General features: G+C 46.7%; 2 protein-coding genes across 4 annotated transcripts; one reads left to right on the top strand and one right to left on the bottom strand.

Moving 5' to 3' along the window:
- Positions 1 to 221: 221 nt before the first annotated feature.
- Positions 222 to 78,329, top strand: TTYH3 (tweety family member 3). 3 transcript variants are annotated; one of them, XM_044305124.1, is made up of 14 exons: positions 222 to 603; positions 29,371 to 29,540; positions 36,784 to 36,895; positions 41,097 to 41,317; positions 42,675 to 42,770; positions 45,459 to 45,531; positions 45,691 to 45,766; positions 53,339 to 53,394; positions 54,627 to 54,719; positions 54,913 to 55,005; positions 55,091 to 55,227; positions 56,191 to 56,367; positions 59,649 to 59,704; positions 75,911 to 78,329. In XM_044305124.1, exons 1-14 carry the CDS (start codon positions 478 to 480, stop codon positions 75,946 to 75,948), a joined length of 1,524 nt encoding a protein of 507 aa, XP_044161059.1. In that variant the 5' UTR covers positions 222 to 477; the 3' UTR covers positions 75,949 to 78,329. The 3 variants fall into 3 exon arrangements, with proteins under 3 accessions (XP_044161059.1, XP_044161060.1, XP_044161058.1); XM_044305123.1 differs by having other exon boundaries at positions 223 to 603; positions 59,649 to 59,724; XM_044305125.1 differs by lacking the exon at positions 59,649 to 59,704.
- A 33,844-nt stretch (positions 78,330 to 112,173) lies between these two features.
- LFNG (LFNG O-fucosylpeptide 3-beta-N-acetylglucosaminyltransferase) lies at positions 112,174 to 122,967 on the bottom strand. The gene is made up of 8 exons (XM_044303634.1): positions 122,450 to 122,967; positions 116,755 to 116,803; positions 115,641 to 115,740; positions 115,371 to 115,524; positions 115,186 to 115,271; positions 114,906 to 115,071; positions 114,675 to 114,760; positions 112,174 to 114,488 (listed from the first exon to the last, which is right to left on the bottom strand). Exons 1-8 carry the CDS (start codon positions 122,885 to 122,887, stop codon positions 114,422 to 114,424), a joined length of 1,146 nt encoding a protein of 381 aa, XP_044159569.1. The 5' UTR covers positions 122,888 to 122,967; the 3' UTR covers positions 112,174 to 114,421.
- Positions 122,968 to 144,179: the final 21,212 nt, after the last annotated feature.

Below are 144,179 nucleotides of genomic sequence, written 5' to 3' on the forward strand. Positions count from 1 at the left end.
ACACAATGGCGACATGCCGCAGGCCGGGGATTTCTGCTGTGGTATGAGGAAGTAGAAATCGCACCAAAGTCGCACCCTGCTGGTAGACGCAGCCCGGGAGTCGCTGGGCGGAGGTGGGGGCGGGCCGGCTCGGCAGGGCGGAGAGGAGGCCGGGCCAGACCGGGGAGAGGCGGAGGTGAGGGCGGGCCGGCTCGGCAGGGCGGAGAGGAGGCCGGGCCAGACCGGGGAGAGGCGGGGGGACCCGAGCACAGCCAGACTCAGGGAACAAAGAGCTGGATCTGGGGAGCAGCGCTGGGACCGTGACACCGGGGGCCGCCCGGAGCAGCGCCGCTAGCCGGGCTCTGGATGACGATGAGCGGGGCACACCCCCGGGGACGCTGCGGGGAATAATCCGGAGGACGGGGGAGAATGGACTGGAGGCGGCGAGCCTGAGCGGAGAGCGGTCCCCCGGTACATCCCCGGCTCTCGGCTCCTGACATGGCGGCCGCCATCAGCTACAGCCCGCCCTGGTGGGTGACCCTCCTGCACCGGCTGCCGCACCTCAGCCTCAAGTGGGAGCTCATCAGCGGGGACTTCAAGCCGGAGGACGGCGACTACCAGCAGGTGAGACACCTGTGAGGCGGCGCCGCCATCTTATGCCGGGCCGAGTGCGGGATATGGCTGCCGGGCGCTCATCATCCTCATCATCATCATCTTCATCATCAAATAATGATGGTGATGGTGAAGATTCATCACTGACTGCTGCCACATAGGGGGGTTACAGGGTAGTGGCGTCTGCTGCATGTGTCTGCTGACATACATGTACTGTACACACCATCATACATACATGTACTGTACACACTGTCCTACATCATACATGTACTGTACACACTGCCCTACATCATCATACATGTGCTGTACACACTGCCCTACATCATACATGTACTGTACACACTGCCCTACATCATCATACATGTGCTGTACACACTGCCCTACATCATCATACATGTGCTGTACACACTGCCCTACATCATCATACATGTACTGTACACACTGCCCTACATCATCATACATGTACTGTACACACTGCCCTACATCATCATACATGTACTGTACACACTGCCCTACATCATCATACATGTACTGTACACACTGCCCTACATCATACATACATGTACTGTACACACTGCCCTACATCATACATACATGTACTGTACACACTGCCCTACATCATCATACATGTGCTGTACACACTGCCCTACATCATCATACATGTGCTGTACACACTGCCCTACATCATCATACATGTGCTGTACACACTGCCCTACATCATCATACATGTACTGTACACACTGCCCTACATCATCATACATGTACTGTACACACTGCCCTACATCATCATACATGTACTGTACACACTGCCCTACATCATCATACATGTACTGTACACACTGCCCTACATCATCATACATGTACTGTACACACTGCCCTACATCCATGCATGTACTGTACACACTGCCCTACATCCATGCATGTACTGTACACACTGCCCTACATCATCATACATGTACTGTACACACTGCCCTACATCATCATACATGTACTGTACACACTGCCCTACATCCATGCATGTACTGTACACACTGCCCTACATCATCATACATGTACTGTACACACAGGTCATACATATGAAGTGCATCACTCATATGTGTGCATTAGTCATACATCAATCATACACACATGGAATGTACATCATTCATACACGTACTCTACATCAGTCATACTTGTCCTACATGTAATATGCAGACGTCAGTCATATATACAGCACTCGTACATGTAATGTGCATCACTCATAGGTGTCCTGTACATCTGTCATACATTTATCATACATGTGCAGTCCACAATCCTCCGTCTATTATACATACATGCAGTGTCCAGCAGGGGGCGCTCTACCTGTTGTATAAGTCCTCACCCCCCTGTGTACATTAGTCGCCGTCTGCCTCTCCGGCTCCTGGGAACCTTGTGTCACGTGGGAATTCTCTTCTTAAAGGGACGGGCCAAACCGCCACTATATGGGGTCAGCCTATGTCCTGGCGATGAGAGGCCTGCCCCCACCCTGACTGTGAGGACCTGGGGTAGAGGGTGTACTGTGACATATGTAGTGGGGCTCTGTCTGCGGGGACCCTCTCCCATCCTGACCGTGGTCCTTCCTGTCCGGTCCCCATTCTTGTCATCACCATGTCCCCTAAAATTGGTGAAAAAGGAGCATTTTTGGAATGTGTGCGGCGTTGTCCTATCTGTCTTCTGGGGACAGGCTGTTCTGCTAGTGTAGGGCTCCTTTAAGAGCCAGTAGCTACGGGGTTAACACGTGTCTCCTGAGAACATCTGTTTTCCTGGTTTACTTTGTTGGAAATTGGGGAGAGAAATTCTGCAGGCTAAAGGATGGGGGATGGGGGGACGAGACTGGGAACTGCCGGGGGCGTCTACAAACTGGTCATGATCATATTCTCCGTACCCGAATGTGTGGTGTAGGCGGCGCGGCGTATCTGCATGACTACAGGCTGTGTTCACGCAGCAGATTTTGGTGCAGAAATGTGTTTGATCGGTTCTCATGTGAACGGGGTGAATGTACCCTATGGAGCGTGGCACCAGTGTGAATGGTCTCCACATGCTGCCATGGTGAAGAAGTCTGGTGCCATTCTGGTCCTTGGCACAACATATGGGAGGTCATGTTGGCAGGTGTGACATGGTACCCTGCCCATGTGGACGCCCTGTGATCGCTGGACACTGAAGCAGTCCCATGTAACAGAACAGGAAAGGATTGGACCCTGTTCTTTCAGTCTCAAAACATCTAAAGAGCCTGGGAGGTAGAGGACCCTGGAGGCAACAGTCAGACATGGACACTAGTATTTGGACCATGTTCACAGGTCCAGCGTTGCCCGGTCTCCTCCGGTGGGGTCCAGCGTTGCCCGGTCTCCTCCGGTGGGGTCCAGCGTTGCCCGGTCTCCTCCGGTGGGGTCCAGCGTTGCCCGGTCTCCTCCGGTGGGGTCCAGCGTTGCCCGGTCTCCTCCGGTGGGGTCCAGCGTTGCCCGGTCTCCTCCGGTGGGGTCCAGCGTTGCCCGGTCTCCTCCGGTGGGGTCCAGCGTTGCCCGGTCTCCTCCGGTGGGGTCCAGCGTTGCCCGGTCTCCTCCGGTGGGGTCCAGCGTTGCCCGGTCTCCTCCGGTGGGGTCCAGCGTTGCCCGGTCTCCTCCGGTGGGGTCCAGCGTTGCCCGGTCTCCTCCGGTGGGGTCCAGCGTTGCCCGGTCTCCTATGGGGTTAAATTTTGTGTGGTTTTGTTTGCAAACCAGACAATTGTCATGTTGACATAATGTGGTGGCTGCGAAAAGCTGGTGACAAAAGCTGCAATTTACCAACAGTATAACAGTGACCGCCGCCGGCTAGAGCGTGTCCTGTACAGTGCCGGTAGCTGTCCCGCTCTGATGTCTACCTCCTCGGTGGGATCACTTCACTGATATTTACTGTAAGAAAAATCAGATTTAGTAAAGCTGGAAGTTACTGAGAAGCTTTGTTCTGCTGAGTTGGACCATGAGCTGAAGATCTGCAGATCTGGGGACCTGGGTTCAAATGTGACCGAGGAGGACAACATCTGCATGGAGTTCAGTTTGGGTTCTCCACTTTCCTCGCACACCCCAAGACACACTAATAGGGTCACAGGTTCTTTGTGTCTGAGCAGAATTTTAGGTTGTGTGACCCTTTGGTGACCACTGCTGGTGTTTCTAATGGGAAAAGCGACGTGGAATATGTTGGCGCAACATAAGCATCAGGAAATAATCTGAGACAGACTAATCGCTATGGAAATTGCCGACAACCTTCGACAGGTCTATAGGCGGCCATACCCCTTGGGGACCATTCACTTGATGTTCTGTGCAGGCAGAATCTGGCCAAAAAGCCGCGTGGAATCCACCTTCTATTGTTTTCAATGAGAGGTTGTGACATTGTGGTTTATTGCCACAACCTTCGTGAAAAGGGGCACGCTCTTTCTTGTCGTCGTTGCGGCCCTAAGCTATTGAAAACCGTGTAAAGTGGATTTTGCACCTGTTTTTTGGCGCCAATCTTTGCCTGCACAAAAAAAACTCTGTGTGAACGGCCCCTTAAATTGCGGTTGGCTGACATGTATTCCTGCCGACTTCCCCATACATGTGCGTGTCCTGAGCAGCTGAGCATGCATGTGCATGAGAGGAGAAAGCAGATGTCGGATACCTCTGCTCCCATGAGAACAAAAGGATAGCGCATGTTGAATCCCAGTATGCCTGATCCTTTTGGCGGAGGAGTGTCGGGATGCCTCCATACACGATTGCTCGTCGGCCGGTCGGTGGGTTTGGTCTATTGGACTGACTGAGATGGAGGAGTACATCTCTGGCTCACTTACAGTGAATGGAGCTGCCACCACCGCGGTTGTGCAGTGAGGAGAATTTGGGGGGGGGGGGGTGCTCTAGAGATTTGTGGGGGGGTCAACGTCATTCATGGGTAAGTCCTAGTCCCGTCTCCGCAGATTATGTCCACAAGGTAGCGTGAAGGTCCACCTCAGCTGATCCTCCATCACCGAAATTCTTGCACTAATGGCAATGAAGCCCATTTCTGGGGAGTTGGGCTGTGCACCTCGCACCCCGCTTCTTCCCCAGATGTGCTGTTCTTCATGTTACCTTGGGAACTGCTCGCATGTCTCTTCGGGGAGCCGCGTTCTGCATTCTTCTGCCTCGCTCCTTCTCGCTTTGTTGCCGTCTGGAAACGATTACGTCATCTCTTATTCCGTCCTTTCTCTGGATTGACTTTAGCATTGATCAGGCTCCTCTGTGTACAGTTACCCAGCCAGCTTTGAAGGCTTTTTCACACGCTTAAATAATACATACGTGTTCATCTCAACATGTTCTGCCAGTAGACAACCATTTTTTGAGATTGCAAGATCTGCAAATCGCATAAAGCAAATACAATCGCTCGACGGTCTGTCAGTTCGGTTTGACTTTCTAGGGTATAGAAAAGTAGAGTTGGGTGTGGGCGCCAGGTTGGTGGTTGCCCAGCTTTTAGGGCACCAGGTTGGTGGTTGCCCAGCTTTTAGGGCACCAGGTTGGTTGTCGCCCAGCTTTTAGGGCACCAGGTTGGTGGTCGCCCTGCTTTTTGAGAACCTGAAGTGGCCTCGGAGAAGAACTGGTCTGATGCTATATAGCATGTGAGTGCAGTGCTGTATTTCATATCCCGGGGCTATAGCTATAGCCGGTGACTCATGGTGGTGGCCTTGCTTGCATTCTTCTCGTTGCTGAGGTATGCGCATTGTATGTCATGTCAGGAGGATGGGGGTTATCTGTGGGAAAGTGAGTCCTTGAATAAAGCCTTGTTTTATCCTCATGTCAGAAGCAGTCGGGGGAGTTCTCACTGTTCTGCTAAATGGGATCTAGAATGGAGCAGAGCGGCCTTGGACAGTGCATTTCTGGCTCGATCAGGGGAGTTTGGGGCCTTGGAAACCACGGTTTTGACTTGATCAGACGCGTTTCAGGCTGTGTTGATGAGATGTCGAGTTTGAGACAGAATCTGTGTCTGAAGAACGCATTGGTTGAAGGCACCTTGATGGTAGGTAATGTCCTGTGGTCACTTCCCACAGATCAGAGATTCCCGAAATACTTTCACCCAACGACGAACGTGATCGGAAAAGCCAGTGACCTAAAAACGTTACCCATCGTTCCAACAGCCCTTTATCCACCCCCTCTTTCCATATACTCCAGTATAGTCCGGTGTTTGACACTGAGATGGTGTAGGCCTCATGCACATGGTCGTATTAGGCTGGTCAGATGCATCAGAGGGCTGTTGACCAAACAATCATCCTCCTATATACATGCTTGCTCGGCTTGGCTAAGCTGGCACAGAGAAAGGAAAGAAATCCACCGGCAGACAGACTCTTCTCCTCGAAGACCAGCCCAATCCTTATGTTACCCAGCGGTAGACTCAGGAGACCCCAACCGCATTAGACGGTTGTCCGGCCTCGCCGATCTCTACAGGTTCGATCGGCCTTTATCTGAGCAAATTCGGAGTTGTACGAAGCCGCTGTAGGAAAACCTTAGACTTCGGTTGTAGCATGGTCTGTTAGATGCACCATATGGCGGCACACCATGCCTACGACCATAGTGCAGACCAGCAGGGACCCTTTACTCCGCTGCATAGCCTCCTGCACAAGGCTCAGCCACGTGTCTCGGGTCATATTTTGCTAAAACTGACCTGGAGGAGATGAAACGCGTCTCACCCACGTTCCCCGTTGTGGTGAAGCTCCTACAATCGTATTTTGCCTCATTTGACCAAACTGGAATCCAGCAAAGAAAATCTGTTTTCATTTTAACACAGCAGAAAAATTGGAGGGTGGAGAAGACTGCAAATTTACAGGAGGTTCTGGAAGCAATATGCTGCGGGCTCTGCTCGTCCTTTTCTAAAATTACGCTTGAGCTGCACGTCGTTCGCTGCCGGTCTGTGGCGGTATCTTCTCGTTCTCTTTGTGCAAATAACATGGCAGAAAAGGGTGAACCCCCCCCCCCCCCTTGTTTTCTTCTTTCTCCCACGCATTCCCCTCATCTAGAGAGAGGCGATAAATAGTGTCCCAGCCCACCCACATATCGCACAGACCACCATTGGATTTGAGTGGACACTGTGTAATGCATCTCTTAACCTGTAGAGGCGCTGCAGGAGAATTGGACACTTGTTCTCAGATCTCCACGAAAGCTGGGGGAGCGCTGATCAGCTTTTTGTCCGAATGAGGGCTTCGGTGCACTGATGGCGGGGTCTAGCCCTGGGTGCACTTCATCTTTTTGGCGCTGGCCACGCCTCTTTGTGCCCTCATTTGCATAAAGGATAAGAGCCTTTTTGTATAGTTAGCGCTGCAACTAGAGAAGAGCAAATTGATTGTGTTCAACTAGTTCATCAAAAAGACGCAGCAGCAGCCAGACATCTAGCGCATGCGCCGTTGCTCCGAGTCGAAGAGGCGCTGCTGCTGTTAATGGAGCAGCGACTGTTTCATGCGCCACTACTCGGTGCAGGCGCAGAATGTCCGGCCATGTCAATCAAGCCACAGGGGAAGCCTATTGAGCAGCAGGGAAGGGCCCGCCTTGGCTCAAAAATGATTTTTGATGACCTAATCAATTTGCTCATCTCTAGCTGCAACCCTACTTGGTTTATTGGGGTTGATCCTGCAGAAGAGTGCGTTTTTAAAGTGATGAGGTGACCACTTTCAGAATACGACTTCCTGGTCAATCCTCTCAGCACCCTCAGCTGCTGCCAGCCAGGCATTTTCCCAGCGGCGGCCTCTACAGGTGAAGTGTGGTACTGCATGGTGGCCGTTCAGATGAATGGTTGTCCACGCGCTACAAGGATGTCTCAGGTCGTGTACGGATCAGCTACTAGTCCTGTCTCATAGAGGAGGATCCTGACCCCCTTCTGTCATGTCCGTGTGTCCTAATAGGGGCATAAGGACAGGGGACTGTCTCTTAAAGGGATGCTTTTTGCATTTACTAGCGGGCGGTTTGGAAGCTTTCGTTCACCTCTTTTACCTTTTTGTAAGTTGCGAAATTGGACAGTTTTTCCTGCAGAAATCGATACGGTCTGCGCAGAGTTTATCTCTCGCAGTAATAGTCACGGTGATTTAAGGCCGGGCCGTCGGAGGATCATGGAGGCAGCATGACACCATTTCTCTCTCTGGCAGCGCGCCGGCCGCCGTTTCATCTCCCTCGCACTTTAATTATGTCATGCCCTGGGGCTGGCGCTCTGGGTTGTGCGCCCGTGTGTGACGTTTAGTAATGAGAGGCTTGAGGGATAACGAGTTCATTTTAAATAAAGTAAATGTCCCGCCGCCGCCATCGGAAAGTAGTAATCGCGCACAGGGAATCGCGGGAAGGATACGGTTTCTCTTAGAAACTAGTTTGCACTTGAGTTTTTCACGGTAATTTTTCCATCGGCAAAATTACTGTGAAAAATAGAGTGCAAATTGAGGAAGCTCAGAAAGCCGGAGCGCCAGAATTCTTTTGCTGGCTTCTCGTACGTGCGTACAAACGAGCATACGCATGCGCACTTTGGATGGGTGGTTCCCATGGATGCTGTGACAGTGCTCCCACTCCATGGAGGCATCACACGGGGGTCTGTAATAGGTCCCGTAGGGTAAAGGGTCCTTCCTTTTTGCCATTGCTGGGTGCATAAGCCAAAGGCTTCGTTCACATTCATTCAGTTAACCCTTACATGCCGCTAGCCTTCATAATGATGTCTCCATACACATTGGATGGCAAGTCCCATCGGTATCATCAGGATCTAATGAATATGGCCGAATTAATGCAGTCAACTGGAAGGTCCACGTCATGCATGTAAAAGGAGCTGTGTCCACGGGCTGGGGGATTGGAGTCAGTTTTGAGTGGTCACTCAGAAGTTGGGTATATGGACTCCACAGCCATGATGTTTCTGCAGCAGATGCATGGATTTCTGCCAACGCTATGTAGATGAATGGGACAGGTAGTTGACCGCTCTGCCGCTGCACACACTGCTCGGCCGGGCATGCATGTGTTTTGTTTTTTTTGAGGATAGAGGAGAAGGGCTTATCTCCCAGGAGAACGAAAGGAGCGGGTGTTGCAATCGCTCATGCCCCATCCTTCTCTCCCCTGACATCAACTTGGGAAGGAAATTCGGGAGCTCAGCGCGCGCGTTAGATTGTTGCCGGCCCCACCACAAACGGTGGGGGCGGCTGTCGGTATTCATGTATATGGAGGCCTTTAGACTTCTTCTATCTAGTAAGATCTTTGGGTAGTTGCCTATGGACACTGCAGACGTATACCTCCGAGCCAGATGTGAGCAGAACCTAAGTTGTCCCCGTCGTATTAAAGGGCATCTGTCAGCAGTTTTGTACCTATGACACTGGCTGACCTGTTCCATGTGCACTTGGCAGCTGAAGGCATCTGTGTCGGTCCCATGTTCATATGTCACCGCATTGCTGAGAAAAATTATGTTTTATTATATGCAAATGAGCCTCTAGGAGCAACGGGGGTGTGGCCATTACACCTAGAGGCTCTGATCTCTCTGCACCGCCGCGCCCTCTGCACTTTGACAGGGCCAGGTGTGATGATGTTTTCCCTGCCTGGTCCTGTCAAAGTGCAGAGGACGCAGCAGTTTCATAAAGAGCAAAGGCTCTAGGTGTAATGGTAACGCCTCCGTTGCTCCTAGAGGCTCATTTGCATATAATAAAACATCATTTTTCTCAGCAATGCGGGCACATATGAACATGGGACCAACACATATGTCTTCAGCTGCCAAGTGCACATGGAACAGGTCAGCCAGTGTCATAGGGACAGATCTGCTGACAGATGAGGGGCCGCGTCCTCGCTGTGATCTCTTCCTCCGTCGATACTCTTCCATGGTTATGTTCTCGAACAGATCCGTCCGTCTTTAGGAAAAGTTAATTATGAAAAGATCCGGATAAACCCTTAGGACACTGGTCCCAGCGTCTGAAGACCTCGCTACAGACGAGCACGGAGAAGGTATTGATTGTATAATTGACTGGTGTTCATGGCTTCTCAGTTAGCAGATAAACATTTACTGGCGGGGATAATGAGAGTGATTGATCAGCGTTCACCTGTTTATGGGTTATTCTATTTAATACCGAGCTAAATATACACTCGCGTCAATAGCGTGGCTGGAGATGGCGCTAAATATGAGGCAGAGCGGTATATCGCTGGAAATGAATGAGAAAAGGAAACGGGAGATGTAATTGCCCCCATGAACCTAGGGGTGATGGGTGTCCCCTTATGGCGGCCATCGCAGGCTTTCATTAAACGTATACGTCTGGATGCTCCAGCGACGGCACAGTTCATCTATGGGTGGTTATTACTAGAGCTTCCCTTGGCGGAGAGGGTCCCACGAAAGGTTAATCGATGGATGGGATTTGCAGTCGCGAGATGTCAGTGACCGTGCTGGACCCCGGTGCCCACCATGGGGAGACGAGAAGTAAAGAATGATTTCCAGTGTAGAGTCGCAAGTGCATCCCAGAGAGCTTTGTCGTGACGGGATCCTCAGGGGACTCGGGGCTGTTCCTCTGGGGTCAGGTGGGATATGACCACCTTAGGGTCACCCACAGGTCAGTGTGGCTGGAGAGACCCTGTGGACGTCTGTGCCCCACTTGTAGAAAACAGAGACCAGGCCAAGATGTGAATCCATTATGGTGTGGAGCCCAGGCTGAGATGAGGCAGAGGGCGCACACATTTCCACAAGCGGCCAAAACGGAAACTTGACTCGAGGGGGCAGGGTCAATGGGCAGAGACATGGCTCTCATTGTCGCTATGGACGCAGATCATCCCTCGCTCCCCTGCACGTCTGGTACCTGCGCTGATTGCTTACAGCGCAGGCGCAATAGAATGGCAATGCCTAGTTGCCAGGAGGAATAACTGAGGAGCTGAAAAGTTTCAGAATTCTGCTATGTGGAATACGACCGACCGGTCCGCTTTAGAAGACATTCTGCTCTGTGAACCTCAGTGGAAGAACAAAGCCAAAATATCCTGCTAACAGTTTCCGTGATTAATGCGGATTACGTTGTAAGCTCCCCCCGCGCGACATTCATATTCGTTTTTGGCATCTTGTGATTTCTGCTTATTCGCTCACCCTCTGTGAACCTGCCAGGGTGCGTCGGGGAGGGGAATTGCTTAAAGGGCTGGTACAGTATTTTTAAAAAGACAAAAATAGCGCCACCGCTGTGCACAGTTTGGGTCTGGCATTGCAGCGCAGCTCTACCGAAATGTATAGGGCTGAGCTGCCGCCCCGGTGAGAAGGTATATGCCCCCTGGAGCCCTACGGATACATCCGTCAAACGTAGGTCCTGATTGCAGGCTGCCATAAACAGCGCCCATAGTCTAGTAAGATCACTGCCACATAGGAATGGAGCAGAACTGACTATATGGAATTGCCCTCTAAGCAACCGTCTGAGAAATCGTGTGCGGTCCTGTCTGTTTTTTTTCTTTCCGATTAGCGCCGCAGGGAGGGCGAGCAGGATATCCTGTTATCATAACAAAAGGAGAGATGGGCCCGGAGAATAGAGACTGATAGAAGAGCTGGGGTCAGAGCTGTGGGTGGGCGAGCATATGGCGGTTCTCTATAATGTATGTGCTGGGCTCATTAATCATGGTCTTGGATGAAATAGCTTAGAATTGTCATGATTACGCACAGCGGCCGGCTTGTAGGCTTCTGTGACTTATCGGCCCCGGGAGAGCAAAAAAATGGCGCCTAGAAAGTTACTTGAAGCACTTACAGTATATAACGTTACTCTGTGAGACCCCGCAGAGCAGAACAATCCTGTAAGAAATTGTGTATGGGTCTTCTTTTGGCGTACCATTCATGTTATGGCGTCACAAGGGGGTCCCGCGAATGTTTGTATTTTGGACACACTGCTTTAAAGGGTCTCTCGTCTCCTAAATCGATTTTCAAAATAGGCATACCGTCATATGGGGTGATAATCCAGCCCTCTAATCCTTGAAGAGGTTGTCTCCTCTGAGACATCGCTAGGATATACCACCAATGTCAGATAGGTGCAGGGGGTCTCACCGCTAGTGGCCACACCGACGCCACCGCACTCCAGAACGAGCCCCTGAAAGTGAAGCAAAGTGCGCGGAGTGTTCTACATTCACTTCTATGGGAGTCCCGAAAATAGCAGCGCAAGCGCTCTCAGCTATTTATATTTATTTTTATTTTATTTCCCATAGAAATGATTGGGGAGAGCACCGCCCGAGTGTGACTACCGCTCCATTCATGGGACTGCTGGAGATAGCTGAGCCAGAAGTCTCATAGAAATCAGTGGAGGGTGGCTGCGCATGTGCGGCTGCTCTCTGCTTACTTTGTGGGTCCAGTTCTGGAGATAGATGTCGGTCCCAGAGGTGTATCCTAGCGATATGCCGCCAATGTCTCAGATAAGACGGACCCTTTTTATAATGCTTCTTTTTATGCAAATTAGGATTTAGGTGCACGGTGGGCGGAGCCGCTCCGTTGGGTGCAATCACTGCCTCGCCATTTACACCGCCCAGCTCTTGCTTCTCTTGTTTGATTCACGGTCCCTGAGATTTCAGAGCAAGTAGCTTGGACCCTGGGGACGCCAAGTGCACCAGACGGAGCAGTCCCGCCCACAGGGCACCGAGAACCTACTTTCCTAAAAAAAAAAGAAGCTTTTCTCAGGATTCGAGGAACGAGTTTTCAGAATAGAATAAACAGAATAGATATGTGTCGTCCTGTCGGGGCACTTACCCTACATGGCGGTGTGCTTAATTTAACGCAGATTTTGGACTCCCTTTAAGATAGCCTCCATTTTGCATTTTCCACGCGGTGTCCTTTTCAATCACTGCGACATGTTGTAGCTTTGCAAAGCCATTGCCCCTGAACTGCATACTGCTGTGATGTGCCCCGCAAGGCCGGTACGATGGCGTCATCCTGAGTGTTGCATTTGTGACGCCTGGAGGTATTGGCTCAGATTCTTACAGGGGGAGGCAGAAGCGACACCCTTCCGCCCTCCCATTGTGCCCGCAGCCTTGGTTCTTGCCATCCTTGCCCCGCAGCCTCCCATCGCTTCTCCTTGGCTGACCGTAATGATGATACTTCCCATTTGTTAGACGCTCGCGCCCGTGTTTTTGTGTTTGTCGTTTGCTTTGTGTGTCGGGTAATATAAATTTAATATAAATTGTCATTTTACTACTTGCTTAATGAAGCGTGCTGTGTGTGTTGTGCTCGCTCCCTCCTCGTAGTAATTGAATGCATGCTTGGCATTTAGTCTTTTTATATATGCAGGCGCATCCTGATGGAAGTGACCTTTTCTTTCCAGATTACGGTTCATCATAACGCGCGGCTGTAGGTTTTTTCGGTCACATGGGCAACGGCGCTTCCTGCTCACACGGCATTTCAGTTGCCCGTTTTTGTGTTAAGGAATTGCACAACTAGGAGTTTCCTAGTTTCGAGTATTATGAGGTTATCATGGGTTCACTTGGAACTGAGGACTGAGCTGCAATACCGCACACAACCTGTGGGAAAGGGGTGGCAGTGTTTTTGGAAAGGGTTTTCCAGGACCCAGTGGGTCCCACAAATCGGCCTATAAGGGGTTGTCTCATCTCAGACAATGGGGCCATATCACTAGGATATGCCCCTATTGTCTGATAGGCGCTGGGACCCGCACCTTTATCAAGGACGGAGCCCCGAAAGTGGTGCAGGGCTCAATGTGTAAGCGCAGCCACCCTCCATTCATTTTCTAAGGGACGCCGCAAATAGCCGAGCACTGGCTCTGCTATTTCCGTCGGGCCCATAGAAGTGACTGGGAACAGTGGCCGGTCACGCACTTACGCGGGGAGCGCGCTTGGTGGTGACTGGATCGGAGTACTCCAGCCACCAGCTTGCGGGGCTCCGTTCCTGATATAGGTTCGGGTCCCAGTGGTGGGACCTGCACCTATAAGACAATGGGGGCATGAGATGAGACAACCCCTTTAATTACACAGAACATGCCTGTAGTGGAAAATTTGAGTGGATCGGTCTCCCACGAGCCTGTTGACCTCACGCTCGTCTTCTGAAAATCCAGCTTCCATTGACTTTTCCATGGACTGGACGTCAAACTACACAGAACACACTGGAGGAGAGCGTTTGTAATTTACTTACCGTTCAAAGTTGAGGGGATCAGCTGCTCAGGAACCCATTCACGTAATACTTCTCTTCTGAAAATCCAGCTTCCGATGACATCACGTCCTTTACCAGGTTTCTGGCAAGGCTATGGACCAGATGTCACTTCCGCTGTGGACGGAGCCAAAACTATTCCTCCTTCTGGTGCAAACGCAGATGAGGTGGATACAAGAGTTTGTGCATGGTCCATAGCCATAAGGACGTGATGTGATGTCAGCGGAAACTGGATTTTCAGAAGAGAAGTATTACATGACTGGGTTCCTGAGCAGCTGATCCCCCCTCAACTTAAATTAAAAACGCTCTCCTCCAGTGTGTTCTGTGTAGTTTGCAGGACCTGCTATCTCCTGGAAAACCCCTTTAAATTTGAGCCAGGAGCATAGCTATGGGAGGTGGCAGTTCTTGAAACCTGTTGCCTCTGCCCCATTAGGATGCAAGTATTATGACAGGTCGGTGAGGGCCCTCTTATTTTGGGTCCATTGGTTCAAGCTACATGTTGAGCACATTTTGCTTAGAAAAGGAAATTGATAGTTCTGCAATTCCATTTTGAAATCGTGAAAGTTACTGCAATCGCGAGCGTCGCTGAACCGCACGTCGTAGAGAGCGAGGATACAGCAGACGGCGACCAGTCCTGGGTGATGAAAGCGGACGCTCTTCACACCTTATCAGTCCAATGCAGATTCCCCCATGAGGCGGGAGGCAGATGCCGTTGGCCAAGTTTTTTTCGGTGCCTGGAAAGTGATCAGAAACTAGAGGGCATTTCTCCAGCTACATGGACCTGAAAAGACTCTTACCGGAGTCTGATAGTCTCTTGTGACTCTGCTTGTTCAGATCGTCCTGAGATTTCTCGCTCAGAGAGAGGCAGAGGCAGCTGCTTCATTAAAAGTCTGGACACAGAGTTGATTACATGACTGTTGCAGATTTTTACATGTGAACGTGATACAGGTTTAGCATTTTTTGACTGACAGTCCAAGGAATTGTGTACAACAATCTAAAAACCCTCTGCCATTCCTCAGTGGCACACATGAGATACCCCTAGGAGCATCTTCCTGGTGTTTGGAAATGTCCATCTCCTCCTACACAATAAAGTGGCACTTCCTGTTGTGTCCTGACCGCTCAGCCAATCGGTGGCTGAGGCAGACCACTGAAGCCAGTGATTGGCTAGGCAGGCCTTTTCTGGCATTTCTAGTGTGTTGAGCCAGGGCAGGAAGTGCAGAGCGGCAGGGACCGGAGCAGCGACGGAAAGGCAGTGGCAGAGGATCGGTGCTTCTTTAGTATTTTTAACATTGTCCGGCCCTTTATGTATATTTTATCTTAACGGGGGAATTGACCGATTATAGTGAATTTTTAGGTTCAGTATCGCGGACAGATTCATTTCTTAAAAGGGTTTTCCAGCCTTTCAATATTGATGCCCTGTCCTCAGGATTGGTGGGGGGGGAGGGTCAGACACCTGGCACCTCCGCCGATCAGCTGCCGGAAGCAGGCAGCGCCATCCACTTTGTAGTGGCCGTGTCCGGGTACTGCAGTTTAACCTCCATTCATCAAGCCTGTCAGCTGTGAGAGATATTAGTGGGATATAAATCAATAATCCTAATAATAATAATTCTCACGGCCGCCCTCCAGCTTGCGGGATGCCAGAGTATTGACTGAATGATTACCCGCTGTCCCAGCCAAATGATCGATGCCGCCTTTTAGGAGGATAGAAATAACGTTATCTAGAACACTGCAGCCTGGCATTCGAGTGGTTGGGAAACTACCACTCCCAGCATGCATCAGCTACTGCAGATTGTCTAGACTTGGTGAGAACTGTAGTAGTATTATCAGATGATGGAGCAGCTGACCAATGTAGAGCAGTTGTATATGCCTGTATGGTGGTATATGGCGGAGGTATACATCGGGGTGTAGTCAAAAACGTGATGGGAACAGAAGCCTATACTGGTCATATTTCACAGATCTCAGGGGCCTTCCAACCAGCTAACCTCTGACTTTCCCCCAGTGGCAGATATTGGGGGGATAGACGTATCGGGCAGTTGGGTTTCAACATGCCTGATCCCTTTTGGGAGGTATTCTGCCACAGGAATGCATGGCAGGGACTCCCCGCACTCAGAACACATGCACGCTTGACCAAACCTAGCATGCATGTGTATGCGCATATTAACGTATGAGGAGCTCGTCTGTGTATTCAGTGTAACCGCTGACCTCCTGATACAGCGTGTTTGCTGACAGGCGTTCGGAGAGCGCCACAAGGACACGGGCAAATAGTGAGTCACTTAGTAAGCATGCACCGACTATCCCTGACCTGCACACAATGACACCATGTTAAGCACTTGGGCCAGGACTGTGTTTTACTTCTTCTGCTTCTTACATGTGAAGTGACCCCTGAGGGACAACTAGCGATCGGGCCACCATGCTTGCATTCCCAATTGAGGTCTACGCTAAGCCATGACCATTTCATTAAGTGAGAGCCATGTAATGCTGTCCTTTTTCCTTAATTTGTGACATTTTGATTAATGTTCCCTGAAAATCGGTGGGGTAGACTCGGGGTTAAGAGAAGGCAACGGGAGAGGGCTCATAATGCAGCCAGTTGCCTTACAGCCAGAGATGGAGTCCTGCCAGTCAAATAAAGCGGCTGCAGCGAGTTTTATCCCCCCTTCATTTATTATCAAATAACTATCTTGGGCTACTCTCACTTGCAGTAGCCTTTTCCGGCAGGGGAACAGCCGGCCGGATCTGTGCTACCGCTAGTCCACCGTGCCGCCGGAGGTCCTCTCCGGCCCCATTCACCGTTTTTTGTCCGGCCGTCTCTCGGCTTGTTTGCCGTGCTACGGCTGGACCTCCCATTATAGTGAATGGGGCCGGAGCGGACTTCTGGCGGCACAATGGACTTGCGGTAGCACAGATCCGGCAGCCTGTCCCCCCGCTAGAACAGCCTGCCAGAAAAGGCTACCGCAAGTGTGAAAGTAGCCTTAAAGGGGTTGGCCCATCTGGGACATTGATAGCCTAGTGACTAGGCTATGTCAGATATGGCTGTTTTTGAAACTCTCATTGTGGTGAATGTTGCTGCTCACTTTGGGGGCCCAATTCTGGAGGAGCGGGTCCCAGAGGTGGGACTCACTCCTATCTGACCTTGATGGCATAGCTTAGCTATATACATTTTTCAAACCAGCACCTGGATATGAATACTTTTGTAATTGCATGTATTTAAAAATTTAGCATAGCCACTGAGTTATTCAAGAAAATCTATCTGTATAGCGCCACCTGCTGTTTTTTCTTTTTTCTTTTCTTTCCTCTGTCCACCTTGGTGGACGCACGTGCCCACTTTAAGTCTTTGACTGTCACCAGCCTTACCTTCTGTTTGAAGGTGTGGCATTTACAGGGAAAAAGCTACAGCATGAAGGACGCACCCCTTGCGAAAGGACGCACCCCTTGAGCTTCCAGCCTGAAATAAATCTGGCAGAAAAATTAGATCAATGAATGTGGAGATCCCTGGATCCATGTAAGGTGCAGGGCTGGTTCTAGCTTTGTTAGACAGAGATTGTCATATCCTGTATGATGTCTGATTTTATATCAATCATGGGACAACCTTTTTAAAGGAAACCTAAATCCCCATTGGGCCTGTAGTGATGACACAGCGGCCATGACAGCGACTTAAATAATTTTAAAGGGAACCTGTCACCGGGATTTTGTGTATAGAGCTGAGGACATGGGCTGCTAGATGGCCGCTAGCACAACCACAATACCCAGTTCCAATAGCTCTGTGTGCTTTTATTGCTTTAAAAAAACGATTTGATACATATGCAAATTAACCTGAGATGAGTCCTGTATGTGAGATGAGTCAGGGACAGGACTCATCTCAGGTTAATTTGCATATGTATCAAATCGGTTTTTTAAAGCAATAAAAGCACACAGAGCTATGGGGACTGGGTATTGTGGTTGTGCTAGCGGCCATCTAGCAACCTATGTCCTTAGCTCTATACACAAAATCCCGGTGACAGGTTCCCTTTAAAGTTAACTTTTTTGTTTTATACAGCCCCTGTCCTTGCCAGATTTTAAAAATCTTAAGAAGCTCTTTAATATAGATTTTAAAGGGGTTGTCTCACTTCAGCATGGGGCATTTATCATGTAGAGAAAGTGAATACAAGGCGCTTACTAATGTATTGTGATTGTCCATATCGCTTCCTCCGCTGGTCGGATTCATTTTCCCATCACATTATACACTGCTCATATCCAGGGGTTACGACCACCCTGTAATCCAGCAGCAGTGGTCGTGCAATATGGACAATCGCAATACATTAGTAAGTCTACTTTCACACTCGAGTTTTGGCTTACCTGCTCTCACACTCGGTCCAAAACGGATCAGTCTTGCCCTATTGCATTCTGAATGGGTAAGGATCCGCTCAGAATGCATCAGTTTGCCTTCGTTCAGTCTCCATTCCACTCAGCGTTTTGCTGTCCCCCTGACGAAGCGGAGCCAAACGGATCCTTCCTGACACGCAGTGTAAGTTAATGGGAACGGATCCGTCTTGGCTATAGAAGACATAATACTACCGGATCCGTTCATGACGGATGCATTATTGTAACGGAAGCGTTTTTACGGATCCGCAAAAAACGCTAGTGTGAAAGTAGCCTAAGTGCCTTGTATTCGCTTTCTCCAAGATAAATGCAGTTTGCTGAAGTGAGAGAACCCCTATAAGTGACCGGCGCAGAAGCCGGAGATACGACCTGGAAAGAGGCGAGAGGCCTCCGCCGGCGGTTGGTCTTGGCTGCTCTTTTCAGTTCCTTAATCCGTCCGTTTCCTGTTCATGGCCGAGTGGGAAAGTCAGGCGTTCCCGATTCACAGGCTCCGCTTTCTTGTGTTGTCTGGCAGCATTTCTCTGGAATCTCTTCATCCGAAGACTTTCATAATTCATTAACCACGTGAACTCTGCTTCTTTGTATCCTTTTTCATTCTCTCCTGTAAGAAGAAGAAAGGCCCGGGCCGCGTTCTTGGGTTACTAAGGTAATCGGCTAATGAGAGGATATGGCAAGACGTCATCTGAAAAATAAATCCTTGTTGTGACGTGAGGAGCCTGTAGATGGACGGGGCCGCTCCTTAAGGCGGACAAGGGCCTGTAACCTGTCTGGTCATCGCAAGAAAGACCTCACTTCGGTGATGTCACCTCTCACTCTGGACGGCCTGGCTGCACGGTACACAGGCTATTGATTTAAAGGGATTCTGTCACCTCCCCTAAGCCAAAAAACGATTTTAAAGCAGCCATGAAGCACAGCTTACCTGGATTAGGCTGTGCTCTTTTATCTTGTAATCCGTCCAGCAGTTACTCCAAAAAACGACTTTTATTGATATGCAAATGTGTCCTGAAGGTGCCCAGAGGGGCGTTCTGTTCTTCTTAGAGAGCCCAGTACCGCCCCTCTTACAGTGCCCAGCCGCCCCCAGCCTGCCACAGCCTCTCCTCCCTCTCCTCCCCCTCCTCCCCCTCCCTCACGCCGAACAAACTCTCGCACAGGCGCAGTACCCACTGAGGGCTGCGCCTGTGCGATTAGCAGGAGACTGAGGGCAGGAGCTTCATCCTCGTCACTGGGCATGCGCTGAGCCCAGTGACGTCCGATGCTCGCTCTTCCCTGCTGACTGAGGGAAGAGCGAGCATCGGACGTCACTGGGCTCAGCGCATGCCCAGTGACGAGGATGAAGCTCCTGCCCTCAGTCTCCTGATGATCGCACAGGCGCAGCCCTCAGTGGGTATTGCGCCTGTGCGAGACTTCGTTCGGCGTGAGGGAGGGGGAGGAGAGGGAGGGGAGGCTGTGGCAGGCTGGGGGCGGCGGTTAGAAAGTACAAGGAAGGCGGGCTGGGCACTGAAAGAGGGGCGGTACTGGGCTCACTAAGAAGAAAAAAACGCCCCTCTGGGCACCTTCAGGACTCATTTACATATCAATAAAAGTCGTTTTTTGCAGTAACTGCTGGACGGATTACAAGATAAAAGAGCACAGCCTAATACAGGTAAGCTGTGCTGTATGGCTGCTTTAAAATCGTTTTTTGGCTTAGGGGAGGTGACAGAATCCCTTTAAATGAGAAAGGTGTAATACTCAGTTTCCCCTGTGGGGGTGCTGCAGCGCATTGTAACACTTTCTGTCGGATTCTCCCACTGATTGCAGGGGTCTCTGCTTTATGACGGATCCGTTTTGCTTCGCATCCAGTCTTGGAACGTAATGCATTTTGGAGCACTCTGCCCCCTTCAGTACAGTTTTGTCCCCGTTGACAATGAATGGGGACAAAACGGAAGCGTATTTATTTATTTTTTCAGGTATTGAGCCCCTATGACGGATCTCAATACCGGAAAACTTTAACGCTAGTAAGTCGGTACTTTTCTTAGAAAAAAAAGTCACTAGTATACGTATCTGTATCTGTAATCTTGCGCTGCAGGTTTTCAATGCGATGTGGGAAGATCACAGAAGCAAGTAAAACAAGAAACTGGAAAACCGCGCTGCTTGATACACCTCCTCCCTTCTTGGTACGAGGAGGGACATCATAAAATAGCCGAGCGAGCCTCCCATAGGAATGAATAGAGGACGGCTGCGCCTGCGCGGTGCACCCTTCGGCAATTTTCATGCTCCGTTCTAAGTATAGGTGGGGGTACCAGAGGTGGGACCCGCACCTATCGGACATTGGCGGCATATCCTAGAGATATGCCCCCAGTGTCTAAGATGAAAATACAGCTTTAGGCCTCATGCACACGACCGTTTTTTCGGGTCCGCATCCGAGCCGCAGTTTTTGCGGCTCGGGTGCGGACCCATTCACTTCAATGGGGCTGCAAAAGATGCATACAGCACTCCGTGTGCTGTCCGCATCCGTTGCTCCGTTCCGTGGCCCTGCAAAAAAAATATAACATGTCCTATTCTTGTCCATTTTGCGGACCTAAATAGGCATCTCTACAATGGGCAGCCTGTTCCGCAAAAAATGGCACGGTCGTGTGCATGTAGCCTTAAGTGCATTTAGTTCATTTTGGTGCTAAATGTTGAATTTTCTGGAAATTGCCGTTAGAATTTCTTGACTGGAGTCAGAACAATGTGGATTTATTTTTTTCGCTTCCTCTCTCTGGAAAGCTTGAATTGGAAGCGAGCAGCCGCGTACAGAAATAGCCGCATCCTCCCGTCCTCATCGAGCTGCTTCTGCAGGATTCTGAATAGTATCTGATTTACTGCCGCTGACGCGCTCACCCGCCATTGTGGCGTTATGCCATACTAATGACATCCCGCTTGTAATTCCCCCCCATTGTCTGCACTTGGAAAATGTTCATTTTTTATTTTAATTTTTTTAATTGCCAAATGTATTATGTGTCTTAGATGTCTTTTCCGCCTCACTAGGCAGTTTGCAAAAGATGTTTAGTCGCCCCCATTGAAGTGAATAAGGCTGAGCGCAATACCAAGCACAACCTCTATTCAATGGACGGCGCTGTGAGCAGAGAGAAGGCCGTGGCGCTACTGCGAGCGCTGGTGTCTTCTCAAACAGCTGATTGGCGGGGGTCACAGATGAGATACTGATGACCTATCCAGAAGATGGGTCCTCTGTTAAAAAAAAACCAAAAACGGAAAAACCCCTTTAATGGAGTGCACCGTTATTTTGTCACACAGCGTTAGCATAAAGTAAATCAACTAAGAGCGATGAGCCCAACACGTCTAGGAATAGGCGGCAAATTTGTCATACAAGGTGGGAGACTGATAAATTTGGCACAGGATTCTTGCACTTGTCTCATGCTGTCTAAATTTAGGACAGTGTTGGTAAATCCACCCGCTGTGTTATACCTGTACAGGCCTGAGGGGGGCAGACTTCTTTCCCGACCAACCTCTTTTCAGAAGACTGTGTCATGGGTCGGCTAAAGAGTTGATGAATTTCACCCAGTGAACATTCGTTCTGGTTGCAATCATCCGTTTTTATCAACTTTTTAGTCTATTGGGTGTGGGCACCTTAAAGGTGTTGTCCAGGATTTATTTATTTTTTTAAATGTCCGCTTCCCCAGCGGTGACTGATGAAAAGAGCTATACTCGGCTGCTCGTCGCTCCTCCTTTAGACTCTGTGACTTCCGGTCCTTTCATGTGAACTTCCTGCACAGATGGGGTCACGTGCACCGCTGCAGCCAATGAGTGGCCTCAGAGGTGGCGTTTCTCCAAGCGGTATGTCGCTGCTGGGTAACGCGCCGCTTAGGGACATAGCATTGCTAAGGCCAGTCATTGGCCCTGGCTGCGCAAGTGACCCTAGCGTGGAGGTTGACAGGTGGGAACCGAAAGCTCGATGAAGGCAGCCCTGGCGTTATGGAGCCTGACTGGGAGCAGGTAGCTATATGTCTCTCAAAGGTCCCTCTGGGTGGGGGGCTTAGGGAGACATTAAAGGGGCTATCCTGGAAAAGATAATGATGACTTGACTTATCCTCAGGATAGGTCATCATTATCACATCGGTGGGGGTCCGAGTCCTGGCAGCTCACCGGAGCTCTGGTGGGCGATGCGGGCTCCCAGCAGCTTTCCAGGGACAGCGCCATACATTGTATAGTGGCAGTGCTTGGTATTGCGGCTTAGCCCATTGACTTGAATGAGGCTGAGCTGCAACTGGGTCACATGACCGATGTACAGTAATGTCACTGGCTGCGGCACTCAAGGCCTCTTCTAACAGGTCATCGGCGGGCGTCCCGGGTGTCACACCCCTGCAGATCTGATGTTGATGACTAGGGAGCTCCGTACAGTATTAGAATGTATTGGCTCCGATGAGCCGAAGTTATTACTTTGTGAAGTTTTGCGAGACTTCGCATAATAACTTCAGAAATAAATTTTTACTGTAAAAAAAAATAAAATATTTTTTTTCGCGAACTCTGGTTCGGTTTCAAGTGGTACCTTGGAACCGAACCCAAGTTCGGGAAATGTTTTTTTTACACTACAAATTGATTTATGAAGTTATTACGCGAAGTCTCGCGGGACTTTGCAAAGTAAGGACTTTGGCTCATCGGAGCCAATACATTCTAATACTGTACGGAGCTCCTGCTCCATACAGTATTAGAACGAAGTTTTATGCGAATCTACTTCGGATGTTTCATCCAAAGTCGAGTCGCTCATCCCTATTGATGACCTATCCTAAGAATGAGTCATAAATATATTTTCCCAGATAACCCTGAATATTCCCTGGACAACCCCTTTAAAGGTATATTCACGTGGCAGATTCTACGACTGGCCCATTGCCTCAAATAAGACTTTCTGAAATCCACGTGCTTGCTGCCAAATCAGCCCTATTCACATGTATGGAAGTATGAATGTCCCCATGAGCAATCATCTGTGATCGATGAAGGGCATTGCGGCAGGTGTTCAGTATTTCTACAGCGCCATCTCAGGGGAACTGAAGCATTGCACAGGGCTCTAGAAAAATATTTTAACTGGACATGAGCTCCCCCACAGTGCGATATCTACAACAGGGCCCCCCCAACTACCATGTACCATTTAGAACAGTGGTGGCCTTTTGGTGGCAGAGGGGACTTTGATGTACACCAGGGCCATGTACGACTGCTCCCTCTGCATCCCCTATAACTGCACCCTTGGGTTTCCCATAGATTGCCACCGCCCCTAACGTATATAAATGTCTGTCTGCAGTGATAGCATGCCGGAACAGCGGTCCTTTTTTTTTTTTGGGACGTTGTCATTTTTCCCGTCGGCCATTACTATTCTTCAGGAGACGTCTGCAGCTTTAGCGCCAGCTTCACCCCGAATACAGAGCGCAAAGCCTCTTGAAGAGTAGGTGCTGGCGAAGCCTTTCTAAGACACTTTGATGAGGTGCCAACTTCTGAACTGAACGTCTCCTAATGAGGGCTTATCCCGTATGGACCAACCCTCGGAAAACAGCGATTTCTGAAGAAATAAAGTTCTGAGGAATCATCTGGCACTTGTCCAGCTTCAGGCTTTTCAAGGGGTTTCTTTAAAGGACACTGAAGAGAAGCCTCCTGGCCGGGCACGAGACTTGAATTTGGATGTCGAGCTGCGTGTTTTCGAGCGTAAGCCTTCTGGATGATGCGAGGTGCATTACTCATGGTCCTGGTCACGTCCAAGGCCCACATGTTGCTGAAGAGGCCTACAACGTGCCAAGATCTGTAACTCGGGAACCGGGTCACGGGCTCGGCCGCCCCGGACTTTACAGCATGTTTCTGACAGCACCCTTGAGGATGGAGCAGAAGAGACCACTTGGTGTGTTTTTTGTTTTGTGTTTTTTTTACCCATGGTCCACCAAGTAATGAAGTGGGTGGACGACACAGATGTCCTGTACAAATTCAGATGGTGGACGTTATCAGGTAAATGATGGGAAGGAAAGTGAGGAGCTTCAAGTTCCAGAGCAACGTGGAAAAGCCTTACTACCGTGACCTCACATGGCGGTATGTCAGGGGTACTCCAGTACTTTTTGTAAAGGTCCGCGGTCTGCTCATTACAATGCCTTGCCTCAGATCCCACCCAGTCTCCGTTGTGCTCCCCACGCACAGTAATGGTGCCCACTTCATACTTCTCCACACATACAGTGTGACTCCCCCTTCAGTGCCCCCCAACAGAGTGATTCCATACAGGCAGCTGGCATCCATGTTCGGACGGCGATCACACAGTGTGAAATGCGTGGCCCTTGTCTGCAGCCTGTGGCTCTCCTCCTGGTACAGCTTCCAGGATAGCCTTGTTTTTTTTGTATCCTACAACGCTTTTAAAGGGGTTGTCTCATTAGGTCATTAGAGGGCATATGACCCAGAGTTGTGTTCGTTAGACCGCCTCTTTAAGAGAGTGGTTCCTTTCGTGGCAGCGTATTACCAGGGTAGTCATACGGCATACTACAGCTTGCCCCATTTGGTATGTGACCAGTAACGGTAATAGGTGTCTGGTCACTGTATGTTGGTGTTACTTGAGCACTGTATGGCGGTGTTTACTTTGCATGGCACTATTATATAGGCAGCTGTATGGAAGGGTTAGCTGGCCCATGGTGGGCACCATACCGCATGCTGGAAGAATATGCTAATAGAAGGCTCCACTCAGGGCGCCATCCAACCTGCTGACAGACTCCACGTTGGATTGACCGGTTCCAGCGTTTTCTCCAGTCTTCCTGCTCCCGGTTTTCTCCATTGCTCGCTCTGCTCCCAGTTTTCTCCAGTCTTCCTGCTCCGGGTTTTCTCCAGTCTTCCTGCTCCGGGTTTTCTCCAGTCTTCCTGCTCCGGGTTTTCTCCAGTCTTCCTGCTCCGGGTTTTCTCCAGTCTTCCTGCTCCGGGTTTTCTCCAGTCTTCCTGCTCCGGGTTTTCTCCAGTCTTCCTGCTCCGGGTTTTCTCCAGTCTTCCTGCTCCGGGTTTTCTCCAGTCTTCCTGCTCCGGGTTTTCTCCAGTCTTCCTGCTCCGGGTTTTCTCCATTGCTCGCTCTGCTCCTCCCATAAATCAATGTATATAATTAATGACCGGTCTATTACCGGCTCTGGTTTATATGACTGCTCGCAGCCTCTAAATATTTGCTCCGTCTCAATCCCTTTTTCCTTTCCATCTATAAACCAGATGTGAGAAAATCCCGTCCTGATTCCGCTTTACCTCCTCTATAGGAATTGCACGGCGCAGCCCTCGGAGATCAGGTTCACGTGAGCGATCATTGATCCGTCCATTCTGGCCCGCATCACCAGCTGCTCAGGGGCACGTGGGATTATTGTCTACTTTTCTGCCCGTGCACATAAGATTAAAGGGGTTTTCCAGATTTCCTCAGGATAGGTCATCACTATCATATTAGTAGTGGTCTGACGGCCGGGACCCCCTCCGATCAGCTGTTTGAAGAGGCTGCGGCCTCCTCGCTGCTTACCAAGTACAGCGCTGTACGTTGGATAGTGGGCGTTCTTGGCGTGGCAGACCATGGCCCGTTCACTTGAACGGTAGAAAGGTGCGCCTAGGCCATGTGATCGATGAACGTGACGTCACAGGCCCGGCCGATCCAGACAGCTGAACGGCGGTTGGACCCCTGCTGATTTGATATTGACCTATTCTACGGATAGGCCATCAATATCAAAATCTCAATCAACCCCTTTAAAGCCAGTCAAACCTGCATATTTGAGAGGGACTGAGCGACCATCTAATGCAGGCATGCTCAACCTGCAGCCCTCCAGCTGTTGCAAAACTACAGCTCCCATCATTCCTGGACAGCCTACAGAAGGGCCTGTTGGGAGTTGTAGTTTTACAACAGCTGGAGGGCCGCAGGTTGAGCATGCCTGATGGAATGTGTACGGTATGGCAGATGTTGGGGTTGGGCTTGTTGGACATACCTGATCCTTTGTTCCTGTCCCTGACTGGGAACATATTCGCACTCTGCTCAGTATGTGGAGGATTAGTGGACGGCCAAGTGAGCGCCACATATTTGGGCACTGAATAGAGTAAAAATATCCGAGCTGATCTTCCAAGCTTTGTACTGTGTTCACTCTGCGGCGATGTCTGTAGCGGCTCTGTACCTTTTGCTTTTCAGTCCATATGGGTTTGTGAATTTTGGCAAGAAGTTAGACGACCCGTCCCCTCCCCTGACATGTCTGGTTTAGTAACTCCTTGCATTCCCCATGGAATAACAATTCTGGAGCATCTGTTCTTATGGCTCCATGTTGTACCATTCCTTTTATTATTCCTGCTAGAAGGTATGAATGAATTGCCAGCAGTATACAATGAAGGTCCGGCTGGGTGTTACCAGTTGGGGGCGGGTCCCTGCGCAGCCTGACACTATCCAATCAGTGCTAGACTGTGCAGGGACACACCCTCAGCTGGTAACAACCATCTGGACCTTCATTGCAAACTGCTGCAAATTCATTATTACCTTCTAGCAGGAATAATAAAGGAATGGCACCCAATAGAATTAGAAGAATAGAGGCTCCAGAATTGGTATTACATGGGGAATGCAAGTAGTTACTAAAACAGACATGCCAGGGGAGGGGACGGGTCGTCTGTAAAGTGAATGTATCACCCATAACTTTTTTTCAGCAACCACATGGACCATAGACTGTAAGGCCCCTTTCACACGGGCGAGTTTTCAGTGCGGGTGCGATCCGTGCGGCGAACGTATGGCACCCGCACTAAATCCTGACCCATTCATTTCTATGGGGCTGTGCACATGAGCGATGTTTTTAACGCATCACTTGTGCGTTCAGTTGAAATCGCAGCATGCTCTATATTTTCCGATTTTGACGTGACGCAGGCCCCATAGAAATGAATGGGGTGTGTGAAAATCGGATGGCATCCGCAAGCAAGTACGGATGCCGTGCGATTTGCACGCACGGTTGCTAGGAGACGATCGGGATGGAGACCCGATCATTATTATTTTCCCTTATAACATGGTTATAAGGGAAAATAATAGCATTCTGAATACAGAATGCATAGTAAACCAGCGCTAGAGGGGTTAAAATAAATAAATAAATAATTTAACTCACCTTAGTCCACTTGATCACGAAGCCCGGCATCTCCTTGTGTCTCCGCTGCTGATGAACAGGACCTGGGGTGAGCTGCTTCATTAAATAGAGCTTAAGGACCTTCGATGACGTCACTCCGGTCATCACATGGTCTTTTACCATGGTGAATCACCATGGTAAAAGATCATGTGACGTACCATGTGATGACCGGAGTGACGTCATCGAAGGTCCTTAACCTGTATTTAATGGAGCAGCTCACCCCAGGTCCTGTTCATCAGCAGCGGAGACACAAGGAGATGCCGGGCTTCGTGATCAAGTGGACTAAGGTGAGTTAAATTATTTTTTATTTTTTTTTAACCCCTCTAGCGCTGGTTTACTATGCATTCTGTATTCAGAATGCTATTATTTTCCCTTATAACCATGTTATAAGGGAAAATAATACAATCTTCAGAACATCAATCCCAAGCCCGAACTTCTATGAAGAAGTTCGGGTTTGGGTACCAAACATGCGCGATTTTTCTCACGCGAGTGCAACGCATGACAATGTTTTGCACTTGCGCAGAAAAAATTGCGCATTTTCCCGCAACGCACCCGGCTCTTATCCGGGCAAAAAAACTCACGCCCGTGTGAAAGAGGCCTAAAGGACTCATTGACCTTTATGGGAGAGTCAGCTGTGACCTGTGCAGAGGTCATTGTGCAGGGAGGGGAGGTAGATAGGCTGTGCCATCACCTGTTGCCAATGGTGTATCCTGTGTTATCTATAGCAAGGGGAAATATGTGAAACATAAGAACTTGATTTATACAATGGGTCTGGTGAAACCTTCCCTTTAAACGCTGGTGTTATTCTGGGGTCGTCTTTTGTATTAAAGCCTAGGCACGATTTTAGGGTCAATATAAACGAGCCCTTTGACGTGAGGCAGTGTCCCCAACCCTGTGGCTCTCCAGCTGTTGCACAATGACAGATCTCTGCTGCTCTCAGGGCATGCTGGGAGTTGTAGTCTTGCAACAGCTGGAGAGCCGCAGGTTTCAGACCACTGCATCACAAGCCAGAGTGCCCCCATCAAATCCTGCACCCTGCCGTTTTCTGGATCTTTCTGGTCCGGGCCCCTGGTGCAGCGTTTCATGCTGCAGAGTATCCATATACTCCCCGAGGTGCCGTTTGGCGCCGCCTGGTGGTCCCTAATCTGTGCCGTCATACAGTGCCCTTGCTCACGATGTGGAATGGTCAGGTAATGTGCCCTTTTAATTTCTCTGCGGTCTGTGGATGAGATACTGGAAGGCGGGAGCGTCGCCCATTAATAGCGCGCCGGTGTGAATGACAGCGCGGGCTCAGTAACGGGCTGGTGACTCAGTGGATTTGGCAGGTTCTAATCTTTCGTGTTACAGTGTCTGTGTACGGGGGCGTTCCCTGCGCCGCCTACAGTACTCGCTAAAGGTGTTCTCATACCCGCTTTTAGTAAATGGATAATAAATTCCGCCCACCGCTCTCCGTACCCCGCGCACTACATCCTCCACAAAAGGGATCATGGCACAGGGATTTGGATCAGCAGCCAAATTGACTATAACCCAGCGTCCATCGCTCGGCCTTCCTACCGTGAGGGGTAGCTGTTTCATTTGGTGCTGAGGGACACTTGGGGGCCATATTGGTTATCACCACTTTTCTGACCTCTGAGAAGGAAGGGATCCTAGGACCCTTCCCTGCGCGCGGACCACTTTCTAGTCTGTGGACAGACGGTGGGGGCGTCGCTGCGCAGTGAAAACTCTTAAGGTGGTTGAAAATCAACCGTGCAGCCCCATCATTTTGGGTGCCGTTCACACGACCGTATATCTGCTCCCCGTCCGATCCGCATTTATTTAATTTTTTTCGCGTATCACATGTGGACAGTATGTCCGTGCAAAAAATAAATAAAAAATTGAACATGTCCTGTTCTTGTCTGTTTTGTGGGCAAGAATAGGCATTGTTACAATGGATCCGCCCCACAAAAAACCCAAAAAACGGACGTCAACCGGACCACAAATTGCATACGGTCGTGTGAATGCACCCTTAGGGTCGTTAGAGAGGTTGTATCACAAAGTGGTGGCATATTCTCGTGATACCTATTAAAATGGAACACCCCATTCATGACTGACACTAAGGTGGTGGCCATATTGGTGGTCACCCAGCTTTCCTAGAGAGAGATAATCCGCTCCGCTGTCCCAGTGGCGATAGGTGCGCTCTGCCTGATGCATGTCCGTTATAATTGGGTTTTCCTCTCTCTTGCAGTCTCTGATGCTCCTGAGCTGTGTGGCCCTCGCCTGCCTCGCCCTCGACCTTCTCTTCCTGCTCTTCTACTCCTTTTGGTTCTGCTGCCGCCATCGTAAGACAGAAGAAAACACGAATGCGGATTGCTGCTGTACCGCGTGGTGTGTCATCATCGCGACCCTCGTGTGCAGGTGAGACGTGTTTTTAATTTGGGAAATTTTTATGAACAAATGGTGACTATTTTAAAATGTTAAATTAATAAAAAAAATGGCAGGAAATTAACACTGGTATTGAAGGAACTGATTCACGCGTCCTGCTTCGCCTCTTCCGCCCTGTCCTTGGCATGATGGGGTCATTTCTGTTGAGTTACTTTAAAGGGGTTGTCCATCTTTGTGGATCTTTTCGGCAGACAACTAAGCCAATCATTCCCCTCCTCGGCACGGATCCTTGCTACTGGGTTCCTGGCCCATCACTACCTCGCTGGCTCTACAGATCCTGGGTTTTCCAGCTTTAAAGGGAACCTGTCACCGGGATTTTGTGTATAGAGCTGAGGACATGGGTTGCTAGATGACCACTAGCACATCCGCAATACCCAGTCCCCATAGCTCTGTGTGCTTTTATGGTGTAAAAATAACTATTTGATCCATATGCAAACTAACCTGAGACGAGTCCTGTCCCTGACTCATCTCGCGTACAGGACTCATCTTAGGTTAATTTGCATATGGATCAAATCATTTTTTTACACCATAAAAGCACACAGAGCTATGGGGACTGGGTATTGCGGATGTGCTAGCGGCCATCTAGCAACCCATGTCCTCAGTGCTATACCCAAAATCCCGGTGACAGGTTACCTTTAACATTCTGTTTGACGTTGGGTCACGTGACTGCTGCAGCCAATGACTGTGTATACATCACATGACGCATGGATGACATGTCACCGCTGTGACCAGTCATTGGCTGCAGCAATCACATGACCCATCGTCAAACCGGATGTTGAAGCGAGGAGACCTGCAGAAGTGGAGCCAGAACCCAGCGGTCGGAATCGGAGTATGATTACCACCGGCAGTCCGGTCACACTGTGGGATCTGTAGGAAATGTCCACAAAGGTGTACAGTCCCTTTAATAACTAAGTAATAGGAGTAACTGTAACACAATAACTCAGGCTCAGAGTCAGGTGAGATGGTTGCCGGGGCAGGTCCCATATTAAAGAGGTATTCACATATCCAAGGATATGCCGGGACCCCTCCGATGCTGATAATGAAGGGACTGCATCCCATTTATAGTCTGTGAATCCCCCGACCAGCAGCTGTGCAAAGATCTGCCACCCAGCCCCATTCCAGTGTATAGGGACAGCTGCGATCCCCTGGGCAGCCGGGTGACTGGGGCGTTGTTTTTCAGGGAAAAATATTTAAAGGGGTTCTCCGGATGTTCAGTACTGATGTCCTCTCCCCAGGATAGGTCATAAGTATCTGCATGGTGGAAGTCTGACTCCCACCACCCCTGCCGATCAGACCGTGGCACCTTGTGAGCACCGTAGCCTATTCCTAGGTCAGTGACGTCATGTTCGTCGGTCACATGATGTAGGCATCTCAGTCCCATTGAAGTGAATAGCTGGAATTGGCAGGGGTGGGGCAGTCACCGATCAGATACTGATGGCCTATGCACAGTCCTGCAGCGGTGACGTGTCCTTTATTGTTCTGCTGCAGTCAATCTCTGGTTTCAGCGGTAGGTTGCCATTCCTACACTCTTGACCAGTGATTGGCCACGCAGTGGTCACATGAACGTTGAATGTGATGTCATCACTGCAAGCCCAGCATGGATCAGAGTGTGGGGGATAGGGAGGTTTTAAAGGTGATTACTTTTAAACAGCCCCCTCTTCGCCCTACCAAACTGTAATACATCTTGGAGAACCCCTTTAAGGGCTCATGCACACAACCATTGCCTATTTTGCGGATCTACAAAACATGGATACTGGCATTTTGCGGAACAGAACATCCTGCCCTCCGTAGAACTGTCCTAACCTTGTCTATAAAAGGGACAAGAACAGGACGTGTTATTTTATTTTTTTGCGGGGCCACAGTACGGCCATACGGATGCGGACAGCACATTTTTTTTTTTTTTTTAATTTTTTTTTTTTTTGCGGCCCTGTTGAAGTGGATGGGTCCACATCCAACCTGCAAAAAATGTGGATCGGATGCGGACGAAAACCACGGTCGTGTGCATGAGCCCTTAAACGAACGATCCAGCCTCTTTGCTGGGGGTCCCAGAGCGATGTGAATACGCCTTTAATGACCATTTCTGTTGTTGCCTGAGCCGCCTTTATTGGCCGCTGGCGGGGCCTCTTGTGCTTTCCCAAATTCCCACGTGGCAGATCTCCTTGCCTATTCAGCAGTGTTCATATCCGTGGCACTGGATACCCGAAAAAGCTGACCGTGCACGTGGCGGCTGAAGTGGCTGCCATCCAGCTTTCCCAGAAGCTGATCTAATGGTGGAATATGCTGGTTATGAGCGGTTACTTTAAAGGGGTTCTCCGGGCATTTAATATCCTCAAAATAGGTCCTCAAAATCAGATCGGCGTGGGCCTGGCACCCGGCACCCCCGCCGATCAGGTGTATGAAGGGAAGGCGCATACAGTGTGCACGTGCCGTCTCCCGTCTCTCTTCCTGCTCGCCATAGACATAGCAGCAGCAGGAACACAGACGACACCTGCACACTGCGCGCGCTGTCAAACAGCTGATTGGCGGGGGTACCGATCTGATGTTGATGACTTATCGTGAGGATAGGTCATCAATATTAGTAGCCCGGAGAACCCCTTTAATGCTTTCTGCTTACAGGCTGCAGAGGGATGAGGTTCACGGTTTTTCGGATATTTCCATGTTTGCCCACTCGGTAGAGAAGCGAGCGCAGTCTGGTTATAGCAGCCATGTCTGCAGGGACATTCGCCGGCCCCGGGAAGGAGCGAGCACTTGCATCCTCAGATCTGCGGGGAGACGGGAGCTCGCCGTGACTTTCCCACAGTAGGCGTCTCTCTCCACCCAGAATAGAAGATTTCCTCAGATACCGACGTGTAAGCCCAGAATTAATCATCACTTCTGAGATCTTTCTAAGAACAGAGAGCCTGGGCGAGAGATTCCTGCGGCCGACTGATGTGGAATCTCGTGTCTTATCCATGGAGGGGCCTTGTGCCGTATGATCAGCGAAGGATCCGCCGCCTCTCCCGACATCAGCATGTTCATAAACGCTTATATTCCCCAGAACTCTGCATAGTGCTGTCCCTCTGTTATTCCCCTTGGAAATGAATGAATACATTTGACAACTGGCTGTTACTATTCCGCCTGTCAATGAAGCATGTCTCTACAGCAAGTGACACCGTCTAATCAGGGCTAATAGCGCTAGGGACAGGCAAGGGGAATTTCCAGGAGGAATTACAGAGGAATGGTAGGATGCAGGGTTGTAAGAAAACTTCCCATGAATTGTGTCAAAATGTACAACTCGCTCCTTCATTGAGAGTAGTATCTTTTATTGGTGACCGTACCGCATCATCACATCCTTATGTTCAGTGGAGTCGGTGCAGGTCAAGGTTTCTTGGTGACCAAGGCCTCCATCTTCAGTCCCTTTAGTTCAAAATAGGACTTTGTTGGCCTCTGTCAGTGTAATAGGATCCTATGGCTTTGTTGGGTGCAATCATAGGTCAAAAGCACAGTGTGAACAGAGACTAAGATGCCGCGTCCAGTTGCTCATACAAAGATTTCCCCATCCATGTTTTAAAGGGGTTGTCCCCTTATCCCTAGAACAGGGCCCCGTGTCCTCCCTTTGGACAGAGCGGCGTCCTCCTCTCCATTCAGCTCTGTTGGACTGCCGGAGATGGCCGAGCACAAACGCTTTCTTCAGAAGTCCCAACAAAGGGAGTGCGGATTGTCAGGGAGACCCCAGTGGTCGGACCCCCACTGATTAGACACTATCCTGTGGACAGGGGATATGTTGATATCATGGGACAGCCCCTCTAAGCCCTCAGTGCGTCTTCTCTCTCGGACATGCAGTTGTCGGCTGGCGGAGTGACCCTTGGAGGCACCTAGTAAATTTTTAGTCGGTGTGATATCCTTTTGACCTCCTGACACCGCGACCGTCCCTTCAGACAAAAGGGAAGAAGTCGATAAAATAGGTTTTCTAACCCGTTGCACAACATCTGTTTGCCAAAATTGCTGACTCCATATTTGATCCTACCCCTGACCCTTTCTCCTCAGCGGGCCTACCCTACATTGTGCTGGTTGTGGGGCCTGACGGAGTGTGTGTGTGTTTTTTTTTTTTTTTTTGTTTTAGTTTTTTATGGAAATCATTGATTATTATTTTTTATTAATTTCTTGTATTTTTCACAATTATGGTCTCCCGCTAATGCCTTATGTATATTGGAGCAGGGCACTGGCAGGGGGCATATAATTCTCAATGACTTCCCTGTAGCCCAAAAACCTGCTGTATGATGGTATATGTCTGCTGCGCCCTGGGTAGTGTACCTGTACCGCTAGGTCAGTGGCTGCACTCTCTGCGCTCCACATCATATCCAAGAAGTGGCAGGACGTTCCCAGTCCACATTTATTGGACACGTTATATAATTGATTCTGCTCCGCTGCAGATTCCTCGATTCTTCCTCCACGACGGTGACTGTGATCAGAGTAACCTAAATACTCCTCACTGTGCTAGGGAATCGGGTTACCCTGGCGGTATGTGTGTGTACACAAGCCAAGAGACAAGGGAGTGCAGCTCCTGAATGAAAGGTGCTCGGGGATTTTGTGCCTATGTAGCGGGACTCGTAGGGGTCGAGGGCGCGCGAGAACGGAGGGAGCTTTATGCATCTATATATTGATGTAGTTCTCGCCTAAACATCAGCAAGTCTGAGACGGATCGACCAAATGGCATCCGCTTATTAAAAATGGATCCAGCCCGTGCTGCAGTACTCCGACTCCCATCAGCCTGCAGCTGTCTGCACCGTGAGCCTTACTGGACGTGTTTATGTTTCGGTTCCTCGTCGTCTGTGTTTCGTTTCCTCCTCAAAATCTTTCACAGGCTGAAGATAAGACTTGTGACGGCTGAGATTTTGCAACTATTGGATCTAGTCCAGACAGCTTTCTGTGAGCTATATCAGCACCAGTCCCTGTTTGCTGCCATGTATCAGTCCAGTCAAGGATGCTATAGGTGCAAGATGTGTAAGGCTTAGTTCACACGCTGCACGCTTTTTCTGCTGTGAATCTCCCAGCAGATCTATGCGTTTCTTTTGTATTTCCATGCGGATTTCACCCTGTGCATTGCAAAGTCCTTAAAGGGGTCGTGTCACTTCAACAAATGACAATTATCATGTAGAGAAAGTTAATACAAGGCACTAATGTATAGTGATTCTCCATATTGCCTCCTTTGCTGGCTGGATTCATCTTTCCGTGACTTTATACACTGCTCGTTTCCAGATACGAGATTGGCGGTATGCAAGCTGCTGCGCAGGCCTGTGTATATGTGCTTCTACGGTCCCGGCCACCAGAGAGGTCAGCGCTTTTTCCTATAGTGTGCAAGCACAACCACCGCTGCAGGGTGGTCGTAACCATGGAAATGAGCAGTGTATTATGAATTAGTCCAGCAAAGGAGGCAATATGGACAATCACAATACATTAGTAAGTGCCTTGTATTAACTTTCTCTACAGGATAAATGCCATCCGCTGAAGTGAGATATTTTCTAATACACAACATGCCATGGATTTTAATGGGTCGGCAAACGGGAAGGAGCCGTGCGGAACGGAGGCACGGAAGCTTTTGCGTTGCAGCAGTGGAAGACTTGTCGAATGTCAAATAATCCTGTTTTCTGGGAAGGAATCTCCTTTGGCGTTGGCCCTGCCATACGTATGTGACAGATGTAGCATTGATGAGGACGGTGCATTAATCTGCTGCAGTCAGGAGCGCGCCATTACTAGAGCATTGAGAGCGCCGATCGTCAATCTATCATTGTGGCTGCCGGTGAAGCTCTCTGTCCTCCGGCGTTTCCCTGCACGTGTCCTGGCGGATCTAGGTCAGCTGCTGCTGTCGTATTATCCCATCCTGGTCCCCCCTCATTCATGATGGAATCGGACCAGGGTAATTGGGTTTGATTTATGACCCCCAGGCGGTTTAGAGGTGCTGTTCTAAGCGTCCATTCACACGACCGTCAGTGTTTTGCAATCCACACACGGCCATCCCTATGATAGAAATGCCTAACCTAGTCCACGATTGCGGACAAGAATAGGTCATGCTCTATATTTTTGCAGGGCCGCCGAACAGAACTATGCATCTTTTGCGGCCCCATTGAAATGAATTGGCCCGCACCCGTCCCGCTAAATTTTGTAACGGATGCGGACCCGGACATTTGGTCGTGTGAATGGACCCTAAGTACAAGTTTAGAGGAGCATGGGAAATTTTGGATACCGGAGACATTCTTTTATATTCTAGATGAGCACATCTCGGCAGGTTTAACCCTAACGGCAGTATAGGGTTGATTCTGGTGATTTAAAATGATACCTGACTTGTGCTAATCAGTTGCAGTGATTTTGAGAAAATACCTTTTTATGCTTTATGCTATGAGGACTTTGGTTCAGCAGGGGTGGGGCTAGCCCCTCAGTGCTCCTCAGCTTTCTAGCAGTGGCCACGCCCATGGTGCACTAAAGACCTAATTTGCATAACAAATACATCTCTTTTCTCGGGATCGCCTGAACAGATTTACACGAGACATTTTTATTCAGCAAGGAAGGCAGTTTACCTGCTTTAACGAGGTTGATCCTGCTGACGGGTGCTGTTTTAAGATACAATTGGACAGCCCCTTTTAATAATCATTGCCCAGTATTTATTACACATGCTGATTAGAAAAAATAGGGTATGTATAGTTTTGCAATCCGTTTTTATTTTATTGCTCCAATACATCCAGAATAAAAGAAACTGGGCAACTTTGCAAATAGGTTACCTAAAAATCTGCCCCTTTTTTTTGGAACCTAGAGCTCCTCTGCCGGGCTATGTGTCTCCATGGTTACAGACTTCAAACAGACCCTGTGTAGTCTGATCTTGCCTGCCGCTTTCTGAAAGTTACACAGGGATTGCTTCTAGGTTGTTACCATGGAAACGCATAGATCTGCCTAGGTGCTGTATACACAAAGTATTTTTTGTTTTTAATCAAGACTATTAAAAACGGGGGAAAAGGTGTACATACCCTTAAAATCTAGAAGGAAAACCAATGGAATTACTAGGAAATGTTTCCCTACTTTATCCTGACGTAATCTCTGAGTGGGAAGTCGTTTTGATGCATTACCCAGTGCTTATAATGTTGCTTCAGCTCCTCCTTCGCTGGGATTTGAGACTTCTTCGCTTTTCCTTAAGGTGTTTTTTACATGATGGGAAGTTTATTTCTGCTCCGTTTATCCCTTGCAGTGCCGGCATCGCTGTTGGTTTCTATGGCAACGGCGAGACCAGCGACGGCATTCACAGAGTGACATATTCGCTGAGACATGTCAACCGCACCGTGGCAGGAATCCAGGATCGGGTTAGTGGCCATACATGGAATTTTTAATTTATTTTTATGTTTTTATTTTTTGCTTTGCTTTGGATGTTGTCATATTTTGTAATGTGCCCTAAATGAGCTGTCTTGATGTATGCGCATTCTGTTGGGGCTCACGCCGCGTATTTCGGCACTTCCGGTGGAGCAGGGATGGATCCCCAGCAGAATCTGCATATAACACTGGTTTTGCTGCAAGATCCATGGTGGAAAATTTCCTCCTCATTTAGAGGCCCCAACTTGGCCTCTAAACCCAGTAAAGGTGGTAAGTCTAGGTTCACATCTGCCTTGTGGGCTCCCATTGACTTATAAAATAAGGGGCCATCACATGAGAGAACCTCCGATAGAGTCCATGTGGCGATGTGACCATAGCCTTATGGGTTATCCCATGATTAATGTAAAAAATGAGACATCATATAGTACGGTACATGACAGTCTTTCTAACAAAGCTAGAACCAGCCCTGTACCTCACATGGGTCCAGAGATCTCTCCATTCATTGCTCTGATAGATTTATATCAAGCTGACAGCTCAAGGGGAGGGTCTTTTCTGCTGCACTCAGGGGGCGTGTCCATGCGCTCCCTATCACAGCTCAGGGGGCGTGTCTTTTCTGTTGCAGCTCAGGGGGCGTGTCCATGCTCCCCCCTATCACAGCTCAGGAGGCAGTTGAACGATTAAACTGAGCATGTGCGGCCTTCTCAGTAAGCAGGACAGAGAAATGAGAAGAAAGAAAACAGCAGGTGGCGCTGTACAGATACATTTTATTGAATAACTGAGTGGCTGTGTTAAATTTTTAATTAAATCCAATAAAAAAAGTATTCAGATCCAGGTGCTGGTTTGAAAACTAGAATATTTTTCATGGTACAACCCCTTTTAAGTCCTTGAGTCGCCCTCTTCTGTCAAGTGGTTTAAAATTCTATTCATTCATTATCTGTTCCTGGAAAAGCTGGGTGACAACCATATAGAACCTCCATTTCAGCTCCCACCGGAGTTGTCGCCTAGCTTTTCCTGGCAGTAGCACAAGGAATCAGTCAAGACGTTCTGCAAAGTGGATGGTGTCGGAGTGGTGTGACCACACAGCAGATTTTTTCAAAATATAGACCTCCCTGTTCCTCACCCATATCTGTTCCTGGAAAGCTGGGTGACAACCATATAGAGCCTCCATTTCAGCTCCCACTGGAGTTGTCGCCTAGCTTTTCCTGGCAGTAGCACAAGGAATCGGTCAAGACGTTCTGCAAAGTGGATGGTGTCGGAGTGGTGTGACCACACAGCAGATTTTTTCTGAATATAGACCTCCCTGTTCCTCACCCATATCTGTTCCTGGAAAGCTGGGTGACAACAACCATATAGAGCCTCCATTTCAGCTCCCACAGCAGTTGTGACTCAGCTTTCCCTGGCAGTAGCTTCTGGAAGACATGTCAAGACGTTCTGCAAAGTGGATGGTGTCGGGGTCGGAGTGGTGTGACGGGTCAGCAGATATTCTCGGAACACAGACCTATCTCCTCAAGAACACGGGATGTTTTTAAGAAAAGGGAACCGAATATTCTCCCTTCAGCAGATCTCAATGTTGTGCAAGTTCTCCCTGAAGTGAGATGCTTACATGGAGCGTGATGGTCAGATGGGCATCTCCTGTATGTGTACAGTTCACACCAGTGACGGGGACTCCTCACAATGAACAGGACGCTGTGTTTTCCTGTTATTCAGCGTTACTATAGGTCCTGCGCCTTCTATCAGGAAGTGCACAGAATTCTTCTACTCGCCGTGTGACCCTCAGACCCAATATGTGCTTCATAATGAATGGAAACTTCCCTAGGAACGTCATCTGGGATGTCGCTAATTAGATGAAGGTGTCTTCTATGTGGTCTTTAGGGGGTTACGTGGTGTCCATGTGTTTCCTCCTCTTTCTTTATCGAATAACCTAGAGAATGCACAACATGGGGCGCAGCGCGACACTTTGTATGTACCATAGTGGGAGGTACAATCCAACCACAACCTGACCCGTTACATTGAACATGGTAGGTCTGGGTCCCTAGTTGGCGGTCATTCAGGTGAACGTTTGTGCATGTAAGGCCCCTTTCACACATCAGTGGATAACAGGATGTGTGCTGGCCATGTTCCTCACACACATTATAGTCTTTTGATCCATGAAAACCATGGACATGACACGTATGCCATCCATAGTTTTCATGGATTGTCGCTAGGAGGTGCCCTGGGAACCAGTTTTCAGTCTAGCAGTGTCCGTGGAATACAGTGACACACGGAGGTCAAGAAAACTGACACGGACCTACTACAGATCCTTCTGGACATCTTCGTGAGTGAACCACTGACCATCAGTGATGGCCAGTTCGCAGTGTTCGCCTGACGAACACATGCGATCTGCCATCTTTATTCCCAAGTCCGGCGATATAGAGGTAAGTCCTTACCCTGTGCCTGCGCTCGATGAAGGCTGTTCTCGGAACTGCCTGCTCCTGGTGACCGCATGTGTTTCAGAGCAGCTCAGGGTAAGGACTTACCTCTGCATCGCCGGACTTGGGAATAAAGATGGCAGATCGCATGTGTTCGTCGGCGAACCCTGCAAACTGGCCATCACTGTTGACCATCTTGTCAAAGATGTCATCACGCACGTGTGAAAGAGGCCTAATGCATGGTCCTCCAGGACTGCTGGAGTGGGAGATGCTGCTCAGTCAGTGGCTCTCCATTAGTAGATGAGTCTTGTCAAGAGATACACAAGCCCCTACTCCTTTTAGTAGAATAAAAGAAATTCTCTACTTCCTTTCTTGTTAGAAGGGTCTCTGGACCAAAAGAAAACCGAGCACAAAATGTCCTCCTGCTTGGACCCTCAGCGATCATCTGTAATCGGTGGGGAAGCCAGACAGGAAGTGTTCAATTTCCCTGCAGTGCCACCACAGGGGAAATTAAGTATTGCACATTTCCCATTTAAATCACTGAGTAATGCAGGACAGGAATGGTCCTCCGGAGAGAGAGAGAGAGAGAGACGCTCTTTGTAATCATTCTCTACTCTGGCCAAAAGTTGAGTATCCTGAACAGAAGACGACCCCCCACCTTCCCATATTAACTTGGCATTGCACAATGTGACCCTCGGGCCAAAAAAGCACAGGCTTGAGCTGCGGATTTCCCAGTTTTGTCTGTCAGCAGTTTTCAGAGTTAAGACACCATTAGAAATAGGAGAAACCTGAACTGCAGCCTCAGAGTTGGAACCTATGCAGATACGTTGGGGAACTTGATCTACAGTAGCTGGTGATGGACTTCTATTATTAGGAGCTCTCTATGTAGGAGCACTAGAGAGGAGGTGTAACAGCAAGGCCACGAGGAAAGGAAATCTTAGACCATCCGCAGTCTACATATTGCTGGACAGGCGGCAAACCATCTTCTGCCAATAATACCGGTACCCCAAAAAACTCAGCAGCTAAGATTTGGGGCTTGTATATACTGACAATATGACAGTAGGTCATTCATGTCTGTTGCAGGGAAAGCAAACGCTTACTGCTCGGTTTTACCAAAGCTAACAGTCGGTCACTGGTGTCCCAGCAAGGGACATTATACTCTTCTGGCAAGTGGGGGTTGTCCAGTGCATAAACCTCGTCATACAAGGATACAATAATCCCTATCGTCATGTGCAGTCCTAGAAGGAGCTTACTGCATAGAGTTCAAGATGTGTCCTCTGCTCCCCCCTAGTGGTGACTGTAGGCGGCTAGAATTGAATTTTTACCTCTGTGTCCAAGCAAGGGATCTGGAGCTGTGTCCACTGTGAAGATACATCAGGATATTGATCTGCATGGAATTTTTTGTGGGTATGCCATGAATGTCTAGAATGGGAAGGCCCCTTTCTAAAAACAAAGTAGTGTTTTTTTAAATGGGTTTTCCGGTTTCGGGTAAGCACCTGACCGATCCCGTGCCACCTCTCTGGTTCTCTCGATTGGGCTCTATTACGTAGCCGCAGCAGTGACTTCATGTTGACAACACATGACCGCTATAGCCAATCACTAGCCACTTCAGGTGCACCGCTGAGGCCAGTGATTGGCTGCAGCAGTCACGTGTTGTCAAAATGACGTCACTGCTGCAGCTGGTTAAATAGAGGAGAACCAGAATGGAATCGGTCAGGTAAGTACTTACCTGTTCTTTATTTCAGCTGAATCCCAGTCGTACTCATAACATGCCCATTTCTTCCAGGTGACGGAAACCACCATAGCGCTAAACCAAACTGTGGAACCAAATCTACTAGAACTGGAAGCCATGTTTACAAAGCAGACGGATTACCTGCACATTGTGCAGAAGCTTCAGGGTCTCCTATACACACTAGTGCAACAAACCTCCGACATCCCCTTCTGGAAAAACCAAGACGTGTCAATGGACGACCTGGCGGAACAGGTGGATCTGTATGACTGGTACAGGTATGGGAATGCCCGCTCCATCACATCTTCCTGCATGGACAAGTAGTCATAGACGCTGACCTCGTGTCTCTTGGTTCAGATGGTATGACATGTTCCTTAAAGGGGTTCTCCACATACTGATTATTACTATGGCAGGAGGAAATAGAGGAAGTATAGTCTGATTAATGCCAAGCCTCACTACCTTCCCTGCCCTTGGCGGAGTGCCACTTTGACAGACGAAGGAAAAGGAGATGCTCGGTCAGTCTTTGATTGGCACAGCACTGGCAACAATGTCTGCATCAGCCACACTTTGACCTTCTCCATGTCGGGCTGTTATCAATTAGATTTTTCCACTTAGTGGAGGTCCCCTTTATTACTGCTGTGGTGATGATACTACTAGAAAAGATCCAGAAAATATTCATCAACTGGTCTATGAAGCTTGCCGGGTCGGGCTGACCTGTCGCTTCTCTCTTCTCCCCATCTCTTTTCTTCTTCCTCTCCTTTTTCTTCTCCTCCTCCCTCTTCGATTTGCTTCCTCGTTTTCTTCTTCTTTTCCTATTCATCTCGACTTCCCTCTCTCCTTCCTCTACCTCTCATATTCCTCTGTCTCTCGCCTTCCCCTTTCTACCTCTCACCTAGACCTGTCCGCTTGCGATCCCCTCTTCACTCGCCTTCTTTTCCTTCTCCTTCCTTATCGTCCCTTCTCCCACTCTCATCTATACTCCTGCTTTTCTTTCTTCTCTTCCTTATGTTGAACACAACCTTTACTTGGTTACATTTGAGAGAATTGATAGGAAACTACTTTTTAAGAACCCAAATTGTATTAAAGAGCGTTCTCTCACTCCAGTAAGTGGCATTTAGTACTGTAGAGAAAGTTAATACAGGGCACATACTAATGTATTGTGATTGTCCATATTGCTTTCTTTGCTGGCTGGATTCATTTTTGCAATCACATTATACACTGCTCGTTTCCATGGTTATGACCACCCTGCAATCCATCAGCGGTGGTCGTGCTCGCACACTATAGGAAAAAGCGTCGGCCTCTCTGGGGGCTGGGACCGTCATAGTGCACATAGGCTGGTGCTTTTTCCAATAGTGTTCAAGCACGGCCACCGCTGCTGGATTGCTGGGTGTTTAATTTGCAGCCAGACCCTTCATCTGTGACCTGTAAACTCAACCAAGTGGATGTTCAGGCCATGGTGCTGTGTATTGTGGGTGCTTTAGGGCACGCAACATTTAAACTTCATTTATTTTCCTTTGTCCTAAGACCCCCATGATTTAGGCGGCTAGTTTTTGCCTAGATTTGAGCATAGCCATTTTTTCCTCCACCAGCCCTTTGTCTTCTGATGTACCAGAATGATTTGTCTTCTCTTTCTAGGTGGTTGGGGTACCTGGGCCTGCTCCTTTTCCACGTCTTCATATGCTTGTTGGTGCTATTCGGCCTTATACGGAACTCGAAGGCCATCCTGGCCGGGTGAGTAGTCATCATCCAACCTCTATTTTTGACGTGATTTCCATGGTTACCCCGAGGCGCTGGTAACGGTTGCCACATGTCTGATCTATTGTCTGGAATAAAATAATTAGTAAATGGCGCATTTGTCCCCGGGAGGGCAGGATTACATATCCAGCGACTGTACTTTTATTGGATGCGGAGTACAAGGAAAGTGCCAGATACGTTTTTCTGCTTTATATGGAAAAACGCTCTGCTGTAGGCACCGGTTACGTCCTGTGCGCGCACAACAGGCGGCCAGTTTATGGACTAGTCCAGGGTTAGCCTCTCAGGAAAAAAATAATAATCCTATCTTGGGGAATTCTTATATATATATTTTTTTTTTTACGAAAGAATTAAAAAGGGCTCAAAGTAAAGTAATGCACAAGTAAAGTACTGTTATTTGTAATTCAGACCCCAAATTATTTAAAACCCCCTACATTCAAAACCCACTCCAATTCATTCAGATCCCTGTATTAATCCGGACCTCCAACCAGATCCCCAAATATATTAGGAACCCAGAGCAGATCCCTGAATATATGGGGAACCCAGAGCAGACCCCTAGATTAATTTTGACCTCAGCAGACCCTCTAAATTAATTTAGGGAGAACCCCAAAATTTAAATTAGACCAGAGTAGACCCCCTAAAGTAATTTAGGCCCCTTAAATTTATTTAGTCCATGGATCGGGGTCAGACACCCTACATTAATTTAGACCTCGGCAGACCCCCCCTCGGCAGACATTAGATCACTAAATTTAGATGCCAGACCAGACAAAATAAAGCGTTACTGTACCTCTCCTCTCTCCCCGGCCCCCCTGACAGCTGCCAGCGTCAGGACATTACCAGTGACGCAGAATACGACGTCCTGGCTCCGGACATTTTTGCCGGTCGAGAACCACCAGTCTCTGCTCAAAAGCTATGTTGGGGTCCCATGGAACTACAGGGTACTGCTGAGAAACAGGGCACTAGTAATGGTCCTACGGTTTTCTACCGTAATGATCATGTCCCACACATGTATATAGCGTCATGGGCAAAAATAGCAAGACCATGTGGATGGGATCGATATCCATTCTTGGTGACGCTCACCTTGCAGTCAGGCGCGTATTCCCTGCGCGCTTCTCTCATCAAGTTCTTCTCGGCAGAGATGTCCCTTTAAGTGAAGAGTTCACGGCCTGACTCCGTGGCATAGGATTTCCCCGTAGCCCCGCTTTACCTTTGCCCTGCAGCTTTTGGGAATTTTTCAGCTTGGCTTTGAGCTCAAAGCCCTTGGAAGTGTCTAATCCTCATTACTAATTCATCGACTACGTAGCGGTACTTTGAAGTGTCTTTGCTCTTTTGTTGCGTCCCGGGTAGAAGCCTCTGCCGCCTTCAGGTTACATAAGGCAAAGAGGTGGCAGATGGTGCGAAACTTTCTCACAGAGTTTTATAAGGAAGTTGGATACATGAACGGGGAAGGACAAGTTGTGGAAGACACTGATTACCTGAGAGTCTGGTTGTTGCCGCCATCACCCCAGGGTTTACCTTTAAACATCATATTACATCTAGAAGTTTTCTACATAACTTACATATCTTGTATTGATCCTGAGCTGCATTCATATTTCTGGTGGCTTCAGAGCTGCAATCTTCCATTCGCCTGCTCAATCAGGTGTCTGGACAGGATTTGCTCAGCTGATTTGCATCCCAGAAAGTGAAGTCTTTAACATTGGGGACTTACAGTAATCTGATGTAGGATATTAGGCTTTCTCCAGAGCTGTACTCACAATTCTGCAGGCTTTAGAGCTGAAATTTCCCTTTCCATTCTGGGAAATGCCATCTTTACACCAGGGACTGAGGAGAGAAGCGCTGGACATATTGGCTTTCAACATGCGCAATCCTTTTTTTTTCTTAAGGGAATGTTAACCACTTATTCTCCTCCCTCTGTCGAGAGCATTTGTATGAGGAGGGGGGAGGGGGGGGGGGGGGGAAGCTGTTGGCCAAAATAGATTATTTGACACCTATGTAAGCTGTGTGGCCACCTTTGCACCCGCTTTTCTCCTGCTCTGCCTGTGTAAATCTCGGCTTCTTATAAGCATGAACCAGGTAGATCAGCATGAGCATCACTGCAGGTATATTTCAGATACAAGGCTGATCCCGCGCGTTGTGTTATGGGAGGGGATGCCTTACCATGAAGTGACTCTACATAGCCAGAATATGATCCTCACACAGTGCGATGAGAAATGAGAGGATTGGCCAAATGCTAAAAACCACACGTCCCTAGTATAACGAGAGTGAATCTAAGGAATCCATATGGTGGAAATATCCAGCTGCTATGGAAAATGCAGTAGTCGGCAAAAGTAGCTGCGCTCTTCCGACTCCCATCATCTATTGGGTGTACATATCCAGCGGCTGGATGGGATTCACTGGTTTGCAGCCCTTGTTTTTGTGTAATACCCTCATCCTCCTCTGGCCTTCAGCTACGATGATGTCGCCACGTTTTTGCCTTTTAGCATTTTCCCCACTGTACGGCTCTGAGAAATGCTGATGTACATGACCGACGTTCCAGCAGATGGGGGGGGGATTGGCCGGTCGCCATGAATTTTAGAATGTCTGCAGATTCGCCTCCACATACTGTATGTGCCTAAGAATTGCAAAAATCCACCCGTATCGATGAATCTGCTCCTTTTGTATTCACAGTGTGTGCTTCCTCGGGGTCCTGGCACTGATCGTTAGTTGGGCATCCATGGGCCTGGAGCTGGCGGTGGCTGTGGTAAGATGAACACTACGAATACTTTTATTATTTTGTTTTACTATGGTCACCTGTGCACCATCAAGATGGCAGAGATCCGAGGTGTACGGCCTCTTTTATGTGTATAACATGTATGGTAAGGGCTTGGTTGTGCTAACCGTCATCTCCATTATTCTCAAGGGCTCCAGTGACTTTTGTGTGGAACCGGACAAATTTGTCTCCAAAGTGGTGGAAGAAAAATCTGTCCTGAATGCAGGTAATTTTTCTGTTTACTAGTAGAGCGTTTGAGAAGGACTAGGGCAGGGATGGCCAACCTGAGGCTCTCCAGCTGTTGCAAAACTACAAATCCCAGCGTATTCAGACTGCCTACAGCAGGGCATGGTGGGAGTTGTAGTATTACAATTAGGGCTGCAACGATTAATCGACTTTATCGATAATATTTGATAACTGGATTCGTTGTCGACGAATCCAGTTATCGAATAATCGCCGATTCGTTGCTATGCGGGCGGGCGGTTTACTTTTAAATCGGCGCATCTTTATTTTACCTTACAATGAAGCTCCAGTAACGGGCAGAGCGGACGGCGGCGTAACGTCACTTACACATGTGACGCGCCTGCTCCGCCTCCTTCATTCATAAAGTGGGCGGAGCAGGTGCGTCACGTGAGTGAGTGACGTTACGCCGCCGCCCGCTCTGCCTGTTACTGGCGGGTCATTGTAAGGTAATAATGATGCGCTGAGTAAAAGTTACTGCCAGAATAGTCTACTGCTGTGAGCAGCGGGGCCGGGGCTGTTATGGGGAGGGGGATCTGTGGATGGCACTGTTATGGGGAGGGGGGATCTGTGCATGACACACATAGCATAAGATGCTATATAGTGTCATCTATAGATCCCCCCCCCCCCCCCATACCAGTGCCATCCACAGATCCCCCTCCCCATAACAGTGCCATCCACAGATCCCCCTTCCCTTAACAGTGCCATCCACAGATCCCCCTTCCCATAACAGTGCCATCCACAGATCCCCCCTTCCCATAACAGTGCCATCCACAGATCCCCCTTCCCATAACAGTGCCATCCACAGATCCCCCTTCCCATAACAGTGCCATCCACAGATCCCCCTTCCCATAACAGTGCCATCCACAGATCCCCCTTCCCACAACAGTGCCATCCACAGATCCCCCTTCCCACAACAGTGCCATCCACAGATCCCCCTTCCCACAACAGTGCCATCCACAGATCCCCCTCCCCACAACAGTGCCATCCACAGATCCCCCTTCCCATAACAGTGCCATCCACAGATCCCCCTTCCCACAACAGTGCCATCCACAGATCCCCCTTCCCACAACAGTGCCATCCACAGATCCCCCTTCCCACAACAGTGCCATCCACAGATCCCCCTTCCCACAACAGTGCCATCCACAGATCCCCCTCCCCACAACAGCGCCATCCACAGATCCCCCTTCCCATAACAGTGCCATCCACAGATCCCCCTTCCCATAACAGTGCCATGCACAATTTGTTTTAATATGGCCTTTGAACATAATTCTTTAAGTAAAATCATATAAACCTCTTTGTTTTGTAATTTTGGTGTTTTTTCCTGAATAATCGATTAAATTATCGACAACTAATCGATTATTCAAATAATCGTTAGCTGCAGCCCTAATTACAATAGCTGGAGAGCCGCTGGTTGGCCATGCCTGGACTAGGGTATACCGGTTAACAACATCAAGCTAAGCAGCAGCTCTCAATGTCAACCCAAAAATAAGAATGTTTAAAGAGAAATAAAAATGTGGAAATGTACGTTCGGTATATCGCTTGGCAGCACCTAATGCCAAACAGCTGCTGTGAAAGCAAGCAAAATGTAGGGTTGTTTAACTAACTTGCGAAATTTAAAATCTGAAATATATGTATATTGCTAAACAGAATCACTCAATGCCAAGCAGCTGCTGCAACAGCAAACAAAATCTAAGAATGTATAAAGAAGGAAAAAAAACTAAACACAGAAATGTATGTGCGGTATAGCGCCACGTACCATTCAATGCCAAGCAGCTGCTGCAAAAGCAAGTGAAATATAAGAATGTATAAAGAAAAGAAAAAAAATCTGAAATGTTTGTACATCGCCAAGCGTCAGCACTTAATGTCAAGCAGCTGCTGCAAAGGCCAGCCAAATGTAGGGATACTTAAAGAAAGAAGTGGAAATTTTCAAATGCTGGGTGTAGATTTGGGTGACTAATTGAAGGTATGGAGGGTCTTTTCCGGTTCGGAGGTCACATTAATAAGATTTGGTATATTAACCAATGTTGAAAACCCATCAGGGACCACAGCAGGTTCACGGCCTATTGAGCGTTGGCTCGCCCCCTGGATTTTAAGTGCAATGGTTGACCATCTCAAGACTCCTGTGAGCAGATAGATCAATGTTTGCCGCGCTTCTATTAAAGGGGAAGTGTCCTGACCCGTCGCCATTATTGCTGCCCCTCCACACCTGCATTAACTCAGATTAAAGACCCCGTGATGCTCCGGTTCAGATGGTTTGTATGGAGGCTTCCATTAGGGAGGATCAGACTCTGTTTTCAATTTACAGATTTTTACAGCATTTTAACCCTTTACTTCTGTCACATTGTAACACTGCAGTCCAATGCCATACCGATTCAGGCCTCATGCACACACCCGTGTCTGTTTTGTGGATGTGGTCCGTGTGCCAACCACATTTTATTTTTATTTTTTTGCAGACCCGTTGACATTTTGCAGACTTAGTCTGTCTTTTAACGGCTTCGGAAACCCCGCGAATGATCTATGTGCTTTCCTCATCTATATGTTCATTCCGCAAAGAGAGAACATGTCCTATACTTGCCTGCAAAATGCAGACCACAGGCCTATTGAGGTCAGCGGGTCAGCCCAAAAATGCGGACGGTATCTGTATTTTGCGGACCGCATAAGACATGGTCGTGTGCATGGTGCCTTACATGTAGTCCTTTAATTGTCCTTTTTCATAGATTTTAGTTCATTAGCAAAAGGCTTCCTAAGGGAATAGGCCTCCAGACTGCTGTAGAGGGGTGACACCAATGAAAATGTATTAGAATTACATCCCCATTTGATCAATTTTCCATTACGAGTCACTTTATTTTTATTTTTTAGTCTATTTTAGTTTGAGTTTATTACTATGGCAACTGATGGGGCGTCGTGACAAATTCATACAATGGCATACTGCTAGGATGTGCCCTAATGTCATGGACAGCGGGGACCTGGCGGCTAGGACCGACCGACTCCTAGCGTGAGCCACCATGGTCCCACCAGGTGCTGAGCAAAGAACTGTAAGCTCAATGCCAAGCAGCTGCAGCAAAAGTGAACAGAAATGTTATAAAAAAAAAGTATAAATATTATATAAAAGATTAGAAAAAAATCCTCAAAAAATATTGCCATTTTCAGTTGAAATGGACGTATAGATGCCATAGAGGAGATCTCAAAGTACTGGACCCCGTCTAAAAGCAAACAGCCGGTCACAAGCCTGTCCATGTATTCATTCAAATGTATAGATGGCGGCTTAAGTCTGTTCAGATGACAACCCCTTTGAGCCTATGTTGTTTATGCCAATCCATCGTGAACAGTATGTCTCTAGCTCCACTACCTCACTACTCCATAGAAATATATTATTCACCCATTACCGGTGTGAGGCCTCCCAGTACAGCTGCAAAAATACCAGATGAAATCATCTCAGACAGAAAATCTGCATTCTGCTAACAAGGTTTTGCACTTTGGAGACGCCGCCATCATCTGAAGCGCTTACTCATCTCTAATTTAGCAGCCGAGACTTGTAGAAACCCTATTTAAAACATCACTGGCGAGGTGATATAGGGCAGACGTTGGCTTCCAGAAGACCTTGAAGTTCAACACTCTCTAATGTGAGATTGATCCGTTCCTTCAAGGGCAGTAATGACTTTGGAGGATAATACATCACTGATTTTACCCCTCCTTTCCCTCCTCTCTATAACTGGATGTTTCGTATAGATGTAGAGGAGACGTATGCCCATCCTGCGTTGCGTATACGTGTGTGCCATGTTCAAAGAGGCCTGGGATGTATGACCACCTCTGCCTTCCATCTGTGCCCATTGTACATTGTCTTGGGCCATTCATATACATTGAGTTACGCAGTCTGGCTGCAGCTTGCCGGCCATGGGCAGCACGATATGTGTGTCAATTCAGCAGTGAGATGGATTTCTCTGGGTATGGCTTGGTCTGGTATGATGCAGTCAGTAACCACCCCTGTTGAGATAGTGGTCCATCTATGTTTTCTGCACTCCACTCATTTATGTAGCTAGTTCACCTGTAACCCCAAGGAGGTATGGACGTTGCCCTGGGAAGTTCCCCAGATCATGGTCTCCAGAATAGTAATGGATTGGCAGCAGCAGCGCAATCGGGGACAGAGACCCAGGTTGTCAGTATGAGTGAGATCAGGATGCAAGGTACCAGGAGTATAGGTAGGAACAATGACAAGACTCAGAACAACAGGTACCAGGCAGACAGTCGAAGGGGCTGGGCCATGGTGGTATCCAGGAGCAAGTCCAAGATCGGGGTGAAGAACAGAGACCAGGATCAGAGCGAGAAGCAGTACAACAGGTACCAGGCAGACAGTCCAAGGGGCAGGGGCATAGCAGTATCCAGGAGCAAGTCCAAGAACAGAGACAAGGAGCAGAGCAAGAAGCAGTACAACAGGCACCAGGCAGACAGTTCAAGGGCATAGCAGTATCCAGGAGCAAGTCCAAGATCGGGGCCAAGAACAGAGACCAGCATCAAAACGAGAAGCAGTACAGCAGGTACCAGGCAGACAGTATTACAGTTCAAATGGGTTGTCAATACTGCAGGTTATCTCCCAGCCACAAGATCGGCTGGGGTCTGACCACTGGTGCCAGTGTTCCCCTGTTAAAATTGGCGTGGTGGCATGCACGCTACTGCTCCATTCAACTCTGTGGGGCACGTGTGTTCGGCTGTATCCGGCATTCCCCCTTGACACGCATGCGTATCTGCCGCTCCATTCAAACAAGAAACGCAGACTGGTGGGTGGTGTTGCCAAAAAAAGGACTTGACCGTTTCCTGCCAGTGACCTGATGAGGGCGCTGAGCGGAATTGTGCTGCCCTTGGCTAATTACAGTTTATAGGCTCAGCGGAGCGATAGACAAGAAAGATGAGCAGCTGGTGGAAGCCTCCTCGGAGTAGAGCGATGAATTATACAGCACGTCTGTCCGCAGCCGCGTTCCTGGTAGCCTCCGTACATAGACCTGCACGCAGCACATCTCCTGAGACACTTCTGAAATATTCAGTGTCCTCGTCATTCAGACATCAGGAAAGCGTTTTCTCTGGATGCTTGTGGAAGTGGGGGGGGGGGGGGGGTTATTGAACATTTAAAGCAACCTTTACTACCTGGGGCTGGACTTGATTTCAGGGCCTCCATTGCCTCGATTGTGCCGATGCGTCAGCGCGGTTTTATGTATTTCTGTATATAATCGCAGAATATGGAGGTCAAAACACATGAAAGAACACTGGCTGCTCTGATACTGACCGGCACTGACATTTCTCCTGTTTTTAGGACACTCTCTCTCTTTTTTTTTCTTCTCTCTCTCTCGCCCCCTCTCCTCTCTTTGCATCTCTTCTATTTCTTCCTCCTTACCTGTCTTCTCTCTCTCTTTTCTCTCCCCTGTCCCCCCCTCTCTTCTCTCTTTTCTTCCCCTATTTTTTCGCCCCTCTCTTTTTTTGTCTTGCCCCTCTTTTCTTCCCCCTCTCTTCTCTTTTGCTGGGGATGGGGTAAACGGAGGAGGGCAAAGAGATGGGGGAAACGCATGGGAGCTTCTCTCTCCCCTCTTTTCTCTCTCCTCTTTTTTTTTTCTCCCCCCCCCCCCCCCTCTTCTTTTGCTGGGAAGAAAAGGGGAGATAAAACATGTCTCTCCCCTGTTTCCCCTAAACCCCCCCTGGTTTTTCCCTCCTTCTCTCTGCCTCTCTTCCTCCTTCCCTCTTTTCTGTCTCTTCCCCCTCCCTCTTTCTCTCATCCTATCTCTTCCTTTTCTCTCCCTCCTGTTTTCTCTCTTCCTCCTTCCCTCTCTTGCGTCTCCCCTGCTATTCTCTCTCTCCACTCCCCCTCTCTCCTCTCTTTCCTGTTTTCCCTCCTCTTCTCTCTCTTCCTCCTTCCCTCTCTTGCGTCTCCCCTGCTATTCTCTCTCTCCACTCCCCCTCTCTCCTCTCTTTGCTGTTTTCCCTCCTCTTCTCTCTCTTCCTCCTTCCCTCTCTTCTGTCTCCCCTGCTATTCTCCCTCTCTCTCCACTCCCCCTCTCTCCTCTGTTTTCTCTCCTGTTTTTCCCCCTCTCTCACATCTTATCACTCTGTGTCCCTCAACTCTCCCTCTCTCTGACATAACCTTCTTCTCTACCCGATAGTTGCCTTCTTTTTGGGTCAGGTCGGGCTGGGTTTCCTTCTCCATGGCTTTGAATGACTCCACTGCTGGTGGATTCAGGGTGTGAGATTGGAGGCTGATGTGTCTGACAAGAGCAGCTTATTAACATTGTGAAGCTGATGGGGCGGCTCTCCTCCACCAAGCGTGAGAACCTGGTCTGCCCGAGATGTCTCCTCAGCAGCTGGCTTCTATTCGGCGTTCCCCTCTCTTCAGTCTGCTCTTGGCGTCATGTCTTAAATTATAGATGTCATGTCCTTCTTCAGAAGCTAAACAGTCGGGATGTGCAGAGCGAGGCTTTAATGAATCTTAGTCCAAGATAGAAACCACTACAAGGTCCAGCGTTGGTCCAGGGGATCTAAAGTGGGAAATAAAACCGCTTATAACAGTGGATTCCAAAGAGTGGACCTCTAAAGCTGACCACACACAAGATACTTGTGGATTGGCCACCCGTCTCATGTGTATGGGGGTCTCCCAACTCTCCCCCTACAGCAGATGTTCAGGGAACTTGGATTGGGCTGTTAGTTTTCAACATGCCTGATGCTTTTGTTCGCAGGGGAGATAAGCCAATGCCTAAGATATCGGGCAGCAGCTTATGATGGCCGTACATGTGAGATAACCAGTGGCCAAACACTCATTTGGATGGCAGCTGCCTCCCGATCCTCCCAGGCATATGCATGCTTACCTCGGCCAAGATTGTGTATGTAGTGAATGGAGAGAGGGGAGACTCCCCCGAGAACAGAAGGATTGGGGCGATTGATATTCCACAGTCTGAACCCTACCTCTCGTGAAATCAGGCGTTGGGGGGGCTGATTAGAAAATCGGTATAAATACTCCAATTCTACATAATCTTTGTCGGGGAAGACTACTACCACCATCAGGGGAACCATCACACTGGAGACTGCTGTAAAATTAGAGACCGCCCCCCCCCATGCAGGTCTGGTGCCGTGTATAATCGTATAGCAAGTGCAATGGTGATTTAATGTCTCGATGGGCAAAGCGGTACGTTTCTTGACTGTTTGCTCCTCCTAGAATTGATAAAGCGTCCATCTCGCCACGTCCGACCGTGATTGGAATTATAACGGTGATGAGTTCCCATTGCATAAATGGAGAATGTTCCTGTAAATGACCCTCGTACCGATGTAGCCAGACGTCCATTTACAGTTCCCGCTGAGTCTAATTGCCGCTCTAGAAGTGAGAGATGCAAACGCCATATATATCTAACGTAAAAAGGTTTTCCATCCCCAGCGATTCCCTGCGGCCCTTGAGCTCTATGCTAAATGGCTTACCTTCTGCGTTATGCTGATAAGGCTGGAATCATCTCGTGTCACGGCTCCGGCTTCAGGCGCATTTATAAGTATTAACATATATATTTTTTTTTTTTCTCCATTTCAGAAATTTTAAACTACTATCTGTTCTGCAACCCAGCATCTGCTAACCCTTTTCAGCAGGTAGGTCTTGCCGTGCGCCACCTCTGACGTCTACCGTTGGGTGTCCGATGAGGCTCGGAGACAAGTCAGCAGAACTTGTGCTAATTCTTTACACATGCAGGGAAGAGAAGACATCTGCATAGAGTGTCTTAATACAGAATAAACCGCCGTGACCGATTCTGCAAGGTCGGCCATGATTGTCTGATAAATGGGGGTTTGTCTGCAGAACAGGTACCCTAGGGATGAGCGAGCCCAAACTTCACAGGTCCGGTGTTCGGGTGGGTTAGGAATTCTGTTATCGGTTCCGTTAACCGAAGCCTTTAGGGTCCATTCACACTTCCGTATTTGTTTTGCGGATCCGTAAATTGCGGATCCACAAAACACTAACACCGGCAATGTGTGTTCCGCATTCTGCGGACCGCACATCGCCGCCACTCTCATAGAAAATGCCCTTTTTTCTCCGCATTTGCGGACAAGAATAGAACAAGTTCTATTTTTTTTTTTTTTGCGGAACGGAAGTGTGGATCCGCAAATGCGGATGTGGACAGCACATTCCGGCCCCGTTTGAAAATGAATGGGTCTGTACCTGTTCCGCAAAATTGCGTAACGGATGCAGACCCATTTTGCGGACGTGTGAATGGACTCTTAAGCGGCATTCCGTTTTGATCCGTCCTAATTGAAGTCTATGGCCAAGCATAACGGATCCGCCTGGTTTTCATTATGCAGGACGAAAAACAAAGTCCTGTCGACAGGAAACAAGACGGATCCATTATGCTTGGCCAAACGGATCAAAACGGAATGCCTCTTAAAGATTTCTGTTTTGCATTCAGTCTACGAATTCCGTTACATTCCATTATAACAGAATCCATAACGGAATTCCTACACCACCCGAACACCAAATCCCAACCTGTAAAGTTCGGGTTCTCTCATCCCTAGTGCATGCTCCGCTGAATGGAGAGGATGGTGCACGTGCATGACCTCCTCTCCATTTATTCTGTGCCTCGGCTGCCTCACCGGGAGAGACAGGTGGTGGTACCAACTCTGGCAACCCCACCTATTGGGATATCTGGGGCCATCACCAGGAAAACCTGCATGGCTCTTTCCATAGCTCCCATAGAGGGATGACATTTTGGTGGAAGAATCCCCACATGTGCATCGGGGTCACTACTAGATGTATCTGTCGCCAGATCACATAATTTATTATTCTCGATGGACCAGGAATGAACCTTAACGTCCTTGTGTGTCTTCTATAGATGTTGTCGAGCGGCCACAAAGCCCTGGTGGAGATGCAGGATGACGTTCTGGATCTCTTGCGGTCCGCAGTTAAAGATTACCCCAGGTCCATGGTAAGTCTGCCTTCCTGCACCCAACTAGATCATTGTGCTGAGAGGTAGGTGGGCTCGAGGCCTTCTAGCAGCCCTTGGTTTCTGCATAACTTTTGCTTTGCACTGCCAGTTCATCAGTGGTCTCTAGAAAACGTGCACCTGACCACGTGGGCAGAAGGTGTCTTTTGACAATTTGCCATTTCATTGCACACAGGACAAACTGACCAACATACAAGGAGTCCTCAACGCCACTGAGATCAACCTGCAGCGTCTGACGGCTCTGGTGGATTGCCGCGGATTACATTTGGTAAGGGCTATGCCAACCGTGCCCGGTTAGTGTGATCTGTGCAATAACAAACGATAAGATGCCTCTTGTGTGTTATCCCTTTAAGGATTATGTGCAGGCTCTCACCGGTTTCTGCTACGATGGCGTAGAGGGGCTCATCTACCTGGTACTTTTCTCCTTTGTCACTGCCCTGATGTTCAGCTCTATAGTTTGCAGTGTGCCCCATACCTGGCAGCAGAGGAGGTGAGTCCCTAACCTCATCTTGTTCATGTATGTACTCTACTGTCTACCCACAATTCCTTTCTCTTAAAGGGATATAAGTCAAAATGTGTCTATCCATAGGACAGGCGATATCTATATGACCACTGTGGGTCCAATCAGTGCTTCTCCATTCCTTCTCCCCACAAACTTTGAATGCAGTGGCGGTCAAGCTCATGCGGCGCCGCTCCATAGCACTGTATTCAGTCTTCAAATGAAGCGACAGGGCACTTGTACGGCCGCCGCTCCATGCAAAGTTCTCACCGTGGTCATGAAGCAAAGGGGAATGGAGTCTCAGAGCCCCCCGTCTGTTCATCATGGGGGTCCCAGCGGTTAGACATTTTATATTAAACTTCAAAATCCATGCTCTACCAATATCACTTTCCCATATGGACTCCCAAGTGAATATTTGGACTTTCCACTATCCTGCGCCACTTTGGCCATCACGCACTTCACTGTTATGCCGTATGGCGTCTCATTTAACGTATAAATCTATTTTTTTGTATTATAAGATTTGCGCTTGGCGTTCCTCCAGATGTGCATTTTTGTACATCATTTCCAGTTTTTGCTTTCTTGTCACGTTCTCTAGTCCCATCCAGTGATTTTTGCGCATCTTCTGCCCCCTAGTGGTCCTATAGCAGATTACAGTTTTTTCCCCTCTCACCATACGATATCATAAAGCTGCATCCATATTATATGCGGCCTTGTCCCTATTGGTTTGGAAATTGTGCGCAGCCTATCCGTAGAAAATAATAGAAGTTGGATTTCCGCTTTTCCGCTGATGTCGCATTGTGCTTGGAAGTATCGCAGATGCTTTTTGCCTTTGTGATTCGGATAGATGAAGCAGAGTCGGACAGTGTGCTCTGTAGATGGCAAGCATTGGCTTTGACGTTGGCATTTTCTTGGTGAGACGCACTGGTAATTTTTGCAATGTTTTTTTCCTGCCAGGGGCAGTTATGAAGATGGGGAGGAGGAGGCCGCGACGCCAGGGACACGACAGACTCATGACAACCTCTACAGGGTGCACATGCCAAGTTTGTACAGCTGTGGGAGTAGCTACGGCAGCGAGACAAGTATCCCAGCGGCCGCACATACCGTGAGCAACGCTCCTGTGACAGAGTACATGTAAGTCCTCCGCGTAGAAAGGGTGGTATCTGTGGCAGAGCCTGTCACATGCCAAGTGGACTCTGACTGAGAGCCCCCTGTGTCACACATGCCCCTTTCTCATCAGAATTTCATCTTATCTTTGGTGACCCCAGTGTTTTGCGTTACATTCCCTCACTTTTTCAGTTACCTCTGTGGGGAGTCTTGCAATGACATTTGGAACAACTAGGCTGGCGAAACCAGGGGAGCAATATACCGTACGCATCCAGTAGCGCACGAAACCAGGGGAGCAATATACCGTACACATCCAGTAGCGCACGAAACCAGGGGAGCAATATACCGTACACATCCAGTAGCGCACGAAACCAGGGGAGCAATATACCGTACACATCCAGTAGCGCACGAAACAAGGAGGCTTAGTCTGGGCTCCCATACACCCGAGGGAAACCAATAGCAGAACAGATGCCATGGTGTTCTATGGGATTGTTTCTGGCTTTGGTTTTAACACTGGACCACCCCCAGAAAAACGTAGCATGCGGCATTAATTGCAGTGTCCTTCATTGCAGTTTTTGGTGGCACAAATATAGAAAAAAAATATATAAAAAAACTTTTTCTTACATTTTTATATGGTTTATGTTTAACACTAAATAACCTGATAAATGAATTTTTCGGGTTATTGCAATTGTGTGGGAGTCTACATGTTGGCTTTTTTTGTTATGTAATTATCTGTGTATTTATACAAAATAATTAGCTTTTTTTTGTTAAAAAAATGCAGGCTTTTCAACTTTTTATTTTATTGTTTATAGCAATTTATCGCATTAGGCTACATGCACACAGGTTGTCTTTCATAAACTCCACATGAATTTCCATGCATTCTGCACCAAAAACTGATTGCGTCACTTGCAGTTTTTGGTGCAAATTGGAAGCAGTTTTGGCGCAGATCTCATCCCTTGCATTGAAAAGGGTCAAATTTGTGCAAAACGACCGCACAAAGAATTGATGCTGTGGATTTTAAAAGCAGGACGTAATCTGCAGTGTGTGCAGATAGACTTAGGCCTCATGCGCATGACCGTTGTTCTGGTCCGCACCCGAGCCGCAGTTTTGGCGGCTCGGGTCCGGACCCATTCACTTCAATGGGGCTGCAAAAGATCCGTTGCTCCGTTCCGTGGCCCCGCAAAAAAAAACTAACATGTCCTATTCTTGTCCGTTTTGCGGATAAGAATAGGCATTTCTACAATGGGCCGCCTGTTCCGTTCTGCAAATTGTGGAAGGCACACGGGTGGCTTCCGTGTTTTGCGAATCCGCAATTTGCAGACCGCAAAAAACAGAACGGTCGTGTGCATGAGGCCTTGGAGAGACTATTTTAATTTACTACTGATCATGTTTTAGCATTCTTCATACATAGATCATACTGGATGCTAAGGTGAAGGGGAGCCAGTCACCAGGAAACTCACTGATAACCAGGCGCAACGCTCGGCTGAATGTAATAACGTAGAGATCCATTGCTTCATTCAGGAGAAAAAGTACTTTTAATATATATGCAAATGAGTAGTTAAGTGCACCAAGGGCGGGCCCAAGCCACTCGGTGCACCCTTTGCTTTCTCTACCAGCTCCTTCCCTCTCCTCTGATTGACAGAAAGGACATTGATATGCCTCACTGTCTCATCTGTGGGCAGATACTAGTTAGGGAGAGTTCACATCTCCCTTTTTAATTTTGCATTCCTCTGATCCGTCAAACAGGATCCTGTAAAAAATGTAAAAAAATTCTGTAGTAAAAAAAGGATCCTGTTTAAAAAAAAAATATATAATAATAATAAAATGGATCCTGTTGCACATTTGGCATCCGTTTGAGCCATATCTGTCTGAGATCCGTCTTTTTTTTTTTTTTTTAGACGGTAAAAGTCTTGCATGAAGAGCTTTTTTCTGTCTAAAAAAAAAAAACGGACCTCGGACGAAAATGGCTCAAACAAATGCCAAATGTGAAACATGATCCGTTTGGTGTGGTGTTTTTTTTTTTTTTTTTTTTTTTTATACAGGATCCTGTTTTTCAGGTTTGTTTTTTTCCTTTTTGTTTTTCTGGCGGATCAGAATAACGGAAAATGAAATGGAGATGTGAACTCTTCTTTATAAAGTTATAATATACGGGTATACAACAGGGTGAAGGCATGGCACACGCATGGTATTTACCTGGGTACTTTTATATGGTCATCACCTCATTGTCAGCTGCTTGTTCAGTTTCTCTTAAAATTAGAAGACGAGTAAAACTGCAACTTTTTTTTTTTATATTTTTTTAATTCTAACTATAATTAGCAGACCCTGATCGCTTCTTCCTAAATAAGTCACACATGGATTTAAGCTGGAATCTGTAAATCTGTAGACCAATAGTTTTTTGGGTAGGTAGAAGCCACCATATGTATAGCAGACAGGCACGGCTGAGCTGCCCCATCTTCATGGTCTACCAGGCACAGCCTTGTACTATGCCTGGTATTGCAGCTCAGTATCATTCACTTCAATAGGATGTAGCCGTAACAAATTGTAAGACCAGGCACCGCTACGACCAAAAATACGGAGCTGCGTCTGGTAAAAAATGAAGGAGACGTTTCGCTCAACAGGGCACCATGGCCCCTTTAAACAGTTGGGATACAGAGAGTTGGACCCCAAGGATCTAACATTAATGACCTACCCCAAAGCTAGGCCGTCAGTTTTGACATCCCAGATAACCCCTTTTAATTATTGGGGGTCTCCTTTTTTTGAGGTCCATTGGGGGCAGTGCCTTGGTATCATTGGCATCCTGGCAATGTAGTTTGGCGCTCTTGTAGGAGCTTTAGAAACCTTTGGCAATCAGATCTTTTATGGCCAGTGGGAGGTGGTGGGTATGGCTGTGATGAAGGTCTCTCCTTCTGTAATTTGGGGCAATTGAGCCCCGTTGGTTCTCCTTACTGGCCAGGAGGGCTCACCAGAAGGGCCTTCCACCTTTCTTGCAGCCTGCACCCTCTTTGCCAGTAAGGGGCACTGACAAGACTAGATATGCCCCTCGTTTGCCTACAGTACTAGGAGTTAGCTGGGAGATTGAGTGGCACCGTCTCCCCTTGAGCAGGGCATCTTATGGTATTTTCAGTCTCCTCCTCCTTGGTCTATGTTGTATAGGTGGTGGCGTGGTTATCAGCATTTCCTATGGTTGGCATCTCTTTGTACCACTGGCTTTTGTAGGCGGCCGCTTTGAGCAGAATCTGTTTGGTCTGTGTCTTGACGCTTGGATTCTGAAGCCACAATTTTTGACCAAGGTGTTTCCATTTTTGCAGGAGTCAGAATGCCAACTTCCAAAATCCCCGCTGTGAAAACACTCCTCTGATTGGCCGTGAGTCACCTCCTCCTTCAGTAAGTTTTGTCACCACTTCACCCCCATCATCAAGGCAGAGCCGACTGTGTTAGTGCTCCTCGCTTCCCACACTTTTTGTACAGCAATCCTCAGCACCATTGTCGGTACTGAACTAGACGCATTTCAGGCTGCAGTTTTTGGTTCTGTAGAAAAGCTGGGAGAAGGGAATGATCTTCATTGTACCTGAACATCGGAAAAAAACGGACTGCGTACTTGGCGCGCTTATAACTTCTTCACACTAAAGTTGTGCTAAAAAAAAAGGGCAATATCTGATTTTATTAGCCATAAGTGCAGGACCTCAAAGGTTGCTTCAGGGGGGCTAAGACAGCGCGAGGGCTGCACTACCAAACACAATCCACGAGTGGTACTGTTTCTGGTCTTGGGCAACCCCTTTTAACTGGGGGATTAGACTATTTATCCAAACATGGGCAACATATTGGATCTGAAATATTCACTGGCATTTTAGTTTAATTAAATGCCTTTACTTGCCGGTTTCCTTGCCCCGCTAATGCTGCCACCCTGCCTGTTTTTTTTTTTTTGTTTTTTTTTTTTAATACGGCTCGTACACCCCGCTGTGCCCCCCTGCAGTTTTCCCGCTCAGTATCCTAATCCTGAGCATCGGTACAGGGACGAGGAGGAGACACCTGCGTTTCTCAAGGGAGCGTCTCCTTCTCCCTGGCTGTACCGCGATCCAATCACAGCGGAGAGCGTCACAGCCAGGGAGAAGGTGAGCTTTTTTTTTCCTCCCTGACTGTGAAGCTCTCCGCTTGGATTGGATCGCGGCACAGCCAGGAAGAAGGAGACGCTCCCTGAGAAACCCTGGTGTCTCCTCCTCCCTGTACCGATGCTCAGGATTAGGATACTGAGCGGGAAAACTGCAAGGGGGCACTGCGGGGCGTACGAGCTGTATTTGAAAAAAACAGGCAGGGTGGCAGCATCAGCGGGGGTACCCCACAAGTAAAGGTATTTAATTAAACTAAAAAAAATCCATGAAAGGTCCCCTTTAAAGAAGTGGTGTTCTCATCTCACTGCCCAAAAATGATCAGAAAAACTGTGATTGAACTAAGTATAATCTGCTAGTGGGGCTCGGTCAACGATCCTACAACCACGGTGGGGCCCCCTTTATATTGAGTTCTGCAGCAGGGCGTATGTGGAGGCAGGGTCACATTGATACTGGGGGCATCTCCACTTTCTGTGTTACCGACTGCCCCTCTGGCGTGGTAATGGTCGTACAGATGCTGTACATCTGCCTGTGGTCATTCCAAGATCATTGACTGAGCACCACCAGCAGTTTGTACTTTGTCAATCTCGGCTCAATCGCAGTAAGTTTTCCAGATAGTGTAGAATATCCTGAGGATCTTCTATAAATGTCTGTAGATGCGGGTCCCACCTCTGGGACCCATATCTAGTTCTAGAAAGGGGGTCCCTTGATCCTGTCCCTCCGAATTCCATCCCAAGTGACGCTGCCTCCAGGATGCGAGAGGTGGCCGTGTTTATGGAAACTGCAGGGCTCCCTGTGTTCTGCTTCTCCCATAGAAATAAATGGGACCACCTCTCACCCCCCGCTGGGTGCAACAGCCAACCAGTTGATAGGTGTAGGTCCTAGAGGTTAGCCCCACATCTCTTAGACATTAATAGCTTACTAGAGGGATACTGTATGCCATAAATGTCTTAGCTGGGGAATACCCCTTTAACCTGTATTTGGCTATATATGGTCCCATTCAGGTACCTTTTCCACATATACCTTTTCTTGGGCAAACCTGTTGAAGGTTGGGGGCACACCCATCAAACAACTCCAGCTTTGTCCTTTTCCGTATTAATCTGAAGGAACCTGAACCCTGATAGTGAGACTTTAGAAGGGAGGACAGAAAATCTCAAGAGCACAAGATCTTGGGTTTCTTTTTAGCAATGCATTTGGCCAAAAGTATGTGGACACCTAAACCATCACATCCATACCTGCTCGTGCGAACATCTCATCCCAAACCATGGCCATTCCCCTTCGGTTGATGTAACATCCCCATCTCTTCTGGGGAAGGTTTTTATTTTTTTTACTTTATTTTGGAACGTGACTGTAGGAACCCTGTTCCGTCAGCTAGAAGGCAATTCGTGAGGCGCAGCGAAGATGTTTGGGCAAGGCTCTCAGATGGTTTTACCAAATGGATTTGGTAGTGGTGTCGCGTTCTTCCACACCACATTCAGAGGCAGAGTAGAGTTGGAAATACACATTTCTCTAGAGTGATTTTGATGCCACTACAAAGAGACAGAACGGAAGCAGCTCCTCGTAGGGTAAAAAAAAAGCTCGGTAACGAGCAGTAGAGGAAGACATTGGTGAGATCACCTGTTCAGGACGCGCTCTTCACAACGCTGAAGTTACGTGTACGGCGGAGACGCTGCATGTATTCAAGCTTCCAATGCATTTCAGGGCATCTGGGATTCCATCACGCTACAGCGACTGGGAGGTGTTCAGATGTCCCGAAATGCGTTGCTTTTAATGAGACTTAATAGGAATAAATGACCACAACGACGTCTCCAGAGCTTCATCTTTGATCTTCAAAGTAAGGTGTTCTTGTTTTCTTCGATTGAAGTGTCCTGTGACCGGTGAGCTCTTCTAGATTTTAGCTTGAAGGTGATTGATGGAAGACGGTGAGCTCAACCTATGGAAAACAATCTAAATTTTTTACAAATGAACCAACAGATTTATGCAGACCTCACCCTGTATCCGATCCTTTCTTTAGGTTCTTCTCTGCCTTTGTGTTATTTCTGGTGAAACGACATCCATGAATCTCCTGATTTTTATTTTTTTTCCTTGTTACTTGATGCCATTTTTGACTTTGCATTGAGGGTTTCGATTAAAGGGAACCTGTCACCTGCACTGTGTAGCATCGTATAGTGACAGGCCACCACTGCTTTCATGGCAGTCAGTACTTTTAGATAACTGACTTGATACATCCCACACCTCTTGCCAGCGCTGCGAGAGAGATGAGTCTGATGCTGCTCACTGCCCTCGCCCCCCTCTTCCTAAACCTGTCAGATCATCCAAGGGGGTGGGGGGGGGGGGGGGCGGCAACAAGCCGCCTCAGACCTATCAATCCTCCTCGAAACGCTGCTATGCACTGAGAGTTCACAAGTCAGTATGCCAAGGCCACCCACATGTGTTGCAGATTATGAGCCGATTCTCGTGCAGCATAGTACAGGACCAGCCGAGTGTATGAGATTTCACATCTCGTGGACATTTTTGCTTTTTGGTTTGAAATCCGTAGCATGTCATTTCTTTGTGTGGTTCTTTTGTGCAGATTTCATCCTTTTCAAAGCAAAGGTGAGCGCTGCGGTAAACCACATCAGAAACGCACCAAAAACCGCAAGTAACACGTGTGGTTTTTGGTGCGGAGGGATGTCTTAGGCCCCTTTCACACGAGCGAGTTTTCCGCACGGGTGCGATGCGTGAAGTGAACCTGACCCATTCATTTCAAGGAGTCCGAATGGACAGTTTTGCGCTGCGTATGAATGGCAGCATGTTCTATATTCTGCGTTTTTCACGCACGCCTAGCCGCATAGAGGTGAATGGGGCTTCAGTGAAAAACGCATTGCATCCGGATGCAATGTGTTTTTCACTGATGGTTGCTAGGAGATGGACCTCTTTCACACGAGCGTGACGGATTAGGTCAGGGTGCGTTCAGTGAAACTCGCACCATTTTGCAAGCAAGTTCAGTCAGTTTTGTCTGCGATTGCATTCAGTTTTTTCTGCGCTGGTGCAATGCGATTTGAAGCGTTTTTCACGCGCGTGATAAAAAAACTGAAGGTTTACAAACATCTCCTAGCAAGCATCAGTGAAAAACGCATCGCACCCGCACTTGCTTGCGGATGCAATGCGTTTTTCACTGAAGCCCCATTCACTTCTATGGGGCCAGGGCTGCGTGAAAAACGCAGAATATAGAACATGCTGCATTTTTCACACAACGCAGAACTGATGCGTGAAAAAAAACCGCTCATGTACACAGACCCATTGAAATGAATAGGTCAGGATTCAGTGCGGGTGCTAGGCGTTCATGTCACGCATTGCACCTGCGCGGAAAACTCGCTCGTGTGAAAGAGGCCATATTGTTTGTAAACCTACAGATTTTTTTTTCAGGCTGGTGAAAAACCGCTCAAAATGCATTGCACCTGCGCGGAAAAAACTGAATGCAATCGCAGACAAAACTGACTGAACGTGCTTGCGAAATGGTGCGAGTTTCACTGAACGCACCCTGAACCTATCTGTGTCGTTTGTGTGAAAGAGGCCTTACAGAAATTCATGCAAAATTTCGGCAAGACACCTCGCCCCTGTGTGCAGGTAGCCTAGAAGTACTGACTGCCATCACAGCAGTGACAGACTGCTGAAACTGGCGAGTATGTCCCTACACTATGCTGCCCTCCATGAGGGTAGCACAGTGCGGCTGACAGGTTCCCTTTAAAGGGGTTGTCTGGGTTCAGAGCTGAACCTGGATATACCCATAATTTCACCCCGGCAGCCCCCCGATGTTGGCATTTCATGCTCCGATGCTCTCCTTTGCCCTGCGCTGGATCGCTCAGGGCACGGGCTCTTTTATTTACTATAACACACTGCCGTTTTACAGGCTAGGGCAGCGCTAAAGCCTGCCCATCAGTGCAGGGGACGTCACCGGGCTCACTGCTGGGCGGAAGCCTCCACCTGGCAGCCCCATGGAGAGCCGCGGTACGTCACCGGAACTCCAGAAAATGCCTTTGACTTGCGCGATTTAGCACAGGGCAAAGGAGAGCATCGAAGCATGAACTCCTCCGATGGTCTTGTCAGGGGGGCTGCCGGGGTGGTTACAGTGCCTGGCACATACCCTAAATGTAATGAAAATACAAAATGTAGATAGAGGCTACACGGTGACTGCTAATGTTGCTCCTTGAAGGTTAAAGGAACACTAAACACAGAAAATGCTTCAAATATATTCCAGCTCCTCCTTTTCTTTTGATCGTATTTTGTCGCGCACTACAATTAAAGGGAGTCTGTCACCACAATTCGCCATTATAGACCGCTTACATAGCGCTGTAGCATAACTTTTGTAGTTTTGTTCTGAAGTTCACGAGAGGCAAAAACGCAGTTTTATTCATATGCGAATGAGGGCTCGTAAGTGCCCAGGGGCGGCATTTGGGCTCGTAAGTGCCCAGGGGCGGCATTTGGGCTGCAAGTGCCCAGGCCGCTCTACCTTCTTCTCACTTAACCCCTCCCCAGCCTGATGCTTGGCCCGCCCTGTAAGCCTCTTGCATCATCCAGTGTACTGTCCGAGATCCCATGAGTGCGCAGTTCACCGCCGGCCCGGGTATGCGCACTGTGATGGCCATTATGGGCAGTGGCATCGCTCCATGCAGTGCGCATGCGCCGGCGCAATCTCGGCCAGTACACTAATTGAGGAAGGAGCTTACGGTGCGGGCCAAGCAAGATGCTGGGGTTATCTGAGAAGAAGGCAAAGTGGCCTGGGCACCTACAGCCCGAACGCCGCCCCTGGGCACTTGGGAGGCATCATTTGCATATGAATAAAACAGCATTTTTTGCCTCTGGTAAACTTCAGAACAAAACAACAAAGGTACCATTTGGCTCATCTATAGTTATGCTACAGCGCTATGTAAGCGGTCTATAATGTCAAATTGTGCTGACAGACTCCCTTTAAGGGTCCATTCACACGTCCGCACCCGTTCCGCATTCATTCTCTATGGGGCTGGAAGAGATGCAGACCGCACACAGTGTGCTCCGGAAAAAGATAGAACATATCCTATTGCGGACAAGAATAGGCAGTTCTATGGGGGTGCCGGCCGGGTGTATTGCGGATCCGCAATGCACTACAGACGTGTGAATGGACCCTAAAGCTGATAAACAGACCTTCCCTCTGTGCCCAGGAGCTCAGCCATGTACCCCCTGCTCCTCCTCACTGTCTCTAACTGTAAGACAGCTGTCTGCAGCAGGAACCTCCTCCCTGTTCTGTCTGCAATAGGACAAGAGATCACAAAGCCCTGCCCCTTTACTAGGCCACACCCCTCAGCCATGTACCCCCTGCTCCTCCTTACTGTATCTAACTGTAAGACAGCTGTCTGCAGCAGGAGCCTCCTCCCTGTTCTGTCTGCAATAGGACAAGAGATCACAAAGCCCTGCCCCCTTTACTAGGCCACACCCCTTAGCCATGTACCCCCCTGCTCCTCCTCACTGTCTCTAACTGTAAGACAACTGTCTGCAGCAGGAGCCTCCTCCCTGTTCTGTCTGCAATAGGACAAGAGATCACAAAGCCCTGCCCCTTTACTAGGCCACACCCCTCAGCCACCGACTGCAGATGGAAGAATGGCGCAAGAGATTAACCCCGTGTTCTCAGTAGGTTTTCTACAAGGCTGTTTGTGTCAGGATCATGAGGATAATCTCACAGACCGACAGACAGTGGAGGAGAAGTATCTCCTGCTTATACGGAACCATTCATTTCAATGGTTCCGCCAAAAAAACTGAATGTACTCCGTATGCATTCCGTTTCCGTATTTCTGTTTTTTCCGTTCCGTTTAAAGATAGAACATGTTCTATTATTGTCCGCAAATCACGTTCCGTGGCTCCATTCAAGTCAATGGGTCCACAAAAAAACTGAACACATATGGAAATGCATCTGTATGTCTTCCGTTTCCGTTCCGTTTTTTGCGGAACCATCTATTGACAATGTTATGCCCAGCCCAATGTAATCTATGTAATTACTGTATACTGTATATGCCATACAGAAAAACGAAACGGAAACGCAACGGAAACAAAAAACGGAACAACGGATCCGTGAAAAAAGGACCGCAAAACACTGAAAAAGCCATACGGTCGTGTGCGGGAGGCCTTAGATTGTAAGTTTTATGCACATTAAGTCACTGAAAATATAATTGAATTAACAACATATGACTGAAAAGGGCCATAGGGTAAGTACAGCCTTCTAGAGGGATACGTTTTATGTGGATCACATCTATAATGGCCGGCCTGCTTTCAAGATTTCGGAAATGACAAATGACCCAACCCCCACAGTCTGCCTTCTCCCCAGGGCTGCTCATTAAAGGGAAAATTAACTAGCAAATGGAATGGTCGTGCAAGGCTTAACGAGCTTAACCTCATTACTCTGACATCCTTGATTGCGTCTGGCCATCGCAGCGCGGTAGTAATGGGGAAGGCGATGGCACTTGAACTGTTCACAGCCAAGACTTTATTGGTAGGGTTACGTTTTTTCTTATCTGTCCTCCATACTTTATGTTCCAGAGATCCAGTTGAAGGAATTATTTACATCAGTAACATTAGCAGTCGCATGAAGGATGCGATCTTAGAAGATACAAGTCAGGACCACGCTGACGGCCAAACGTTCGTTCAGCTGACCCCCCCCCCCCCCCCCTTAAAGGGGACAACCCCTTTAAGGACAAAAGTAATGGGGTGGCCAGTCATCTCGGGGAACTAGGGGTTGGAGGGGTACATACCCCCAGTTTAGGACGGTTTGATAGAAGATGATGAGAAAAGCATGAAGGTTTGGGGAGCCGACTCCTTGCAGGTTGAATCAATTTGATGGATGTGTAAGTGGGGGGTCCTGTGGCCCCTAACATGCACTAAAAGTGCCAGCCTTGAGTGTCGTGCAGAATTTGGGGGTCATTCGCTACTCCATTACGCATACTTACCAGGTACTGGTATCTAAAGAGCAGCATTCCGGAAATGTCCTGTCTTGCAGTGAGATGGTGTAGAGACGTCTGACGTGGTCCAGTGTTTGTTGCTCTCTCTTCCCCCAGTCTTCCCTTTCCCCCCCGTGTGCTCCCTTTTCTGATCCAGAGCTATTCCTGTAGAGTGATAGCGCCCCCTCTTGCACACACATGGATGTACAGTTCACCATGATGTGTTGGCTGCACTATATCATGTTTCATGCACGTTCAGGCTCCACTTTCTTTTTCTCTTTCTTTCCTGCAACACCACAGTTGTATTTGGCTGCCATGGACAGTAGCAGCCATTTGAGCTGGCAGTTTAAACCCTCGGACAGTGCACGGACGTACTGGTAACGGCGCTCGCTATTGGAACAGGTACTGAAACCAAGGTCCCCCCTCCTTCACTCAACCCTCTCCTTCTCCTTTACCCTGCACTCTTCTTCCTCCTCCTTCCCGGCTGAAGCCATCAACTCCCAAAACACTACAACCAAAGCCTGGGACAGGTATGGTCACCAAACATCTGACTAATGTTCTTGTAGGAACCAAGGGCATTGTCCCTCCTCCACCTAGTGGCGGCCATTGTGAAAGCGACATGTCGCCAGCACAGGAACCTCACTTTACAAGTCCCAGCATGCTTTGTGCCATGTAAGGCTATGCTCACATCACGTTTATGGTACGTGTCCGGTGGACATATACGTCTGGACCTTATCCCGTCCTATATGTCAAGCAGAGGGTAACAACGTGATGGCGTAAGGCTCTATTCACAACTCCTTTCTGGTTGCCTCTGAGGGTAGGGCTCATGCACACGGCCGTAAATGTTTTGTGGTCTGCAAATCGCGGGTCCACAAAACGCGGATCCTGTCCGAGTGTTTGCCGCCATGTTTTTTATGTTACTCCTGCAGAAATGTCCTATCCTTGTCTGCAAAATGGACAAGAATAGGACATGTTCTATTTTTTTACGGGGCACAGACTTGCGGATGCAGACATCTTTGCTGAAATGAATCAGTCGGCATCCGATCCACAGAAAACGCAGATCGGATGCGGACCAAAACTACGGCCGCGTGCATAAGCCCTTAGGCTCCATTCGGACATCCGTAGAATGTGTCCGCACAATTATCCAGAACTGGTGCGGACCCATTTATTCTCTATGGGGCAGGAATGGGTGCGGACAGCACACAGTGTGCTGTCCGCATCCGCATTTCCGGAGCGCGGCCCCAAACTTCCGGTCTGCGGCTCCGTAAAAAAAATTGAACATGTCCTATTCTTGTCCGCGGACAAGAATTGGCAGTTCTATGGGGGGGGGGGGGTGCCGGCGGGGTGTATTGCGGATCCGCAATACACTATGGACGTGTGAATGGACCCTTACACTGTATATTGGGCGTATTCCCCATTGTAAACCTCCGACACACCCATAGGCCCCTCAGCGTATGCCACATAGGCGCTTTTGGCATATTCTGGGCCTGTATACGTTTTTGCGGATTAATGGGGTCAACGGCCGATGTATTGCAGTAAAGCGACGTACCTCAGAGGCTTCCATCAGGGTTTATGAACAGAGCCTAAGAGAGGAGGCCGTGATCAGCCACTGTCTGCTCGCCTCTCCTGTCCAGTGATTTCTACAGCCCGGCCCTAGATCCTCGTAAAAATAAGCATGTTCTTCAAACGTGTATCTGCACTCCAGAGGCATCACGCGCCATGTTGGGTAAACTTGTATTCCGTTACTGTGATTTCTGGCCACAGGTATTGCATCTCGCACTTTACTTTGTACTGAAGTTATTCTTTTTCCTTGCCCCCCGTCCTTCCTCCTGGGACTTTTATGGCCAATTGCTAGGATATGTCGCTATGGTCAGATGGGTGCAAACCCCACCTCTGAGACCTGCTCCTATCCCAAGAACAAGGCCCTGAAGTGAATGAAGAGTGTACCAGGCATGTCCTCTCTATGGGACTTCTAGGAATGAAGTCTCCTAGCAGTGAGTGGATATGTGGCCCCTCCATTCAACACTATAGGACATCTGAACAAGCTGAGCCAGAAGTCCAGTAGTGATGACTGGAGGGTGGTCACACATGAGCGGCTTGATCTCTCCCCGTTCTGGAGATAGGTGTGGGTCCCACCTCTGGCATCCGCTCCTATCAGACACTTATGGCTTATCCTAACAATATTCCTTAAATGTCTCTGATGGGACAACCCCTTTTAAGCTTTTCCCGTTGACACAGAATTTTAAAGGGGTATTCCTATTTTATAAAGTGATGGCATATTGCTAGGTTAGGCCTTATAATCGCTGGTGATCCAACCACCTGGACCCCACACTGATGGTTGTGACTCAGCGCTGGTGTTCAGTTTTTTCCGGCACCCTGACCCGATTCAGGCGAATACAGCTGTGCGAGGAACAGTTAGGAGGTGCAGCTCCCTTAATTCTCATGGTGGGTGGAGGAGGCCAGAGGTTGGACCTCCACTGATTATAAAGTGATGACATATTCTACTGATTTGCCATCCCTTCTTACTACACGGGTAAACCCCTTTAATGCCCAATTATCCGTTTCTAGGACAAGTACCAGAGGTCTGACACTGAGTGACTTGAATAAGGGTCTTCCCAGACATGCATTATGTTATCACAGTCCTATAGAGTAGACCATTGACATTAAGAAGAAGTATAAGGCCCCTTGCAGACGAGTGTGTCCGGATGCGTTGCGGCAAACCCGCGCGAGTAGGTACCCAATTGCAGTCAGTTTTGACTGCGATTGCGTTCCGTTGTTCAGGTTTTATCGCGCGGATGCAATGTGTTTTTTCACACGTGTGATAAAAAACTGAATGTGGTACCCAGACCTGAACTTCTTCACAGAAGTTTAGGTTTGGGTTCAAGGTTGTGTAGATTGTATTATTTACCCTTATAACATGGTTATAAGAGAAAATAATAGCATTCCTAATACAGAATGCATAGTACAATAGGGCTGGAGGGGTTAAAAAAAAACATATAATAATTTAACTCCCCTTAATCCACTTGTTTGCGCAGCCGGCGTCTCTTCTGTCTTCTTCTTTGAGGAATAGGACCTTTGACGTCACTGCGCTCATCACATGGTCTGTCACACGGTCCACCACCATTGCGATGGATCATGTGACGGACCATGTGATGAGCACAGTGACGTCATCACAGGTCCTTTTCCTATGCACAGCAAAGATGAAGACAGAAGAGAAGCCGGGCTGCGCAAACAAGTGGATTAAGGCGAGTTACATTTTTTTATCTTTTTTTTATTTATTTATTATTTTTTTTAACCCCTCCAGCGCTATTGTACTATGCATTCTGTATTAAAAATGCTATTATTTTCCCTTTATAACCATGTTATAAGGGAAAATAATAAAGATCGGGTCCCCATCCCGATCGTCTCCTAGCAACCGTGCGTGAAAATCGCACCGCATCCGCACTTTCTTGCGGATGCTTGCGATTTTCACGCAGACCCATTCACTTCTATGGGGCCTACGTTGCGTGGAAAACGCACAGAGGAGCATGCTCCGATTTTTACGCAACGCACAAGTGATGCGTGGAAATCACCGCTCATGTGCACAGCCCCATAGAAATTAATGGGTCCTGATTCAGTGCGGGTGCAATGCGTTCACCTCTCGCATTGCACCCGCACGGAAATCTTGCCCGTGTGAAAGGGGCCTAAATGGTGCAGTGCATGTGTAAATCTCACTTTCCTGCGTCCTTTTCGCATACGACGTGACAACGTCTACTGCCACCATTTTCAAGAACAAAATGCCAAAACAAAATGTACTAAAATGCATCAAGTACTTACCAAAGTACATAAAAAGCATATAAAACAAACCTGGAAAGTGTGACTCTCCCTGCAGATGATGTTGGAGCCTCAGGACGCTGTCGGGGGCGCCTCCCGTCCCTCTGATCTCCAGAATTTACGGACAGTCACTCACCCTTCCTTCTCTATAGCAATCGCTGTGCCAAGCACGCATGTTCCTTACCTGCCAGATCTTCATTTGGATGAAACCACATTTAGCACGTGGACCTTTTATAAAATTAGTTGACTTCGTCATAGGGTCACACATGCATATTTACTATGTGAACAGGTGACACTCCTGCTGCCCAATTGCCGTCACGGGATCCTCAAAAGTTCTTGTTCCCATTGGAATAGAATGAAAAAGAGACAGACTTGGAAGCACAGCTGTGATAGAGATGCTGACCACCCAGCTCCCATAGTGAGCGGTGAAGGGATAGACTTCCTAGGAATCCTTACATCACTGTCACTGCTCTCCCAGGACGACTGAGCAGAGCCAAACAGAAATGGTCAGGCTCAGCGCTCAGCCCCCTCATTTTAGCAGCCGCACCCTACCCTGCCATTCAGAACTTTGTGAAATGATAGATATTGTTTGAAGAGGGTTGTAGGAGATGGGTATAATGATACCAGATGCAGCCTGTGGTCCAGAGTGGCCCTTGCTTCTGTCTCATACTACTCCTTCAAATTATGGTTGTCAGACGGAATAGATTTGTGTTTGTCAGCACACAACCTACAAGTGTGTCGTTATAACACTGTTCTGCCCAACTCCAGAGAGGTGTCCACGTCTACATGCATCTCCTAATATCATGCAAGGTTTACTCTAGGATATGCCATCACTTGATGATCGCTGGGGGTCCTGCTGAGCCTGAGAATGCAAGGGCCACCTGCCCATTGGTGATCCTAGCCACTTGGCAGGCAACCCCGTTATCCCTTGCTCTGCCGTAAGCCCCTTTTCAATTATCTGTGGGGGCCCCAGAGATCGGACCCCCACTGATCATAAAGTGAAGAGACAGAAGCCATTTAGGACTACTCTCTTGTGTCTCGTACATTCTTCCGGAACAGGGATCAGTAACCTTCGGCAATTCATCCGTTGAGAAACTACAATTCCCAGCATGCTCCATTCATTTCTAAGATGGGTCTTAGAAGAGCAGAGCAAGTATGCATGCTGGGAGTTGTAGTTTAACAACAGCTGGAGTGGCGTAGGTTGCCTAGCCCTGTTCTAGAAGAACAGCCCAGTCTGTAGGACCAGATGTGGATCTCTTTAGTATCAGGCTGGCTCTCCATCATGACATTTCAGACACCTCGCACCCACACTCTGCTGAACACGTCCTCTTCATCCTTGCTTGACCCCTTCCAATGGACTTGCGCTGTCTGTGCTTACACCGCGTCTGACCGCCTGCTGTGCTTCTTGTGATCCGGCTTTGGCCGTCCCCACACTTGGCAGAGGGTCGAGCTGTGGCACCACGCACTTGCTCGCTGCATGCATGAGGATTATCTCAGCTTGCGAACCTCTCCCCCCTCACCGCTCCCCCCCGTGTCTGTCATTTCAATAACTCTGGGGCTGTAAATTGTTGGTGTGTTTTGTTCTCTCTTGTTTCCTTCCCCTCCACAGGTGTTAGCGCATTGACCTCCATTCCTGCAGAAAACAATGACCATTCGGTGGATTTCCCATCATCTCCCTCCATTGTTTTCATGGCTGTTATTGTCATACACTTACATTCAGGTGATCCAGAAACGTAGGTCGAGGGAGCTCAGGGAGCCATTAATGCATCCGAAATGTCTGTCTTTATAATATCATTGGTTGGGTCGGTGACCAGTGAAGGTCACTGGTACAGTACGGAACATGTGAGGTCACAGGAGTATCTCTGTAAGAAATTCACAGTCCCCGTCTCATCCACGTGGGCCGGGTGCAGACTGCAGTCTATTGTCACTGTCACAATCAGACAGCAGGATGTCCCCTCTGTTTCCCCCCCCCCCCCCCAATTCGTTAAGTTCCCCTTTTATTACCAATTCTGGAGCATCTATTCTTATGACTTTATATAGTGCCGTTCCCTTATTATTCCTGCTAGACGTTTACGAAGGAAATGCCAGCAGTTTGCAATGAAGTTCCAGATGAGGGAATCGTAAAGGAAGTCATAGTCACAAGAAAAGCTGCTTCAGAAACGTTATTATATAGGGAATGCTCCTCTTTAAAGGGGTTTTCAAGATCGGCAAAAATTGGCGCAAGGGGGGGAAATGCCATCAAGTAGTGACACCCACGTGACTGCTGCAGCCAGTCACTGGCCCCAATGGTGGATGGCCCAATTGTGGGCGTCTTGCGCAGACAAGTCCTTTTCAGCCACCACGCCGATCATCAAATGTCTATTTTCCCGCAGCCCCCACAGGACGCACATGATTTTGCCAGGGGAAGTTTCCGTTTCCTGTGCTGCAGCCGCTGTAGGAATAAAACACATGTACCTCTCTGCCGAAACGTAACGAATATAAAAATAAAATTTTTTACTATTTGCTAAAGCTACTTTCACACTTGCCGGATCCGGCAAAACGTATGCAAACTGATTGCAAACAGATCCGTTTCGTTTTTGTTTCCCCCCCCCCCCCCCACATGTTTACCAGTCTGCGCATGCGCAGACCGGAAGACTGGATCCGGCATTCCAGTATTTTGAATACCGGATCCGGCACTAATACATTCCTATGGATCCGGCATTCAGGCAAGTCTTCAGATAAAACCGTAGCATGCTGCGGTATGATCTCTGTCCTGATCAGTCAAAAAGACTGAACTGAAGACATCCTGATGCATCCTGAACGGATTGCTCTCCATTCAGAATGCATGGGGATATGCCTGATCAGTTATTTTCCGGTATAGAGCCCCTAGGACGGAACTCGGTGCCGGAAAAGACAAACGCAAGCGTGAAAGTCCCCTAAAACGCCCAATTTGGTGGAGACCTAGGGGCACACGTTCCTGTCCATACGTGTAGGCGTCTATGTGCAACCGAGTCTGATTATGATCACTTGAGAATTGCCCACTCTTAGGGGGCAGTGTAAGTATTAGGGGGCAAATTACTATTTGCTTGATGGATCAGAACTAATTTAAATTGATTAGAGTAGACGTGGGGTCGGGAGGCTCTATAGAGACGGTCACTGATCTCTGTATTTGGGTAGAGCATTTTTAATATAAGTCTAGCATTGATTGAAAATGTATATTTTGAAAGCCAGTGATTGGCGGCGGCGGTCACATGTCTGTCGCATGTGATCGAGAAGGAACCGAAATCGGTAAGGGTTGGAACTGCAGGGGATTGGTAAGGTAAGTATAACCTCTTTTATCGCTCAGCGGTTTTCTTAGTTTAATTAAATGGCTTGACAAACCCTTCTCGTAGTGCAGAAGAATCTTACAGGAAACTGTCAGCAAGATCCTGTTCTTGCGGCTTTATTGTCATGGTTTGTGGCATCTCATTAATGCATTACGTACATATCCAAATATTGGGGCAGAGCGGCATACGGTATGTACTTTTAAGCCGCTGTACCAGTGCATACAGGTGGTTTCAGAATCGCGGGTGCAGAGTCACGCCCAAATTAACATTTTCTGACTCTCTATGGTTTCAGCCGACTTCCGATTCATCAATTGGACTTGCATTGATGCTATAGTCGGGCAGAGACTGCGGAGTATGATATAAGACCCCGATATGGGAATTCCCCTTTAATGTCAGCCTTTCTCCACCAAACACGCCTCGTTATCTAGAGAACGGGCCTGTTCGCCAGCTGCAGTGTATTGAGGTGGCTGCACATGTCCAGTCCTTTCCATTCACTTCTATGGGAGTCCCGAGGACAACCAAGCTCCCCTTAGAAGCGAATGGAAAGACCTGTGCATGCGCAGGCGGCAAGCAGACCCCGTTCTCAAGAAGCAGAGCCTTTATCCATCTGACTTTTTTGGCATACCTTGTAAATGTACCGTGATGGAAATACCGGTACCCGATTAAGGGAGTTATCTCATGAAGACACCCTTGACTGTATGCCCAATGTGGTTTCCGTGCCTGAGACCCTCCTCTAAGAGCGGCTCCCATGCTGTCAGACTTGAGCGTATTACAAGGGCGGCCATTGTTCTGATGTAACACTACATGTTCCTCGGTAGCGGCTTCGCTGACCTCAGACGGGGTGTCAGGAGCAGGGCTAGGGGCATTCCACTGACCTCTCTGAGACAAGCTTTTAGTACTTTTTGGGGAATAAAACATTCATAGGCCATCAATGTTTGATAGTTGGGAGTCCAACCCCGGAACCCCAGCCTGACATAGAGAAGTCACTAGTCCTGGACACACATGGGGGGGGGCCCTCATACATGGCCATTTCTGAATCTTTTGCTGGAGTTCAGGGAATAGCGTCCATAATGAGGGTCTTATCCTTGAGCCTTGATGATGGGTGATGCAGCACACGTCTTGTATCTGTACTATACAGTCTTCATTGCAGTCTTCTGTTTCGTTTCATACATACCGCTACTTCCATGTACTCACCATCCATCATGTTTTAGCGTAACGGGTCAGATTGTGGTCAGACAGTCTGATCCTGTCGTGCAGATTTGTTCATTCACTGTGGCGGGTATCCTGCGAAGAATAAAGTGGGTTCTTACAAATGGATTCCAATTCTGTGACATTGACTAGACTAATTATTTTTGTTTTGTTTTTTTTGTTTGTTTTTTCTCCCCCCCCCCCCCTCCAGTACACGTCAAGCATGAGAGCAAAGTATCTGGCTACTAACCGCCCAGAATCAGAAGCTCGTTAAACAAGCGGGTGATGCAGACGTCTACAGACAGAAGTCCTCCTGCCATAGCCCCCTGAAATCCACTGTGTGGTTCAATGTGTCTACAAAAAAAAAATGTTGGCATCCCTAGACACCCCTCCCTGTACTTCTTGCCTCCTGTCCACGGGAAGAACAAAGGAGACCGTTGCATGGAATGACAAGTTTCTTGGGATGTCCCTCCGTAATGGCTGACCTCAATGAGGAGCTCATCTCATGTCTTCAGTCCAGGGATCATAACCATTTCTATGTCGAGAGCTCGCTCCTTCCTGGGGTCTTTTATTTCTCAATGTTTTCTCTTCATTTTGCCTTTCAAAAGGAATTCTTTTTTTTTTTCCTAACCCATGAGGTGCAGTTTTATTATTTTATATGGTATGTCGTTTTATTTTGTATTCTTTTTACATCGTCTGCGTACACCATTCTTTTTAATGACCCCCTTCCCCCATGCGTACTTTGCCAGTGTTTTTTTAATTTTTTTATTTTTTTTCAGTATTATTTGTAACCTTTTGGAAACCACTTTATATTAAATTTATACTAAAAATGCACTAAACCATTCGCCGGGTCGGCAGCAATTTTATGACACCACTGACCAGAGTTTCTGTGCACATTCCATATTGTAAATTGCATGTCGTGTTGGTCTCCTCATGAGGCGCTTTACTGCATTTTGTCCCTCCGTCTGCGGTTCAATGCGTTGTGATATAGTCTGCTTTGGTTTAAATGACTGGAAATTTGCCAACCTAAACCACAACGCCATTGCCTACGCATCATCCGGTTCATATCTCATACCTGTACCCAAGCTGCTTCTCTTCTCAAGCTCCCCTTAGTGCTTTCTGTAGGGTGTTTAGGTTGAATAGAAACCTCTGAGTGACCCACCCTTTCCTTCCGTGAAGTTGTCTCACATGCCATACAAGAGATCCCTCTCCGTCCTTCACAGACTTGTTGTAGGATCTCCTTACACAGGCAACAAGCATGGAAACTGTAAAGATTAGGACCAGCCGAGGATAAAACTATACAGAATTTGGGAGGGTCCAGTAGTACAGATTTTTGGTTGGCAGCAAATAATTTGATGAGATGTGAGCGTCGTATACCTCCATTAATGCTGTTGTGAAGAAGTGACCACTAGACCTTCGTAGGGCCACCTACCCATTCTTGCCTTTTACCCCCTTTTTTTGCCAATTGTGTTTAACAGAGCAGCTAAAACCTACCCAAGACCACTATGTCCTCGTAGAAAAACTTCATTTTTATCTGTTGATTGTGGTTAATCTACTTGGCATTGCTATACTTGTGATTTACTACTAATGGATAGACAGTAAATGCAATTCATAAACATCATGGAAAATGACCGGGACCTGATGGAAGACAGGGGGATGTCTATACACAATACAATAGACGACAACGCATTTACTCCTCTCCTTTATAGCCTACATTGTATGAATTGTTGGTATGTCCTATCTTTCCCCTCCCTACCCCAGTCACTCCCAAAACGGGTGTACTTATAAATGCCATATTGGAGTCCTACTTTATTTTACCAGCTCGGATTTATTGTTTTTTTGTCCATTGATCCTACTTTTACAAATACATTTGCGTTATTTATTTACTTTCCCGATCTATTGGACATGAGATTCGATTCATGGGGGACATATTGTCACAGCCAGATCTCAAGAAAAAAAATATATATATCACCACCTACCATCAAGATGTCTACAACTGGAGAATTCCAACTTCTATCACTGGTGCTAAAGCTATTGAGCTTGATCATCCATTGTGTCTATCGGCTTGCCGGAAAGCTTTGCGGAATAGTACTGGGATTGTTGTGGTTGTTGTACAGAGATCTCCTCAACCTTGTAACGGGATGTGATATGTACATAGTCAATGTACCGCACCTCACTTTTACCATGGACTTGTGCCATTCGTTTTTGGAGAAAACTCTGAGGACTCCTTTGCATACTATAAATATAATATCCACCAATCTCAAGAAATGATGACTTTTATGTTTTTTTTTTTTTGTCAAGTCTTAATGGCTTGGGCCGCAGGATATAAAACTGAGCCAAGTCGGTCCAAATAAGACCCTTCTGGACTAATCTTTCCACTTAATCGACATCATTTAGGAAGCACAATGCTATTGTTATGCACCTGGGTTTTTCGCTTCATTGTTCTTTTTTAATTCATATCCTTGACTAAAACAGCCTAAATGGAAAAAAAAAATAACGAGGCTGTTCGAGAACAGACATCTTGAAAATGTGAAATGTAAATAGCATGTTTGACTCTGTGTCCCCTGTAAAAGATTGCCTTGTTATTGTAAAAGGAAACCAACTCAAGACCTCTTGAGATTATTACTGTAGTGTTTGTGTCCTCTTTGTGATATTAATAGGTTCAACTTGCTTGCCGGTCTTAAGAAATCTGGGTTTTAGACTGTGGACACCTTCAAAGACAATTTTTTTTTTTTTTTTTTATGATTGCATTTTACTCATTTTGGGCTAAAATCAGTTCAGTTCAGCTGTTTCTGAGCTGCAGGGTTAAAAATCAGTATGTTTGCAGGCTCATGTGTATCTTCTATCTCTGATCTCCTGATATCATAAGCAATCATGATGGCTCAATTCTTATCAAACCGATAAGAATATGGCTTCAATAAGTGTTTAGGAGGTCAGGAGATCAGAGATAAGAACTACACATAAGCTGTGAGGTAACTGTGTTCAAAGAAAACAGAAACTGACAGCCTGCAGTAGCTCAGAAAACGGCTGAACATTTTTAATAAAGACCAATTGAAAAAATAAATTTTTTGGGTATTTTTTTTTAGGCTAAAATGCGTAAAATCCAATCATAAAAAAATATGCCACTGCAGGTCTACATGGTCTTTTCACAGCCATTTTGGATCTCGGTAGATACTTTAAGGTGTTGTCCAGCATTTTACAAGTGACGGCCTATCTTCAGCACCCCAGCCCACCAGCTATTCTGTAGTAGTTTCATTCTCTTCAGTGGACACAGCGCTGCAATAACAGTCTACTACACAATGGACAGAGCTGTTTAGTTTCGTCACCAAAACTAAACAGCTGGTCAGAGGGGAGTACAGGGTATCGGACCCCTGCCAATCGGATAGTGATGACTGTAGAATACTGGACAACCTCTTTGAGAAGAGATCTGAATTTGCGTTGACCTTATCATTTGCTGTGCGGACTGGTGGTGCACAGAGCCAACCACTATGCGTGGTCTTGTTCCTGTCCTAGAGATTCCTTCAGACCACCTTCTCATGAGCCAAACCTATACGAGAAACCATTTGATATATCTGCTTTAAGCCTTTTTGCACGCATGTTTGTGAGTCCAAAATTTAAAGGACACCTTATTCCCTTATTTTACCTCAATTTTGAGAATTTTTTTTTTTTTATTACATTTTCTGTATCTCAAGCATAGCTTTTATTCTATTAAGCCACAAAAGGTTCACATTTTACTTGAGGTGATCTTTCATAGTGGAGTTTTATGTAAAGTGACCGCCCATTGTATATATTTTGACTTGTACGTTTGGCTTTTTATAGTTACCCCTATCCTGAAACTTAAGATTTTACAAATTGGGAATCGTCTTTTCTTGAGCTTTTTGGTGGCTCAATAGTGTGAGAAGGCTTTTACTTCTTATATGGCCTTTTTAAGCATTTTTAAGTCATTTTTGCTCTAAAAATGTTATTTACTTCTTGATATTTTGGGATGGTTTAAGAAAGCAATATATTGACCGTTTCTTGTCAGGTTCAGGGAGTTGCTGTTGGGCGGAGATACAATATTCCTGCTTGCTATTTTTGCTCCCTGTTGCACCGCCTTCCATAGAATTCGGCGTGTGCCATCGGTCCTGCTTTGTTATTAAGGGGTCCAAGATGATGCTTAGGGGTCAGCTGTTCAATGAGCCTCTGATTTAGATCAGATTGGGATTAGAAATAATATTTTTTTTTATTTTAGAAACAGTGCCACACTGGTCCATGGGTTGTGTCTGGTATTGCAACTCAATCCTATTCATTTAGATGGTGATAAGCTGCAATTTCAGACACAACCGCTGGATAGAGATGGCGCTATTTTTGGCTAAAATAGAGCAGTCCTTTTTAAAATTGGACAACCCCTTTTAGAATTGTGCACGGTCCAACAGTTGACCAATCAGATCGACTCTGCATTGGTATGTCCATTTATAAAATCAATATATTTTATAGAGTTCCACTTAAAGGGGTTCTCCAGGAATAAATATATTCCCAAATACCTTTCACTAGTTATTATGGCTCGTTTAGTCTCTTGAGCAATCATTAGGAGAAATAAAATGGCCGCCGTCCTATTAGGGCACACAAAGCCTGTCCTATTCGCACAGCAGCACAAGTTACTTCAGAACACTGAGGTAAAGAGCTGCCTCATCCTCCTCTCTGCTCTGCTTGTCAAGGATTATGATCCTGAATACAACTGATAAGATCTTCAGCTGAATCTCTGTAGGAATAGAGTTTATGAGGAGACATGAAGTACAGAGACGAGGTGGGGATGGGGCTGATGAGCTGCAGCACTTGTATGCAGTCTCCATTACCACAGTCCGTCCTCTCTGTACTTCATGTCTCCTCATGGACTCCATTCCTACAGACATTCATCAGACATAGATCACATTAAACTGTTCCTTATGATAATCCCTGACAAGTAGAGCAGAGAGGAGGATGAGGCGGCTCTTTAGCTAACTGCTCTGAAGTAACTTGTCCCGTGTGATTAGGACAGGTTTTGTGAGTACGTATAGGACGGCGGCCATTTTATTTCTCCTAATGATTGCACCCTAGACATAGTCATAATAGCTAATGAAAGGTATTTGGGAATATATTTATAATTAACTGGGTATTTTCATTTTCTTAATTCCTGGAGAACCCCTTTAACTATGATTTTAAATTAGTACGTCAGTTAATTGATAGAAAAATACATGTGCAATTAAAGGGACACTCCTATAAAACAGATAAACTGTTACATAGTGCGGGCACTAATGGGGTCATGTATGACTTATTGTTTTGGTGGTCTTCTCTGTCTTGTTCCATCTCCTCAGGTCCTGCACTAGACATAAAAAAATTAATCTGTTTCGTCTGGACAGTTGCTTTAAATAGTGTCTGTCAACAGTTTTGACCCCTCAGAACTGCTGATAGTGCTATATAGGTGATGAGAGCAGTGTAAGCATACCTGGAATGATGGTCTTGCAAGTTCCATGACCAAGAAATACAATATTTAATCTCCCTGGTTCCACAATCCCAAGTTCCATGGAGGTGATATCTTCAGGATAGGGGAGGATTTGGGAAGTGTTACAAGGGATTAAAAGTGGATTTCTTGGAGTTTACATGGACATCATCCCAGGTATCCCTACAATGCTCCTCAAAGTTTGGGGGAGGATAGGGATGAGCGAATCGACTTTGGATGAAAAATCCGGAGTCCATTCGTATAAAACTTGGAACCGAACCTGAGTTCGGGAATTATTTTTTTTTTTTACACTCTAAATCAATTTCTGAAGTTATTATGCAAAGTCTTGCGAGACTTCGCGAAGTAAGAACTTCGGCTCATCGGAGCCAATACATTCTAACAGTATACGGAGCAGTACTGAAACAAAGTTTTATGCAAATTGACTTTAGATGTTTTATCTGAAGTCGATTCACTCATCCCTAGAGGAGGAGGTCAGATTTAATATATTTACCAGCTACAGTAATTGCCTAGACACAACACTGTATACTTGGTATTGCATATATTTATATAGAATATATATGCAGAATGTGCAAGTTTGGGTTGCCTAGCAACCGCATGACTTGCTTTCTTGGTGGCTACCTTGCCCCTACTTGTAGCTATAAGCGCTGTAATGGTCACAGGGAATTCTAGCAATACATTGCAGCTCTGCTGGTCCTTCCCGATGAGTCACCAGGAGGCCGAAATCTTAGACTAGGTAGAAAAAAATTGAGGAACGGGAAGAATTGCTTCAAGAATTGTTCTTCAACCTGCCATCAATTTGTGAAACCACAACTCCCAGCTGCAGCCTGTCAGTGCATGCTGGGAGTGGAAGTATCACCACAGGCTGGAGTCCACTGGATGAAGTAGTAACAAAGACGCCAGACACCTCAGAAGATGGCAGCAAGTGTTGCTCTAATATCCGCGAAGAGCTCTGCTCCGTCTATTTGTATTGTGTCCTATTGCATCTAGCCCTGAATATGTATGATGCATACTCTGCTATACTATTAGACCATCGCTGATTCGCTTGATCTCCTCCTGCACTTTTTTTTTTTTTTTTGCGTATTTGGGCTGATCTATGGACCCCAATCATTAGTGTCATTTCTGTGGTTACCATTCAATCAAGTTTTAAAATAAAAAAATTCAAAAAATAATTTTTTTTATTTTTTTTGTTTACTTTATTTAGATGTTACACATATCTACAGCCATAAGTAGAGGTGTAACTGGGCGTCCCCATCTTAAAGTGTACCTAAAGCTTCACACAGACTTTACTAAAACCTATTTTAAATGTGATTAGAAGAATATTTGTGATATATAAAGTATAATATATGATTATTTTTATTTATTTTTTGCTACTGAACCCCGAGCAGGCAGGAACACACATTGCTGCCCCTGCCTGTACCAGCTCTGCATAGCACATCACCAATGTGCTATGGCTGGCTTTAGAGGAGTGGGCACAGGCAGGAGCACCGATGTCCTATGCAGAGCTGCCCGCTCCACCCTGCTAAAAGCCTTGCATACCACCTTTAGTACAGGCTTTTAGCAGAGCGATCAGGGGCCGGAGCTCTCATCGCTGCTCCTGCCGACGATGTGCTATGCCAGGCTTTAGCAGAGCTGGCACAGGCAGGAGCAGTGATGTGTGCTCGTGCCTGTACATCGCTCCCCGTGGCCCCGGTGGAATCTGTACATCAGTACACCTCTGACATGTCAGCGGTGTACAAATTCTAAAGCTTTATAGACACCTGCACTAAAGGTGCTTAATTCTCAAGGAAAATAAAAAATAAAGTATATTACAAATTTTCTTTTAATCACTTTTAGAATAGTTTTTTATAACCTACACGTAATAAAGTGTAGGTGAAAGTTTAGGTTCACTTTAAGCATGTATGAGTTATCAACTGGATATTCTAGAAATGCCTGATAGGAGCATGTTTCGCCTCTGGCCCCCATTCACCAATTCACAGTTTCCATTGAGTTCAATAGTGAGGTGGCTGCTCTTGCACAAACTTCTCCATTGAACTCTAGGGGAACTATGACATCCATTGTCCCATTGGCTAGGGGTAATAGAAGTGGAACCTACACCTATCAGGCATCTATGGCATATCCTGTGGATATTCACAAAATGACAAAGATGTAAATACCTCTGGAAGTTTATTCACATTTTTAGTAAGTTAGACCTTTTTTCCAAAGCTGTCAATGACCAATTAGAGTCCGGCATGAGTAGATCCCTCCCTTCTAATGGGGCTGCAGTCTTGATCTCCTCAGATTGCACACCCATACCCAAGGACCAATCAAGGTGTGTAAAAAGCCCCTAGGCAAAAAAGAAGGTTGTGTGCGGTGTACATCCTGGTTCCCCCCCTTGCTGTGTCTAGAGAGTTCTAGCCTGGAGTTGGCAAGGAGAGGAAGCAACTCCATGTGCTCCATTCCTCACAAGACTGGACTAAAGCTGCAGAGACTGACCAATCTCTAGATGATCTACAAAAAGGAAGAGATGAAGCTTAAAGGGAACCTGTCATGTGGATATTTGATTATAATCTAACTAATTATATACAATCATTAACTACTAAAAAGTACCTTAGATGTATTCACTTACTGGTGTGACAGATGGTCACCTCATAATATACACACAAAGATGCCGCATGCTAATGAGCTGATTTGAGTCCAGCGTTTTTTTTAATTCAGAGCTATAGCCACTCCCCTGCCCACCTGCTGCTGATTCCTATGGAAAATAACTGTCAATCAGCAGCAGGTGGGCGGGGAGAGTCAGGAGCTCATGAATATTCATGACTCATCGTTATCAGCTGGAGCTTTTCAATACAAGATGTTGGCAGATTGACTGGGTCAATTAAAGAAAGCGACCCAGCATTTTGCTAAGAGAATCAGTCACTTATTTATGTTGCCCTTAGTTAGGACACCATAAAACTGGTGACAGGTTCCCTTTAAGAAATCTGTATGGCTGAGCATCGGAATCAGTGAGGTATCCTGCTACCTAAACTATTTAGACTTTACTGCAATGAGGGGAATACTGTTCAGACACAACTTGGTCGGTTGTGTCTGAAAACTGTACACCTCCGTAGCAAATTACAGGCACAATTTCAAAAGTGAGATTGACAGCCATAGATTCTGCAGGAATCCACACAAAACCATCTCAGGAGATTTGCATTTTCTATTGTGGGAGCTGTGTTTTTGATATATCGTTGGTTGTACTACAACTCCTATTTGTACTATAGTAAAGAGATGTTTATTCTGTTACCTCTGGCCTGGTTACTGACTCCTACACCATACTCCGGCCATTTTACTTTACACCCCCTCCCTTTCACCCATACATTCAACATCTCAGGAACCCCAACATCAGGATGTTCCCCACGGGAAGAAAAGGTGCCTCCTGGGCCGCTGCACCTACATTCTTCCAATGTAATAACCTATGTCTTAAGAGTTAGAAAGCAGCCTCTGTGCTATTCTTCACACAGCCTGCAGATGGCGATACATGTGCATGAAATTGTCACCATAAGCTTGATGGGCAGAAGGGGAATCAGAAATTTCTGATAATTTAATAAAATATTTTTAAATCATTTTAGAGGAGAATTGTGATTATTCCGTTCACAAGTCACAGGGACCCCAGCAGTTCTTGGATTAGGAAAACATGGCTATTTTTTTTTCTTTGTTTTGTTCTCCAGGAACAGCGCCAATTTTGTCTGTGGCTGTGTGCAGTATTGCAGCTCAGCTTCATCCAACTGAGTAGAGCAATTTACCAGACACAGGTCTCATTCAAACCCTTTAACCAATAAGTATGTGCAGATTTTGGAACCAACAGGGATAGACCCAAAGTGCTAGTCTTTTTAAAGGTGTTTTCCAGTGCTCAGGATAGTCCATCATTATCTGATCAGTGGGGGTCCAACAACACCCTGCACCCCGGCCGATCAGTTGTTCTGCATTGGCTCCAGTGCTGGAACTACACAGCTCCCCCTTTGTACATAGTGGACAAAGCTGGTTACTGCAGAATTCACTTCTTCTTTTTTGGGGGGGGGGAAGCAATGCTGCAGTAACCAGCTCTGTCCACTACACAATGGGTGGAGCTCTGGAGCTACTGCAGAACAGCTGTCCGGCAGGGTGTCAGACCCCTGTCCGTCTGATATTGGTGACCAATCCTGAGACTAGGCTATCAATATAAAATAATCAGAGTGCCCCTTTAAGCTTTGATTGGAGCACGTGCAAATTTTGAAAATGGGATGTATACCCCTTATGTGCAGAGGAGAGACTGCATAGTTCCTGTCCCCTGTAGCATAACATTTCACAAGCAGAGTGTAAAGAAAGTCCATGCTGTTCTGCAAAGTGTCCACCTGGTGGCAGCACATGCACACAAATGTTTAATGCATTAAACATGGGGCAGAGGATCACTTTAAGGAAGGTTAATTACAAGAGCTTGTATAATTAGGAACCAGGGTGCTAGTTTCTGAAAGAATCTAGTCAAATAGAGATAGCAGATACCCCCCCCCCCTACCCGAGAATAAAAAGGAGGACATTTAAAGAGCAAAGAGGGACAGTGGAATTTTGGTCCAAAAAAGAGACCGTCCCTCCAAACAATGGAGCTATGACCCCCGCCCAGATATGAGAAAAAGTGAACTTGTATTGGGTCAAGTCTCCATACTGGGAGATCAGTCACATGGTGAACAAAGTGGGAATACAAGCTTGAAGCAAAGCCCCATAACAATCCTTCCTGCTGGATCCCAGTTTTTACAAAAAAATTGGGTGTCAAACACCATTGTGAGTAATAATAATGAAAGCTGTTGATGGATCTTGTAGCCTTGGCACTAGTAAGGCTGTATTCAAATGGACGTTAAATTGGCTTTTAAGGGTTAAAATAAAAAGTCACTGGGAGCGCATGGTGACGTCATCACGTTGGGAGTGTAGGTCCTTTTGCATCAAGTGAAGGACTGTCCCTGTGTGTGCAAGTGGCACTACTGCTTGTGCCACTCTGGCCCCCTTTATTACTGGTGGGGGTCACTATGGGGCCCATTATTACTGGTGGGGGTCACTATGGGGCCCATTATTACTGGTGGGGGTCACTATGGGGCCCATTATTACTGGTGGGGGTCACAATGGGGCCCATTATTACTGGTGGGGGTCACTCTGGGGGGCATTATTACTGGTGGGGGTCACAATGAGGCCCATTATTACTGGTGGGGGTCACTATGGGGGGCATTATTACTGGTGGGGGTCACGATGGGGCCCATTATTACTGGTGGGGGTCACTATGGGGGGCATTATTACTGGTGGGGGTCACTATGGGGGGCATTATTACTGCTGGGGGCCACTATGGGGGGCATTATGTATACTGCAGGGGTTGAGATTTAAATTTAAAAAAGTCTATAAAAATCATCCATTTTTAATGGCTGTTTTTAACGGGCGTTAAAAAGGGATGCAAAACGGTCGTTGAGGATGGGCAATGAATGCAAAAAAAGCGTGAAAAATTGCCATAAAAACGGACAGTGTGTCCGTTTTTCATGGCCATTCTTTTCACTTGTGAATGCAGCCTAAAAGTTATTTTGCCCCAGTGCAAACCCTGGGTCAGCACTTACTGCGGGGGCATTTGGGTCTCATCATTTACAGCCTAGGTAGTATGATAGCGGGGAAGTGATCTCCCCCATCTGCCGGCTCTGTTCATGTACAAGGCTTCTTTCCATGATTTGCCAAGGTTTTATATATCCACCTTACAGAGATGGGATATAAAATCAGTTTTAAGCATAAATTTGATCTCGTACCCACAGGTCTCCCCTTCTATGCAGTAATTGGGCCCATCCTATAAGCCAGAAGTCCTGACCCTGGGTGCCATAACTTACCTAAAGCAGCTCTCGGTTCAGGAACAAAATATCATATATGATAGGGAACAGAGTATAATATGACCTGGCGCCCTCCCCTTGCACCCCTCTTTGGCAGATCCTTCCCTTAGGGTCCTTTATGGATGGAGCTGTCTAGTTCCGCCGCCAGAACTACTACAGAACAGCCGGTCAGCAGGGGGTGCCAGTTGTCAGCCCCCCTCGATCTGATATTGATAGCCTATCCTTACGATAGGTCAGCAATTTAAAAACCTGGACAACCCTTTTAAGAAAGACCTATGTGAACATTTACTCTTCCCTTGGTGGGTCTACTGGCATTACCCATTAATCAACTGATCCTCAACCACCGTCAGATCTTAACGTATGGCACCTATGAAAGGAACACATCAGCGGAGTCCTCCCGTTAACACTCCGATAAGATCTCGTTCGAAAAGGAAAATTGTGAAGATCCAGTTTGCTGTATTTAAAGGGGTAAAACATGATTACTTTCTTCCAAAAACAGCACCCCCACCTTGTCCATAGGTTCTGGCTCAGCTTTGTTGAAGAGAATGGAGCTGAGCTGCAGTACCAGACAAAGCCTGAGGACTAGTGTGGCGCTGTTTTCGGTCAAGCAGAAGGAATGCAGATAGATATGCTATAGAAGGTATAAAACCATTACAGTTTTTTTGGCACAGTGTTAAAAATGAGCCAGACACAGAATTGTTTTATCCGTTACGGCTAATTGAAGTGGGTGTGAGCCGGAGGTCCAGGCTCCTATTGTAAGTAAATGGGAGGCAAGTATTAACAAAGCGTAATTATAAGTCTGCATTGCCAGGCCGCCGCTCCTTCTATCAAAATCTGGGATAAAGAGAAAAATGTAATAACCTAAAAATTAAAAATTTTATTGGATGGTAAGCCATCTGCAAGTCAAAACCACAACAGCTGCGGGGTTAATTCCGGGCCTGGATTCTCTACTCATCATGGCAGTCTGTGACAATTCATCTCTGCACAGAGTCCATTCCATCCTACTGGAGCGCCCCCCATAGGCATTATGGTCAGCTGTTTGTGGATGCCTGTCTGCTTGGTCTGTGACCCCAAAGACATTACAGTCTGCCATCTGCTGGTGAAGGCTGGAAGTGCAGGAAATGCTGTTAAAGGGGTTGTCCGAGTACTTAATACTAATGACCTAACCTTAGGATATGTCATTGATATCTAATCGGTAGGAGTCTGACTACTGGCACCTCCGCCGATCAGCTATTTGAAGAGACCCTGATGCTCATAAAGCCTATTTCTAGGAGCCTCTTCTTAGGCTAGTGATGTCACAGTTCATCGGTTCACGCTCAGTCCCATTTAAGCAGTTTTAAAATAATTTACAGTGTTTCTAGCATAAAAAGTATTTGGGATGAGCTCTGGGCAGAATCGGTCTCCTTCCCCCTCTGGCAGCTGACAATATTAGTCTTATTTCCCCTGCAGGAGGTCTCTTCTCAGCTGTACTGCCGAACTACTCTGCTCCACTCTGCTATTTCCATTGGCTTCCCTTAAGAGAATATAGTATTCCTATGCAGAGTCCTGGTTGTGTAGAGAGTGACTGAGCATGTGTGACCAGTCCATTAGGTGGACATGCCCATTGCAATACACTCTGAACACTAGGTGGAGCTATACTCTGTAAGTAACTGCAATAACTTGGCAGGATCATTTTTTAATTCCCGTAAAATGGTAAATATTGTTCATTTTTAGGATCTATATAACACGTATGATACTTAATGGAAACAGATCTAGGAATTTTAATAAACAGCAAACTAAGCTGCAAAAACCAGTGTCAGGCAGCTGCTGCCAAGGCCAATAAGATAATGGATTGCATCAAAAGGGGCATAGATTCCGGTGATGAGAACATAGTCCTACCACTTTACAAATCGCTAGTCAGACCACACATGGAGTACTGTGTACAGTTCTGGGCTCCTGTGAACAAGGCAGACATAGCAGAGCTGGAGAGGGTCCAGAGGAGGGCAACTAAAGTAATAACTGGAATGGTGGACTAGCAGTACCCTGAAAGATTATCAACATTAGGGTTATTCACTTTAGAAAAAAGACGACTGAGGGGAGATCTAATTACTATGTATAAATATATCAGGGGTCAGTACAGAGATCACTCCCATCATCTATTTGTCCCCAGGACGGTGACTGTGACGAGGGGACATCCTCTGCGTCTGGAGGAAAGAAGGTTTGTACACAAACATAGAAGAGGATTCTTTACGGTAAGAGCAGTGAGACTATGGAGCTCTCTGCCTGAGGAGGTGGTGATGGTGAGTTCACTAAAGGAAATCAAGAGGGGCCTGGATGTATTTCTGGGGTGTAATAATATTACAGGCTATAGCTACTAGAGAGGGGTCACTGATCCAGGGAGTTATTCTGATTACCTGATTGGAGTCGGGAAGGAATTTTTAATTCCTCCAAAGTGGGGAAAATTGGCTTCTACCTCACAGGTTGGTTTTTTTTTGCCTTCCTCTGGATCAACTTGCAGGATAACAGGCCGAACTTGTCAAGTAACTGGATGGACAAATGTCTTTTTTCGGCCTTATGTACTATGTTACTATGTTACTATGTTAATGGTGAGAGAACCCCTTTAAATCTGCCACTGGCTTGAAGCTCCTACTGTATCATGCACCCCCTGTAGTACCAATGTAGTACTGTTCTCTTCTCCACTGACTGAGGAGTATTTGGGCTGCCCCAGGCATGACTATCGGGCACAGCTCCATCTTCTACATCCTCTATAGCTACCCCCCGACATTGGCATCTCCCCGGGGTCTGCGGAGGATTTTAGGATTCAAAAGAATAAGTTAAATATATCTATCATCTATCTATTATCTATAAACAGAATGAGGCCCCACAGAATGATGCCGTGCATGGCGCAGGTCCTGAACTTAGTCGTGCAGCGATTCGTTGCCAAATACCCCGGAGTCCAGGCCGTCTTGCGGCAGACCAAGAAAATCTATGGCCATTTTAGATCTTACATGGCCATGGCTCGCCTTGCTGACGTTCAGCGGAGACACCACTTGCCCGTCAGACGTCTGATTTGTGACTGCCCAACGTGCTGGAATTCCGCCTTGTACAGGTCCTTTTCAAATAATTAGCATATTGTGATAAAGTTCATTATTTTCTGTAATGTACTGATAAACATTAGACTTTCATATATTTTAGATTCATTACACACCAACTGAAGTAGTTCAAGCCTTTTATTGTTTTAATATTGATGATTTTGGCATACAGCTCATGAAAAACCAAATTTCCTATCTAAAAAAATTAGCATATTTCATCCGACCAATAAAAGAAAAGTGTTTTTAATACAAAAAAAGTCAACCTTCAAATAATTATGTTCAGTTATGCACTCAATACTTGGTCGGGAATCCTTTTGCAGAAATGACTGCTTCAATGCGGCGTGGCATGGAGGCAATCAGCCTGTGGCACTGCTGAGGTGTTATGGAGGCCCAGGATGCTGCAATGCGGCGTGGCATGGAGGCAATCAGCCTGTGGCACTGCTGAGGTGTTATGGAGGCCCAGAAGGCTTCGATAGCGGCCTTAAGCTCATCCAGAGTGTTGGGTCTTGCGTCTCTCAACTTTCTCTTCCCAATATCCCACAGATTCTCTATGGGGTTCAGGTCAGGAGAGTTGGCAGGCCAATTGAGCACAGTAATACCATGGTCAGTAAACCATTTACTAGTGGTTTTGGCGCTGTGAGCAGGTGCCAGGTCGTGCTGAAAAATGACATCTTCATCTCCATAAAGCTTTTCAGCAGATGGAAGCATGAAGTGCTCCAAAATCTCCTGATAGCTAGCTGCATTGACCCTGCCCTTGATTAAACACAGTGGACCAACACCAGCAGCTGACATGGCACCCCAGACCATCACTGACTGTCGGTACTTGACACTGGACTTCAGGCATTTTGGCATTTCCCTCTCCCCAGTCTTCCTCCAGACTCTGGCACCTTGATTTCCGAATGACATGCAACAGTCCAGTGCTGCTTCTCTGTAGCGCAGGTCAGGCGCTTCTGCCGCTGTTTCTGGGGAATGCGGCCCCTGTAGCCCATTTCCTGCACACGCCTGTACACGGGGGCTCTGGATGTTTCTACTCCAGACTCAGTCCACTGCTTCCGCAGGTCCCCCAAGGGCTGGAATCGGTCCTTCTCCACAATCTTCCTCAGGGTCCGGTCACCTCTTCTCGTTGTGCAGCGTTTTCTGCCACACTTTTTCCTTCCCACAGACTTCCCACTGAGGTGCCTTGATACAGCACTCTGGGAACAGCCTATTCGTTCAGAAATTTCTTTCTGTGTCTTACCCTCTTGCTTGAGGGTGTCAATGATGGCCTTCTGGACAGCAGTCAGGTCGGCAGTCTTACCCATGATTGCGGTTTTGAGTAATGAACCAGGCTGGGAGTTTTTAAAAGCCTCAGGAATCTTTTGCAGGTGTTTAGAGTTAATTAGTTGATTCAGATGATTAGGTTAATAGCTCGTTTAGAGAACCTTTTCATGATATGCTAATTTTTTGAGATAGGAATTTTGGGTTTTCATGAGCTGTATGCCAAAATCATCAATATTAAAACAATAAAAGGCTTGAACTACTTCAGTTGGTGTGTAATGAATCTAAAATATATGGAAGTCTAATGTTTATCAGTACATTACAGAAAATAATGAACTTTATCACAATATGCTAATTTTTTGAGAAGGACCTGTATGTGCTTGATAGGCTGCTCCAGCAGCAACGTGCTGTTAACGACTACCTGTACGAACTCTGCAGCAGGGCAGGTTCTGGGGAGCTTGGTTTCTTTTCACCTCGCCAGTGGCTGCTCATGCTCGACGCATGCAGACTTTTGCGGCCATTTGATGAGATCACCAAACAGGTCAGTCGCAGCCAGGTGACATCGTACCTTACGCCTTCTCTCTGGAGCGTGCATTGCGTCGTGTCATTGATCAACCCGTCGCAGGAGCTGAAAGATGAGGAAGTCGCAATGCTGAATGAATTTCCAGGGGGGGCTACTCCATCTGAGACAAGTCAGCAGGCGTCTGAAGAGGAGTCAGAGGAGGATGGTGGCTGGGGGGGAGGAGGAGGAGCAAGAAGAGCAGCCTTTGAGGGGGACTTTAAACTTTTTGGGGATCCCAGGTGTTGTCCGTGGTTGGGAGGAGGAGACCGAGGACGACATTCTCCTGGGCGATGAGCAGGAGCCAGGCCGCTCCACCGCTTCCAATTTAGTGCAAATGGGGGCCTTCATGCTCCAGTGTTTGAAGAAGCATAAAGGGCAAGGAAAAAAGCATAGAAAGCATAAAGGGCAAGGACCAGTACTAGGTGGCAACGTACTTAACCCCCGGTACAAACACAAAATGGCGGACATGTTACCAGCATCAGAGGCCTTGCTGTGAGAGATGCTGCATTCTGCTGTTTCAGGTGCTGGCAGAGGAATTTCCACCCACAGCGAAACAGGTGCGGGTACCAATCCTACCACGCCTGCATGAATAGGGCGGTTTGAAGATGTGTTGGTCACTTTGGATATGAGATCATTCTTGCAGCCAATTCATTAACAGCCGCCCTCCGGATCCAGCCTCAGGGAACGCTGAGACAGACAGGTGTCCGACAATATCGGGTTAACGGCCAATGTGGACTCTCTGAGAAGCGAGGAACCCCTGGACTACTGGGTGTTCAGGCTTGACCTGTGGCCAGAGCTGGCACAATTTGCCATGGAGCTCTTGGCTTGCCCCTCGTCGAGTGTCCTGTCTAAAAGGACATTCAGCGCAGCAGAGGGGATCAGTGACCGATAAGCGCACTTCGCCTAGCTCGCGACAGTGTGGACTACCTCACATTTCTAAAAATTAATGAGGCATGGATCTCGGAGGAATTCAACACCTATGAAAACCACGTGTAATTGAATTTCCTCATGCCAGCCCACACATATCTTCCACCACCCAGAACAAAGAATGATCCTTGTCTTATGTATATACAGCGGCATAAAAGGCCTTTTCTGTCCGGTGAATGCCTAATGTTTGGGGCCCATACTCCCGTGGCCTAAAATTAAAATTTTCTAGGCTCCAGCAGGGCACATTTTTGAGAGTTTCCCTTTAAAATACATATTTTTTGTGGGAATTTTGCCAATTGATCCCCTCTGGTATGTCACTGTCCATTTTGTAGGACTATTTGTGCACTTCTTGTAAGTATTTGGTGGCTGCAAGTATGACCTGAAGGTTTTTCAGGTTCGCCTGCCATTAAAGTGAATGAGGCCCGCCGCGAACGCGATCAAATGTTCGTGAATGTGGGTTCGTTCATCACTACTTACAAGGTCATGTGATGTCACGTTTCTCGGTCACATGACCTAAGCGCAGATCAGTCCCATTGAAGTGAATAGCGCTGAACTGCAACACCAAACACAGCCGCTGTACAATGGATAACGCTCTACTTGGTGAGCTGAGAGGAGGACAGCTGATCGGTGGGGGTGCCAGCCATCAGACCTCCAACAATCAGGTATCGATGACCTATCCTGAGTGTAGATCATCAATATTAAACACCCAGAAAGCTCCTTTAAGGTGCCCATACACATTAGATGAATGTTAGCCAAATCCACCAATTTGTATGGGGTTGTCTTGACTTTCCCAGGCAGTTGGATCTCATCGGAGATACACCACCTCTAGAGGTATCTGACAGATGTTCTCTCTTCTTATAGAGAACCTGTATGTGCACCCTTAGCCGGGCATGAGGATAGTGGGAGGTAATTATCAGGGGATAGCCGTCTACTGTGTATGGCCAACCTTTAAGATTTTAAGGCACAGAACCTCTTTAATATATATAGAAATTGTATAGATCAGAGGCAGTTGTGTGTGCAGCCCATACAACTCTGCTACATACAGGCACCGCAGGCGTCTCACTCTGCCCTCAGTCAGGAAATGTTTTTTTTATCTATTGTTCTGCTGACACGTTTCCCTCCTACATGAAATGGCTTTTTCTTCTGCATGCACAAGCCAATGTAAACCTGAGCGTGTGGCGAACCCCGACATCTGGGGAGGAGCTGGTTAACTGCGGCAGACGGCTCTCGCATTATTGTGTCATGCTATTGTCTGACTGGAACCCGCTCACGTTAGAAGACGTTCAGCTGGATCTCGGCCTTTTTTAAGTTTCTGCTTGCTCAAAATTAGGCTGCAATTTTCTTCTATTAAAAAAAAGGGGGAGGGGGGGTAGTAGGAGGGCCCCACAGCAAGACAAAAAATGGGGGCCCCTCCCAAGAGACACCATCTTCCCACCACCAATCATACACTCATCTGCCCTTCCTTTTGCCCTAAGTACCCTCTGCATGAATTTGAGTGGTCAACACTAGCACTAGTGACTCTTTTCCAGGCCCAGTCTGCAATGATTGTGATGTTGGTTCTCGTCAACCACTTACTTTAAACTTATAAATGACAGACCGCTGAAATCCACTCACCTGTCTCTACTTTATTCTGCTGTTAGTATGGGCAGCATAAAGTTGATGACAGGTTTCATTTAAAGGGATTAAAGATTAAAGGGGACATCCCCTTTCCGCATGCTCTATTTAAAGTGTAACTGTCATTCCAGTTTATTTCTCGTATAGCCTGAAGACAGGAATGTAAAACATTTTTGTAATGTACTTTATTAGTGAAAGATATTTCTTTATACTAGAAAAGGGTGTAAAAAGTCTTCTTAGAAAAGCTCTACCTGAACATTGCTAAGGCCCCTTTCACACGGGCGAGTTTTCCACGCGGGTGCAATGCGTGAGGTGAACGCATTGCACCCGCACTGAATCCGGACCCATTCATTTCTATGGGGCTCTGCACATGAGCGGTGATTTTCATGCATCACTTGTGCGTCGCGTGAAAATCGCAGCATGCTGCTCTTTGTGCGTTTTTCACGTAACGCAGGCCCCATAGAAATGAATGGGGTTGGTGAAAATCACAAGCATCCACAAGCAAGTGCGGATCTGGTGCGATTTTCACGCACGGTTGCTAGGTGACGATCGGGATGGGGACCCGATCATTATTATTTTCCCTTATAACATGGTTATAAGGGAAAATAATAGAATTCTGAATACAGAATGCATAGTACAATAGAGCTGGAGGGGTTAAAAAAATAATAATAATAATTTAACTCACCTTAATCTACTTGTTCGCGCAGCCGGCATCTCCTTCTGTCTTCTTTTGTGAGGAATAGAACCTTTGATGACGTCACTACGTTCATCACATGGTCCGTCACATGATCCATCACCATGGTGATGGATCATGTGACGGACCATGTGATGAGAGCAGTTGTACGATGCATTCTGTATTCAGAATGCTATTATTTTCCCTTATAACCATGTTATAAGGGAAAATAAGACAATCTACACAACCTTGAACCCAACCTTGAACCCAAGGTCTGGGTACCACATTCAGTTTTTTATCACACGCGTGCAAAACACATTGCACCCATGCGATAAAAACTGAACAACGGAACGCAATCGCAGTCAAAACTGACTGCAATTGCGTACCTACTCACGCGGGTTTGCCGCAATGCACCGGGACGCATCCGGACCTAATCCGGACATGCTTGTGTGAAAGAGGCCTAAGGAAAGTCCTTCTTCAGTCTTCAGTTCCACTGAGCGTTGAAGACACCTGTGTGTAACGTACAGAGGCTTCCAGACTGACTCTTGTGACTACCCCAGTCCCTGACTATGTATATGTGCCCCATCACCCTGCCTATCTGATGTTACACACAGGAGTCTTTAGCGCTCAGTAGAACGCCGAAGACTGAAGACAGACTCTCCTTAAGCAACAGTCAGTTAGAGCTTTGCTAACAAGACTCTTTACACCATGTTATCTGTTACAAAGAAACATCTTTCTCTAATAAAGTATATTACAAAATTGTTTAACATCCCTGTCCCTACAATATATTAAAAATAAACCGAAACGGTAGGAAATGTGTCAAATTTTATCTGCCAGTTGAAACCAGATAGCAACACATGTTCCTTGTTTTCTACTCTGTTTTTATTTCCGGATTGCAGTTTTTTTAATTCTATTTCCTGAACATGGCAGGGGACCTCATTGACTTCTATGGCAGAGTTGTACATTGTACAAGGAAAGAATAGACAAGCATTGACAATCGCCTATTGAAAATGGTGGATCCTGTCTTATCTGTACACAGAGGTGATATCATTACAGGCAGGATTAGAATGACAGATAAGCAGATAACTGCAGTAAAGTGATCAGTACAGACCAAGAAGTGGAGCCTTTTATTAGGATTATTAGCCAATGTGAAAATGGAAAGATTTTATGGTTTTTATTTAAATCTAGATATTGCCATAGAAAATTAAAAATAACCATAAATTAAAAAAAAAATATATGTTAAACCTATAGGTAATTTTCTGATGGTACATTCCCTTTAAGCATAGATGTATATCACCCTCTTCTATTCCACTTTTAACGGGGTTAAAGCTTAAAGGGGTTGTCACACCCAGACCAGGGGTGCACCCAGCCTTTCTGATGCCATAGGCGAAAACTTAAATGGCGCCCCAACCCCCCAATGCCAATTTCTTAACCTAACCCCTTCTCTCCAGCCCTACTGTAAGGGTCTATTCACACGTCCGCAAAATGGGTCTGCAAAATTGCGTGCTGTCCGCATCCGCACGACCGTTCCGCGGCCTCGCAAAAAAATATGCGGACCCATTTTGCTGACGTGTGAATGGACCCTCAAAGACATACTTGGAAAACATTACATAGAGTGCTACAGAACATACAGAGTAAGGCTCCATTCACACGTCCGCAAAATGGGTCCGCATCTGTTCAGCAATTTTGCGGAACGGGTGCGGACCCATTCATTCTCTATGGGGACGGAATGGATGCGTACAGCACACAGTGTGCTGTCTGCATCCGCAATTGCGGAGCGCGGCCCCGGTCTTCGGGTCCGCAAAAGATAGAACATGTCCTATTCTTGTCCGCAGCTGCGGACAAGAATAGGCATTTCTATAGGGGTGCCGGGCGGGTGTGTTGTGGATCCGCAACACACCACGGACGTGTGAATGGAGCCTAAGGGCTCATTCAGACTGCCGTATGCTGTCTGCAAAAATGCGGATCCGTTTTTTTGCGGACAGTTCAGCATGTCTGCAAAAAAATGGATTGCAGTCAGTTTTTTTGTTGACCCATAGACCTTAATGAGGCCATGTCCTGATTTTCACTGACAAGTATAGGACATGTTTCAGTTGTTTTGTTTAGCCGTGCAATAGAAGAAAAGGCCCTATAGAAGTGAATGTGACAGCATCTAATCCGCAAAAAAACGGATCCGCATTTTTGCATTCAGCATTCGGCCATCTGGATGAGCCCTAATACAGCACCACATGCTGTGCCCACTGTGCTTCCCAATGCTTTACTCATATCTGGTGCTGCCTGAGGCAATCGCCTCATCTCGCCTCACTGGTGGTGCACCACTGACCCAGACAACCCCAACCCTTTTCCATATCCCGGAATTGATGTAACTATATATTACATGGTCATTCGAATGGGCGCAGTGTAATACCGCTTTTCCTTGAGTCCCACCATTGTGTGTTATAGAGGACACCTGTAATTGTTCATTTTAGGCTCTGTTCACATCTACCTAATGGTTTTGGTTTATAATGGAAACCACAACTGCTGGTTCTATCGAGTTGCCATGAGGTCCATCAAGTTCCATTCCACAAAGCAAAAGGGAACACGACCTGAAAGTTCCTGCCATTAGTACTGACAGTCTCGCCCAGGTCACCATGGTGGCAGGAGGACAGTAGGAGGACTATTAGACTGGATTGGCCTCGGTGTGACATCAGTTTAGAAGAATTCACTTTGCTCCTGGTGAGAATAAGGACATTTCTTGACTTTCTCGGGCTGGAGTGGCACACTTCATACATAGACCTCCTGCAGAAGATCCTCACACCGGGGCATCAAGTTGACACCTATGAGCGGTGGTGACAATGACACCATGGTGTGAGCATGAGGAGAAGGACAGAAGGAGCTTGACACACTTGTTTAGTCAAGTGTCTTCTTCATTACCGGGCGCTGCCACGTGACAAAATCCGCACCCAGTCCTACTCAACATAGAGGTCACACTCCGCACTAAGGTGACAACTCCTTAGAGGATTGCGATTCACATCAGTTGGAATAGTTTAACACGTGTCCATCGCACTGACAGATAAGTTACTGTAGGTTACTCCCAGCATGCACACTTGCTTGGCTGTTCTTGGAACTCCCATAGAAGTGAATAGAGCAAGCTGGGAGTTGTAGTTTCTCAACAGCTGGAGTGGTCCAGGTTGCTGACCCCTGCTTTAAAAAAAAAAAAGGCTGGGAATAAAAGGGCTCTAGACGTGTCCAGTTGTGTTCTAGATCTAGTGGTGCATGCACACATTTTTCTGCGTCTATACAAGGTCCTCACTGGTAATGCCCCAATTTAACCGCTGATCACAAACTACAAAATGCCACCATAGAGTCCAAGTCGTGATGCATACTGGCCCATTAAGACTTTAGGTTGTATTTATTTCAATGTCAATACTGGCTCCAGAACAAAGCCGACATGATATTGTAATATATGTATAGCTCTTAGGTCAGTCTTCTCTCCTTCAGGCTTCTGATCATTATCAGTATAATGAGTCCATTATACATACACAGCATACAGGTCTGCAGATCTCCCATAAAGATCCCATCAGGATTCCTCCTATTAACTCCAGTGAGATGAAATCATCAGAATTCCAGTCCAGGCAGCGAGCGCTGGAGTGTGTCAGATGGCCTGAGACTAGGCAACACAGGATGCCCCACCAGGTCAATGTTTTACCAAGTTTACTGCATCACTAAAGACTGACACCCAACTGGTGAGACACTGACCTTCTGTGAGAAGAGGCCACCTACAATCTCCTGAGAGTGGGAGAGAAAGAGAGAGATAAATAGATATAGTTAGATTGAGATAGATAGAAAGATATGAGATAGATACAGTAGATAGATAGATAGATACGCTGGTAGAGTAATGAACATTCATTGCACGGGCAACAGCTCTGGTAGACATTCCTATAGTCAGCATGACAATTGCACGCTCCCTCAAACATTGCAATATCTGTGGCATTGTGCTGTGTGATCAAACTGCACATTTCAGAGTGGCCTTTTATTGTGGGCAGTCTAAGGCACACCTGTGCAATATTCATGCTGTCTAATCAGCACCTTGATATGCCACACCTGTGAGGTGGGACGGATTATCTCGGCAAAGGAGAAGTGCTCACTAACACAGATTTAGACAGATTTGTGAACAATATTTGAGAGTAATGGGTCTTTTGTGTATGTAGAAAATGTTTCAGATCTTTGAGTTCAGCTCATGCAAAATGGGAGCAAAACCGAAAGTGTTGAGTTTATATTTTTTCTCCGTGTAGATAGATAGATATAATAAAAGATATATTATGAGGCTGAAGAGCACATCTTGACCATGTATGTTTTTGGGCTCAGCTTTGTCATCATGTGACTGCACTTTAAGACCCCTTTCACACAAGCGAGAATTTCACGTGGGTGCAATGCGTGATGCGAACGCATTGCGCCCACACGGAATCCAGTCCCATTCAGTTAAATGGGTCAGTGTACATGAGCGGTGGTTTTCACTCATCACTTTTGCGTTGCATGAAAATCGCAGCATGTTCTATATTCTACGATTTCCGCGCAACGCGGACCCCACCATAGAAGTGAATGGGGCTGCGTGAAAATCGCATTCCGCAAGCAAGTGCAGATGCGATGCAATTTTCAGGGATGATTGATAAGAGGTGTTGTTTGTAAACATTCAGTTTTTTATCACGTGCATGCAAAACGCAGTAAATTGCATTGCACCCGCGCAATAAAAACTGAACAACTGAACATGATCGCAAACAAAACTGAATGACTTTTCGCGCAGTTTTCACTGAACGCATCCGCAACGCATCCGGACCTAATCCTGACACGCTTGTCTGCATTGGGCCTAAGAATTTTGCTTTACATGTTTCATTAAAACTTTCCTGAGAATCAGTGATCTTATATTAAGTCCGGGGCTGTAGTCTATTCTGACACCTGGTTGGCCATCAACCCAAGCCTTGTTAGTGTTTCCGCCAAAGTCAACTTCTCTAAAACGTAGTAAGGTTTTCCATGGACCATAAATCTCTGGAATGTCACTTTATTTTCTCAAGATCATCCTCATCCCGAAACATCCACGAAACCAATATCATGAAGTCAAGCAAAACATCAAGCACAAATATATAATTAGGTTTATTGCCTGGCGTGGAGAAGACAAGGATGTCACTCATACAAGAGTGAGCCAGACAAGGACAAGTAGGACATGGACAACAGGACGCCATAAAAAGTTAACGACTGACTTTAGCATGAAGGAGAGTGTAAAGGAAACCAATTTGGTGATCTAGCAGAGACATACCAGTCATACTGACACTGAGGTGCTAAGTGCTTCATGGGCTTTGTGGTGTCACCGCAGGAACCGGTCATTTAGGAGATATAAAGATTGTATGTAAGGATTGAAATGTGTTATCCTATGATCAGTTATGATCAGGTGAAGAACCTACAGCAAGCGTTCAGTTTCTCTACAGTGCCACCACAGGAGAAATAAAGAATTATACCGTTTCTATTATAATCAATAGACTGTCAGTGTTATACATGGACATGGATGCTCTTTGAAACCACTTTCTACTTAAGCTAATGAGATTCTGAAATAGGGCAACCACTCCAGGTATTTGAAAATTGGTTTTAGAAACCAGACCCTGCAACAGGAAGCCTTCAGGTGGAAAGAGCCACCTCACAGCCAGACAACCATGATAAGTGAGCATGTGCAGAAATGTAAGTTTATCCGAATGTAAGAGTAGACATAACTGAGCTCTACAGGTAAGAAAATGAATATGAGATGCTCTTCAATAATAACTGAGGTTCTCAATGTCCTTCTAGTCTACCTACATACATTATGCAGGACACACTCTCTGAAACTGTATAACTGAATTCAAAGACGTCGACTTACATAAATTTATATTTGGTCCATAATTTCCAGAAATTGTCCTGTCCATGTTAAGTAGAGCCGGCAATGGGATGGTCCATAAATGAGGCCAGAACATAACATAACCCTAGACCAGTGATGGCTAACCTCCAGCAACCCAGCTGTGGTAAAACGACGACTCCCAGCATGCTCCAGTCATTTCTATGGAGTTATGAGAACAGCCAAGCAAATAAACATCTTGGGAGTTGTAGTTTTACCACAGCTGGAGTGCCGGAGGTTAGCCATCACAGCCCTAGACTGTCCCCTATATCAGTGTTTCTTTAAGTTTTCTGAAGTTTAAAAGGGATAAGTGACTGATTGTGAAAGCTCTGACTGCTAGAACCCCCACATATCATGAGAATGGAGGTCCTATCCCTAGTATGAATGGAACGGTGATCGGGCATTCATACTGCAGCTCCATTCCATCACTATTGGTCTAACGGAGTGCCCTATTGTAAATGAATGGGCGGCAGTGCTTATGATTGATGGGGGTCCCAGCATTTGGAACCCCACCAATCAGATACTTATTCCCTATCCTGTAAAAGATTTCTTCTTGGTACAACCCTTTTAACCTTTCTAGGCCAAGCAACCCTCTACTCAAATAAATGTATCAATGTCCCCCTATTACAAGCACTGCTTGTGCACAGTATAAGTACCCCCTAGAGACATGGCACAAACTCCCTGGGGTACATATTCCATAAGTTGAGAATCTAGGCTCTATTGTGAGTGTCATGAATACAGTCATCAGGGCCTATAAATAAGCCAGGAATGACCTGATCATCTCATGGTGGTCATGTGGACACCACGATTGGAAGCCATCTCAATGGACAAGTGAGTAAAGCTGCCCATATCGGCCGACAGCTATTTCCCCTACACACAGAGGCTTGACATATTCTTAATGGGAAGATGGATGTAAACTGCTGCCAGACACAGCTGCCATTGAGGTGTAAATCAGTAATTCAATGCTAATGTGCCTATAGGGGGTAAATAGAGTTTGTTGTAATGCGTACCCCTGCCAGGCTAAAAACAGTGTGGGAAAAACGTATAGTGGAAAGGTGAAGCACACTTCTCCCCTCTTCAGACGCACTCCGTTAGCACATTCCTGATAATTATGTCTAATGGAAGGAAGTGTCACTCCAGGACTGAGAAGAAAGTGTGCCTGTCTACACTCTCTGAAATTCCCAGGTGATCTCCACCAAAAGGGTATTTTTAAGTTTAGAATGTGTTAATATTCACACATTCAAGGCACCCTTCAAGTTATACACCATATGTGTATTGGGGTCATTCTGATTGTAAGAGCAAAGAGTTGACCAAAGGGCGATAGCACTCTACCAGTAAGTAGGTTGCGTGGCATTTCATATGACCCACACCTGACCCCATTCTATGTGCCATAATGTAGAAGCACTCTTGAAGTTCTCTGGCTGACTTGCTTCATCCGTGTATTACATGGATGGCCGTTGATCTGTACGTCTGTCATGTAATACTACATTTTTGTCTGTCTGACCTGAACCTACCCTACAAAATTAGCGAGCTGATGTCAGAGATCGCTCTCAAATAAAACAACCTCTTTGATGACATATTGCTGATCGCCCTAAATGTTCTCTATCAGTCAGGTCACCCAAGGTATCAGTAGCTGACATTGCGTTGTGTTTGAAAAAGGGCTTGGAGGCAGGTGTCCTTCACATGCCAGACACACTTGTTTCACACTCAGATGTAAAAGGGTCATAAAAGGAACAAAGAGACATCTACTAAGTGTGCCTGAAAAGTTCTATCTGAAATCCATGTAGGTCAACAACCTCAAAGCGAGATCTGCATAGCGACAAAAGACACACCCTGGCAGCTGTCTTCACCTTTTCTCGATCACACATGTACAAGGACCGAGACGTCACTACTGGCCAACTATTGACATGTATGATGTCTTCGAAAAAGAGATCCAGATCCATCTCCACTTCTTCTACTCCCAGGCCAGCCTGGCTTTTTTCCATTTCATCAGGAGATGTTGATGTTCTGGGACCCATATTGTTTAATTTCTTTATCAGCGAAATTGCAGAAGGCCTCGATGGTAAGGTGTGTCTTTTTGCTGATGATACAAAGATTTGTAACAGGGTTGATGTTCCTGGAGGGATACACCTCCAATCAATGGAAAAGGATTTAGAAAAACTAGAGGAATGGTTAAAAATCTGGCAACTAAAATTTAATGTTGATAAGTGCAAGATAATGCACCTGGGATGTAAAAACCCAAGAGCAGAATATAAAATCAGTGATACAGTTCTAACCTCAGTATCTGAGGAAAGGGATTTAGGGATCATTATTTCAGAAGACTTAACGGTAGGCAGACCATGTCATAGAGCAGCAGGAAATGCTAGCAGAATGCTTGGGTGTATAGGGAGAGGCATTACCAGTAGAAAGAGGAAGGTGCTCATGCCGCTCTACAGAGCACTAGTGAGACCTCACTTGGAGTATTGTGCGCAGTACTGGAGACCATATCTCCAGAAGGATATTGATACTTTGGAGAGAGTTCAGAGAAGAGTTACTAAACTAGTACATGGATTGCAGGATAAAACTTACCAGGAAAGATTAAGGGACCTTAACATGTATAGCTTGGAAGAAAGATGAGACAGAGGGGATATGATAGAAACTTTTAAATACATAAAGGGAATCAACAAGGTAAAAGAGGAGAGAATATTTAAAAGAAGAAAAACTGCTACAAGAGGACATCGTTTTAAATTAGAGGGGCAAAGGTTTAAAAGTAATATCAGGAAGTATTACTTTACTGAGAGAGTAGTGGATGCATGGAATAGCCTTCCTGCAGAAGTGGTAGCTGCAAATACAGTGGATGAGTTTAAGCATGCATGGGATAGGCATAAGGCCATCCTTCATATAAGATAGGGCCAAGGGCTATCCATAGTATTCAGTATATTAGGCAGACTAGATGGGCCAAATGGTTCTTATCTGCAGACACATTCTATGTTTCTAGATAAGCAACTTTGAGCTACCAGGCAGATGTTTATTTCCCCAACCCCATTAAAATACCATACTAAGTAGAATGTACATGGTTACAGTGGATTTGGAGGCAATGTGTCTGAATACTATCTTGCACCTATGGTCCTCAACTACCCAGTCTGGCTTGAGACAAATGGACTTTGAATAGGGGGCATCAAGGAACTACTACCAGAAATAAAGAGATGATGGAAGCTGCTAACAGCTGGAAGGTGTAGCCCGAGAGAAGGCTTTTCAGCTGACAGCTCTCCTCCAAACACCACCGATAAAAAAATATTCAAAATCCATTTGATAAGTTAATGCAAACACAATAACGCTTGAAGGAACTTCTATCTGTAGATTTTGTAAGCCTATGCCTATTGACAGAGCAGCACTGCCTTGCAGGTTCTCTTGTTGCCTTACATAGTGGTTTGAGTGATAGGTCAGAGTCTTGGAAGGAGGAACAAGTCAAATCAGGTCACCGTCTTGTGACATCTGCAAAATGAGAAGCTGCATAATGTACCTAACAGGCATTGTGCTCCATGACCTAGACAGAAAGGAAAAACTAATACTGTGATCTTGAAGCCTCTGTCCACAAGGATAGGAAGGGCATTGAGCGTGCAGCTGTTCTATGATTGTCACTTACACCAAGCCATGAGACTCAATAGGTTTTTGTCAATTTACTTTTGGCCTGGGCCACAGGTGCAAGTGGAATATTTACAATGGGAGGGCAATCCCATTGACCATTGGGTTGACTCTCCACATAGACAATGTTTAAGGGGTTATCCTCAGCACCCTTTGAGTGTACCTCCAGTTATAAAACAACTATCCATAAATAAATAGTAATGGTGAATATAAGAAACTTTGTAATATATATTGTTAAAGAAAATGCTTCCATCTGCTTCTATGAGGCTGCTTTGCTCTTTTCTGCTTTGAATACTGACGTCTATTAAGGGAGGGGGGGTTGTGTGACTAATGCTGGACAGGACAGGTCTTCCAGAACACGAGACGTTCTTTGCAAGTGCACTGGTCAAGAGATGAAGATCCTGAACAGAGAATGCTCCTTAATAGGGCGTATGAGAATGGGTTTTCTAAACTGGACAACCCCTTTAAGAGCAGCATGTTCTGGTATTAAAGGGGCAAAATTTTGGAGAGTGTTCGTATAAACACTACGTAGTATCTCATTACTCTTTTAATTGACATATAGACATTTGTAGGAATGCTAATGTTTTGAAACCAAATCCAGGCCGTAGGCCCAAGATACCATTATCCGTGCAGATGTAGACAGATTTGAGTTTGGAAAATGAAGAAAGAATATATTTTACTCTTGCAAATTTGTGCCACCTGCCTGCAGAAACAGGATCCTATCTGACTCCCTCAAATTGCTGTAATCTGCAACTTGATGACATCCCACAACCCATCTGGCCTCTATGTCGGACTCCGCCACGTTCTTGCGCAAAGCACAAGCAGCTATTATGTGGGCAGGGTCAAAACTGTGGAGAATTGATGCTTTCGGGCTACTGAGTATCATTAGGGTTGGCACCTGGCCAGTAAGCAAGTCATTATTAGGGCAAAAACATAAGGTCCAACATACGTTTCTCCAGAGTATGTGGCACGGCATATGGTATACTCACGTTCCACTTTTTCTATTGTGTAGACAAGTGTATGGTTGGCCTACACCACCATACACCATAACAAGTACCATACGGGTCGTTATTCATGGAAAATTTGACCTAACAAAGCCAATGCATATCACATCCAAACACGTGCAGGGGCAGACTGGGAACTTAAAGGGGTTGTCCGGGGTTCAGAGCTGAACCCGGACATACCCATATTTTCACCCAGGCAGCCCCCCTGATGTTAGCATCGGAGCATCTCATGCTCCGATGCGCTCCCTTGCCCTGCGCTATATCGCGCAGGGCAAGGGCTCTTTTGTTTACAATAACACACTGCCGGGCGGGCAGAGGCTCTGGCTCGGATGGGTGTAACATCACTGGCTCTGATGGGTGTGCTTTAGCGCTGCCCTAGCCGTTTTACTGGCTAGGGCAGCGCTAAAGCTCGCCCATAAGTGACGTCACTGAGCTTCCTGCCAGCCCCATGGAGAGCCCAGTTTGTCACCGGAACTCCTGAAAATGCCTTTGCCCTGCACCGTTTACCACAGGGCAAAGGAGAGCATCGGAGCATGAACTTCTCCGATGCTCAAGTCAAGGGGGCTGCCTGGGTGAAAATGGAGATATGTCCGGGTTCAGCTCTGAACCCGGACAACCCCTTTGAAGTGGGCATGGAAAAAATACTAAAACTTGCCCCCTAAATTGATGGAAGGCAGGGCCAGTACCATATTGTGGCACATTATACCACCCCAACAGAGCCAAATACCACAGTCCATCACAAAATACATCCCCAAAAACTTCCACTGGCCGGCCATTAGGAGGGCTCATTAGGTGGGCATCGGCCTACCAGGAAATTTTCCTATAAGGTCTATGGCCAATCTGCCCCTGGACATGTGCAACACATATTAGTAATAGGCAAGCTCGTCTGCAGGATTTTAGTGCTGGCTGGGCTTATGGAAGTTGGGGGACATTATGGTTGTCTTGAGGCACTGTGGCCATCATGGTGGGCATAGAGACTGTCATAGGGGCATAGCTGTCATAAGGAATGCAGGTTCGACATACATGCTGAGCCCACACTGTATTATACTCTTTTTTGTTGCCACAATGGCCTTCATTAAATTAAGGAAATGCAGGTTCTTCATGCATTCCCTGAATTTAATGGAGGCCAGTATGGCACCAGAAGAGGTGGTATTTAGTGTAGGTTCCTGTCCAAAAGAGATTGCCTTATCGTTGGTGGACGGGCACAAATAATTTTGTACAAAATGTATTTGCCAAGAATCTCACATTTCTAATGTACATTTTCTATAGTGAGTATGGCACTATTGAAATTAATTTGTTATTTGAGTTTGCAGAGCGCCCTTGTATTGTTTGTTTTTTGCTTTTGTGTTTTCAGCCATGGCGACGTGCACCTGCCCACTGGGATGTGCTGACTGACCCCCAATCATTTTACTCAGCATGATCAACCCTACCAGGCAGTTGTTTAATAGGGTTGATTCTACTGACATTAAGGAAAGTAGGTGCTGGGTCAAAATCCATGAATGCATGTACAAGTCCTCTCCTGCGTATAGCAGCCAAAATCTCTGCTTTCTGGATCCCGTATGACAAGGGGTGGAGGAGGTATTGAGCTTTGCTCCAGTCCTAATTTCTTACGCTCCGCGTTGAGGAGTGTATGCTGTCTGCTCTACAGAGGAGATGATTCAGACTAAAATAAGTGAACCCTCATGTCACCCGTGAAATGTTTCCTCATCCCTCCCTGCTCAGAATCCAAACAGCTTATTTACACCCCAACAATCACTTTAACTCCGACACGTCTTGATGTAAAAGCTGTGGGGACAAAGTACAGAGAGTCTCTGAGCACAAAAAGACCCTTTCTATCGGTAATGACAGAAAGGTATCCATGGCAACCAGGCCTACTACAATGCAGGCTCCAGTTGTGGGAGTTAGCAGGGAAGGCCAAAATGGGAGAATGTTTGGTTTGACTTGTGAAAGAAGCGTGTGAATGAAGCAGAGTGGTCTTTGACATGCACAAGGGACAGGAAAAGAAAGAGTAAAACACATCGACCGCACATTCAGTTTTATATTCTGGCCTCTACTGATGATACCAGGAGGAAGAGAGGAAAGGCGAGCCAAGCTTTTTACCCACACACTGATTTTTAACATTGCCAAAAGTCTAAGAATCGTAGGGACAGTCCCTGCAAATTTGATCTTTCCGGTTCAAAAATGGGGAGAGTTTATGGAAGCCCTGCCTATAAATGGGTGGCTCTGCACTGTTTGGGGGCATTCCCAGTGGCCGGGTCTGCATGTCCTCCTAATTTACCAACTGCACTGTTGGGAAGTATGTTGTAATGGAGAGTGGGGCTCAATGGGCCACTGTCATGATGTTTCTGTAGCTCCCATTGACTCCTATAGGATACTTACCAACATTGTAATTGGTCAATGCATGGCAAGTAAGCCCCGCCCCTAGGAATGCCCAACCGGGGTATGAGCTTGCCCATTCAAAGATTCTCTCTAAAAAATTTCCAGTAAATTTTGAAATGTTGGCAGCTATAGGAGTTAACAAAAAGGAGCAGCAGTTTGCCCACCCTAACTGCCCCATAAGAGTCTTCTAATCTCAGCTATGAATGGCTGGGATGGGAACGCCTATTAAAGTGTTATGATTCTTACACATGAGTATACTGCATACTGTGTTAATATTGATTTTAATCTAGAAACAGTATACAGTAAGCTTCTGAGCTCCTCCTAGTGGTTGTTGCGGGTAGCCAGAATTTGATTATTTAAGGGGGGTTTTATATGCAGAGCTGTTCTAGGGCATTAGGGCTAGTGTTAGGCTAGTGGTGTTGGGTCAGGCAGGGTGATGTCACTCACCCCATCAGACTGGTGTCACTTGGTGCGCACGCGCCGCACCCCCCTCGCAACGCCACTGAGTGATGGATAAAGAGATTTCTTTATGTCCAAGCTATCTTAATGTGCCCCCATTGAAACAAATAGCTCTCTAAAGCGTAAAAACATTTGGATTTTGGGGACAATTTCTTTGGGTTCTGATGGGGTATAAAGTAGAGGACCCTATGGGTTTTAGGAATCCATAGACTTGTGCAAACCTAATGGCGCAGAATAATAGACTGTTTCCTTACATCTAGGACTTCGAGGAAGACTTGCCTCTAATGATTTTTTTTTTTTTTTTTAAGTGTCTTTGAGTAAAAGGAAGAACCACTTAAAGGGGAGTTTCCATTGAATTTGGTGGGTGGCTGACCTTCACCAAAGGGCATGTATGGTTCATCATTTTGGCTTATCTGAAAAGTCAAGATGGAAAAAGAAAATTATCAAAAATTCACCTTAAAGTGAAGCTCCTCAAAAAAGTCCAACTTTTAAAAAACATCTTGGACTACAGGATACAATAAATGAGAGACATCTCAATGTCAAGTCTTAGGTTGGCCTTCAGTAATGGAAAAATATTTGCATAATAATTAGTTGCATCCAATTCTTAGCATTACTGAGATTCCCCGTTTATTTTCCCACTCCAGGTCCGGAAACTAAGAGTGTTTTTTTTGTCTAGTATGAGCCATGTAGTAGATGTATAGTATTTGTACAGCAGGACAGCTCACTGAGCAACCTTCTGACCTTCTAAATATATCTGGGGGTCTTGTCATGACATCAGATGGGATCTAGTCTGATGATTATTATTACATATGTTTTCTTTTCTGTGTCTTTACTTCAAGATGGACAAACTCGTGTAAGAGATGACCATAGTACTTCGATCACCACAAATGTTTGGCTCAAAAATAATTTCTAGACTTTTTTTGAGTTGAAACATCATCCTCGAGCTGTATTCTTCTGTTTTTCTGCAATTTGTCATCTACTATATCTAACCAACTGTGCCACGGGTAGGTCAGAACAGCCAACCTGCAGCCCTCCAGCTGTTGTAAAACTACAACTCCCACAATGCCCTGCTGTAGGCTATTCGGGCATGCTGGGAGATGTAGTTTTGCAACAGCTGGAGGGTCGCAGGTTGAGCATGCCTGGCCTAGAGCAATCGGGATCATAGGACTTATAGGCCAAAAACGTATACTATAGAGTAGAGTAGACCCAAACCAGGTTGCCATGTTCTTATTTTCCATGTGAACTAAGAGCATCCTAGGGATCTGGGACGTTCTTCGTTATGGTCATTAGACCAGCGGTTGGGCTGGGACTTGCTAACATAATGCAGATGCTATATGGCAAACATCTGAATGAGACCCAAGTCTCCCTGTCCACATTAGCCAATGGTAGAATAGAGAAGTAGTCTTAAGACCACAAGTCCAGGGTCAGAAAAGCCCAACAGAAGATTTAATGGACCCTGATTCTGATACAAGAATAGGTTCACCAAAGGGATGTTTCACAAATCACCTATTAGATCTCTTTGATATGTCCTGTGTGTGCAATGATGACAAGGTTAGAAGTGGGTTCTACATTTTCTGTGTAGATCGGGTCTAATACTGCACAAGCCCTATTTGTTGTTCTAGATATGGGGGTGGAGATGGGGTTATCAACAAGGTCCAGACTGCCTTATGTGGATGTAAGGCCTACTTTCTTCCCAGTAGGAGATGTGTGCTGACTTGAGGGCAACAGTGACCTGCCCCTTTACTTCTAAAGCCTCATTTACATGGTATTTGAAAGTCAATACCAGGAGTGCATCTAGAACATGATAGAGATGCAACATCTTTCCGTTATTGTTTCTCTCAGGCTCCACTCCTGGTTTTGGCTTACAAACACTGAGATAAAATATGCTAGTATGAAAGTCGACTTAAGAGGACAGAGGTTGATCATGGCAGATAACAATCACGCGCCGGATAGAAAGCGGCTGATGTGATGCATTTTCCAGTACTAAGTGTTGGGTTATCCATCGGTCACATTAACCTTCTGCCCACAAAGTTTTGTTTCTTGTGTCTCAGATATTGCATTATGATAAGCATTTCTGTTCTTTCGCTGAGCACGTCTTCTTGTGGGTAGAAGGCTGCAGCCGGCTGGCAGAGCTTGACTCATTTCTGGGTATCTTGCTGCTTTTGGGCAGCTGAAGAGGAAGCAGGCAATGTGGTTTGAAGCAGTGGTTAAGCTTTAACATTTCCTGTATGTTGCACACTCATTAGCAGTGAGAAGTTCCAAAAATTTGTCATATAATAAGTGTATTGCGACCAACTCATTATGGTGGTTAAGGACCTTCAAGGTCTTGTCTTAGTCAGTCTTCTTCTGCTGTATCAGGGGTATATCTACAGGGGTGCACAGCATGCAGTTGCACCAAGGACCTCATGCCACTGGGGCCCATAAAGACCATCTGGCGAAACAGACTCCAAGTATCATAAATGGCACATGTGGCTGTTACAGATGTTGCACTGGTACCCAGGAGCTTTCTAGTAGATCAGGGATGCCCAACCTGCGGCCCTCCAGCTGTTGTAAAACTACAACTCCCGCAATGCCCTGCTGTAGAATGATAGCTGTAGGCTGTCCAAGCATGCTGGGAGTTGTAGTTTTGCAACATCTGGTGGGTCACAGGTTGGGCATCCCTGTATAAGATCTCCAGGGCTGGACTCCATATATTCGGGTCTTATACCACAGGAAATATCCATAGAGTCCTTTTTGTCTGAATACTGAACTGCAGAGGCAGCTGTAATTATTAATTCTGTACTGGATAATTTAGCCTATTTACACATTTACTGCTCTAGTTTTTTTCATATCTAACCTGGAAAAAAAAACTAAAGATGTAGAATAATCACAAAGGGGTTGTCTAGAATTAGGAAAATGGCTGCTTTCTTCAAGAAATTTCTGCACCTATCTATGGGATGTTTCTATTACCGCATTTTGGCTCCATTAAAGGAAACGTGGGCTATAGATGGGTGTGGCACCATTTCTGGAAGAAAGCAGCCATGTTTTTGTAATTCTAGAGAACCCATCCCTTTAAAGCCATTGGTACTGTGAAGACTGTCACTGGGTATAGCTTAAAGGGGTTTTCCAAGAGTTTTTTTTTTTACCGATTACCTATGCTCTGGATAGGTCATAAGTATCTGATCTGTGGCGGTCCGACACCCAGGACCCCTGCTGATGAGCCGTTTATGCAGACACCAGCGCTAGCAGTAGTGCTGTGGCCTTCTTGCAAGGGCTGAGCTGCGCCTAGGCCATATGGGACTGATGAATAGCCACAAAACAATGCTCCTATCCTAGTCATAAACTAGGCGCATTCTCTTGCAACGATAGCTCAGATCTGCCATACATTTCTGGCTTCATTTATGCCAGAAAACTGGCGTACATGAAGATAAATTTGTAGCAACGGCTAGGCACTTCCCCTTTCAGAAAAGTGGCTAGGACAGCAAAAAGTGGCAGATGGGACAATTTTTTTGCAACTTTGTAACACCACTTTTCAGGCGCACAGGAAATTATATCTCCCCCGTTTTGCTCCTTGATATTGAGTAAACTGACAGTCTCCCCCATCTTGTACAAGCCCTCCCCCGGTCACGTGATCATAGATAAGCCGAACACTTATAATGTATGGACATGCAATGAATAGTGAGACAACACAAGCATTTTAAGCAAGAAACTGCTTTATTTAAAAGCACCCAGAATCACCCTGACACCAGGTATAATTCCCCTGAGAACAATTGTTAATTCTCTTTATATTAAAAAAGTCCTAGAATAAACCCCCAGATACTGGGGAAATTAAATTAATAATGGAAGCGCATTTTAAAGATAGAACAGATTTCATTTTGGTAAAACAGAACATTTTCTGATCCACAGAAAAAAAAATATAAATTCAGATACATTAAAAATAAAAAGATTTTATGAGATCCACAGTAAAAATACTGCATCTTTACATTATATACAAGCAATGCCCAGTATGGGCAATAATATTAACTCTCTACCCCACACCCAAAAAAAATAAAAAATACTTGAAGCTGCTGTAAAACTCTGCCACTAAAGAAGCCTCACTGGGTGCTGGAAACTTAAGCGGTGGAGCAAATCTGCAGAGCACAACTGTGCAGTTTGACCATAAACTGCTGCAGGAGGTTTCTGGGTGTTTAATATTGATCTCCTATCCTCAGGATAGGTCATCAACATGAGATCTGCAGGGACCCAAATCCTGGCACCCCAGGCGATCAGCTGTTTCAAGAGGCTGCGGTTCTCTGGTGAAAGCCGCGGCCTCCTCCCAGCTTACCAAAGCACAGCGCTGTCCACAGGATAGCGGCCGTGCTCTGTATTGCAGCTCAGCCCCATTCACTTGAATGGGACTGAGCTGGACCTAAGCCCTGTGACCGGTAAAAGCGATATCACCAGCCTAGGTTATCAATATTAAACACCCGGAGGACTCCTTTAAATGCAGCAGGGTGGACTGATCCTTGAAGGGGGTCCGTGTGCTCTATGAAATGCTGAAAGTGAATTTCCAGATAACATGTTTTGCATAGGGTTCTAATGGGCATGTTGGGTGGAGAAGGGTTAACAAGGCAAAAAAGGAGAGACATTCTACCTCCTATAGGATGGAGTCCTATCGTGCCAAGAAAAATGGGCTGAGGTCTCCTGGATCAAACCCAATTCTACGGGTAATTTTAAGGTGGAATCTTTAGAAATAATTTTTCTATAATTCACCTTTGGATCATGGAGTAAAGGAGCCCATTTGAAATGGCAAATAATTCCAGGTTAACCTTGTAGTCTGGTTCTTTACTGGCAGAGTTTTAGCACCGAAATATACTACAGGCCCATGTGCTTCCCCTGACCATGACAAATGGTCTAGAGAAAAAAAAAAAAAAAAAAGGGGGGGGATGGGAGCAGAAGGTCTCACATCGACCTTAGTCAATGTGAGACCATTTCAATGCAGCAGCTTAAGGTGCTTCAAGAGTCCAGCTCCAATACCTATACACAATAAATCAAAGTGCCTTAAACAAAAAGTAAATACCCGATTCACTGCCACAGCTGCTGCAAATATGATACAGAACACCGGCAGGAACCTGGTAAAAGCTTTCGTCCTAATGAAGGTCATGTTCCCAGTGGTGATCATCTCAGGCATACACACTAAGGAACATCCCCAACTTGTTAAGACCAGAGCCCAAGTACAATGAAATTAAAATATTACTTCCTTTGTCCAAAAGATATACAAGAGAACGGGTTTCTTCATTTGGGCATAAATCCGGAGCCTAAAAAAAAAAAAGTTTAAACATTCTCTTGAGGAACTTGAAACTTCCCCAAAACTGCAAGCAAGTCAAAAATATGAGTAACACCAAGAAGGCCCTCCTGGAATTATTACAAGCTGGTATAAAAAGTACCAAAAAGTTTACATATTTCAGTCACTAGGGAACATTAAGGACATTGGTTCCCCTCAAGAAGATCGGTGCTTTAGGATTTGGTCCACTATAGGGAAAGCCATTTAAAGAAAATATAAACTATAGGTAGCTTACAGGAAGCACATGTTCAGCAGGCAGGTCTTCAGCATACATTCTATAAGAATAGCAGACACTGCAAAGCAATTTTATATAAGTCTACAGGCTTTGACCAAGCCACACGACATACAAGCACCAAGCATGTCAGTCTTCAGGCTCTGTTCCAGAAGTCCGCACACCTCTCAGCCACACGAGGAGGTGCGCTGTGTAGATAAGCAGTCTCTTGCTGCTCAAGCAGAGACAGTAATCGGCCGCACAGCAGCCTATGAAATCAAAACTGTGCGTTCCAAGCACAGCACCGGAGATCGGCGACGTTCACAGCAAGGGTAACACGTACAGGTCCCACATAGCCCTTTGGATACCAGGGAAACTTGGGACGAGGTTGAAGAAGATTTGTAGTCTTCTAATAGGCAATAGTCTTGGGGCACCAATGAGTGTCTGGATACAACAGACAATGAATGGATCTGAATCTGGAAAGAAAGAAGAGATGTTTAGACTTTAGATGACAGCAGGTTTTATCTACATGTTACAAATATTGTGGGTTCATCCAGGATGGTGGGTGCATTAAAAAAAAAAAAAGTTGAGTAGTCAACTTAACATCTTTGGTCCATAAAAGAACCATAAAAATGTTAGCTGTAACACTAAATTCTCCTTACCTTGAAGGATCCTCCTCAACCGAAAAAGCCCCCTTCATCAGGATAGAGTTTCTCTTGTTTTCAAACATTCCATAACTTAATGTCACCTGGGGGAAAAAATGCTGGTTACAACCAAAATTCTTCCAGTTTGACTACATGGGACAGAATCTGTATCACATCTACCAAGTACAGAACTATAGTAAGGGTTTGAAAGCTCAGTAATTCTCATCCCCAACAGATTTTGTTGCTTACCTGATTGTGGATTTCACTTTGAGGAACTTGGTGCAGGTTCTCCAAATGAGAATGAAAAAGGTTGCTTCTAATTAATTTCACCCCCAGCACAGACTCGATGATGTAGCCAATGGTGCAGTCATCAGGAAGCCTGATCTTCTCTGCCGTGTTCATAAAGTGTCCACCACTATTACAAAGCAGGAACCACTTATTACAAAAACTTCCATGCCAATCCTCAGTCTAAGTAGAAAAACTTCAGGGCCCTAAGCATGTCATGGTATTTCAATATACTGATCCTTACCTTGCCCATGGACTCATTTTCAATGCCAGCCCACGGCTGATGCAAAAGCCAGCTCCACCAGTGGCAAACCAGAAGTTAACTGGACGCTGAGAAGATGGTATATCATTAGTATAGTGGTCCAGGTTAAGTTTAGAAGAATATTGTCCAAGTTATCCTAGGCTACAAAAAACTTCCAGGTTACTTACCATCTTGCTTTCACTGATTCGCTCGGTTGCTTGGATGGGTCGATCTAAACTTGGCTTTCCAATATAGACATCATTGGTATGAGAGTAGCGAGACAGCAATTTTATCAAGGTCTTTACATTAACGTAGTTGTCATCGTCCACGTGGCAGAACCACCTAAGAGAAGTAGAAGCAGAAATTAGCTATAAGAACATACCAGCACCAGGAGATTGTCTACAAGTCCTCTCATAAACCATTTCTGTAATTTTTTTGAGGGACTTTCGGACACTTACTTTTTGTTGGACTCTATGAACTTGTCATACTCCACGGCCATCTTGCAGGACAAGGCTTGACGACTGTGAGCTGCCGAGCAGTTTGTGCTGATGACGTTTCCTTTAAGAGAATGGTAAAAAAATATATGGTTAGAATGGAAGAAGCTTGCAAAGAATTATGGGTCATGGTCACTGCAAGCATGGTTTAATACAGCTGCTGGGGGGGCGAGGGGATAAGGTTACAGTAGAGAAAAACATCACACGCTGGGGGGTTGGAGGTAGCAGATGGAATACGACATTGTCACTTCGCAGAAAATAGGGGGGGTTGGGTAAGCTCAAGCGAAAGGGGGGGTGTGTGTGTGAAAGGGTTAATTACAAGTCAGGCCTCCTCAAGCAATTTTTTTTTCCAAGGAACGCTGTCCTATTGAGCATGGACTTTCCCAGATCAGGCCACCTGTTACTGGCTGTGTGCTTCTCAATAGAAGCTGTATCAGTAGTCTGAATGGAAATAATTTACATGCGGATAATAAAGGCCGTGACCCAGACTCAATGGGGATAAGAAAAAACACACAGGCCGTAGTGGTACAAAACCCACCCCTCTGCTGGTGTTCCAGCCCCCCCCCCCCCCACTATCCATACCGGTTAATACTATAGATTACACCTCAGCAGTCTAGTTAAGAATGTCTTAACCTTAAAAAAAAAGGGGGGTAAAATGCAGTCTAAGGAGGACGACCAATTGGAAGGATTAGCCCCAACAAAGCCAACAGGCACTTAACCACCTCGCCTTATTCCTATATCGACTTGTTAACTCAATTCAATGTTATATTGGTTTAGACGCAAAGTTTTTATTTTGTAATAAGCCATAAAATTACTAAAATTTACTAACTTTGCCTCAACTTTACAATTTTGATTCTGCTTTAACTTTTTGTTTCAGCTCTTTACCATTTTTTAAAATTTTTGCTTCCACTTTTTACTATTTTTTCCCCATTTTGCGTCGCCTTTCAATATTTTTTTTCTACTTTTGCCTGAACTGTTTACCATTTTTTCTCTTTTTTAAATTTTGCGTCAAATTGTTTTCCCTTCTGAAACATTCCCAAAATCTCAATACAATAAGTAAGCGGCAACCCAATCTCACCTGTCTTTCGCTGCAGCTCTTCGTCTTCCCCGTCCGTGAAAATGTAAGTCTGGAAGATACAATACCAACAAAAGGGAACATTAGATTCTGGATGCACCTGGGAGTCTTATTCAAATAGGGTGCAGAAAAGCAGATGGTTGAGAGGACAGAGCATGTAATTTGGGACTACCCCCGTGCAGATCCACAAGCAGTTTCTATTGTGTGGGGAGGCTTTGAAAAGAGACAGCTGTGATGGTTAAATAAAATTCGAGGATAAAAGCCCCGAGGCTGGTAAATGACAATGGAAGATTTAACTCCCGCACTTTGTTATATGGGCTAATTTACGGAACCAATACACAGGCGCTATGATCGTACGATGCATGCAATAACCTATGTAACCAGTACAAAGTATTTTCCCTCCTTGCATCCACCACGTCTCCACAGGACGCTATCTACAGTAAGAGCAGCTGTTTCTGCGGCACGAGACTTGGCATGGCTTGATCGAGCAGAGGGCGCTGCCAGCCTTAACACCTGCCTGCCACTTTGCTTTCAAATTCTTATTTTTGCTGTTTTCACGCCCCCTCAGCAGTTCCAATGTAACTCAATAGCTCTGTAAAGCATCAGGCTTATGGCGCTGCAAGGCTGCCGGCTACCTTCCTTACCCCGCCCGCCGCCCTCCCACCGGCTCTACCTTCTCCACCTGCCCGGCCGCACTCTCTTATTGACACAGCCAAGGCTAAGCAGATGTTGGCCTGTCTCTGTGGTTAGGTTTTCATTGTGCGCTTGTATTATTGTGGGCAGGAAGATATTCACAACAGGAGAAAACACAAGTCCCATCAATCAGCTTCAGAGAAAGCGAAGGGAAGGGGAACGTGGTGCCAGCTGCTACTTGTTTTAGGTAAAAAGATTTTTTTTTTTAAGTAGGCAACAAAAGCGAGAAAACAGGGCAACAAAGGACAAAGAAGTAGGAGGGGCGTGCCCCTGGAAACCGGCAGAAGTGGTAGCTTCGCTGTCAACAGTCCTTTACGCTGGCAGTGGGTATTCTTTATGTCAGGGGGGAAAAGTTGGAAGCCTGTTTTCTAACAAAAGAGGCTAAATGTCGGCGGCTAGCCTTAGACATTGAGGGAATATTTAAGCTGAGACATGTCCCTCCTTATTAGCATACAGCTGGCCTGGTTAAGCTTGGGGTATTGAAGGGAGTAGAAAAGAAAATGATTGATGTGGAGACCTATTCTTCCTCCTCTGGTACCCGAGGAGGGTGGATGAATAAAGAGGGGGGGGGGGGGGGAGGGAGAGAGTGGGGCTAGGATTATTTATGGAGGTAAATTTAACACAAGAAAGGCAGAAATTGGTTAAAGTGGCTATTGTGCCAACTAGCAGTCTACACCCCCTGCCACTCTATCTCCTTAACTTCTGTAGGCCACATTTCCCAAAGGGTCAACATCATGAAAGGACGCTGTCCCCCGGTAGAGCAAGTAGGAATGTATGGCATTTACTTTATTGTAGTTCTGAGGAGCCTTCATACTATAAATAGATAAAAAGACAGTTTATTGCCAGGTCCCGCTAAGAACAATCTGATCCCGTGTCCATCACCCTTCCCCTCCTTCTCTGCTGGGGCCTGAAGAGACAATGGGATGATTCCTGGCTAGAAAAAGAGTCTGCTTTCTTCATGGATGGACAGGAAAGGAACAGCATTAACCCCCTTTTATTGGAAGGAAACTCCGGAAGCTTGTAGACTGCTTGCCTGCTCCTTGGAAGGAAGGGACGGCCTGTTTAAAGCCCTAAGTGTCACCTCTCGGGAGATATCTGTGATCTGCAGAATTGCTGCCTCACACCCCTTTCCTGCCAGGCCCATGACTTAAGGAGCCCAGCCAGGAAATCCAAGTAAACCCAAACAATTAACCTCTATCTCCTCGAAGGCAGGAACTTGGGCATTCCCAAAAGTCACGCTCAACAGTATACAAATCTATCCTCGTACAGTAACATGGTCAGTAGAAACTTAGAACTTTTTGGATCTTTAGGTCTGGTTCAACAGAATCTTTCTGGAAGGAGGGAGGTTAAACGACCTAAGGCAAAGTACAGAGTTCGGCAAGTGTTGATTGTGGTTTATAAAAAGCCTCTGGAGTTTTACAACTTCAGTAACATGTAGGTGACAGTGAATGTCAAGCTGGCAGGAGAGCAAAGTGACAAGGCGTGGGGAGAGGAGGCCGACAGAGGAGCTTCATTACTGCTAAACTCACATTATTTTATTATTTTATAAAAATTTGCAAAAAGGTCCATCATTTCATAACAGTTTCACTTCAGTGACTCACTGTCATCTCCGATGCTTCTGAAATTCTAAATGCAACTTCTGTTTTTTTTTGCCATTGACTTTCAAATTGAAGATTTATTTTTGTCTTCGGCACTTCTTGAATCTTCAGTTTCGGACACCAAATGTTCAGGGTTAGGGTGGAGGAAACATCATTGTTCTAAAAATCAGCAGTTTAAATAATGACAGGATGCCAACTCCTCTCGTTACAATAGAGACCACCGCTGTAGGTGTAGACAATGAAAGACCCCCCTCCTCTTTGCCCCCCTAGAGGTCTGCTTCTGCTACTTTCGTGAACAATGGGCAGCTCCTTTGGTAAATTTCACTGGTGTGTTGGGGAGTAAGGGTGGGGGGGAAGATAGTCTGATTTGGTAACTGCTATGTATGCAACTAAGGAGGGACGCACAACTTACAGGTAGTGGTGCAATCTCTGATCTTGGACATGAATTTTCTTTTAAATTTGAATTTCCCGCTGAGGTGCCAAGAGACAGGTTTGACAGGATGATACCTGCTCAGCTGACAGGAGGAGGAACGTGACTGTCTGCAATACACCTGATTCAGCAGGTGAACCCAAAACAATACCTCTCCACCCCCAAAACAGGACAAGCCAGTTAGCCCCTAGCAATTAAAGAAAACACAAAAATTACCTCCCCACCCTTGTTTTGTATATTTTTGGATTCAAAGTAAGGTGGGGAAACAACAGGTTCTGCCATCTCATGTACTGGTTGGCCCCCAAGAACTTGCTCCAGGAGCTCATAACCAGTTCTTTCCAGTTAGATCTGATTACATTGGACCATAAACTCAGGTATGTTTATACCTCAAACACCAATGAATTCTTACAGCCCCGGTCTTGTTGATATATAAACAGAGCAGCATGTCTAGAAGCATGGCACGTCCTTCCTGAGCCGTTACACCTGAGGACAGAGAATGGCAGGGCAGCCTTGGCCTGGTCACTGCCACCGATGCAGACACAAGTCTTGTCATTGCCACAAGGCCTGTCCAGGGAGAACCTAGGTGTCTGATGTGTACACACCAACCAAGCCATATACTGCTAAGGGCGCACGTTCTACAATGTTCTAGCATGTAGTCTCAATGTGGAGCTGGATGACATCAGCAGGCAATTAACCCTTAAATTATTCCCTCCTGTCACTCTAGGATATCAAATACTCCAAGAACTATCTAGTTTACCAATTCTAAGTCCAGTCTATGGTATCTATACATCCAATAGTCCCTAAGGGGCAACCACTGTCCTAAAAAGCTCACTATACCTACTCAGATACCACTATTGATATCAAAGCTTAATAGGCGCCAGAGGGCAGCGCTCTAGCAGCAAGCCACCAATGTAATGCTACCCCGTAGTGATATAAGAACTATGGATAAAAAGAGCTGGTGTGTCAGAGGAGGCCCATATTTTAATAATGAGGAACTCAAGATGGTTTTGGTTTTCAATGACTGACACACAATAGCGCTAGGTAAGTAACAGTAGAGAAGACACCAGATACCTGATCTACTGTGTTCCTCAAAGACGCCTAGTCCTCCAAGGACAAAAAAAAACTAAAAAACATTGCAAGTGATGGAACTGTCAGGGTTAAAACTCCAATGAGGCAAGATCAGCAAAGCTCTACTTTGAATAAGGCATGAGTGCCAATAATTGAGGTGAAGCGCGTGTGCGACTACTCTGTTTTGGGTTAAACACTGCATGTTTACTACCCAGGGGCATAATCAGGAGTGAGCAGACTGGAAATTCCACTTGCACCCTAAAGACCTGGCATAAAAACAGTAATTTAGTAAGAGCTGTTGACAAAACAGAATATCACTGCTGACTAAATCTAAAAAAATAAAATTAAGTTAAGTCTCATCGTTTGAAAAGGAACCGTTCAAAGGTATTTGCATAAAATCTTCCAAGGCTCTGAGTTGTGCTCTTAAAGGGACAGCGCTGAGGCTTAGCATTGTAGAGTATTACCCATGAACCTTTTTTGAGGCCTTCACTGAACATACATTCAGTGGGTAGAACAGGATTATCTCACACGTCCGAGTAGCTGTCAAGCCATATCTTAATAAATCCAACGCCAATTTCTCTTGGTATAAAAAGCCTATTCTAAAAAGCCTACTTCGGTTACATTTCCCTCAAACGGCTGTCCTTCAAGGACTGTCAAACCTGTCAAAGGGGATCCCACAACGCTACCTCCATCCTTACTATTTTACTAGCTACCCCCCCCCCCCCCCCTTGTCTTTGGGGCTTCACTGGCCCACATCTCTAGGCAACCTGACCTGGACACCGCAGCGATAGCTTGGACTTAAGTGTTCCCATGATAAAAGCCTCATGGAAGAGGCAGCAAAAGTCTTTCTCCTTGCTTGGAGAAAAGGGGCATTGTTGTCAAACGCAGAGGGACAGCGTGAGAGAACAGACTCCGTCCCTGGGAACTCAAAACTGCCTGCAAAACCGAACAAAACAATGGGAAACCAAAGAAGACATTCATTCTAAGGGATGTCATTCTATAAGACTCCTGAAATTTATCCTCTCCCCCCTGATCTTCAATGGAGACTTGGATTCCCATTCAGAAGTGGCTTTTTTGTTTTCTTAAGGAAAAATGTTACCATGAAAACTCAGAAGGATAAGAATTTATACACCAGGTAAAAGAAGCGGTCAAGACTCTCAAAAGCTATGACGAGTTCTTCGGGAAGCTTTGTAGTCTATTCTAGAGCATGGCACCTCTACTCAACATCTCAAGTGTTGGTGAAGGTTCTTCTCAATGGGTCCAAGTAAGGGTAGGTTCACACAGAACTTTGAGGTAGATTTTCCTGCAGGTTTTTTGGCCAAAGCCAGAAGTGGTTATGAAAGAAAGATATCAAGGAAAGACATTTACATCTACTTCTTGATGGATTCACTTCTGGCTTTGGCTGCAAATCCTGAAGGTAAATCTGCCTCAAAACCTGCTTCAAAAACTCCATGTGAACTTACCTTCCCTATACAGACATAGGACAGCCCTTGTAGAAGTATTTGCCACACATCATGAATTTATGTCATGAAGTCCACCATGCAAGGTGCAACCTAAGGGTTGCAAGATACATTTTTTGTGGAACCCCAATTTTGCTCATTTACCATTTGACTTAAAAAAAACAAAAAAACACCAAGACAGAAAGAGGACTTAGCTTCAGGTAGGAAACAGGGATGCAAAGAACTGGTAGATATCCAGGTCCCCTATAAGTGCTCAATAACCATCCTTCAACCACAAGACCATCACAAGCTGTCACCTTCTCATTGCATCTCAATGTAGGAGATAATATTGCAAGAGACCAGGATAATTACAAGACCCTCAGGTGACACAAGGGGCTTAGTGGTCACCTCAGGGCCACCAGGATGAAGAAGGACGTGTTAAATGTTGCAAAAAGCCTCAAAGTTCTCACCTGCTCCTTGTTCCTGGAAATCCAAGTGTCCATGAGAAGGTCCATCCTGGGGCGGTGGAACTTCTTGGTGGTCTTCACTGCTATGAACACATCATTGGCGGTGATGTCCTCCACTGGGGGCTTGCCGGTGCCTTCTGTGGATGGAGTGGCCACCTGCTCCACGTCTCTCCTCACCCGGGTCAGCTTGTTGATGTAAGCCGAGAAGGTCTGTGCCCCCTTGGCAGAAGCTGCAGAGACTTCTTGCCCCTCCACAGCCTTGGCAGGAGCAGGCTCTGCTTCCACCACCAGATGGTTCTGCGGAGAAGCCTCCTTCACTTCTGCTGGCACCTCCATCACCACCACCTGCCTGGTCTGCTGGTCCACCATGAGCACCAGCAGGCAGGTGACAGTAGCCCCGACCAGGGACAGCAAGAACTTCTTCCCGCAGCTCTTCAGCATTCTGTATGGTCCCGTATAGGTGACTGCAGCCCGTACTATAGATCCGCCGTGTGCAGCACACACCTCCCTCCTCAAGCTCTATTCACACACTGGCTTTACAATGCCGCCGACCGGGGGGTTTAAAATCTCCTAGCGCACGGTCCACGCCCATCTAGGAGTGGCTCACGCCTAGCCCCACCCTTCCCTTGTCAGGACGCTTTCAAGGGCGTTGCATTGGGGGCGTGGTTACCCGTAGTCACACGAAGAGCGGCCCGCCCAGCAGCGTCTAGAATAGCTAGTGTGCTTGGCGCGTGGTTAGCGACAGGAGGAGGAGACGTGCTGCGACAGTGCTGCGACATTTAGCGGCAAATTCACTTTTTTTTTCCTTTGGGATCGGAACATTTCTTTGTGACAGATTGCGCCCAATTCAATATATTCATAGTATGTGTGTTGGCGTCCCAGCATATCCTCCTTAGCTGACATTTTTCACACTCCTACAGACTTTCAGAGGCTGCTCCGTTCCTTTCCATGCACACGATGCGTTTTTTTCTGCGTCACTTTTGAATACAGCCAGTGTTACACAAGCGTTTTATGCACCTGATCCTTATGATGCTGTGAGTTCGGATCAGTCAGGAGGCTCCTGGTGTAATATGCCTATGTGAAGCCAGTCTTGTAAGCTCTTTGGCAAACTGATATAGAAAAGCTCTGCAGAGTGTGGCAGGTAGGGGGCGCTCAGAAGGCACCGAAGCCCTTGCCCGGACTGTCTGGGATACCTATAGATCATTAGGCCAGCAACCTTCGCTGTGAAACTACAACTCCCAGCATGCGCAGTTGCTCGTCTGTTCTTGTAACTCTCATCAAAGTGAAAGGAGGATTCTGGGAGTTGTAGTTTAAGAACGGCAGAAGTAGTCACACGTCTACGTATCTCACTATCCTATATAAGTGGAGTCCCCCTTTAAGGGCACAGACTCACATGGCCTTAGTCTTCCACCAGCGTGGACAGGGTTAATCCTGGTATTGAATATTACATCGTCTCGCCCCCTCCTTGCGCCACAGCCCGCTGCGGGTGTATAAATAGACGTGTCGCCAGCCGCTAGGACGCACTTGGGTTCCCGACACCTCGCCATGTGCCGCCCCCAGCAGCTCAGAGATAGGCACCGGGGCTGAGTGTCAGCTGAAGTGTGTCGTTTGTGAAAGTTTGTGCCCCCCCCCCCCTTGCAATCTCACAGGGACTAATCACGAGTAGACGCCTGCGCGTGAAATGCTTAGTGCCTTCTAACAAGCGAGCTCCACGCATTTCGGATGAGCCGTATGCGGGATTCATTCACACTACAGGGCTGGTCATTTGCAATCAATGACACCGAATAATCCCTTTACCCGGTCCCCATTGTCCTGAATACACACGAGGGGCTCGGCGTCCTAGCAGAATGATCTAATCACCTCGTAAATCCATTTGTGGCTTGTGAAACTACAAGTCTCAGCATGCCCTGACTGGTTGCAAGGCACTGCCATGTAGACAGCGATTAGGCTCCCCCTAGTGGACAGCTTAGGCTACTTTCACACTCGCGTTTGGTGCGGATCCGTAATGGATCTGCACAGACGGATCCGTTCAGATAATACAAACATCTGCACCCGTTCAGAACGGATCCGTCTTGAACACCATTGAAAGTGAATGGGGGACGGATCCGTTTTCTATTGTGTCAGAAAATGGATCCGTCCCCATTGACGTTTGGCTCAGTTTCGTCAGACGGACACTAAAGCGGAATGGAGACTGAACGGAGGCAAACTGATGCCTTCTGAGCGGATCCTTATCCATTCAGAATGCATTAGCGCAAAACTGATCCGTTTTGGACCGCTTGTGAGAGCCCTGAACGGATCCCACAAACGGAAAGCCAAAACGCCTGTGTGAAAGTAGCCTTAGGCTAGGTCTACACAACGACATTTGTCGCGCAACATTTTGTTGCACTAATGTCACGCGACAATTTTTATAATGGCAGTCTATGGTGTCGCACTGCAACATGCAACATGCTGCGACTGCGACGCAACAGTCGCAGAAAAAAATCCATCTCCAATGGATTTTCTGCGACTGTTGCGTCGCAGTCGCAGCATGTTGCAGTGCGACACCATAGACTGCCATTATAAAAATTGTCGCGTGACATTAGTGCAACAAAATGTTGCGCGAAAAATGTCGTCGTGTAGACCTAGCCTTAGACACACGATGTCCTCTGCTCCCTGCGGCTCCTTGTCTGCATCGTGCACAGGTTTCATACCTGTTGCCTGGTTATAGATTGCACTGTTAGCGGATCCTCCTGATACATTTCTACAGTCTGTGGATCCAGTGCACTTACACCGTAAAATACTAGTACGCCGCACGTATACGCACGCAGAATAAGGGACTGAGTCCTAAATGCTGATCTGCGCAGTCCCGATTTAGTGCTTCAGAGCTAGGATTCAGGTTCGTCAAGTTAGGTTTTCAGACATACGAGAAGTTTCTCGGATCCCCATGGTGGGAATAGTCTTATTGACATGTATGGATCCGTTCTGCCAGGTTCTGCTCCTGCAAGTGCCCGGGAGGCGGAGCTTCACTGGGAAGTGCACTCTGCATGGAGCTGCTTCACAGCCCCTCCCCTCTGCTCTGAGTGACAGCTGTCGTGATCTCCTGATTGGATGCTACAGAGCAGAGGGGAGGGGCTGTGCAGCAGTTCAATGCAGAAAGCACTTCACAATGAAGCTCCACCTCCCAGGCACTTGCAGGAGCAGAACCTGGCAGAATAAAACTTTATATTCAGACTACTCCTGATGATAAATTCTCCACAAAACTCATGTTTGTTCCCAGCCCTGACCTAGGGCTGTCAGCAGTTTAGCAGGGTCAAAACTACTGACAGACTCCATCTCACTCTGTCTAGGCAGTGCTCTGTGTCAGACAAACTTAGCTCAGACCACTATATAGATTGAGAAATTAAAGGGGTTTTCCAAAACTTTTATACTGATGACCTATTCTCTGGATAGGTCACCAGTATCTGATCGGTGAGGGTCCAACACCCGGGACAGCTGTTTGAGAAGGCACGTTGCTCTTAGTAGCGTTGCGGCCTTCTCGATGCTTACCCTAGGCCAGTGACATCACATTCATCAGTCACATAAGGCCTCCTGCACACGACCATTTTTTTTCCCCGTTTACTGGCCGTTGTTTTGCGTTCCCTATACGGTCCGTATACGGAACCATTCATTTCAATGGTTCCGCAAAAAAAACAGAATGTACTCCGTATGCATTCCGTTTCCGTATTTCAGTTTTTCCGTTCCGTTTAAAGATAGAACATGTCCTATTATTGCCTGCAAATCACGTTCCGTGGCTCCATTCAAGTCAATGGATCCGCAAAAAAACGGAAAACATACGGAAATGCATCCGTATGTCTTCCGTTTCCGTTCCGTTTTTTGCGGAACCATCTATTGAAAATGTTATGCCCAGCCCAATTTTATCTATGTAATTACTGTATACTGTCTATGCATTACGGAAAAACGGAATGGAAAAACGGAAACACAAAACGGAACAACGGATCCGTGAAAAACGGACCGCAAAACACTGCAAAAGCCATACGGTTGTGTGCAGGAGGCCTAACCTAGGAGCATTCACTTCTATGGGGCTGAGCTGCAATACCAATCATGGCCACTATACTATGTATGGCGCTGTGCTTTGTGAGCTGCGAAAAGGCCACGGTGCTACTGGGAGCACTGGTACCTTCTCAAACAGCTGATTGCCGGGGGTCCTGGGTGTCAGACCCCACTGATCACATACTGATGACCTATCCAGGGCTGATCTTTCAGACACGGGTTTTATAATAATTACCGTCATTCTCCCGCTTCCCCTTCTTGCATGAAATGCAGCAGCAGATCCTCGGATCACAGCAGATGAAGCAGTTCTTCCATTTGGGTATTTATCTTGGATCACGCTGAAGGTTGACGTTACGCCATGCCTTGCAGACGTGTCCACCACCGGAGGGGTCACCGCTGTGGCCGCGCTGTTTTTCTTGACTTCCCACAGCGCCTTCTGCCTCCTGACAGATGCACAGGTCAGCGGCGAGGCAAGTTCAAGCCCGACGGAAAGCCTCGGAGCACCGGCGACAATGGACGGCTTGTACGCAAGAACTAGGGCCTAGGACAATGCTCCTAACTCAGGCTACGACATTGATGGAGCCCCACGTCCCCCAGGGGGTTATAGGCTGCGATATGGGATGTGCAGCTGTATGCTAACTGATAGCTCATCCCGAATATTTTGGGATGCAAGAAAACAAACATGCCTTCTTTTTATTTGGCTTCCTCTATTCTTGTCATTTCTATTTTTTCATTATATTGTCCATATGTCCTAGCAGATGACTCCCTGCCTCCGCTTAGAGACATCTGGGAATCACTGGGCGTCCGGGGCCAAACAATGACGCCTCATACACAGCGTTGGGGGTTGTTTCTGCAGACCCAAGCTTTGCCCAAGCGTTAAAGCCATGAGGTCAAGGTCCTCTTGGAGGTAAGATGTTGAAATCAACATCTCACCTCCATGAGGTTCTCGACCTCGTGTTCATTGTGATGAACGGAGAAGGGGGAGATTTATCTAAACTGGTGTAAAGGAAAACTGGCTTACTGGCCTCTAGCAACCAATCAGATTCCACCTTTCATTTTTCAAAGGAGTTCTGAAAAATGAAAGGTGGAATCTGATTGGTTGCTATGGGCAACTAAGTCAGGTTTTTTTTTCACCAGTTTTGATCAATCCATTTAGCCCATTATGGTGACTGAAGCATGAGTCACCACAGTTTAATGCCGATGATTCTTTGTACAGGTCATAATAAATGAGAAAGCCGATCGGAGGACTAGCCTTCAAGAGAAAATACAAGAAGTCCATCTGCTCTGACTTATTAATACTGATATACCATGACCCGGATGAATGAGAACCTTCGCAGGCATAGGGGTAGATTTATAAAAACTGGTGTAAAGGAAAAATGGCTTAGTTGCCCCTAGCAACCAATCGGATTCCACCTTTCATTTTTCACAACTCCTTTGGTAAATGAAAGGTGGAATCTGATTGGTTGCTAGGGGCATCTATGCAATTTTTCATTTACATAAGTCTGACATATCGCCACCATTAGGCCTCATGCACACGACAGTGTTTTTTCACTGTCAGTGATTTGGCTTCAGTGGTCCGTGTCCGATTTTGCTTCAGTTGTGTTTCCTTGTGTCTTCCTTTTTTTTTGTCTGACAGGGGAAAAAAAAGGAAGGTTAATGAAAAGTGTAATTTTATTGCACCAAGGTCTTGCAGAAAAAAATGGACGCGGACACGGATGACATACCAGTTGTGCACCAGTTTTTTTTGACGGACCCATTGACTTTGACTTGACCCATTTTCCACTGACAAGAATAGGACAGGTTATATTTTTTTGACGGACTGGAATCACGGACGCGGAGAAAAAACTGAGGACTATCAGTTTTTTTTCACAGCTCCATAGAAATGAATGGGACCTCCGCTAAACTGTGAAAAATGACGGAACGGACGCGGATGCACACAACGGCCGTGTGCATGAGGCCTAAAGCTGTATGCCACTTTTCTGGTGTACAAAAGTCAAACAGGGAGATTTATCAAAATGGTGTAAAGGAAAACTGGCTTATAGTTGCCCCTAGCAACCAATCAGATTTCACCTTTCATTTTCCAAAGGAGCGTTGAAAAATGAAAGGTGGAATTTGATTGGTTGCTATGGGCAACTAAGACAGGTTTCCTTTACACAACGGCCATTTGTGCAAAAATTTGAGGCTTTTTGAGATTTTCAGCTATTCACCGGAAACGGAAAAAAAAAAAACGGTGGCTACCGCCGCAAAGAGGCCAGAAGAGCACTTGGTATAATGGGAGCCCATGGGTCATTTAATGTATGTGCCGAAATGTACACTGCAAACGCTTTAGGTTGCATTCACACGATCGTATGTATTTTGAGGTCCGCAAAAGGCGGGTCTGCAAAAAAAAATACATGTGATGCCTGTGTTGCATCCGTTTTTTTTGTAGACCCATTTTAACACTGCCTAATGGACAAGAATAGGACATGTTTTATCCTTTTTGCAGGACTGCGTAAAGGACATACAATTTTTTTTAGACCCCATTGAAATGAATGGGTCTCCATCCAATACGCAAAAAATGCCGATTGGATGTGGAGCAAAAATACGGTTGTGTGAATGAGGCCTAACTATGATTTCCTCATATGCGTTGAAGGTTCCTAGTTTTTTGGGGGCTGTGGAAAGGGTTAATTGATGCATTTCCCACTTTGATGCTGTGGAGACAGAGAAGAATGTCAGATTCTTAAAGAAACAAGCTCTCCTTTCATTGTCCTTCTCACAGCTGAATGGAGTCCCGAGCACCAGAACTATGGGGAATGACGGGTGACTAAAGATGCCTTGGCAAGGATCTGTGAGTTTAGACCCCGGGACCCTTCAGAGGAGGATTATGATCGGTCATTGTTGTGGAAAAGCATGGACTTCGATGACACAAGCGTCCGACTCCACCATTGAGCAAAGTATAAAGGCAGGGACAATGGGATCGCCCCCTATCTTCCTGGTCTCGTCTGTTAGCTTTTCAGCTTGACTTGGTGAGAAAAGACGTGGGGAGCAAAAAGAGAAGCGGGTCGATAGGACCCCAAAGATTTATGACCGCTTGACCAGTTAGACCAGTGCTGACTTCTTCTCACAAATACCTATCACTCGGGCTGTTTAACAGGAGTGTTAATAGAAAGTAGATAAGAACAAAGAAGATAAAGGCTGGAGGCTCCTATTGATAAATCAGAAGGGGATTCTCATACTACAGGTCTGTGGGACAAGCTCAGTTGGGGCCCATGACACTCTAGGTCCCAGTAACATACACAAGCATGCTGGTTGCGTCTGTGCATGTACTATCCATATATTGTGCCCCTTTTTTGTCCATCCTTAGCCCCCACTCTAAATGGTGCCCTAGGCAGTAGCCTAATCTGCCTACCCCTTGTCTATGCTCTGCTTTGGACCATCATATCATATGCCATACTTACCAACATTCTTGTTGGAAAATTTCGGACATTTAAAGGGGTTTTCCGAGATTTTAATACAGATGACCTATCCTCAGGATAGGTCAGCAGTATCTGATCTGGAAGGGTCCGACATCCCGGACCCCCGCCGATCACAGGCACTCACAGGAGCACCAGAAAACACTGGTGCTCCTGTGAGTGCCGTGGCCTTCTCACTTCTTTCACTAGGCCAGTGACGACACGTTCATCAGTCACGTGATCTAGGAGCAGCTCAGCCCCATAGAAGTGAATGGGGCTGAGCACGATACAAAACACAACCGCTAAACAATGTACGGGGCTGTGTTTGGTATTCTATCGTTTTCAATGGGAATCTGTGGCACGGTTCACTGCCTGTTGAATTTACCCTGAAAGGACTTGAAGTCCACATTGCAAAAATGAAAGCATTGATATGCCAATTTTTGAGGCAGTTTTTCATGTGCCATTCAACGGGCAAATCTGTGCAGAAATCAGACCATGAGGTCCCGTTACCCCTGCCCTATATGGTGGCACTGCAGCCACTAAATGGCGACCAAACCAGAAGATGGAGAAACTGCTTCCCACATAGGCCTCTTCCTTCTCCAAGTCCTCTCAACTATTCAACAGAGCCTAAAGAGGTGGACAGTGGACACACTGCCTTGACCCCTTTCGAAAGAGTCAGAGGGGCAGGGCTTCTTTTTTGTGGGCAGGGACAGACTGGGAACTTAAAGTGGCCCTGGAAAAAAAACAACTAAAAGTGTTTCCAATGTTGTAGGTGGCCCAAACTGACAGAAGGTGGGGCAACACAAGTAGATTGGGCCATCAATAGCTGCCATGTTCTGTTCTCCTCCAATGTTCTCTAATCTATGGAGCATGGGCTTAAGTGAGATGAGATGTAGTCCAGAACACCAAGCCAGTCCTACCTTCAGCATACTGCCTGGACTTCCCCTAGTAATGACCCCTATAATATGCACCCAGCCAGCGGCAGTAAGTAAGGCTCGGGTGGCCGTATGGCGCATCGGCCCACTGGGAAAGTTCTCTGTAGGGTCTATGGCCAGTCCACCTTGAGGGCCCTGATTAGCACGTTGTTGGCACCAGTTTTGGGTGCAGTTAGATAAATATTTCAGCTTTGATAAGACACTGTTGAGACGCCATAATCGATCCTGCTTATAAGTGACTCCTACAGATATAGGAGCTACCAGCTTCGTGATAGGGAGCGATCTCCTCTTGTTTCTGGAGTAAAATGATCCCTCAGTAATAAAAAAAGTGAATAACAGGAAAGGGGGAAATTAATGTTTTGAGGAACTCTCGTAATCCTGGATGTGATTTTCTCTTCTTCCACCTCTCCTTTGTGACATGAGAATATGGAGCTGTTCCACGGCCAGCAAAACTACATCACATCCTGAAGTGATTCACAATGAAACAGCTGCGAGGGTCTCGGCAGTATAAGCGAGTCCCTGTGTAGGCCGCGTCTGGCCTGCATTACCGGCGATTACATCTGCAGCCAAGTCTCCATCACTCTGTACTTTCCAGGGGATGCTCTGTAATAGGAATTCTTCCTTATCATCCTCTCCTGTGAGTTTTCCTCTAAACATGTCAGGGGCTGCAGCCAAAACGAGAAGAAAACGCGGCCAAAATCTAATGAAACGAGGGCTGCGTCAGAGGAAAAACGTGTGTCTTCTCATCTTTACTTTTTACTCTTCAGAGCTTATCCATCAACCTTAATAGTAATGATGTGGATCAGGTCCTAAAGCCACCGACTTCACAGGAATAGCTGGAATTCTCGGTTATGATTGGAGTCTGGTCTGTGGCCATTTTATGACATTTGGGAATTGCAATTCAATTTGAGCAATTTTCCTATATTTCGGGATATCACAATTGATTGACTAGTTTTGGGACCATATTGAGGGTGGTACGTGCACATGGCAGTGTAGTTTATGCAAATTTTCTCCACGGATCCGCCCCCATTGACTTCCATTGTAACTCTGGACGGATCCGTTTGCCTCCGCACGGCCAGGCGGACACCCGAACGCTGCAAGCATCGTTCGGGTGTCCGCCTGCTGAGCGGAGCGGAGGACAAACGGTGCCAGACTGATGCATTCTGAGCGGATCCGCATCCACTCAGAATGCATTAGGGCTGGACGGATCCGTTCGGGGCCGCTTGTGAGAGCCTTCAAACGGAACTCACAAGCGGAGCGCCGAACGCTAGTGTGAAAGTAGCCTAACCTGAATGCGGATGAGCTGCAATACCAGACACGGCCCATGGACAAGCGAGGCTCTGTTTCTGGAAGTAGGAAAAAAGTTTACCCTATTTTCTAATCCTGAATAATCCCTTTGAAATGCTCCATTTTGTCCACAATTATTCTACTTGTAAATTAATGTCGAATTGTAAAGGAGATTCGGCTGCGGGGCTGTAATGATAAGTCCTCGATGTGAGACCCCCAGGCCAACCCCCCGATGTGAGACCTCCAGCCAAAAAAAACAAGGCCCCTTATTAATCAAAATGTAACAATGACAAAGATACGGGGGCTTTTAAACAAATCCTTCCTTTGCCTTCGCTCCTTGGCCTGTCTCTGATTAACAAATCAGTTTAAGACGTCGGAGCGTAATCTCTGAGCGTCGTGGAATTTCTCAGAGAAGCACAGAGAACAATGGGGGCCGAACCGCGTTGTGGAAGAGAAAAGACTGGAGGCTGGTGCGAAGACCCCCATAATCCACCATATCTAAGGCTTTTGTGTCGGCCAGTGTTTTATAGGAATCGGAATAGTGTACGAGCCGTGCGGGGAGGGGAAGGGACGCGGATCTCGCCAGGTCCGATTCTGTATATTCTGGGGTTACATAGTGAATGTGTCTGACACAGTCAGTATTTGGTCAGTGTTTGATCAGTGAATTCCATCAGTGATTGTGATTCCAAAACCAGGTGCGGGTCAAAAACACAGAACAGGTACGAAATACCTTTTCGTAGCAGGGCATTCACACGGACATAATCGTTTTGCAGTTCGCAAAATGCGAATGCAGTCTATTTGCTGGCTCTTTTGAAAAACTGCCTATTCCTGTCCTCAAAACAGGAATAAGACATATTCGCACGTCGCAGTACGGACCCATTGACTTCAATGGGTTTGCGATCTGCAAAAGGCAGCAAAAGATAGGATAAGTCCTAACGTTTGCGGTGTGGAGGCACGAGCCCAGAAGGACTTCCTTGTTTTTCTGTGGGCTTCTGGGTCTGTGCCTCCACAACGCAAAAGTTAGGAGATGTCCTGTCTTTTGCCACATCTTATGGATCGTGGACCCTTAGAAGTCAATGGATCTGCACCGTGATACAAAGTGCACACGTCAGGTGCTCACGGTTTGCGGTCTGTAACACGAGCATGGTGGCACCACGGTGGTGTGAATGTACTCTAACTAGGATGAGACTCATTTATCCTGTTCCCATGCTAGCAAGATATCCTGCCATGTAAATGTGCAGCACAGTCCAGTCTCAGCATAATCTATTGTGACGTCCTTCTGTTTGGGAGGAAACCTCGCGTCTGCGTCCAAGTGTAGAACGGCCGGCACAAGGACTGGACACTGACACATTGGGCCAACTCACGTGTCCAATTTTAAGCTCAAAATCATGACATGAACTACTTTGGTCCAATTCTTGCCCATTCAAGTCATTGGGTCTGCAAAAAAAACAAAAACAAACAGCACACGGATGCCATCCATGCACGGTCTGCCTAAAAGAATCCGTTTGTGAATGGAAAATGGACCACGCTCATCTGAATAAGCCCCTTAAGTTACGGAACGGAATTGCTGAGAGAAATTTCAAGAGCAATTTCTGCAGAATCCCTAGAAAACCTGCAGCAGCAAATACCTAACAAATCATACGGCTCTGGAAAAGCTGGTGAGATCCTTCAGTTCCCCAGTCACCAAGTGACGTTTATGGCTAATCATTGGTTTCTGCAAAACATGGACTGGAAGTTTACCAGTGAGGACTGAAGTGCGTCAGAGGCAGCAGGGGACCAAAGGAGCCAAAACCTAATGAAGAGTAGTGGCTAAGTTTGCTTATCTCAGCAGGTTTGGCGAGGTGGGTTGGGTCTGTCAGAAAGGCCAGTGAGCCCCAGGTCCTCTGCACAGACAAAAAGTTAAAGGTGTTTTCCGAGATCCTGATATTGATGACCTATCTTCAGGATGGGTCATCAATATCCGATTGTTCCGGGTACTCCAACTCAGCTCCTATTCACTAGAAACGGGATCTGAGCAGGACCACTATGCTTCAAATGGAGCTGTGCTAGTTCTTGCGCTGGAGGTTGCAGGGAACCGCTGATCATGGGGGGTGAGTAATGTCAGTCCTCCACTGATTAGATATTGATGAACTATCTTGAGAATAGGTCATCAATATCTGGAGACCGGAAAACCCCTTTACATGATAACATTTGATCTGCCTCTTGCCACCACTAGAGGGAGCTTATGAGTCTTTTCATATATTGAACTCAATAACCAAACAATAGTAAGCTCCTAAGCTCCCTCTAGTAACAGTTACAGCCAGGCAGGATTTTATCATTGAATGGTTATACAAGGAACGGCATGGTGTAGAAAGATACATCTCAATAAAAATGACTTGTGTCTGCAATTTTATCAATCAATACGTTTTTATTGAGGTATTTCCTTAAGAACAAGCATAAGTGGTCCTCACACGCAGGTGAGATAACTTGCACGTAAGCATAGGGTACAACAAGACTCCCAGACACGGGAATCGACACAAATGAACAGCACAGACGGTATAGCCGTCCATTAAATAATACAAAAAGTAACAATAACAGTTCCTCAGGTGTACCAGTGGGGGGGGGAGGGGGGAGCAGAACATATGATCCGCTATGAGCTCAGATGAGGTGATGGGGAGGGAACATGAATGGTGAAGTCCTCCATACCCGCCAGGTTTTCTCGTATTTCACCATGTTACAGTTGGTATTCAAAGATGCAGAGGCCATTATTTGCTCAAATAGGCAAGTTTTGTTAACCCTTTGTATTACATCCTCTATCTTAGGAGGGAGATCAGACTTCCATCTAGAAGTGATAGCTAATTTGGCAGAGAGGAAGATGTGGCAGGCCAAACCTCTATATGCAATGGGCACTTCCGTAATCCCAATCAGTAGTAATGCCAAGGAGGGGGAGGGAGGGCCCAAGGAGTACCTCGGGTCAGTGATGCTGGAAGTTAGGGAGAAGACCTCTTTCCAAAATGACTGGATCACCGGACAGGTCCACAATACGTGATATAACGTACCCTTATTACCACAGTTCCGCCAGCACAGGGGAGAGACAGACGGATATATCAAATGTAGCCTATCAGGGGTAAAATACCACCTCAAGGAGGTCTTAATAAAAGACTCATATTGAGTCACACAGGAGATATTGCTAAAAACATATTTAAAAGCAGATTGCCATTGTGCAGGCGTGAACTTTGTCGCCAGGTCTCGTTCCCAGGAAATGAGAGGTGCAGTCATCGTAAAGGTGTCTTTACCACTAAGCTGGGAGTACAAAGGGCGAAGAGTTTTGTGTTTCGGGTTAGGTATAGACCATAACTCCAGAACTCGCGTATTGGCCATTGACAAAGAAGGGTTATTTGTTAGAAAATGTCTAATTCTGAGAAATTTTATAGAACTCTACATTGGGAACTTGGAAGGTACTATGAAGGCTTTCAAAAGAAGAGAGTCCAGCCGTCTGAAACAACTGCGAGGTCTCAGTTATGCCGTATTTAATCCAGGAATTTACCCCTAGATCTGGGATAAGATAATCGAATACCCCTAGTGGAAAAGGGCTTGAGACGGGACTGGACCCTTTGGATGAGAGGGCGTGGTAGCGTATCCAGCTGTCTACCGCGTTGGAAGCAAGAAAGGACAGATCGGGTTTTTTGAAGGAGTCATTTAAGGAAGCTATCAACAAAGCCTTCAAGTCTCCTCTAGGGGCTTCCGTGGAGTCAATATGCACCCACTGTTTAGACAAGTCTGACTTCCACCAGCTCTCCAGTTGGGCAATTTGTGTCGCTAAGTAGTAGTCATGTATATTAGGAAGGCTAATACCACCTAGTTGTTTCCTAATCTGTAGGATTCTAGATGCTATTCTAGGTTTCCTGTTATGCCAGAGGAACCTATGAAGCAGTTTGTTACATTGAGAAAAATAGGATAAAGGAAGTTTTATGGGGAGGACTCTAAATAAATAGAGAAATTTAGGCAAAGCAAACATTTGAAAGGTGGCTAGCCTGCCTAGCCAGGAAATTTCAAATTTATCATAATGATCAAGGTCTTTCTTGAGATTAGTTAAGAGGGGAGGGTAGTTGGCAGAAAATAAGCTCTGAGTTGAGGAGGTAAGGTGAATGCCTAAATATTGTATGTGGGTCGGTTGCCAATCCAGGTCGTATTTCCCTTTCAGAAACTCTACTGTTCGGGGGTCTAAGTTCAGGGGTAGGGCCTGGGATTTAGTGGTATTTAGCTTATAATAGGAGAGTTGGCCGAAATATGAGATCATTTCTAAGGCTGATGGTAGAGAAGAGGCAGGGTCGGTAAGCATGAGTATCACGTCATCTGCATAAAGACTCAACGTATGATTGCGATCCGCGATCTTGACGCCCGACACTCCCTTTTCTAATCGTAAGGCCTGGGCAAGGGGTTCTATAGATATGAACATGAGAGGGGAAAAGGGGCACCCTTGCCTGGTTCCATTGGTGATATTAAAAGGACTGGAGAGGGACCCATTAACCCACACTCTAGCTGAGGGATCCTTATACAAAGCTTGGATCGATGAGAGTATAGGACCAGCTATGCCCATTTTGTCCAGTACTGCAAAAGAGAAGGACCAGCAAATGCGGTCAAACGCTTTTTCAGCGTCTAGCGTTACAAACAGAGCAGGGGTCTTTTTCTTCTGTACATGAGTGAGGATGTTTAGGACTCTCCTAGAGTTCTCCTGAATTTGGCGGCCTTTGACGAATCCGACCTGATCAGAATGGACCAGTAGAGGGATAAGAGGGGCAAATCTAGACGACAGGATTCTGGCAAATACTTTAATATCAGTGTTTAGGAGGGATATGGGGCGAAAGTTTTTAGGGTCATCAGTTGGTTTGTTTGGTTTGGGAATGGTCACTATTAATGCTTCCAACATTTCTTTAGGGAAGGAACCTGTGTCTCTGGCTGACTGAAAGGATTGTAGCATGTATTTAGAGAGTTGGTTGAAGAACACCTTATAATAGGAGTTAGATAAGCCATCTGGGCCTGGGGCTTTATGAGAAGGCAGCTTCTTAACAATGGTTTGGAGTTCCTCAACAGTCAAGGGGGCATTAAGGGTATCTAACTGGGCAGGGGTCAGTTTTGCAAGGCCCAATTTATCCAGAAACTCCTCAATAAGTTCCGCTCGTGGAGGCGCGGCCAGACTACGGGGAGATAAGTTATAAAGGGAGGCATAGAAGTCTCCAAAAGCGTTAGCTATTCCCGTCGGGGATGCTATTTTCTTCCCAGAGGAGGGATCTAAGAGATAAGGGATCTTGGACTTAGCAGCTCTCTGTTTTAGTCGATTGGCCAATAGACGTCCTGCTTTGTTGTCCTGGGAATAGAAGGTAGCCTGGACCCTTTTTAAACGTATCTCATGTCTGTAAAGAAGAAGATCTAAGCGATTTTAGAGTTTCTGAGTGAGTGGAGGAGACAGAGGATTTGTTGAGTGCCTCTACGGATGCAATCTCCCTTAACAACATATCTATCTTCTCCCTGCGTTCTCTCTGTAGTCTGCTACCAATCTTAATAAAAACGCCTCTAATGAATGCCTTATGGGCACACCACAAGGTGGAAGGGTTAGAGACAGAGCCGTCGTTTAAGTTAAAAAACTCAGCCAACGCAGAGTCCAGCTCTTTGGAGAATACCGGGTGGTTGATTACGTGGGTATTATTCCACCAGGGAGAATAGGGTTTGGATATGTGGGATTCTATGAGCGTTATAGTGACCGGGGCGTGGTCTGACCATGTGATCGAGCGGATGGATGATGAGATCACATTAGCGATCACCGATCTTCCTGTCAAAAACAAGTCTATTCTAGAATATGACTGGCCAGCTGCTGAGAAAAAGGAGTAATCCCTTTCGGATCCATGCTGGAGTCTCCAGACGTCATACAGATCCTCTTGTAGAAAGAGGGACCCTATGGCTCTAGGGGTATCTCTGGAGATAGTCGTGGAGTCAACTTCTGGGTCTAAAACAGAGTTAGTCACCCCCCCAGATCACATGGCCAGACCTTAACCGCCGGACTTTAGAAGCTAGGCGGCGGAGGAAGGAAACTTGGTGCCTATTAGGTGCATAAACAAAAACCAATGTGTAATCTACATTATTGATAGAGCATACTAGGATAATGAACCTACCGTTAGGGTCCAGAACTGAGGACTTCAATGAGAAGGCCACCGAGTTACTTATGACAACCATAACCCCTCTCTGTTTTTTAATATAATGCGAGTGATAAATATGCGTGAATTTAGGATGGTGAATTCTGTGACCATCAGATTTCAATAGGTGGGTTTCAGTGGCACAGAAGATGTCACATTTCAGATCTCTTATTTCCTTCCACAACATAGATCTTTTGAAAGGGCTGTTTAACCCTTTAACATTTAAAGCAGCAATCTTGAGAACCATGATGAGGGAGGAAAAGAGAGATTATCCCAGATAAACATACTTGTGAGTAGAACAAATAGGAATGGCCTCTGTATACAGGAGATCAGTTCTGGACCCAACAGCATTCCGACCACTGGCACCTGAGGAGGGTACAAGGAGGAAACATTAAGATAACAATGACTTGGGGTAGGGAGAGGAAACAAGAAAAGGGATAAGACAAAAGTTCTGAACAAACACCTGATGATCATCAGGCAATATGGTGAGGGCTTGAGGGCGGTTTATAACCGGATCAGCCGGACCGAGCCCAAACATTGGAGAAATATCTCTGTTAAGAGCTGGAAGGTTAATACTCAGCGGTGAGACCTGCGCCTGGAAGTTGCGGTCTGCCAGTCCGTTGTTATAGGTTTAGGACCTCTTGATTGAAGATCGGGACGTTCCGGCATAGGAATGTTCCATTCCGCTAAGATTTTCCGTCCCAGGTCCAGAGAGTGTACCGCGTGCAGAGTACCTTGATGCTGGATCAGGACCTTAGTAGGAAAGCCCCAACGGTAGGGTATATTATGATCCCGTAGAGCAGCAGTGAAGGGGGCCAGGGCTCTTCTCTGCTGAAGAGTAGGCGCTGATAAATCGGCGAAGATTTTAACTCCTTCATACGGGGCTGGTAGCGATCCTTTTTTCCTCGCAGCATTCATCAGGAGCTCCTTAACCTGGAAGAAGTGGACCCGAGCCAGGGTGTCCCTAGGAACAGAATCTGGCAGGTGTTTCGGTCGGGCCACTCTGTGGGCTCTATCTAGAGTAAGGTCCTTGTCTCCCATGTTAGGCAGCAGAAGTTTCATTAGGCCCAATATGTAGGTCTCCAGCTCCTTTGGCGGTATTTCTTCTGGGATACCTCTCAGTTTAATATTATTGCGGCGGGACCTATCTTCTAGGTCTACCACCTTATTTTTAAGTCTCTCAACTTCAGCAGAGAGTTCTTCGTGTGCATCCACTAAATGATTATGCGAGGCCGCAAAATCTCTCATTTTGGATTCGACATGTGTGAGGCGCTTATCCGCTTCAGTTATGGAGGCCTGCAGGGGTTTCAACAGGGCCGTGAGCTCACAGTGCATGGAGCGACTAAAGACGACTAACATGTCCTTAATCATGCTGCCGGTGGCTACATCGTCAGTCGTAGGATAGTCTATTAGGGACGGGGCGTCCCGATCACTCACCCCCGCTGATGATACCGCTTCCCCTTGTAGCCGCGGCCTCTGCTTCGGTGGGCTCTGGCACGGAGATCCGTCTCTCTCTCGGGGACTGGAGACGCTGTGTCGGGCAGAGGGGCTCGTTTCCGGCGGTGTCAGGGAGGCCTCAGTCCTAGGAGGTAGGTGCATCGGAGAGGATTTAGTCGGGCTCCTTTGCTGGGGTGGAGTGACCGCCGGTGAAGCAGGGTCCGCTGAACCTGAGGATCGCGTGGAGGCCGGCGATCCCGCGCCATCTTGGTCCCTCAGTCTTTCGACAAAGAAGTCGAGCTTTCCCTGGTTCTTCATCGATTTCTTACCCCTCGTCATCATGGGAGCCAGGAGGGAGAGGCTGCTATAATGCCCGCAACAAAAATAAGCAGGTGCCAACTCTTTACAGCTATGTAGTCGGTATCTAGGGCTCGGGAGCTCACAGCTCAGGCAGCCATTCTTCTCGGCCGGCAAACCACGCCCTCCTGTGTCTGCAATTTTAGGATTATTTTAGTTTCAAGATTATTTTACACCCCCCCCCCTTTTTTTATACATTTGCCCTTATAATTGTTTTGCAAACTTTTTGACTATTTCTTATCCACATTTACTTGTATCATAAGGTTAAATGCCAGCTTATTGAGCAATCCATGGTATTTTAAGCCAATTTAATTCCGGAATGAACTTGAAAACTGCAGCAGAAGTCAATTAAATCCAGACAAGAACCACAAAGCTCCTAGAAACCACAGCCAGTTCTAATCCTGGAATCTTGTCATCTAGTAAAAAAAAAAAAAAACTACTAAAACTCGTGAACGATAAGACACTCAATAAAACACTGAAGTTCTGACGGAGCTATGGATGCCCATGGGTGTAAAACACTGGTTTGCTGGATATAAAATATACAGGTGACCATTTGATGTGTACAGGGGCGTCCCAACTGTAACGGGGTGCCAAGGCGCACTCGGTCTCCCATCAGCCGCAGACCTGCTGCTTAGCTTCGGGAGCGAGGATCTGTGTTTGACCTCGTTCCTAGGGCGGCTTTGCTAGCTGGGAGGCTTCCTGCTCCTAGGTCTGCCTTGAGCGCCGAGCTAATCACTCGGTGCTCGACTGGTCGGTCTGTCGGTCATGTGACACTGGCCACATCACATGACCCTCACTCCCCACTATAAATACAGGCAGCCTGCTGGCCATAGGTTGCCTGTTAATTTAAGTTCCTGGCAGTTGTTGGATACCTGTGTACTTACCTGATCCTGTTCCCTGACGATTCTTTGCCTGCTCCTCCTGTACTGTGCATCCTTCCTGGTATTTTGACCTCGGCTTCCACCTGACTATTCTTTGCGGACTCCTTTGGTACTTCTTGGCTCTCCTGGTATTTATGACCCCGGCTTCTCCTGACCATTCTTTGTTTATCCCTCTGTACTGCGTTGTCCTCTTGGTTTTGACCCGGTCCGTTCACTATCCGTTATTTGTCTTGTCTGTCTTTCCCGCACGTATCCTAAGTTAGGGACTGCCGTCCAGTTGTCCCCTGTCATCAGGACTCGTGAGGCAAGTAGGTAGGGCCAGGGGTGAGGGTGGAGCGCAGTGGTCACTATCCTCCCCCCTGTGTGTGTGTGTACGTGACCGTTACACCAACTCTCTCCCAATTGCAGGTGTCGGGGAAAATAAAGATTGGACAGTTGGACTTTAACGTTCCTGATCCTTTTGGTCTCTTCAACTGGCCTAAGGATGATGAAGAGCATGGAGGGAGTAACAACAGCTAAACCAGGGATCAGCAACCTCTGGCACCTCAACTGTTCTGAACCTGCAACTCCCAGACTCCTCCTTTCGCTTCTATGGGAGTTACAAGAACAGCCGAGTAAGTGTGCATGCTGAGAGTTGTAGTTTCCCAGCAGCCAAAGTGTCAGAGGCTGCTGATGCCTGAGGTAGACCCTTCTGTCCTGGAGAACAGGTCCAGTTTGATGTTTGCATGCTAGCAAGTAGTAAAGGCCCGATGGACATGACTGCAGGGTCAGACTACACAGCATTGGTCTGTAGTCTGAATCCTAGAGACACATAGGTCTGCATAGGTGCTGTAAACATAAAACAGCGGCACATTTTGTAATCAGGCAGAATCACTGCCTTTTTTATTGACCAGCGTAAGCTTCTCATGACTTCATGAATAAGTGTGAGAAATGGAATGATGCTATTTGCACATAGTCACCTTCACGACCCTTTACACGGACCAACGAGCGTGGAAATTATCGGGATGGAGATGCTCGTTCAGGGTAATTGCCTTGTGTAAAGGTGCTGCCAATCACTGGTTCATTATGTAAAAGCATCTAAGCCATAGATCTGCTGCCTAAAAACTGTGATTCTCTATGGGGATGAATGATCGCAGCAGTGATCACCCATCCCCATACAGTGGAGATGATTGCTTCATGTAAATGCAGCTCTCACCTCTTCTGATGGGCAGGCAGGTATTGGGAATGAACAGTTTGTTCCCCATATTTGCCTGCTCTGTTGGCCCCTGTAAACGGGCCTTTAGGCTATTTCTGTATAGACCAGCTAGTCAATGGTAAATGTAAAGAAACGTTCCAGCTGCCACTGTGCATGTGACCGAGTTATCGCATGCTCTTATCACATATACAAGGACTTTGTCACCAGTTTAGGTTACCTTGCCTTAGGATTACTGGGTAGGGCACTTGATCTATTCTTAAGAAAGGAAAGATGAAAGATAAGAAGGCTTATTAAGATTTCTTAAGGGTGTGCATAGACATACAGTCATTCAGTGTGGGTAAAGCTGGCCATACACATTTAGGCTACATTCACACGAATGGGAAAAAAAAAACGTCCGTCGCACAGACGTTTTTAGAACCAATAGAAATCTATGGGGCTATTCACATGGCGCTTTTTTAATTGCCAGTGAATAGTGTCCGTCAAAACATAGGACATATCCTATTTTTGGACATTTTCACTGCTAGATGAATCCCATTGAAATCAATGGGTTTGACTTTAACATCCGTTTAGACAGGAGTGCACCCATCTAGCAGCCATTAAAAATGGGTAAAAGTGCCTTTCAGGGGTTAAAATAAAAAAAATAATACTCACCTCACCCACTTGAATGCTAGGGAACACTTACTCTGCTCTGGTGGTAGCAGGATCTGATGCTCCCAGAGTTGTGATGTCACACAGGTCCTGCTACCCCAGTGCAGAACCAGTGTTCCCTCGATTTCAAGTGGATGAGGTGAGTTTTATTTTTTATTTTCAGACCCAGCAGAATGGATGGCACTACTGGGAAAAGTATTTATACTGGAGGGCACGATCAGGGGTAATATTTTTGGAGGGCTGTAATGGGGGGCATGTTATATACAGGGGACACTGTGGGGGGCGTTATATATACTGGGGCCACTAAAGGGACATTATAGACACTAGGTGCGCTACAGGGGGCCATTATAAATATTGGGGGCAATATGGTGACCATTATTTATACTGGGGGCACTGTGGGGATGTATAATATATACTGAGGGCACTGCAGGGGTTGGGATGTTACATAAAAAACAATGACATTCATCCATTAAAAATGGACAAGAAACGAATGCGAAAGGGCCATAAAAACGGACAAACGGTCAGCAAATGGATGCAGAATGGCTATGATAAACTGAGTGTCCATTTGTAATGACCTTTTTTTTTTTCTCTGTTGTGTAAATGTAGCCCTACACATTGATTTTAGCAGTAGCGGCCAAGCATCTAATGTGTATGGGGGCCTCTCCACACTCCCTATTGGTCAGGGGAGATGAGGCATGTTGTATTTCACCTGTCAATCCATTCTTTCTCAGGTAGCACTTCTTCCTCATCTTCCTACTGAGGACACATGTTTGCTTGGCCAAGCCGAGGTGATATGTCCATGAGGTGATCAGGGGTAATTGCTGCCGGCCAAATGAAGGTATCTTACGTATATGGCCGGCCTAAATCACGTTGATGACAGCAATGCTTGTCCTAAGCATGAGATAAATGTTGGCAACCTATTGTGCATAGGGGTAGACCCCTGTGCTTGCATTCTATCATGTCCAAGGGGTCTGGCTATAGCTTATCTCTCACACCCCAAGGAAATAAGCATGCACACTTGCATGTCTATGGGGATAGCTCTATTGTCTATCAAGTGCCTGGTCAACGGGTATGGTTTAGCACCGGTTAGTATTGTGTACACAACTAGGCTTTCTTTTAAGAAAAAGCACCATCCTTGTCCATTGGCTCTGCAAAACTAGCCACAGACCATACAAGATAGTGGAGACTGAACAGACCCCTTTAAGAGCACCCAACAAGAGGGTACGGAGGTTCAAAATATATTTTCTCTGCAACTCCACCTTTAGGTAGCTAACAGGTCACTAAATGTTGATTTAAATGGCACCCTGCATACTAAAGTGCCATGTATGGTCACAAGACAGCGATATTTTTTTTAGATAGATAG

This window comes from Bufo gargarizans, chromosome 8 (genome assembly GCF_014858855.1).
Source record: "Bufo gargarizans isolate SCDJY-AF-19 chromosome 8, ASM1485885v1, whole genome shotgun sequence".
In the NCBI taxonomy this organism is placed as follows: Eukaryota; Metazoa; Chordata; class Amphibia; order Anura; family Bufonidae; genus Bufo; species Bufo gargarizans.

Coding starts and splice junctions, on each gene's coding strand:
- TTYH3 (XM_044305123.1), top strand. CDS start 478: ATGGCGGCCGCCATCAGCTACAGCCCGCCCTGGTGGGTGACCCTCCTG. Junction 36,896..41,096: donor TGGCAGGAATCCAGGATCGG/GTTAGTGGCCAT, acceptor CATTTCTTCCAG/GTGACGGAAACCACCATAGC. Junction 55,228..56,190: donor CATACCTGGCAGCAGAGGAG/GTGAGTCCCTAA, acceptor TTTTCCTGCCAG/GGGCAGTTATGAAGATGGGG.
- LFNG (XM_044303634.1), bottom strand. CDS start 122,887: ATGCTGAAGAGCTGCGGGAAGAAGTTCTTGCTGTCCCTGGTCGGGGCT. Junction 116,804..122,449: donor TTTCCAGGAACAAGGAGCAG/GTGAGAACTTTG, acceptor TGTATCTTCCAG/ACTTACATTTTCACGGACGG. Junction 114,761..114,905: donor AAAGTGAAATCCACAATCAG/GTAAGCAACAAA, acceptor TTTTTCCCCCAG/GTGACATTAAGTTATGGAAT.